Source organism: Microcebus murinus, chromosome 19, assembly GCF_040939455.1.
Source record: "Microcebus murinus isolate Inina chromosome 19, M.murinus_Inina_mat1.0, whole genome shotgun sequence".
Taxonomy (NCBI): domain Eukaryota; kingdom Metazoa; phylum Chordata; class Mammalia; order Primates; family Cheirogaleidae; genus Microcebus; species Microcebus murinus.
The window spans coordinates 28,296,244-28,418,139 of record NC_134122.1 but is presented as its reverse complement, the minus strand read 5'-3'; the positions used below and the strand labels follow the sequence as shown (position 1 = coordinate 28,418,139).

The 121,896-nt window shown below is 45.2% G+C and overlaps 9 protein-coding genes across 20 annotated transcripts; 3 read left to right on the top strand and 6 right to left on the bottom strand.

Annotated features, from left to right (window-relative positions):
- Window positions 1-8,749: 8,749 nt before the first annotated feature.
- On the bottom strand, window positions 8,750-11,134 carry MBLAC1 (metallo-beta-lactamase domain containing 1). The gene is made up of 3 exons (XM_012758996.3): window positions 11,047-11,134; window positions 10,098-10,344; window positions 8,750-9,864 (listed from the first exon to the last, which is right to left on the bottom strand). Exon 3 carries the CDS (start codon window positions 9,846-9,848, stop codon window positions 9,108-9,110), a length of 741 nt encoding a protein of 246 aa, XP_012614450.3. The 5' UTR covers window positions 9,849-9,864; window positions 10,098-10,344; window positions 11,047-11,134; the 3' UTR covers window positions 8,750-9,107.
- On the bottom strand, window positions 10,474-15,104 carry CNPY4 (canopy FGF signaling regulator 4). 2 transcript variants are annotated; one of them, XM_075995327.1, is made up of 6 exons: window positions 14,879-15,104; window positions 12,595-12,721; window positions 12,400-12,496; window positions 12,027-12,149; window positions 11,379-11,513; window positions 10,474-11,285 (listed from the first exon to the last, which is right to left on the bottom strand). In XM_075995327.1, the coding sequence occupies exons 1-6, from the start codon at window positions 14,988-14,990 to the stop codon at window positions 11,178-11,180; spliced, it is 702 nt and encodes a 233-aa protein (XP_075851442.1). In that variant the 5' UTR covers window positions 14,991-15,104; the 3' UTR covers window positions 10,474-11,177. The 2 variants fall into 2 exon arrangements, with proteins under 2 accessions (XP_075851442.1, XP_012614451.1); XM_012758997.2 differs by having other exon boundaries at window positions 11,379-11,496; window positions 14,879-15,102.
- A 4,550-nt stretch (window positions 15,105-19,654) lies between these two features.
- Window positions 19,655-24,388, top strand: TAF6 (TATA-box binding protein associated factor 6). Its single transcript, XM_012758983.3, has 14 exons — window positions 19,655-19,810; window positions 19,901-19,987; window positions 20,130-20,283; window positions 20,495-20,551; window positions 20,658-20,777; window positions 21,006-21,151; window positions 21,260-21,337; window positions 21,425-21,526; window positions 21,633-21,815; window positions 22,120-22,194; window positions 22,318-22,443; window positions 22,956-23,129; window positions 23,383-23,580; window positions 23,866-24,388. The coding sequence occupies exons 1-14, from the start codon at window positions 19,655-19,657 to the stop codon at window positions 24,244-24,246; spliced, it is 2,037 nt and encodes a 678-aa protein (XP_012614437.1). The 3' UTR covers window positions 24,247-24,388.
- AP4M1 (adaptor related protein complex 4 subunit mu 1) lies at window positions 24,364-28,405 on the bottom strand. Of its 3 annotated transcripts, XM_012758993.2 has the most exons (15): window positions 28,172-28,405; window positions 27,984-28,072; window positions 27,377-27,483; window positions 27,196-27,292; window positions 26,955-27,065; window positions 26,786-26,866; window positions 26,513-26,575; window positions 26,347-26,413; window positions 26,188-26,241; window positions 25,965-26,071; window positions 25,770-25,864; window positions 25,469-25,513; window positions 25,195-25,245; window positions 24,952-25,063; window positions 24,364-24,812 (listed from the first exon to the last, which is right to left on the bottom strand). In XM_012758993.2, the coding sequence occupies exons 1-15, from the start codon at window positions 28,227-28,229 to the stop codon at window positions 24,588-24,590; spliced, it is 1,362 nt and encodes a 453-aa protein (XP_012614447.2). In that variant the 5' UTR covers window positions 28,230-28,405; the 3' UTR covers window positions 24,364-24,587. The 3 variants fall into 3 exon arrangements, with proteins under 3 accessions (XP_012614447.2, XP_075851439.1, XP_075851441.1); XM_075995324.1 differs by lacking the exons at window positions 27,984-28,072; window positions 28,172-28,405 and adding an exon at window positions 27,803-27,977; XM_075995326.1 differs by lacking the exons at window positions 27,984-28,072; window positions 28,172-28,405 and adding an exon at window positions 27,803-27,890 and having other exon boundaries at window positions 27,377-27,451.
- A 118-nt stretch (window positions 28,406-28,523) lies between these two features.
- MCM7 (minichromosome maintenance complex component 7) lies at window positions 28,524-36,144 on the top strand. 4 transcript variants are annotated; one of them, XM_012758986.3, is made up of 15 exons: window positions 28,524-28,691; window positions 29,876-29,955; window positions 30,589-30,753; window positions 30,908-31,032; window positions 31,110-31,290; window positions 31,508-31,645; window positions 31,954-32,103; window positions 32,292-32,406; window positions 32,494-32,625; window positions 32,866-32,949; window positions 33,221-33,614; window positions 33,871-33,954; window positions 34,550-34,718; window positions 35,487-35,596; window positions 35,782-36,144. In XM_012758986.3, exons 1-15 carry the CDS (start codon window positions 28,661-28,663, stop codon window positions 35,981-35,983), a joined length of 2,160 nt encoding a protein of 719 aa, XP_012614440.1. In that variant the 5' UTR covers window positions 28,524-28,660; the 3' UTR covers window positions 35,984-36,144. The 4 variants fall into 4 exon arrangements, with proteins under 4 accessions (XP_012614440.1, XP_012614444.1, XP_075851438.1 ...); XM_012758990.3 differs by lacking the exon at window positions 28,524-28,691 and adding an exon at window positions 29,181-29,254; XM_075995323.1 differs by lacking the exon at window positions 28,524-28,691 and adding an exon at window positions 29,189-29,284.
- Window positions 36,145-37,061: 917 nt separating this feature from the next.
- COPS6 (COP9 signalosome subunit 6) lies at window positions 37,062-39,853 on the bottom strand. Its single transcript, XM_012758995.3, has 10 exons — window positions 39,725-39,853; window positions 39,371-39,496; window positions 39,032-39,163; window positions 38,601-38,689; window positions 38,435-38,497; window positions 38,042-38,089; window positions 37,835-37,949; window positions 37,658-37,750; window positions 37,461-37,561; window positions 37,062-37,327 (listed from the first exon to the last, which is right to left on the bottom strand). The coding sequence occupies exons 1-10, from the start codon at window positions 39,795-39,797 to the stop codon at window positions 37,187-37,189; spliced, it is 981 nt and encodes a 326-aa protein (XP_012614449.1). The 5' UTR covers window positions 39,798-39,853; the 3' UTR covers window positions 37,062-37,186.
- A 10,826-nt stretch (window positions 39,854-50,679) lies between these two features.
- Window positions 50,680-60,011, top strand: ZNF3 (zinc finger protein 3). Of its 3 annotated transcripts, XM_012759004.2 has the most exons (6): window positions 50,680-50,785; window positions 52,001-52,121; window positions 53,655-53,785; window positions 55,258-55,349; window positions 55,637-55,763; window positions 57,809-60,011. In XM_012759004.2, the coding sequence occupies exons 3-6, from the start codon at window positions 53,731-53,733 to the stop codon at window positions 58,873-58,875; spliced, it is 1,341 nt and encodes a 446-aa protein (XP_012614458.1). In that variant the 5' UTR covers window positions 50,680-50,785; window positions 52,001-52,121; window positions 53,655-53,730; the 3' UTR covers window positions 58,876-60,011. The 3 variants fall into 3 exon arrangements, with proteins under 3 accessions (XP_012614458.1, XP_012614459.1, XP_012614461.1); XM_012759005.2 differs by lacking the exon at window positions 52,001-52,121 and having other exon boundaries at window positions 50,686-50,785; XM_012759007.2 differs by lacking the exons at window positions 52,001-52,121; window positions 53,655-53,785 and having other exon boundaries at window positions 50,686-50,785.
- Window positions 60,012-70,653: 10,642 nt separating this feature from the next.
- ZSCAN21 (zinc finger and SCAN domain containing 21) lies at window positions 70,654-84,671 on the bottom strand. 2 transcript variants are annotated; one of them, XM_012759003.3, is made up of 4 exons: window positions 83,855-84,671; window positions 75,032-75,520; window positions 74,546-74,738; window positions 70,654-71,916 (listed from the first exon to the last, which is right to left on the bottom strand). In XM_012759003.3, exons 2-4 carry the CDS (start codon window positions 75,425-75,427, stop codon window positions 71,075-71,077), a joined length of 1,431 nt encoding a protein of 476 aa, XP_012614457.1. In that variant the 5' UTR covers window positions 75,428-75,520; window positions 83,855-84,671; the 3' UTR covers window positions 70,654-71,074. The 2 variants fall into 2 exon arrangements, with proteins under 2 accessions (XP_012614457.1, XP_012614456.1); XM_012759002.2 differs by having other exon boundaries at window positions 83,913-84,657.
- Window positions 84,672-90,539: 5,868 nt separating this feature from the next.
- On the bottom strand, window positions 90,540-112,556 carry ZKSCAN1 (zinc finger with KRAB and SCAN domains 1). Of its 3 annotated transcripts, XM_075995322.1 has the most exons (7): window positions 112,423-112,551; window positions 111,261-112,296; window positions 104,612-105,126; window positions 104,204-104,357; window positions 100,447-100,538; window positions 100,042-100,168; window positions 90,540-97,619 (listed from the first exon to the last, which is right to left on the bottom strand). In XM_075995322.1, exons 3-7 carry the CDS (start codon window positions 105,032-105,034, stop codon window positions 96,727-96,729), a joined length of 1,689 nt encoding a protein of 562 aa, XP_075851437.1. In that variant the 5' UTR covers window positions 105,035-105,126; window positions 111,261-112,296; window positions 112,423-112,551; the 3' UTR covers window positions 90,540-96,726. The 3 variants fall into 3 exon arrangements, with proteins under 3 accessions (XP_075851437.1, XP_012614452.1, XP_012614454.1); XM_012758998.3 differs by lacking the exon at window positions 111,261-112,296 and having other exon boundaries at window positions 112,423-112,552; XM_012759000.3 differs by lacking the exons at window positions 100,042-100,168; window positions 100,447-100,538; window positions 111,261-112,296 and having other exon boundaries at window positions 112,423-112,556.
- Window positions 112,557-121,896: the final 9,340 nt, after the last annotated feature.

Below are 121,896 nucleotides of genomic sequence, written 5' to 3'. Positions count from 1 at the left end.
AAGGAAACAGACACTTCGACCTGGAAGCCAAGCAAAATGAAGGCTGAGAAGTGCCCACGGTCAGCCAGCCTCCCGGGGTGGATGGAGAACAGGAGTAAGGGAATGGGGACGGTGAGAGCAGACTGGCTCATAGTGAGCCCAGCTGTCCTGGAGATTGGGACAGGGCGGGGCTGGAGGAGCCCCCCAACACCCAGGATGAGGGAGGCATGTTCTAAGATGGGAGGCAGGGCATCTGGTCTCTAGTAGAGAGGGCTAATGAAGGCAAAGGGAAAGGAGGCAGAAAACAGGTCTCCAGAAGATGTCTGGGTGGGGCCAGAGCAAAGAGGGACCCAGAGGGACCACCCCCCTCTGAGGGGGACAGGACAGAAGCAGCTGCCCCGGAGGCAGAGGTGCTCAGGGAGAGAAGGCTGGCGGTGGAGACGGCCCCTTGTCCCAGCGCAAGAGGACGCCAAAGAGCACAATAGCCGACCCTGGCGCTCCTGGGCTGGGGTCGGCCAGGCCAGAGCACGGCTGCTGGCTGAGCTGAGACCCCCATGTCTCACCCAGTACCCGTCTCTGGAGGTTCTAAGCAGCTTTTTGCATCCAGGAAATTTCTAGTAGTATTCACTCTCCAGCCTGAGAATTAAGCACTAGGAAACCCTGGTCTTTCCAGACCATCTTGTTTGCTCTCTTTGGTCAGAAAAGGAGAGCAACGTGTCCTTTTTGCATTGATCTATTGGAAATAATCTATGTTTCTGTGCAATCTAATCTGTGCAGAAGCTGCTTCAGTGCAGGAGCCGCCTCAGGCTGTCAAGTGGAGGTAAAGCCCAACACCTCTGGAGCGAGATTGCCTGGGTTGGAATCCCTGCTCCTCAGTTAGTATTTGCCAATTATTATTTGCCGTCTCTGATTACCGAAGGTTAAGTCACTTAACCTCTCAGCACTTTTTTCTCATTTGTAAAAGGGGATAATAATAGTACCTACCTCCTAGAGGAACACATACGTTAATGTATGTCATGTGCTTAGAACAGGGACGCCGGGCTGGTCCTGGGCTCTGTTAGCGCTTCTGATCTCACTGCGGTTGCGCCCCTCCCTTCGCTGTGCCAGACACTGTCCAAGGTGCTGGAAGTCCTGAGCGCAGGAGAGCAGGCCAGTAGTGGCCCCATCCCGTGGGAGATAGCAGTCTGCTGATAGAAGACAAATAGTAAGGACATAATCACACATGTGGTGAACATGTAGTGGACCTGGATTTGCAATCTCAAGGCCAGGTGTTTTGTTTTGTTTTGCTTTGTTTACACCAACTTTGACCCAATTCTGAGGACCTCTGCAACTGGGCAGATGGGGAGGGGTCCCCTCGCCAAGGACCCACGCAAAGGAATCCACCTGGACTATCAGGAATCCTTCCTTAGTCCCCTTTCCATACTGGTCACCCAAAAGTGTTCATTGTGCAAGCCTGTGTGGTCTTGGGCCCTGCTGGATGGGCAGGCATCTCTACCTGGGACCATCCTGCACCTGGTTCCTGAAGCTCTGTCACCTCTGTAGAGCACCGGGGCCCTTGGTAATCTCAGGGAAGGCTATGCTTGTGCATCTTTCCAAATTGTAGTAATACTCCCTCACACACACCCCACAAAAAGCGAATTCCCTCCTCCTCCTCCTCCTCCTCCTCCTAGGACATAATGTCTTCAATCAGTCTGTTCCTTCATTTGGCAAATGCTTGCTGAGTTCCAGTTATGTGCATGGCCCTGCTCCAAGCACTGGGAATAGATCAGTGAAGAAACAAAGGCCCAGATCTGGTAAGGCTTCTATGTGACAGAAGGAAGGGATGATAAACAATAAACATAACAATAAGTAAACTATATAATCCCTGGTGGTCTAATGGCTAGGATTCGGCACTTTCACCACCATGGCCCGGGCTTGGTTCCCAGTCAGGGAACCATAATTATAATTTAAAAATTAAAAAAAAGTAAACTATATACAATGTTAGAAGGAGATACATGACATGCACAATTTTAAAATATAGAGGAGGAAAAATTAGGTGTGAGTGTGGTGGGGGAAGGTTGTAATATTAAATAGGGGGTCAGGGTAGATCTTATTAAGGTGGTATTTGGCCAGGTGAGGTGGCTCACACCTGTAATCCTAGCACTTTGGGAGGCTAAGGTGAGAGGATTGCTTGAGGCCAGGAGTTCAAGACCAGCCTGAGCAAAAGTGAGACCCAATCTCTACAAAATATAGAAAAATTAGCCAGGCATAGTGGTGCGTGCTTGTAGTCACAGCTACTATAGAGGCTGAAGTGGGAAGATTGCTTGAGCCTAGGAGTTTGAGGTTGCAGTGAGCTATGATAATGCCACTGTGCTCTAGCCAGGGCAACAGAGCAAGATCCTATCTCAAAAGAAGGAAAAGGAGGAGGAGGAGGAGGTAGAGGAATAGGAAAAGGAGGAAGAGGAGACATTTGAGAAATGAGATGAGAGCAAGGAGATGAGAGAGTTGGCCAAGAAGATATCTGGGGCAAAAGCATTCCAGATGGCCAGGCGTGGTGGCTCACGCCTGTAATCCTAGCACTCTGGGAGGCTGAGGCGGGTGGATCGCTCGAGGTCAGGAGTTTGAAACCAGCCTGAGCAAAAGTGAGACCCCGTCTCTACTAAAAATAGAAATAAATTAATTGGCCAACTAATATATATAGAAAAAATTAGCCAGGCATGGTGGCACATCCTGTAGTCCCAGCTACTTGGGAGGCTGAGGCAGTAGGATTGCTTGAGCCCAGAAGTTTAAGGTTGCTGTGAGTTAGGCTGATGCCATGGCACTCACTCTAGCCTGGGCAACAAGTGAAACTCTGTCTCGAAACAAAAAACAACCAAAAAAAATCCCCCCAAAACTCAGAGCATTCCAGATAGAGAGGATACAGGAGTGTGCCTGGTGCATCGGAGGAACAGTAAAGAAACCAGATGGTTAGGATGAAGTGAAGGATGGGAGAACAGTAGACAAAAAGATCAAGGAGTGTAAGGAAGGGCATAGTATGACCAAGAAGGGCTCTGTAAGAACATTGGGTTTTGCTCTAAGCAAAAAGGGGGCCATTGCAGAATTTTGAGCAGAAGAGGGGCATGATATAGTTTACATTTTAAAAGGGTCTCACAGATCTCTGTGTTGAGAATGGACTACACTGTATGATTCCACTTTTGTGAGGTTCCCAGAGGAGTCAATCAGAGATGCCGAGCAGATGGTTAAAAACACAAGCCTGGTATTGCAGAGAGAGTTCTTGGCTGGAGATATAAATGTGGAAGTTAAAATCAGGAGGCTGAGCGAGACCACCAAGGGAGTGAGTGTAATTAGAAGAGAGGACCAAGGACTGAACCTGTGCTCTCCAATACAGAGAGGTTGAGGAGAAGGGGAATAATTGCAGAAGGAGGAGCCAGGAGACTGAGGTGTCCAGGAAACCAGGTGAAGGGTGTGTCTCAGGGAGGAGGGAGTGCCAAGCTCAGCCAAGGGCTGATGATCAGGGCTGAGAACTGACACTGAATTTAGCCTTTTCTAGGAGAAGAGGGAGTGAGAATCCGGACTGGAGCAGGCTTAGTGAGACCAAGAGGAGAGTTAAGACTCCTTACAAAAGACTCCCGGTATCTTCTCGTATTAATCATGTTTTTTATTTTCTGTATTTTATGATGATTTGACATCTTGGAGTCTTGTGGACCCAGGGAGGGACTGCCCCTCCCAGGGTTAGCTGTTAATAGCTCCTAGGGATATCCCCCATCACTCTCCCTTTTTACCTATGAACACGAAAGCAGTCTTATCCAGCTTCTTGGCACAAAACAGTCTGAAGGTGGGACACCATTTGTTTATAGGCAATGTCTGGAAATACTCACTGCCCACCTGGAGACTTTGAGGCCTGTGGGATGTTGTCTACGCTTCTGCTGCACGATTGACACCCCCAGCCTCCCAGGAGAATTAGCTGGGGTGCAGCCCCTACCTCTGGGAGAAAGAGAAGTCCCCAGGTCCACCTGATTCAATGTTTAGGTAACCTCAAATGACTTCCAGGGTCACTTTGGGACAATTCTGCTATTGGACTGGGGGAGTTCCCCAAACAGGAGATATTTCTAAAGATGGAAGGAAATTCATGACAGAAGGTTGTGAAAACCAGAGTCTCTACTGGCTGATGTGGTAACTTACTGTGAATCGGAAAAAGGTGTCCCTCTGGGCCCCCGAAGCCTTTGAGCACATGGTGGGGCAAGCATGCAGGGACTTTGTGCAAAGAAAGGACCTTTTCATGCAGGTGCATCTAGCTGTGTGTCAGGGCACAGAACTGAGCAAACAGACTGGGTCTTAAGTGCCACTGGCCTCCTAGGCCAGCCACTATGGTGCAGGGATGTATGTGGATGACCTCAAGTCTCCAGCTTGGGGTAAATTTTTACCCAGGGGAGACTAATGGAAGCCAATGGACAAATCCAAGGTGGAGAGCCACAGAGCACCAACACGCCACTAAGAAAAGAGAGGATTTCCAAAGGAAAATCAGCTAGACAAAATGCCAGGGAGGCTTAGGACTGAGAATAAGACTTCAGATTTGGTAACTAAGAGGTCATTGGCAATATTATATAATAGGTTAGGGAGAGCAAACCAGGTCATAGGATACTTGCTAGATCCTTGTAATTTTAAATGGGGAAATACAACCCTCTATTAACCCCTGACCCCTTCTCTCTCACTTTCCCAATAGCCCTGAAGCCAGTGGATCTACATGCCACATATCAGTCAGGGCCCCCGATGGCCGTGGAGACCACTCAGGGCATAATGCTGCACTGGCGGGCCGACAGCTGGGCCCTGCACTTATCCACGCACCAGTGGCCTCTCTGCATCCTGTGACCTGGGAGCTGGGGGCCCTGGAAGGGGGCCTCCACCCTGTGGTGGTACTGGGCCTGGGAGCCCACTTCACCATCTTCTTGCTGTCTGTCTTTGTGCAATGACTGGCAGGGGTTCTTGGCTCAGGAACCTGAAATTCTTGTGGTCATCAAACTGGCCAACATGGGCTACAAGTCCATGTATGTCAGTGACTGGTTCACCCTCCAGGTGAACAGACTCCTCCAAGCTGTTTTCGCTGGACTGCGTGGCCCTTTGTGGACACCTGGGAAATGACTTCCAGCCTGGCCCTGCCAGACAACATCCACTCAAGGCCATTCATCACCATAATGAGGTGGACTTGCTCCTCTCCTTCGTCTGCCCCACCTGAGCACTTCTGAGGGTCCTGGGGTTGCACTGATGGGGAAGCCAGTGGCCATTGAGCCTGTAGGTCCTTCGCCTCAGCTGTCAGTACTCTTCTCCTACCTCTGTTTAATGCACAGGCCATAAAGTCAACCAGCAAGAATGGGAGTGTGGGGGATGGCAGGGAAGGGAAGCCTGGCATAGGTTCAGTTCCCACGTGGAAAGGCAGTGTTTGAGGATGAAGGTAGGGGACAGAGCCAGCAACATCTGCAACATCAGTACATATAAGGATTGTCATTCCATGTGTAAGAGTCTCCATTGAGGGTGTCAACGAGCCTTGCAAAGATATAAGAGCTGAGTGTCATTTCAGTTCATCAGAACCACTCCTCTGGAAAGCCTGACTATATATATATAAAGACTCTATGTACTGATTTGTAAAATAAAATATTTCTCCTAATTGTCAAAAGAAATACATGCGGCCGGGCGCTGTGGCTCACGCCTGTAATCCTAGCTCTTGGGAGGCCGAGGCGGGCGGATTGCTCAAGGTCAGGAGTTCAAAACCAGCCTGAGCAAGAGCGAGACCCCGTCTCTACTATAAATAGAAAGAAATCAATTGGCCAACTGATATATATATAAAAAAAATTAGCCGGGCATGGTGGTACATGCCTGTAGTCCCAGCTACCAGGGAGGCTGAGGCAGAAGGATCGCTCGAGCCCAGGAGTTTGAGGTTGCTGTGAGCTAGGCTGACGCCACGGCACTCACTCTAGCCTGGGCAACAAAGCGAGACTCTGTCTCAAAAAAAAAAAAAAAAAAAAAAGAAATACATGCTTTTCGTAGAAAATTTAAAAGGACACCAAAAAAAAAAAAAAAAAAAAACAACAAAGAAAACAAATATCACCTAGAATCCTATGCCTAGGAGATAACTGTGGTTGAAGTACCTATATTCCCAATAATTTCTCAGTGGGTAATTTTTTTTTCTATCCAATCCCCCTTTTTCTCCACTTGAGATATGTAAGATGGGATTATCCTGAGGTCCTAATCGACATTAAAGAGGATTTTGCTGTGCCTCTCAGTTGGTCCAGGTCTACCAAGAAGGAGGTGCCAAGACAAGATGAGAAGTGCAAGGATTTTATTAGAGGAGACACCTGTGAGAGGTTATAGGTGAGAGCCAGGTGAGGCTGAGAGAGCCTCAGACTATGATGCAAGGCTGGCCTTGAGTAAAGGAGGAGGTAAGGAGGGTTTGTGGAAGCATCCTAGACCATGGTGCAGTCTCAGGAAAGTTTGGCAGGACCATTGGGAAGTCCTTGCATCAAAGATGATCATCAGGGCCAGGGCAGTGGCTCACACCTGTAATCCCAACGCTTTGGGAGACCAAGAAAAGAGGCCAGGAGTTCAAGACCAGCCTGAGCAAAAGCAAGACCCCGTCTCTACAACAAAACAGAAAAATTAGCCAGGCATGGTGGCATGTGCCTGTAGTCCCAGCTATTTGGGAGGCTGAGGCAGGAGGATAGCTTGAGCCCAGGAGTTCAAGGCTGCAGTGAGCTATGATGACGATGCTGCCCTCTATCCTAGGTGACCCTTTCTCTAAAAATTCCCCAAAACAAAAACAAAACACAAAGATAATCTTCAGGGAGTCTTGCATCTCCCAGGAATGGGCCGCCTTAGTATCCCTGCTGTGTCCAGTCATGGGCTGGGAGCAACCCATGGGAAGAGTGGTCTCAGAGTGTAACAGACAAATATTTCAAATATGCAATAACTCAGGAAATATAGTTGACTTTCTTTAAGAATGAGTCAAATTTCAATCAACCAAGAGTTTATTGGAAAATCTACAGTAAAATCTGGCAATGAAAATAAACTAAACTCATCTAATTGTAAGACTAAAGCTAAAATAAACGTGGGAATTATGATTACAGATGATAATGTATATATATTACAAATCCCAAAAAAGTAGGAAAAAAATAACTATCAAAAATTGGGGCCAGGCGCGGTGGCTCACGCCTGTAATCCTAGCTCTCTGGGAGGCTGAGGCGGGCGGATTGCTCGAGGTTAGGAGTTCAAAACTAGCCTGAGCAAGAGTGAGACCCCCGTCTCTACTATAAATAGAAAGAAATTAATTAGCCAACTAATATATATAGAAAAAATTAGCCAGGCATGGTGGCACATGCCTGTAGTCCCAGCTAGTTGGGAGGCTGAGGCAGCAGGATCGCTTGAGCCGAGTAGTTTGAGGTTGCTGTGAGCTAGGCTGACGCCACGGCACTCACTCTAGCCTGGGCAACAAAGCGAGACTCTGTCTCAAAATAAATAAATAAATAAACCTTTCAAAAAAAAAAAAAAAAAAAAATTGGGAGGATAAATGAAATCATAGCATAGCAAGTCGTAAAAAGTAATGCTGACAACTTAAAATAGTGGAAAAAATTTTAAAACAAAAAAAGAAAATTTAACATAATGAAAAGGTATATTAGAGGGATAGATTGTAGGTGATTGCATGGAGAAAGTCCATCAAAGCTGGCCTAATATGATGCAACTATCCTGTGACTGTGATTTTCCTGGATTTTAGAAGTTGGAGATTTTTAGACATTAGAGATTTTGATCTTTCTCGATTTCAATATTTGGGATTAGAGCATTCAGGTTAGTGTCTGTCCAGATTGTGATCCAAAACCCTGGGCCTGGGAGGCCACTTCACCGCCTTCTTTCTGTCCACCTTTGTGCAATGACTGTCAGGGATCTGGGCAGCCGTGGCTGCTCTGCTGGCCTGGGAACCTATCACTCTTGTGGTCATCAAACTGGCCAACACCGGCTACAAATCCATGTATGGCAGGGACTGGTTCATCCACAGGGTGAATGAGCTTCTCTGAGCTACCATTTTAGTCTGCTCAAAAGCCAGCAGCTGCTTCCACCTCACTTCCTATACACCCAAACCCCTTACCATTGATCCCCAATGCCCTGCATGGTGGCCTTGCCTAACTCTGCAGTCTTATTTATTCCCTACTGCTCTTCCCTGGCCTTTTGCAGTCCAACTGCATGGATTTTCTTGCTGCTGATATAGGTTAAGCTGTCCAGCTTCAGAGCCTTTACACCTGCCCATTCCACCCTTTTCCCAGATCCTCAAATGGCAGACTTTCTTCTCATTCAGTTCTCTGATCAAACACTGTCTCCTCACAGAGGCTTTTCCCAACTATCCTACATTCTATTCCCTCCTTACTCTGCTTTTTTCATATCACTAACCACAACCTGTAATTATTTGCCTTGTTACTATTATTGTTGCTGTTGTGTACTTGTCTGTCTCCTCAAAAGAATGTGACCTCTAGGAAGGATATGGAGTTTGTCTACCTTGCACACTGTTGAATCCCATAACCTAGGGCAGAGCCTGAGACACTGCAGGTGTTAAATATCCACTGAATGAATAAGTGAATGAATTAAAATCAGATGACCCAGGGGTCGCCTCTATGCCCTGCACCTTCTCTCAGCAACCTGCACCCTGTGAGAAATACACAATTGGCCAAAGTGTCCCCCAATGCAGTTGCTGATTACCATATTTGCAGAATTGTTACTATCAGTGCTTCACATTTACATTAGGGCAGTATGATTTTCAATGCAGTTTCTATTTTTATTTCAGATAAACCTCACGAGAACATCCTCCCATTTTGCTGAGGCCTGGGGAGAACACACACGGAGCTGAGCCAGTCTTTGGTCCTAATTTGGTTGCAGAGACTGACAGAGAGTGATATTGGCAACCACAGTGTCTAGAACACTGTGTCCTCACTGGAAAACTGGCCTCCTGGATGGGCTAGAAGTGACCACCCTTGACTGCTCTGACACTGGCGGGCCGGGTCCTCTCCGTCCTCGTTTAAGCGCTTCCTTGACAAGAGTCCAGCCCCTCTCAGGACTTATCAGTCCAGCGGGGACTCCTAGTCTATGCTCCCTGGCTCCTGCCGGCTGTTCTGTCAACTCTTTGTCTCTGGCTTCGAGGCTTCCCTGAACACAAGAAAAGGGGCTCCATGACCAGGCACAATTACGTCGGCAGTGTCTAGGACCCTCTTCCGGCTCCGCTCCTGAGCCACTGGGTCTTCGCTCAGAGCCTGCCATGAATTCTCATCTCCATCACGCTCAAATACATCGCCCGCCACCACCACAGTGCCCAGGGCCGTGCCCGCCACCACCACGCTCACGTCCCGCTGGCCCCCGTGGCCCGGCGTGGCCCACACCTCGAGCCCAGGCCCCAGCTGCAGGGGCCGCTCCTCACCGAGCCCATGGGGCAGGTAGCGGCCCCCGGGGAGGCAGAAGTCGTGCGAGACCAGCAAAGCTGCACCCGGAAACAGCCCCAGGTTCCCGATATGGTCCGAGTGCCCGTGGGTCCCCACCACAAGAGTCACGTCTTCCGGGGACACGCCCTGTCTCGCCAAGGCTCCTAGCAGCGCCTCCCGAGCCCAGGGGCCGCCGGTGTCCACGAGAATGGGGCCACGGGCCGCCTCCTCCAGGGCGGTCTTCGCGCCCCCGGGTGGGGACTCTTGCTGGCCGGAGCCCTGGGGCAGGACAAGGGTCACAGAGCCGTCGGAGCGCACGGCGTCGTCTACGCCCTCGGGCTCCGCGTAGCCCTGCAGCAGAACCACGACCGAGTAGGAGTCACCGGGCACCAGCAGAGGGGCCCCACCGCGCAGCGGCTCGGTCCGCACTAGGCTGCTCATGGCAGAGAGGGACGGGCTGGGGAAAAAGGAAGTGGTGCTGTAGGCGACGGTACAGGCGCTCCGCGTCCCCACACACGCCCCGCCCGCCACTACTCAAGTGGCAACTTCCAAGTGTCAGTTCTTTGCCACCCTCCCCCCCCAACTCCCTGCCAAAGATGCCACGGCCCAGCTTGCTTTCCCACGTGAGTCTGCCCCGCCGCGCTAGTCTCGGGCAGTCCTCCTCCGTCACCCTCCAAAGGACAGCCTTACTTCTCTCACTCTAAGTGCTCTCTCCCCTGGACCTGGCTGTATCGCCTCTCTTAGGTTTTACTTCACTCGAGGAAAGCGCAGAAGTCGTAAAAGCGCAAGGAATTTTGTCCTCTGTGAGCTCCCATACACCGTGGTATGGTGGCCGAAGCGGCACCACGCACGTAACTTTATTTCCGGCGCCTTCCTCAAACTGCTCCGAGTCCAGCTCCGACACGGTTTTCGGTCCCACGACCCCTGCCCCCTTGGGCTGCAAAATGATCAAGTAACGTTATTTTCTAACTGGACGGCGGCCAATGGCCCTCTCTATTATTTGGGCGCCGCCTCATTAATCAGCTACAGTGTGTGCACGGCTGTTGTTGGAAACTTTGGGCCCAGCTGGTATTTAAAGAAAAAAAAGTTTAATAGCGATATAGAAAATTTAGCACCTGTGAAATTATCTGGTGGGCCCTCGGTGAAGGCAATTTGAAGTAGACCAAGTGTCTACCCCACCTAACTTACCAGCGTCACCTTGCCCCCACCCAGTGTCCTATTCTCGTTCACGGTTTGCTGGCATGTAGCTCCCCAATGCAGACAGTGGATATAGGTCCCAGACAATGTTTGTTCAGGCCTCTTCCTTGTAAGGGTCTAAAAACAGACCCTGAGGGACAAAGTGACTTTCCCAAGAAAATACACAGCTCCAACTCACAGCCACCGCTGACCTCTGGGTGGGGGTGGGGTGCAGTAGAGACATTTAAAGGGAAAAGACTTCAGTAATGTCACCACACACACTTGCCAGTTAAGGAGATGTATGGCAGGCAGAGGGCCCATCTGTAGGGACCGTACTTCCACCTGCAACTCTCACCTTTCTACCCATAGGCATGTGATGCTTCATCACCAGGATCCTGCCTGACATCAGATGGGAGAGAACAGCTATAAGCTTTGGGGTGGGGTCACACATACAAACACACACCCTGAAAGCTGTGGGGCAGGGAGAGCTCAGACTTCAGAGCATTCTTCTCCATCATCCCTGCCCCTCCTGGGGGCTCAAAGACAGGGGTCAAAGATCCTCTGGGTCATGCTTGGGGTGGCCTGGTGTCTTGGTCAACTTTTCTCCTTCCTCCTCTTCCTCTTCTTCTTCCTCCTCCTCTTTGGTCTTCTCTTGCCCATCTGTGATCTTCTCCTTTCCAGTCCAAGTTTCCTGTAGACATGCTAGGTTGGGTGAAAGAAAACAATTTGGATATTTGTCCTGGAGATAGGGGAGGCTGTGGCCTGGCAGGAGAGGAGCCTAACCCCCACACTTACCAGTTTCAACAGCTGGGAGCACATGACCTTCACAGAGAAAATGCTGTAGGGGTTGCTCCTGATGGTGGAAGTACCAGTCTCCAACAACATCTTCAAACTCCTCCAGCATTGTCTCACACTGGTCAGATGGAAGGGCTAGAAGAATATCTGCTCTGCTGGGCTTTGGAAGCCCTCCTCTCTGCTCTCCACTCCCTGTCTCCCTGACTCCACTTGACTAACTTTGGAGAGGCAGGTAGCCAGGAAGTTAGGCTTGGCTTACTAGATGTGTGATCTCATTCATTCAACAAACACTTACTAGCACCTACTCTGCCAAGGAGGTTATTAAATTCTGAGTCTCAGCTACTCACCTGAAAAGTGGGAAACGTAAACAGGACCTATCACATCATGGTGTTGTGAGAGAAAATGAGGCAGCAGCTGGAAAGTATGTGGCCAAGAATTTGGCACATAGTAGGTGCTCAATAAGTGGTGGTAGCTATTATTAGCTTCTGTTGTTACCTCTTGATGTGCCACTTTAATCAATGGCACAATCCTCACTCGGCCCCCTTCTCCCTGCTTAGAGGTGGATATCCCCTCAGTCAAACTCTAGGACCTAACTCCCCTCTCAGGTTTCCTTGTCTCCTCCCTAAACAGCAGAGTGTCTTATCCTACCTGCTTCTTGAGGAACGTGACCTCCACGCTGGGCTCATCCCATAGCTCCAAAGGGATCCCCAGATCCACCTTTACCCCCTTCTGCACTAGGCCTTTCAGCGTTGCCATGGTTTGACTCTGCCCCTAAGAGATGAAGAATTTGGAATCAGTCCAGCCCACCACCCCACCTCTTCCTTCTCCTTTCCACCATATCAGCTTTGTGAAGTACTAGAAACTCAGGGGTGAGTTCCACAAGGGTAAGATGAGGGAGCCTGACAGTGAGAAGGGGATACTCCAGAGCTGGAGGGAAATGGACAGATATCTCTTGAGGACCTCAGGGGATATAGGTCTTGATTTCTGAGAAGTGGGGTCCTGCCCAGGGGAAGGGTCTGACCTTGGCATATCTCAATGAGCCCTTGCGCTCAGCATGAACACTGTAATCCAGAATCCGCTCACATAAATTCTCCAAGGCCTCTTCCAGCCTTGTCTCTCTGTGGGAAGAAGAGACACAAAGATTCCCTGGACATTGTAGGAACTCCCAAGGCTCCTCTGGGGGTTGGAAGGTGGAGGAGCACTAACAAGGACTCACGAAACACTGTAAGGCACGTGTCTCTTCCTCTTGCCTGTGTCCAGCACCTGACCCAGCTCCAGCACCTCTCGAGATCGGCCAGTACGACTCAGCTCCTCCTGTAGCTCTGTGCTCAGCAGCTTACACACTGGTAGGGAAGACAGAGGTCCAAGGAAGTGAAAAACAAGCAAACATAGTAGCAGTTCATTCTGCATATGAACAATGGCAGCAGAGCATGAAGTGCAGAATGGAGCCAGGCAGAGACTGGGTTAGAATCTTTGCTCAGCCACTTAACAGCTATATGACAATCTTGCTGTGCCTGTTTCTTCATCTCTAAAATGGGATAATAGTATGTCCCTTGAAGGGGTGTGAAGATTAAATAAATCAAAATATGTAAAGCCTTTAAAGTACTGCCTGGCACATAGTGGGTACTGAGTGAATGTTTGCTGTTATTCTGCTGTTATTTATTAAACTCATTTTTTATACACAATAACAATATAGAGGGCAATAAGACTCACTATCTCTATCCATGGGACACTGTAGATATAGTTGGGGACAGATAAACCAATGATGACAATATAATGTAATAGACTGTATACCGGGGGTTAAGACCAAGTGACTTAATCTCATTAAGAAATGCAAAACTCAGGCCGGGAGTGGTGGTTCATGCCTGTAATCCTAGCACTCTGGGAGGCTGAGGCAGGCGGACTGCTCGAGGTCAGGAGTTTGAAACCGGCCTGAGCAAGAGCGAGACCCCGTCTCTACTATAAATAGAAAGAAATTAATCGGCCAACTAATATATATAGAAAAAAACATTAGCCGGGCATGGTGGCACATGCCTGTAGTCCCAGCTACTCGGGAGGCTGAGGCAGGAGGATTGCTTGAGCCCAGGAGTTTGAGGTTGCTGTGAGCTAGGCTGATGCCACAGCACTCACTCTAGCCTGGGCAACAAAGGGAGACTCTGTCTCAAAAAAAAAAAAAAAAAAAAAGAAATGCAAAACTCATTCAGTGGTCACTTATTGACCTCCTACTAGCCTCCAATTTCCTTAAGGGTGAGCATCATGTCTGTTCCACTACTGTCTTTCCAGCACCTAGCACGTAACGTGGCATGTGGTGAGTCCCAAGAAAGAGAATGGCCCATACAGAAGTGACAAGCTACTTTTGCCTACTGACAAGCTACTGACACAGGCAAAAGTAACAAAAGTGCCTAAAATGTGCCCAGCACATTTTATGTGCTAGGACCTATGCTAGGACCTGGAATACACAAGCACTCCTCTTTGCTCCAGGGGTTTACAACATAGTGAGAGGTGACAGATAAGGAAGAAGGCTTCTAAAGGAGGTGACACATTTAAACTGGGTCTTGAAGAGTGGATAGGAGCTTATGAAATACAGAAGGGAGAAACAGCAAAGGCACAGAGGTGTAAAAGGACAAGGCGTGCTCAGTGACCAGTGAGAATATCAGTGTGGCTGAAGCATGGGCCCTTTGGAGATAGGAGGTGGGGGTATGGAATTGTAAGAAAGTTTGGGGCCATACAACAAAGAGACTTATATGCAAGTCCTGAGAAACACTGATACTGAAATGTAGTGGAAGATGAGGTAAAGGGAAAAAGAATTTCGGGAAGAAATTTAAAGTCAGGCAACAAACTGGGGAACCAGGGTACTCAATGATCCAGCTCTAAAGTGCTCCCTCTCCACTGGGCCCCACACTAATGCAGGCACGGAAGATGATGCTTGCTGTAAAATCCATACAGTACACATTCTCTGCAAAGCCTCACACGGACGGGGCACCTCTCCTAGTTCTTTGGTCTCCCCTTCTTTTGTTTATGAGCTTCGAGGGCTGAGTTACTCACCCTCACACCCCCACAGGAGGGAGTGGGGCCTGTAATTTGGGAGCGTCTCTGCCAGGGTGGGGTACAGGATGTCCACAAGATATGAGCCTCATACCTCGCTCCTATACGCTCTCCAGATTTAGGTCTGTGACATCGGGGAAACACTAAAGATGCTCCGTAGAGTTGGTTTTGGGCAGGCAGTCCTTGAACTACAGTTCCCACAATCCACTGGAGCGCAAGCCAGCAAGAAAAAGCGGGCATCCTCTAGAGGTGTCATGGGAATTGTAGTGCCGTAGTTTTGGGGCGGCACTATCCGTTCTCTCCCTTGACCCCATTCGAATCCTGCCAAACTCCAGCAGAACCTCCTCAGGGCTTCCAAGAGGTCGATTGACCCACCCTTCACAGTTCCTTAAGTCTGGCCTGGACCAAGGAGGTGTGGCAAGGCGATGCAAACAGGGGCTGCCCCCTTTAGATACCTTCGCATTTGCTGGGCAAGCGTTCAGTGTCATCGTCGTCCTTCGGCGTCTCAGCCCAAGCCCCGTACACGGCCAAAATGAAAAGCAATAGTCCCAGCCGCACAGGTCCCATGACAAAGCGCCGTCCACAAACAACCACTGCTTGCCTTCAAACCAACTTCAGGAAGGCAGTGGCCCCTTTAAATTCAGATGCGGTAGGCGGCAACCTTAAATTAAAAAAAAGAAAAAAAAAAAATCCAGCTTGGTACGGTCTGCACATGCGCAGAGCCAGATCGAAAGTGGGTGGGTCCTTATTGCTCTGGGCGGGGACGCGTATGTTTTGTGGCGCCTCCTGAAGGTCCTGGCCGGGAGATAGTGAAGAATAAATTGAAGTAATTAGAACAGGAGGGCATTTTACTCATATTAGATATATAAGCAAAGTTCATTTTACATATAATTTCAGGTCGGGAATGTATAGGACTTATTTTGGCGCGGGGAAGGGGTAGCGATGGTTCTTTGTCTCTGCCAGGACCTGCTCCCAGGAGGGGGCGGGGCCAAGATGGCGCCGAGCGCCGGGTGAGCGGCGTTTTGGCTGCTGTGAGAGACTTTTCCCGTCCCGGGCGGTCGGCTGGCGGGGGAGGGTCTGAGTGGTACCGGGAAGAGACCCTTTGAAGGGCCCGTGTGGGGACTGGAAAGAGGACGGTTGGTTGTGTATCCGTGCTCGTGGGGACTCAGTGTGTGTGTTTGCATTGGAGGGCATTGGAGCGATGGTTCGGGGAAATGGGGTGGGCTCTATGAGCCTCCTTTAGCGCTGCCTGGGGATCTTCCACCTGCTTCTCTGCTGGGGAAACTACTGCACAGGTCTTGTTCAAGTTAACCCTCCTCTGGAAAGCCTCCCTGCCGCCTCCACTGATCTGAGGAGCTCCTGAGACTGCAGCGTGTTTTATGAGACTTTACTGGCAGAGGGTACCGCAGGGTATTGAAGGATTAGTAGGAGTTCGACAGGGAATTGGGACACGACCGCATCTTGTAAGCCCGGCGCCAGGCACAGAGTATGTGTTGAATAATTGGGTCTTCTATAGATAAGACTTACAAAACTGGGGGAGGAGACCTGGGATGGTTTGAAAAGTACCAAATTCTCCTTCAGCCTCTATCTTCCCATCCCCTTGGCACGCCCCTACTCTACGCCCTACACTCAGTCCTGAACATTATCGATGTTAATCTTCCTAATGCCCAGCTCCAAGCCTGCCACTCTGCTTTTGACTACAATGTAGACTCCAAATTTGGGCCTATATCTTAGTAATCTTTATTTTTATTATTTTTTTTTTGAGATAGAGTCTCACTTTGTTGCCCAGGCTAGAGTGAGTGCCGTGGCATCAGCCTAGCTTGCAGCAACCTCAATCTCCTGGGCTCAAGCCATCCTACTGCCTCAGCCTCCCAAGTAGCTGGGACTACAGGCATACACCACCATGCCCAGCTAATTGTTTGTATATATATTTTTTGTTGGTCAATTAATTTCTTTCTATTTTTAGTAGAGACAGTCCTGCTCAGATTGGTTTCGAACTCCTGACCTCGAGCAGTCCTCTCGCCTCGGCCTCCCAGAGTGCTATTACAGGCGTGAGCCACCACGCCTGGCCTCTTAGTAGTCTTAATGATAGTGATACCAAGTATTTGTTGAGCACTTACATCTCTAAGCCTTAACAATTCATTCATTCAACAAATATTTACAGTGTCCCAGGCCCAATCTTGACTCCCAGAATACATCAGTGAACATAACAAATATTCCTGCCCAGATAGTGGGTGATGGGAGTTAATAATAAGAGATGATACAAAGTATAAGAAGATATTAAATGGTATACAAAAGAAAAGGTAGAGCAGATGAGGGCAGAGTGTGGAATTAAATAAGGTGGTCAGGGTAGGTGGCCGAGCAGACATCTGGGAAGAGCTTTCCAGGCAGAGGGAACAGAGCAAAGGCTATAAAGCAAGAGCATTCCTAGCAGGTTTAAAGAACAGCCAGTAGAATGATGTGGCTGGATCAAGGTAGAAGAAGGAAGGGAAGGAGGTCAGAGATATAATGGGGAGAAGGCAAACTTTGAAGGACCTTGTAGGTCATAGTAAGGATTTGGGATTTTACTCTATGGCCAATGGGGAGCCATTATAGGGTTTTGAACAGAGAACTGACAATCTGATTTACATTTTGATAGAATCACTTGGGCTGCTACGTTAGGAATAGTTGTAGAGAGGCAAGGGTAGAAGCAGGGAGACCTTGTCAGGATGCTGTTGGAGTTACCCAGGCAATAGATGATGGTGACCTGGGCCAAGCAGTGTGAGTGGAGGAGTCAGGGTCAATTACCTGGCAGTGTTTTTTTTTTTGAGACAGAGTCTCACTTTGTTGCCCAGGCTAGAGTGAGTGCCATGGTGTCAGCCTAGCTCACAGCAACCTCAATCTCCTGGGCTCAAGGGATCCTATTGCTTCAGCTTCCTGAGTAGCTGGGACTACAGGGATGTGCCACCATGCTCGGCTAATTTATATATATATATATGTATATATATATATTTTTTAGTTGGTCAATTGATTTCTTTCTATTTTTAGTAGAGACGGGGTCTCACTCTTGCTCAGGTTGGTTTCGAACTCCTGACCTCGAGCGATCCGCCCGCCTTGGCCTCCCAGAGTGCTAGTACCTGGCAGTTTTGATGAGAGGGCTCAGATAGAGTGAATGTCTGGGTGGATGGCATTGCTATGAAGATAATGAAAGCTGAGGCTGGAGCAGGTGGGTGGAGGAAATCAGAAGGTCAGTTTTAGTGAGGATTTTGAGTAGTTTTATATACAAATTTATATAGTTAGGAAGAATGCTCTGGGCTGGAGATATCTAACCGCCTATAAGCAATAGTTAAAGCTGTGAGAGTGGTTGAAGTCACCAAGGTTGTAAGTGCAGCTGGAGAAGATAACCAAGGACTGAGCCCAAGACACTGCAACGTTAAGCAGATGGGGAGAAGAAAAACCAGTTAAGGAAACTGAGAGGGAGTGTCCAGTGAGGTAGGAGGAAAACCAAGAGAAGGCAGTATGGCAGTTGAGTAGAGAAAGTGTTTTCAGAGAAGGAAGTGGTCAACTGCTATATATACTGCTGAGAGGTCAAGTAAGATCAGTGGACCTTGGATTTAGCAATGTGGAGTCAGTGGTGATCTTGACAAGTGGTTTCAGGGACCTACTGGGGACAAAAACCTGATTTGAATAGGTTTAAGAGAGAAGAGGAAGGGAATCAGAAACAGAGTTAAGACCATGCTTCAAGGAGTTTTGTTGCAAGGAAGAGCAAAAAATTGGATATACCTCATAGAGAAATTGGAATCAAGAAAAATTTTTAAAACAATTTTTAATTGTGATGAAATACATATAACATACAATTTACTATTCTAACCATTTTTAAGTACAGTTCAGTAATGTTAAGTACATTCACATTTCATCTGTCTCCAGATCTCTTTTCGTCTTGCAAAACTGAAAATCTATGTATTAAATAACTCTCATTCTCACCTCCCCCTAACCTCTGGCAGCCACCATTCTACTTCCTGTCTATGATTTTGACTAAGAACTTCTTGTAAATGGAATCATACAGTGTTTGCCCTTTTGCGACTGGCTTATTTCCCTTAGCATAATGTCCTCAAGATTCATCCAGGCTGTAGCATGTATCAAAATTCCCTTTATAAGTCTGAATAATTTATCGTTTATATATAACCCTGTTTTTTTAAAGATAGGAGAAATAACTGCATTTTGTAGGCTGATGAGAATGATCATGTAGAAAGTGATGATGCAGGGAGATGGGAGAAATGCTTGCATTGGGAGGAGCATGGTCAGTTCCTCCACAGTCACAGGTGGGAAGGCAGAGTATATGGAGTCTGTGGAGGTCCCTTTCTGATCGCTGAGAGTGAGGAAGGAGGAAAGTCAAACAGGACATTGGGAGACTGTCTGGCAGCAATAAAGGCCCCTTTGAAGTACCATGAATTTAAAATGAGAACTGGTCAGCATGGCTGTATGTTTTTCTCATCACATTCTGTTGTACAGGTCTATAGGCTCAGAGTGGGAGAGCTATAATTTTGACAAGCATGAATAATGTTAGATAACACAACTTGGGTGTCTCTAAAAAAAAAAAAATAATAATAATAATAATGTTAGGGGCAAGAGAGATGTAAGTACATATGTAACAACCTTAGGGGAAAAAGCATTATCTACATTTTACAGAGAAGAAAACCAAATGGATGGGGAACCTACAGTCTTCTATTTCAAGATTGTTCTTTTTTAAGCACCAAAGGAGGCAAGAAAAGCTTCATCTTTTTCTGCTGCGCCCCTATTAATAAAAGGATTTGTTCTGTAAAATTTGGATTCAGTCAAAGGCTACACTTAAGGACCTAGAAGGCCACAGGTAATTTGCCCAAGTAACATAGGTAGGTAGTTGTAGAGCTGGGATTTAAATTCAGGTCTGTGTTCCTTCTATACCTCACTTGTACAGTGTTTGGCCTAGAATAAGTGCTCAATAAATTGCAGTGAATTGGATCAGATTTCTGTCTTCTGTTATAACTCAGGACTGACTCACATGGGGATGGACAGAAGATGCCCCCACATTACTTCCCTCCTTCCATCTCCACTGTCCTACCTCTGTTGTGGCTTCTGTCAAGTAGACAGTCCCTCTTGTTTGGGTCTCATGTTTCTTTTTATTTCTTCTGCCTGCCCCATCCTCCTGCCAGGGTCTCCGTCTCTCCACCCTGGGGCATCATCCTTCTGGGGAGGAGAAGAGAGACTCCAGAATGGCTGAGGAGAAGAAGTTGAAGCTCAGCAATACCGTGCTGCCCTCGGAGTCCATGAAGGTGGTGGCTGAGTCCATGGGCATCGCCCAGATTCAGGAGGAGACTTGTCAGCTACTGACAGATGAAGTCAGCTACCGCATCAAGGAGATTGCACAGGTGACCCGGCCCTGCATTGTTCAGGATGTTGCCTGGGCCCTCTTCTTCCTCAGAGTCTTGGGCTAACGTCTGTTCTCCCACCCACTCCAGGATGCCTTGAAGTTCATGCACATGGGGAAGCGGCAGAAGCTCACCACCAGTGACATTGACTATGCACTGAAGCTAAAGAATGTCGAGGTGACTGGGAGAGGCAGGAAGGGGCTGGAGGACTGATCTGGAAGCGGGGTGGTGAGATGCCATCCTCCCAGATGCTGCACGTGCTTCCAGCCAGGCCTCTGTGGCTCCCTTCTCATCCAAGTGTCTCTCTCTCCTGATACAGCCACTCTATGGCTTCCACGCTCAGGAGTTCATTCCTTTCCGTTTTGCCTCTGGTGGGGGACGGGAGCTTTACTTCTATGAAGAGAAGGAGGTTGATCTGAGCGACATCATCAATACCCCTCTGCCCCGGGTGCCCCTGGACGTCTGCCTCAAAGGTTGGGGGAGGGGAGAGCAGGGTGGCAGGGAGGAGGGAAAGGAGTGATGCGTGTGGGTGTGAGGAAGATCACAAGTGAAGAAAACCTCAGTGTGAGATTCCTGGTGAGTTGCAAGAAGGGGAGCAGCAATGAAAACATACCTTCCTTAGTGTGGAGTGACTCCCTGGTGTCCATGTTCAGCAATTTAACTTGACACCTTCCTTCCTCACAGCTCACTGGCTGAGCATTGAAGGCTGCCAGCCAGCTATCCCCGAGAATCCACCCCCAGGTAATCTTCTCCATGACTACCCCCTTCTCTCTTTCTCTCCTTCCTCCTTCCTTTACATTTCCTGCCGCTCTTGTCACTCCTCCCACTGTGACTGCTTTCCCATCAGCTCCCAAAGAGCAGCAGAAGGCTGAGGCCACAGAACCCCTAAAGTCAGCCAAACCAGGCCAAGAGGAAGACGGACCCCTGAAAGGCAAAGGTCAAGGTGCCACCCCAGCTGATGGCAAAGGTCAGTACATCCAGGCCAGGCCTCTCCTGACTCACCCCAGAGCCAGATGGTCATTTGTAAAGTGGATGAAGTCAGGGCCAGAGTGTCCCAGAAAGGACTGAAAACCTAAGAGTAAGCCAGGTGTCCTGGGTGTGGACTGGGGGAGGAAGGGAGGTTAAGGTTTGACTCATACTGAGGCTTCTTCTGGAGCTTTTTTATTTTTTAAACCCACCTCCCCAATTTATGCAGGTAAAGAGAAGAAGGCTCCACCCTTGCTGGAGGGGGGCCCTTTGCGACTGAAGCCCCGAAGCATCCACGAGCTGTCTGTGGAGCAGCAGCTGTACTACAAGGAGATCACTGAGGCCTGTGTGGGGTCCTGTGAGGCCAAGAGAGCGGTGAGGCCCCCCGGCCTGCCCTTACCCTGAGATTCCTCCCCTCGGAGGCCCCACAAATTCTTCCCCAGGATATCTACCACCACTTCATGGGCTGCCCTCCTCCCACAGGAAGCTCTGCAGAGCATTGCTACCGACCCGGGTCTCTACCAGATGCTGCCACGATTCAGTACCTTCATCTCAGAGGGGGTGAGAAGATGAGGTTACAGGGGCACAGGGGCGGCAGGGACAGCTCATCTGAGGGATCTCTCTGCCCATCACTTCTCGTTTCCTTAGGTCCGCGTGAATGTGGTTCAAAACAACCTGGCCCTGCTCATCTACCTGATGCGCATGGTGAAGGCGCTAATGGACAACCCTACACTGTATCTAGAAAAATATGTGAGTGGTTCTTCCTACCCTCCTCTCTTGCTGGGGTCCAGGGACCTTGCTGCCACCAACAGGAAGCGATTTGTCAGCATCAGCTGACCTGTCCCTTTTCCCTTAGGTGCATGAGCTGATTCCAGCTGTGATGACCTGCATTGTGAGCAGACAGCTATGCCTGCGACCAGATGTGGACAATCACTGGGCACTCCGAGACTTTGCTGCCCGCCTGGTGGCCCAGATCTGCAAGCATTTCAGCACCACCACTAACAACATCCAGTCCCGGATCACCAAGACCTTCACCAAGGTGAGCCAGGAGAATCTACCAGGTATCATCTGTTTCCCCACCACCCCTGGATTGTCCCCAGGATAAAAGCTTCACCTACAGCAGTGGTGGGACACTTGTGGGACACTTCCCCTGGGGCTGGGGGAAAGGATGTGGGAATGGCGGGCAGAGGGAAGGGGGACAGGGAGTGGGGAGTCTAAAGGCCTTGAGTCTTATCTGTAATGTCCTGTAATTTACAAGGAAAGTGTCTTTATAAAAGACTTGGGTCCTTAACAATTAGCCTTTCAGACCTCTTCATCTGGGTTTATCTTCCTTCCCCTTCCAGAGCTGGGTGGACGAGAAGACTCCCTGGACGACTCGTTACGGCTCCATCGCAGGCCTGGCAGAGCTGGGACATGATGTTAGGCCCCATGGGGAAGAAACGGGAGGGGAGGTGGTTGTGAGGTTACAGCGGGTGACACTTCCCCACCTGAGAGACCCCTGGTGAGCCCTTGGCTTAGCTTCTTCCCTTCTTTTCCAACAGGTAATTAAGACTCTGATCCTGCCGAGGTTGCAGCAGGAGGGGGAGCGCATCCGCAGCGTCTTGGATGGCCCTGTGCTGAGCAACATTGACCGGATTGGAGCAGACCACGTGCAGAGCCTCCTCCTGGTGACCAAAGCCTCCCCTCCCCCACGCCCCTGCCCTCCTACTCCCACTCATCCCTCCCCCTGCACACGTAGGTGGTGTTTAGCAAGCATATGGGCTGTTTTATTCACTCACTCCATCTTTGTATTCAGAGCACTCCTGAGTCTAACCTATTTTGCAGATGCAAAGACTAAGGCACAAATGGGCTAAGTAAGAAATGAGGGGTCGTGACTCCTAGACTGCACTGCCCCACTGCCTCTGTGTCATTATATGGCCCACTTTGAGAGGCTAATGCCCTCTGGACCAACGACCCCATATATTACCAGTGTATCTAGCAAGTTGTCCACACCAGTTGGTGCCCACGTTTTGTCATGAAGGAAAACCACAGTATCTCTTACATACACCGATAACTTGGCGTAGTCTGGCCTCCATCAAGGACACTGCAATGATGGGTATCTCCTTTTCACCCCTTCCTCACAGCTCTTCTGAGTACCAGCTCTCCCTCAACCTGGCTTTTCTTTGCCTTCTCTCTGTAGAAGCACTGTGCCCCCGTTCTGGCAAAGCTACGCCCACCACCTGATAATCAGGATGCTTATCGGGCAGAATTTGGGTCCCTCGGGCCCCTCCTCTGCTCCCATGTGGTCAAGGCTCGGGCCCAGGCCGCTCTGCAGGCTCAGCAGGTCAACAGGACCACTTTGACCATCACGCAGGTCAGTGGCTGAGTGGGGAGGAAGGCTAAGATGAAGGGAAGGGGAGCACCTGGGGGTGCCCACTGGGACGCCCACCGGGACGGGCACTCAGACACACACATACACACACATACACGGAATCAGCAGTCTTGGCGTCTCAGCCCCTTAGTGATGATGCTGCAGTGAGGAAGAGCAAGGGGAGTCTGAGGCTCTCCCTTCAGGTTCTTCTTTTTCTCAGATGTTGACGTTTTCCTTTTGCCTCTTCTCCCTACAGCCCCGGCCCACACTGACACTCTCGCAGGCCCCTCAGCCTGGCCCTCGGACCCCTGGCTTGCTGAAGGTCCCTGGCTCCATCGCACTACCCGTCCAGACACTGGTGTCTGCTCGAGCTACTGCCCCACCTCAGCCCTCCCCTCCTCCAACCAAGTTTATTGTAATGTCATCATCTTCCAGTGCCTCATCCACCCAACAGGTGCGTGGGTGAGAGATGGTGAGGAGCACCCCAAGTGGCCTGGTCACATCAGAGCACCCTGGGGAGGCCCCCGAGTAGTACCAGTATGTTCCAGCTCAAAGTCAGGAGATGGGACAGGCATGTGCCAGGGTCCTGCAGGACTGTAGCTGCCCAGCCTCGGCAAGTAGCCTACAGAGACCTAAAGATGGGAACGGATTATCTGGGGGGAAGTAAGCGTGCCCCCGTGCAGGTTTCTGGGACATGGGAGGCACAAGGTGATGGGCACTGCCTTTCTTTTCTGCCCAGGTCCTGTCCCTCAGCACCTCAGCCCCAGGCTCAGGCTCCACCACCACCTCTCCTGTCACCACCACAGTCCCCAGTGTGCAGCCTATTGTCAAGCTGGTCTCCACAGCCACCACCGCACCCCCCAGCACTGCTCCCTCTGGTCCTGGCAGTGTCCAGAAATACATCGTGGTCTCACTTCCCCCAACAGGGGAGGGCAAAGGAGGCCCCGCCTCCCACCCTTCTCCAGCTCCTCCCCCGTCATCATCCCCCTCCCCCCTTGGGGGCAGTGCCCTCTGTGGGGGGAAACAGGAAGCTGGGGACAGTCCCCCTCCAGCTCCAGGGACTCCAAAGGCTAACGGCTCCCAGCCCCCCAGCTCTGGCTCCCCTCAGCCTGCTCCATGATGCTCCACCTCGGCCCCCAGATTCCCCCCACACACACACACACACACACACGGGGTGGAAGGAAGTAGTAGGCTGCTTCCTCCACATCACTTTTTTAGATATTGTACAGCCAGATGCTCAGAATAAAAGCTTCGTTTGTAAATTCTGATCCACCTCAGTTCTTTCTGCACTGGATACCACAAAGGGGTGGGTCTGTCAAACCCCCTGCTCTCTCAGGACTCGGACTCTGTACTCTTCTTGCCTAGACCCAGTGCCACAGGCCTGGAGACCAGAAAAGATTGTCCTTTTCCCATTTGACAAACCGCTGCCTTGGCGTACTTGGCATCCTCGTGTGAGGAGTCTCAGATCCGAATTACGTAGGCGTCACTGTGGCTTAGGTGTCGCACCCACTTGTGGGGGTTGGCGTTGCCACAGGGTCTGAAGGTGAGCCTGAGGAAGCGAACCTGGAGCCCAGAGCACGTGTGCCGAGGAAGTTCGAAGGAGAGGCTGGCAGGGCCCAGCCCTAGAGGAGGGGCCGAAGTGGAGGGCCCTTGGCTGGGAGGCCCTGGGGGGCCTGGGACATCCATCTGTGAGGAGCAGAGGTAGGAGAGAGGACAGAAGGCTGACCACGCTGGGGAACAAGGGAGCAACTGCTTGGGCAGGGCAGGCTGATGGGCTACAAGTACAGGTCAGAGGAAAAGGGGCTAGAGGGTCAACAGCGGATACCTGGAAGAGGCCTGAGAGTTGAGAGCCTCCTTGCACCCGGGGCAGGTCCCAGCGAAGGGCTCCCTCTCCCAGCTCTGCCTTCTGCTCTGGGCTGCTCAGCTCCTGGGACAGGCTGGAGTTTGGAGAGGAAAGTGCTGGGGCTTGGCCGTGCCTTCCTTGGGTCAGGCCAGTTGTACTCAGCTCACCCTCTATGCCCCCACGCCATGCTCCCTGAGGAAGCTCTCCTGGAGCACACACACTAACCTGACCACTCCTCGAGGCAGGGGAAGGTGCAGCCTGACATTAAGAGCTTGGCTGCAGAGAAGAAAGGAGCAAAGTCAGCCCCTGAAAGGCACAGTCCCTTTTCCCCATTCTTTTCAAATGTCACAACAGGAGCTCAGCACAAGTACAGCTTCCTAAACACTAAAGCCTCCAACCAAATGATTCTGAGGCTGGGGGCTGCATCTGAAGGAAGCAGCAGCAGGTCCGTCTCCTGCCCCATACAGCTGAACGAGGCCTGGCCAGTCCCTACTCTTACCTCTTTGGGGGCAGGTCACATCGCAACTTCAGATAAACCTGGAGGCTGGGTAAGAGGGTAAAATACTGTAAAATACCAGGCCATATCCTGCTGGGATCTCACTATTTCCCACCCAGGGCCTCCATGCAGGGCTGTGTAGGTTGTACCCCAAGAAGGGCTAAAATCCAGCCCAACTCCATTAGGCAAGCCTTTTTCCAATCTGCACCCTATTACCAGCACCCCCTCTGTAGTAAGTCTTGGGAATTATATATATCTTGGCTTGGGTACCAAGGTAGCTCTGGAACACAGGAAATGGTCTCACCGGCCTGAGCCTCGGTCCCACTGCACAGAGGGAAAGAGCCGGAAGGGGAGTGGCGAGGGGAGGTCATCAGAAAGTTGGTACCGCATCACAGTCAGCTGAGGCCAGAGAAGAGTGAGGTCAGTTTTGTCTCCCCACACCTGCACTGCCTCCCTTCCCCATGGTGGATAGAATACTCTAGGCTACCCTGAGCCTCACCTCACCCTGAGCCGGCTGCAAGCGGAGGATTCGATGAGACTCAAACTCATCCAGGTGCACAGAACTGTGGAATGAGACCTCATCAACCCGAATTCCTGGCCCATAACCTGGAAAGAGAGAAGGGCTCTTCTCCTGACCCACGTTTCAGGAAAGAAGAGCAGGGAGAAGAGGGATGATCTGTCTCTAACTTCTCTTTGTGAACTTTAAAGACCTACATTCTCACCTCTCAGTTCTGACTTCCCCACGCAAAATTCTTCTGTCAAGCCAATGCGAATCTCTGTCAGAGGAAAGAACGTCAGGAAAAGCCAGCAAATACCACCACACATGATACGGAGCAGCCTGTCCCAAACCCAGCCCTGGGCACAGCCCATAGACTCCTCACCAGAGCCGCTAGGAAGGAAGCTCTTGAGCCGGATCTCTCCCTGCACATCCACCTTCAACAGTGAGCCCTGAGGGGGCAGGGAGGTCAGTGCCTATGTCTTGACCCTCCCAACACATTTCCCGAATCCCATGTGTCCTCAGCTCCAGGGTTGGGAGTCCAAACTTACATTAGATGCTATCAGTACAGACAGTCTCTCGACCACATCCAAAAAAACTTCATTCTTTTGGCTCTGAGAGAGAGGGGATTTGGGTTGGTTGTAGGCAGAACGGCTTGTGTTCTAAGATGGACAGACAGAAGGGACAGGGCAGTCCACACCAGGGCCCTGGGGTGGGGGAAGGGATACCCACGTCTAAGGGAGATGGAAAAATATGCCGGGATCTTGGACTCTGGGGTACCAGAAAAAAGTCAGAGGGTCTGACCCTGTCCATCTATCCCTCACCTGGTCAGTGCGACTGGACAGGACAGGGCGGCTGGCTGCACTGCTGGGGGCCACTTTGCTCTGCTGTGTCTCCGCTCCGAACTGTAAAGCACCCAAAGCAATCAATCCTCAGGTTTGACACTCCCAGCTGACCCTCCTTCCCCCCATCCTCCACTTTCCTTCTACTGACCAAGCCAACACTGCTGAGGTCAAAGAGGCTGAAGGGCTTGCTGACCACAGGTTCCGTCTGGATGAAGTTCCTGAGCATCTCCGTGGACGTAGTCTGTACATAGCCGTAGTCCTAGTGTGAAGAAAGTCAGTCTTTGGGTGGCCAGTGGAGGGAGGGGGTGAAAAAGGAGTGGACTTAGCCTCCCAGCTACAGGATCCCACAGTGGAAAAGCAGACAAGAGAAGAAAATCTGTGGGTCTCACCAACACTTCATCCAGGAGTTCGTAGACCAGAGCCACGTTGCGGGAGATAGTCCCCTCACTCAGGGAGCCACAGTAATCGCCCAGGAGAGTGGCCAATCTGAGGAAACATGGCCAATCATGCATATTCCCCTTGTTCTCCTCTCAGACCCACAGTCCCAGACACCAGCCCAGCCCTCCTCACCGGGAGAGCAGCTCCAGGAGGCTGAAGGGAGAAACGTTTTCTGAAGTCGTGGCTACCAAATAGAGACCGCTGTGTCTGATGTGAATAAAATGACGGTCATCGTGGTGCTGAGACAGAGACCGGGATAAAGGCGTTAAGAAAAGAGAGGGTCTGTGAGTTCTAAGGCTGAACTCAAAAAAAAAAAAAAAGAAAGAAAAGAAAAGAAAAGAAAAGAAAAGAAGAAAGAAAGAAAGAAAAGAAAAGAAAAGAAAAGAAAAGAAAAGAAAAATAGAATAAAATAACAAAAAATAAAAATAAAGAGAGGGCTCATGAGCTTGGATCCCGATGCCCCTAATAGTAGTGATTGCAGTGCGACTTCGGATGACACCTGAACCCTCCCTGAGGCCCAGCATCCCCCCGACGTGTAATGGGGTTAACAGCACCCACCCCAGAGTTGTTGAGGGTTGAGACACGCATGGAGCGGTGCCTGGTATGCTGTTAGCGCTCAATGGACTTTCGCTAGTTTTATTTGGAGCTAGGTGTCTCTTGAGCGCAAGCTTTCAAAGAACCAGCCCTGGGAGCGAGGAGGCGCCCACCGGGCCCGCCAGCCCCCGCCCTCAGCAGTTACCATGACAACCGGGGACTCGTCTCCTGGTAGTCCCGTCAGCTTCCGGTAGAAGAGCTCGGCCACATCCCGGCCGCCACTGTCTCCCCGGACTGGCGGGAGGAAGGACAGTTAAGGAGCCTGCGACACGGGCTCGCTCCGGGCAGTACTCCCGCCCGGCCCCTCCACCCCGCCCCGCGGGTCAAGGATACAGTCTTTGTAGATAAGCGGGTCTCCCTTGGAAGACAGAATGAAGAACTGGGAAATCATGGCCGTTCTGGAGAGTAAACAAGAAGGCGGCGAAAGTGGGGCCTGCCCCGCCCTGCGGCCCCGGAACAAAAGGATGCGCGTGGGCTGGCCCTTTAAGAGCGATCCTCCTCCGCCCGCGCCAGCTCCGACCGCGGGAAACCCGGCGCCAGCCCCGCCTCGCCCGGCGATTCCCTCCCGACAACCCCACCGCCTTCCGTCACTCATCCCAGGCTCGCCTGGTGATTGGCCGAGGCTGTAGCCTATGGCGAGTGGGGAGGGCGGAGAGCCGTCCTCTCCGATTGGTCCAAACGCAGTGGCGCCGGTCACGTGGGGGGCGACGTTTCGCGCCAATTTCGGTTGGTCGGCCACAGTCCAGCGCGCGGACGTTCTCCGCTTCCCCGGGAGCTAGACTCCTGAGCCCGCCAACTGCTGCTGCACGGCCCTCGGCAGCGATGGCACTTAAGGATTACGCGCTCGAGAAAGGTGAGGGTCTGCAAGCCTGGGAAGGGGCGTCCTGCGCGGGAAGCCTCCAGGCTAACACTTGTGTATGTAAGCTGGGGTCTTAGGGGGCTGTGTGGGTGGGCCGTGGGGCGCGCACGGCCAGAGGCAGGGTCGGACGGCGGCGGGGCTCAGACAGACGGTGCATGGGAGGCGCACGGAGAGTGTCGGGGTTGAAGAGCTGATAAACCTGTCCGGGAAAGGTGTTGTAGTCCTGAGAATGGGAATAACCCTGCTGGGGGACTGCAGAAGGGAGGGTAACGCTCAGGAGAGACGCGCACCCTGTCTAAGGGCTTTCGGCCTCGGACAGGGACCCTGGGCCCTCTCCCCTCCGCGCTTTTGGGCACTCCCGAGTTCCCGCGTCCTCCCGAGACGCGCCGAAGCCCTGGGGGCGGGCAGGCCGGGGCCGCTGAGCGCCGCGATTGGCCATTTCAGGCCGCCCTCTAAGCGGAAGTGGAGGTGGGCGGAAGTGGCGCGTCGCGCTTGGAGGGAGTGTCGTGTGTAAACAGTGTCCTTCCGCGGGGTGGCCTCAGAGAGGGCTGCTGAGGGTGGGGGCGTGTCTGGAATTTGGGGGCTAAGTGCGAGGCCGAGAACGGCGGCAGTGGGGAGGGACACAGAGGCCCTCAGCGTGCTGGCCAATGGCGGGACGGGCTCCCGCCTTTGGCGGAGGAATCCCGGGCTGTGAGGCGGCTGGAATCTGGGCCCATGTGCTTCTTTGTTTACTAAGAGCGGAAGCACTGGTGGTAGCGGGGGTGGAGTGGAGGACCGGCCTAGTGGTGGAGATCCCGGCGAGAGCAAGGGTTTAGGGAGAACCGTAAGGGTGGAGGGAAAGCTGAGAGCCTGAGAGCAGAGTGTGTTGTAGAGTGTGGGAGGCCACCTGGGGTAGGGTGCTAGGATTTTAAACTAGAGCCTGGAATTCCTCAGGGGGGAAGGTGTTGGGTAGTACTCTAACTGCTAGGGGCCCCTTACTGTTCCCTAGGTAAAAACGGGCTTCTAAAAAGGAGTTTTGCCCACTTTGGGGACAATTATGTAGGTTTATTTGAATATTCATGTAATAAGTAACTCAATGTGTTTTAAGTGAAAGGGGATTTTTTATTTCTACCAGAGGGATTTGCAGTACGGTATCTGGAAGAAAGACTGCTTCTTATGATTTTGCATTTACATTGTAGAAAAGGTTAAGAAGTTCTTACAAGAGTTTTATCAGGATGAAGAATTTGGAAAGAAGCAGTTCAAGTATGGGAACCAGTTGGTAAGTGTAAGATTGGGTGAAAAGAATAGAGTGGTGTTTAAGGAGTTATAAGACGTGCTCTAGGGCTCACGCCTGTAATCCTAGCACTCTGGGAGGCCAAGGCGGGCAGACTGCTCTAGGTCAGGAGTTCGAAAGCAGCTGAGCAAGAGCGAGACCCGTCTCTAGTATAAATAGAAAGAAATTGGCCAACTAATATATACAGGAAAAATTAGCCGGGTATGGTGGCACGTGCCTGTAGTCCCAGCTACTCGGGAGGCTGAGGTGAGGTTGCTGTGAGCTAGGTTGATGCCATAGCACTCACTGTAGCCTGGGCAACAAAGTGAGACTCTGTCTCAAAAAAAAAAAAAAGACGTCGTCTAGCTTGTTTCAGAAAGTATATTTGTTTGTAAGTGACAGTTTTATACAGCACCTGATTCGTAGTAAGTAAATATGGTAGTGTAGTATGTTCATAAATGATTAGAGTGTTTTTAGGAGCTTGGGGGCTGAGAATATTGTGAATATTGCTCTGTCTGATGCTATTCTTTCTCCCTTGTGGGTGTCTAGAGCCTGTGCTCTGAGTTCCCAGTGATGTGTGAATTCTGGTAAACAAGGTTAACTTGGCTCTCAGGTGTTGCTGTCTTTTCCCCATCCCAGGTTCGGCTGGCTCATCGGGAACAGGTGGCACTGTACGTGGACCTGGATGATGTAGCTGAAGATGACCCTGAGTTGGTGGACTCGATTTGTGAGAATGCCAAACGCTATGCAAGGCTCTTTGCTGATGCTGTACAAGAGCTGCTGCCTCAGTACAAGGAGAGGGAGGTAAATGGCTGGAGAATAGGGCAAGGGATTTAGGTTTCTGTCACGAAGCTGCTCAGATAGTGATGTTTTCTGAGCTGGCAGAAAGGAGGGACAGTGACTTCTACCTGGCACTGTGCTCTCTTTTTTCCATTCTGCTATTGATTTTTTTTTTCAGGTGGTAAATAAAGATGTCCTGGACGTTTACATTGAGCACCGGTTGATGATGGAGCAGCGGAGCAGGGACCCTGGGGCAGTGCGAAGCCCCCAGAACCAGTACCCTGCTGAGCTCATGCGCAGATTGTGAGTGGTCTCTCTGGAGAAGGGTGTAAACATTTATTTTCTCCTGGACCTTGCTAATGACTATTTTATCCTCTTAGTGAGCTGTATTTTCAAGGTCCAAGCAGCAACAAGCCTCGTGTCATCCGAGAAGTACGGGCTGACTCTGTAGGGAAATTGGTAACCGTGCGTGGAATCGTTACTCGAGTCTCTGAAGTCAAACCCAGGATGGTGGTGGCTACTTACACCTGTGACCAGTGTGGGGCAGAGACCTACCAGCCGGTAGGTGTGGAGTGAGGGACAGGAAAGCACTTACTGATATTTGTTTTCCCTGCTTCGCAAAAAAGATGCCTGTGTGTTAGCTTTTCGTCCTTTCCCTGGTATGTAGTGGTCTTTGTTCCTGTGTTGTTTTCTTGGTATTTGTCATGAAGAAGAAATGTGATTCAAGGGATTCTTTTCTTTCTGATTGCCTTTGTTGCTTGCTTTCTCATATTCCTAGATCCAGTCTCCTACTTTCATGCCTCTGATCATGTGCCCAAGCCAGGAGTGCCAAACCAACCGCTCGGGAGGGCGGCTGTATCTGCAGACACGTGGTTCCAAATTCATCAAATTCCAGGAGATGAAGATGCAAGAACATGTGAGTTTGGGGTACGTGGTCGTGGGCAGGTAAAGAAGGGAGTCCACTAGAATCCTATGGTCACTTGTAGAGTGGCAGGAAGAAAGAACAAGAGAGCTGAGGCAGGAAAGTCACCTAATGCAGGGGGGAAGTTATCTGAAATTTTCTGTTTGAGTTGGGAAGAGGTAAAGGAGGTCTCATCTCCCCTGCTTCCATAGGTTGGTCTGAGGCTGGGCAGACTGAGAAGTCTTAGAGTGGGATGTTTAGGGAGGAAAGGTCAGATCTTTATGGGCTTTATGTTCTTTTCTCCTTGCCCTTCCCTCTCCTAGAGTGACCAAGTGCCTGTGGGAAACATCCCTCGCAGCATCACTGTGCTGGTAGAAGGAGAGAACACAAGGATCGCCCAGCCTGGAGATCATGTCAGTGTCACTGGTATCTTCTTGCCAATCCTGCGCACTGGGTTCCGACAGGTGGTACAGGTGAGAAAGAGAGTTTGAAACGAGGAGAGAGTCCCCTTTCCCCTCACCCATTCAATCTCCCTACCTCCCATGGAGAAAACTAACACAGCAAAATATCAAATAGAACAAAAGGTTTTGTCATATCATTAGGGATTCAGGTGATGGGCAAGCTAAAGGGATTTCACCCATATCTCATTTTCTTGCCCAAGGGTTTACTCTCAGAAACGTACCTGGAAGCCCATAGGATTGTGAAGATGAATAAGAGTGATGATGATGAGTTTGGGGCTGGAGAGTTGAGCAAGGAGGAGCTGAGGCAGATTGCAGGTGAGGGGCCAGGGGAAGGCTGGGAATTTGATTTTCATCCCAGCCCTTTTCGCCCCAGAAAATACTCTAATCTTAACTTCTCTGCAGAGGAGGATTTCTATGAAAAGCTGGCAGCTTCTATTGCCCCAGAGATATATGGGCATGAAGATGTGAAGAAGGCACTGTTACTCCTGCTAGTGGGAGGTGTGGACCAGTCTCCTCGAGGCATGAAAATCAGGGGTAAGAAGAAAGGAGGGAGAAACATGGGGTGGGTGAAGTCGTTTAGAAGGAAAAAGGATGCTGTGGGCGAGTATCCCTATAGGTCAGAATGAGAGTGGCTCTTGCCTTCATGGGCACAGGGAGAACTTAGGAGTAGTAGTGTGGGGTGTGGGAGGGGAGGCAGACTTCCAAGTTTTTTTTTTTTTTTGGACAACTTGCTTTAGAGAATAGTTATTCAGGGGCTTCCTTCCCTTCCTCCAGGCAACATCAACATCTGCCTGATGGGGGACCCTGGTGTGGCCAAGTCTCAGCTCCTGTCTTACATCGATCGCCTGGCCCCTCGCAGTGAGTAATCATACCTTGGGTGGGATAGGACCACAGTGTTGTTTGTTCAAAGGGGCGGGGGAAGTAGCTATTAGAAAGGGTTGATGGTATGGGAAGGGAGGTGTTGCCAACACCAGCACCCCACAGATCTTTAGCCATCTCGGGAAAGGCTGAGAAGGCAGAACAGTTTAGTATAGGCCTTACCTCACTGGCCTTGTCTTTGAATTCTTGCCCTATACTCCTTTCCTTCCTTGTTCCTCTCTCAGCACATCTGCTTATTCTTCTCTTCTAGGCCAATACACAACAGGACGTGGCTCCTCAGGAGTGGGGCTTACAGCAGCTGTGCTGAGAGACTCCGTGAGTGGAGAACTGACCTTAGAGGGCGGGGCCCTCGTGCTGGCTGACCAAGGTGTATGCTGCATCGATGAGTTTGACAAGATGGCTGAGGCTGACCGCACAGCCATCCACGAGGTCATGGAGCAGCAGACCATCTCCATCGCCAAGGCGGGCATTCTCACCACACTCAATGCTCGCTGTTCCATCCTGGCTGCTGCCAACCCTGCCTACGGGCGCTATAACCCCCGCCGCAGCCTGGAGCAGAACATACAGCTTCCTGCTGCGCTGCTTTCCCGATTTGACCTCCTGTGGCTGATCCAGGACCGGCCTGACCGAGACAATGACCTACGGTGAATGCAGCTCAGCACCCAAAGAGACATGCCTTTCTAATGATCTGTAGGGAGGGAGGTGAAATTAGAAAATCAGTCATATTCTCTGCTGGCAGGGGCTGGTCCATGGTTAGGAAAATGGTAGATCGAGGCTGAAATGCTGATGAGGATTTCCCGAGAAAGTTTGTCCCTGCCACGCTGTAAAAGGGAGGGATATTTAGAGTTGGGGCATGGGGTGTGTAGCCCTAAAGAGTGTTCCTTGCCTCCCCTTTTTCAGGTTGGCCCAGCACATCACCTATGTGCACCAGCACAGTCGGCAACCACCCGCCCAGTTTGAACCTTTGGACATGAAGCTCATGAGGTAGAGCTGGGTGAGGATGGGTACACTTTAGGCCAGTTGCCTGCATGTGGCAGTATCTTGGGCCACGAGTATATCCTTAACAGCTTTCAGTCCTAGGGTGTGTTTTTTCACCACTCCCCCCTCACCCACTACCACATGTCCTGGGCCTGAGAGCAGTAAAACAAGGTGTCTCCTATGCCTGGCCAGATGAGAACAGAATCCTCAGAACCTGCCTTCCTCACCACCATCCTGCCCTAGGGGGGAGGCAGGTAGAGACTTTTAGGCCAAGCTAGGTCTTGTTCTATGGATACTTAATACAGGTTGAACATCCCTAATCCAAAATCCACAACTATTTGAGTGCCACCGTGGTACTTTTAAGTGAAAAATTCTACACCTGATCTTGTTATAAGGTCACAATCACATGAAACTTGGTTTTCTGCACAAAATCACTAAAAATCTTGTATAAGATTGCCTTTAGGCTATGTATATAAGGTATATATGAATCCCTAAAGAGTTTTGTTAAATGGGAAGCATTTATGCAGAAAAAAGCACGCCCATGCGTTCACTCAATTCCCCATCTCTCTTTCTGCTTTCCCATGAACCTTCTCTCCCACAGACGTTACATAGCTATGTGCCGCGAGAAGCAGCCCACAGTGCCAGAGTCTCTGGCTGACTATATCACAGCAGCATATGTGGAAATGAGGCGAGAGGCTTGGGCTAGTAAGGATGCCACCTATACTTCTGCCCGGACCCTGCTGGCCATTCTGCGACTTTCAACTGCTCTGGTGAGTGCCAGGCCCCTGTATTGCTGGGGGCTAATTTGGCCCTTACTGACCATGCCTTAATGTGCTTTCATTGCTTCCTCCCTCCCACTCCAGCCCTGCTGGGGCTAAAGTGCTGACAGTGCAGATAGTGGTCCTCTCCGTGCTACCGCACTGTGGGTACTTGCTGCTCCAGTAGGGCACATGCAGCGTCCATGGAGGGAAAGGCCTTCTCCCTGCTTCTTAAACCTCACTGAAGGGGTGGGTGGGATTAATTTCACTCCCTGTGTCCTAGATCCTGTGCTATAAACCTTCATTTCTATCCTCCCATCTTGGACCTTAGTCCCAGGGGCTCCAAAGTGCTGTTCGTGCAGGTAGTGTGATTACCTGACCTACTGCTGAGCTAGCACTTCCCGAGCCCCCGGGACACAACCTCTCTGCCAATCGCCTTCTTGGCTGAGCTCCCCAAGCTCCATCTGTCATGGTGGGGAGCCCAGTGGAGTTCAAAAGGGTCTGGTCTCCCTCACAGGACAGCTGAACACCGGGACTGGCCAGTGTTGAGAGGCGGAGACTTGGGCAATTGCTGGACGCTGCCCTGGGCATTGCACTTGTCTCGGTCTGACAGTGCCGGCCCAACACTACGGATGTTGGTGGGAAGGCGGGAGCTCCACTCTTGTGAGCAGGCAACATGAGTTGCCCGGCCTTAAAGCTGGAATAAGGGAACAAGGGGGTTTCCTGACTTGGTTCCATTGCCCTCCTCCTGTTCCCATCTCTCCCTTACCTTCCCCTTAGGCACGTCTGCGAATGGTGGACACTGTAGAGAAGGAAGATGTGAATGAAGCAATAAGGCTAATGGAGATGTCAAAAGACTCACTTTTAGCCGACAAGGGGCAAACAGCTAGGTGAGTGGTTTAATGAAGGATGAAGTTTAAGTCACCTTGATTTTCTTGAGCCGATCACTTGGCTTCTACATCCACATGTATACGAGGCCGGCCTCAGAATTCTAACACTGACTGCCATTGTTCTTTGTTGATACCTGTGTTCTTGTTTGTACCCGTGACCTTACATGCCCACACTTCTCCTTCAGGACCCAGAGACCAGCAGATGTGATATTTGCCACTGTCCGTGAATTGGTCTCAGGGGGCCGAAGCGTCCGATTTTCTGAGGCAGAGCAACGCTGCATATCTCGTGGATTCACACCTGCCCAGTTTCAGGCAGCTCTTGATGAATACGAGGAGTTAAACGTCTGGCAGGTCAATACTTCCAAGACATGGATCACTTTTGTCTGATCCAACCTTCTTGAGACAATGGGTCCACCACTGTGTTCTGTGCTGACCTGCCCCTTCTGAGGGTTTAATGATGCTCCTTAAGAGAAGGAGGATCTTCTCTTTTTCCCATGCTGCATTTGTTGTTATTCTTGCTAATAAAGTGTTTGTAGATTGCTATAGTATTTCGGGGTTTTTAGATTTCTGTCTTTTTTATGTTTGTCCTATTTTATCCACTCAGTAAATTTACTGAGTGAAGTGTCTACCCACAAGGCACCGATACAGACACTGCGGTAGGACAAGGAATGTCTCTACTTATTGAGCTTCCCATCCCCTGCTTTGTCTCAAGTGCTTATTGAGCTACTGACCCTGTCCCAGTTAGGCTCTAGGGCTGCAGGGCCTCTCAGCCAAGTCAGTTTTTCTCCTGTTCTAATAATTAATGCTTCTATTGGGCATCTTTTTACCACCTTAGTCCTCAAAACCCACTCTAAAGCTCTGGTTAGGGGGTGATGAAAATCAGGGAACCGAAGGGTGGCATGTGGAAATGTGTTACCTGGCACAGGTAATCACATGCAGCTATCCCGATCTTTAGACTCTTCCTGGTCTCTCCAAAGCATGGATGATACTGGTACCTCCATCTCATAGGACTGAGGTGCCACACAGAGCCCATCAGTGGAGTACACTCAGCAGTAATTGAGAAACCTTGCTCTCTTGGTAATTCATAGTGCCCACAGGATTGAGGCTTTGAGCTGTCCTTAATAAAAGTGTGTTTAATATCCCTCCTCCCCTTTTGTGTGTGTGAAAAACTTTTGATGAAATTGGTCATTTTGTCATGTTTATAGGGTTGGGCTATTTAAGATCATGTCAGGGTGACAAAGGGCAGAACAGAAATCTTGTAGGTGGGTGCCAGCCTTTGATTTGTAAAGACGGTCCACATGACTGGACAAGGGGTCACTTCAAGTTGCAGCGACTCCCACTTGATGGGGTGTCAAGAGCTAATAATAAAAAGGGATTCTGCTTGCCAGCAAGGCTGGAACACAGAGCCTCAATAAGATCCAAGCTGAGAAACCAGTGTGGTGCCTAACAGAGAGGACAAAGCCACTGGAAGGGGTGCTGAGGGGCTGCTCCCCTTTTATTAATGACAGCGGTTTCTCTAAAGGGAGTGTAGTGCCCCTCCCCTTTGGGACAGTCACCTGACCCCTGTGCATCATCCCTTCAAGTATCCTCTCAGAAGAAAAGCCCACGCATTCGCCTGCCGATGCCTTGTCGATCGTAGAGGACATTGAACTTGTTCACAAACTGGTTCATCGTGTTGCATGTTTTGGTGATGGTGCCGAGGTAGGCCATGAGCCCCACATCATTGCATTGCTGGGAAGGAACAGAAATAACCAGTTCCCCAGGGCATCCTTCACAGTATGCACAGGGAACAACTAAGTCCCAGGTCCTACATGCAAAAATGACCACAGAAGCCCCCGCTCCCCAAACCGGGTTTTACACTCACATCATAAAAATCAGTCTTGAACTTGTCTGTGCTGAGCACTGGGAGGCAGTGACACAGAGCATAGGCCTCCCGCAGGATCTCATGGTTAAAAGGGACTTCTCCTAAAGGCACAAAAAGCCTGCATTAATGTGGATGCTGTCACTTCCCAAGGAGGAAGAGAAAAAATGGCATGAGTGCCAGGGAGGCACCTGTCCTACCTGCTTCGGAGGCCTTGACGTACTCCAAGATGAGCTTGACACGGCTGTGCAGCATCTTGATGGCACTGTGCTGTGCTATGAGGTGTTCAGCCACTGCAGGGGGACAGAAACAGCAAAGGTTGAGAAGGCATGTGACCACACCTTCCACCCCCACTTCCACAAAATCTTCTTCATTACCAGTGGAGTTCTCTCCACTGCCTGTCGCTGTCATTCGGGCCACATGGTCTACACCAATGCGTTCGGCTTCTTCTGTGGCTAGAGTGTAGGTCAGCTCAGCAAACAGCATGGTGGCCTACAGAGCAAAGTATCCATCCCACAGAGGGAGAATCAAAAGCAGGAAATAGGCCAAGAGCAGGATTTGAGGGGTGAAGGGTAGGATATTACCTCTCCATTGATTATATCAATGACGGACTCAAAAACGCTGACCGGAAGCTGTAAAGAAGAGATGAACAGCTCTTACTAACAGCAAACACACCAGAACCGATACTATGTGCCCAAAATTGGGCTAGGCCCTTTCATACATTTTTTTTCATCTGATCTTCCCAACAATCCAGTGAAGTAGAGATTATTCCCATTTTACACAGGAAAATATAGTTTAGAGGTTACATGACTAAACCAACGTCACATAGCTGGTAAATGGCAGAATAGAGATTCAACTTCAGCATTCTCCAACAAAGAAGGGATATCATACAGGGAAAAAAAGCAGGGGTTTAGGGGAAAAGATAGATATAGCGAAAGACAAGCATGACAAAGTGGGTGTGGGTCAGTATTACTCACATCTGTGTGCTTGGTCATAGGGTTCAACTTAAGAAAGAGGGGGCTCTCGATTATCTCACACACCTGGAAGAGAGGGACAATGCACAAGAAAGTCAATGCTCCATCTTTCTTTTTCCACTCATCTTCTGTTCTCTGCCCCAGCATGCACAGGTGTGAGGATATATACCTGCTTGTGGACGTGGATGTCGGAGGGGTCAGGCGGCCCCCCTGTGGTATACCAACCCAGAAATTCCAGCTCCTTGAATACCTGTTTAACTGGAGAGGAAGGAGCCAGAGCACACAGTATTTCTTTAAACCATCCTTCCTTGAATTGGATCTCCTGGTGTATTTTAACCAGTTTCTACCTCCCTGCTCAAATCCTGGGTCATAATTACTCCCTTCTAATACTGTCTTCTCTCATCTTTTACTTACTTTTGGGGGACTATCTGAACGTGTTCTTTTTCTGAGATCTATTCCGCTACTCTCTCTTCACGTTTCCTTTTCCCTTCTCAGCCTCTTCTGTTAACTTCTCCCCAACCCTCTCCATCTTCCCCGCCTGTGCTTTTTTTTTTTTTTTTTAACTCCCACTTCTCTCCCCCACTTCTATTCCCCTCTCACACTGCTCCTCCTTGGTGTAATAATATTCCTTGTCAATGATAATCTTCTCTTCCACGGTGTGGGACAGCAGCTCAAAGGAGTTCATCACCTCGATATTTCGGCCCTCCTGCTTTCCGATCAGAGCCCCAATCACTGAGAGGAAGAACAACATGTAAAAGGTGAGGAAATCCCAAACTTTTCCCTATCACCTGAGGGTCTGAGGTCAGTGGGAACCAAGTACTGGGGAAACAGTGATTTGGGGGGGAGGGTGAATTGGCACCAGTAAAGGAAGAGAAAAAGACCACTGTTTGGGGGAGGTGACCAAGAAGAGGAGACTGGAGAATTATGCCTAACACTCACCTTGCATAGGCCGCCCCTCCTGGGAGCGCATGCGGATCCAGTGGTCCGAGATGTTGAGAATGACAAGGGGATGAAGAGCGACTGAAACACTTCCAGTCACTCCGGAGGCCATCACGCTGGGGACTACTAAGGGTGGAGGGAAAGGAGATAGGGTGAGATTCAAGGCCCCACGTTCTTCCCTGGAAATGGGAGTGAGGGACAACACACGGGAGCCCGGGCCATACATCCCTCCCCCAAGTTATCCGAGAGAGAGATGTTGCTGTTCCGCCCTCTTCATTTCTCCCAGGAGTCCACGACGGCCTTTGCGCACCCCTAAGGGGTGTCTTCAGAAGTCGCCTCTGCACTGCCCGTTACCTGCTGCATCCACCTCCATCCCGCTGCTCCCTCCGGTCCCGTTCGCCGCCGCAGCTGCCGCTGCTGCCGCCATTTTCCCCGCGCCTGCCAGCCTCGGCCCCGCCCCCTTCCTTCCGGGCTTCCGTACGGCGAGAGAGACGCATGCTCAGTGTCCTCGTGGCGCCCCCCGGGCCTGGCGCGGGAGCTTGGGTCAGTTCTCTGACTTGGACTGGCTGACCCCCGCCTGGGGAAGCCCCGACGTCCTCCAGCTCTGGAGCCCGGCCGCTTTTCCTAAACTCTGCTCCCACCTCTCACCTGCGGGTGTCCTTGAACAAATACTTAACACCCCGCCCCAACTTAATCGTCTTCGTCAGTAAAATTGGGATAAGAATGCCAAGTTCCTATGGTTGCTACAGAGTGAAGGAAATGTCCTGTTACTGTCCTCAGAATAAAATCCAGGCCGGGGCCGGGCGCGGTGGCTCAAGCCTGTAATCCTAGCTCTCTGGGAGGCCGAGGCGGGCGGATTGCTCAAGGTCAGGAGTTCGAAACCAGCCTGAGCAAGAGCGAGACCCCGTCTCTACTATAAAATAGAAAGAAATTAATTGGCCAACTAATATATACAAAAAATTAGCCGGGCATGGTGGCGAATGCCTGTAGTCCCAGCTACTTGGGAGGCTGAGGCAGGAGGATTGCTTGAGCCCAGGAGTTTGAGGTTGCTGTGAGCTAGGCTGACGCCACGGCACTCACTGTAGCCTGGGCAACAAAGCGAGACTCTGTCTCAAAAAAAAAAAAAAAAAAATCCAGGCCTGGCGGGGTGGCGCATGCCTGTAATCCTAGCACTCTGGGAGGCCAAGGGGAGAGGATCGCTTGAGCTCAGGAGTTGGATACCAGCCTGAGCAAGAGCGAGATCTGGTCTCTATTAAAAATAGCCGGGCATGTTGGCACAAGCCTGTAGTCCTAGCTACAGTCCCAGCTACTCGGGAGGCTGAGGCAGGAGGGAGGATTGCTTGTGCCCAGGAGTTTGAGATTGTGAGCTAGGCTGACGCCACAGCACTCTAGCCCATGGTCTGAAATCAAGGTGTCTGAAGGCCACACTCCCACTAGGGGAAGTTCTTGCCTTTTCCAGCTTCTAGAGCCTCATTCCTTGTATTGGGTGGCTGGAGACCTCGCCCTCCATCTTCAAAGCCAGTACTTTAGCATCTTCAAAGCTTTCTCTCCATCCCTCTGCTCCTCACTGTTTTCCCCTATAGTAAAATCTCTCTCTGACTCCTTGTTATAGGGACACTTGAGATTACATAGTGCCCACTGGGATAACCCAGGATCTAGGTATCTTTGAGAGCCATTGTTCAGCTGGTGAGCAGTGTCCTGAATCAAGCGGTCATTGTCTTTGTGATCTAGGACTGTGTCAATCCAACAAGAGAATTGTGCTGGTGGGACCGGAATTAACTTTGAATCCCTAGGTCAGGCTTTTGGCTGGGCTGCACCTACAGGATCTGCCCACCAGGGTGGCCTGAAATAGCCATTAGGGGGAAATAAAAAAGGAAGCATCATACCAAGGCATGGTCAAGCAAAATCCTAAATTTTCAAAATAAGTCTATAGAGCTCCACCCTTTCATCCTGATCATTATCCAAGAGATGGCCAAGGGTAGATGAATCCTTTCGGGCGATGGTCACATTCAGTGACCGGACTGCTTTACTGAGGTGTGGAGCAGGAGGTGAGAGAGTTAGAGCTGATTATGGAGGAAGCTATTCCAGTGCTTGACAACTAGGTGCTACAGATAGCAGAGGTGTGGAATGTCCACTGAATGCTCTGACTACTGACCCATTGCTGGGTGGCCTTTGCAACAAACAACACACTAATGTCAGGCTGTAGAGGGTCTGGGAAGTCTGAAACACAGCACAGTTTAGTTTCAAGGGCCATAATGATGCAGCCTGAATCAGTAGATCTGACTGGAACAGGGACACGGTAACCTCTGTGTGGACAGAAGTGAGGCACCAAGAGTAACCCCTGGTGGGGCTCAAAGCTCCATGAAGGCAATTACCAGGAGTGGGAGGGAGCTTCTGGGTGGTGCAGGGTTGGTCTGCAGCTTGGTGACAATTTCATCAGAGACTGGATCCCCATCATGGCTATTGACATAAGTGACCCTACTGTAAGATAGCAGCCAAGATTTGTTTCCATAGTTCACAGCCCCAGAGGATATGTCTTTAATGTTACATTTCTTTAGTCTTTCAAGTGGTAAAACAAGCAGCTAGGCCACTGGCAACAGCCCAAGTCAGTAAAATGTAGCAAGCTCCATCAAGGAGAGTGCTGGCCAGACTTAGGATGGGAATGACCTTGAGTTCTGCCCGCTAATCCAAGCGGTGACGTTCACTTTCAGTTTATGTAGCTGGCCCCGAGGCAGGATGGCAGCAGGAGCCCAATGGACCCCATAAGCCTTCAACTTAGTTAAGCCATCAGTGAACCAGGCCCACACATTTAGGGGAAACTCTGAGACCTGAGGGCCCCACTGATACACATCTTTGTTTCAGTTGATTTCTCCCAAGTAGTAGTTGCCAATTTTTCACGTAAAACCAAAGTGTTGCTAGGGTCAGATTGACCACTCTCTGAAGCATTTCATTTCTATTTGGCTTGCGAGGCCTTTCAGGTTCTTCCCATCTTTTTAAATCATCAAGCTCCATTTGACTCGAGGGAGCCGTGGATGCATCCAGCAGGTGGCGCTGTGGGCTGAGAAATGGCCCGTGTCGGGTACACTGGCCCCCCCCCCCCCAATCAAGTTTTTGGGAATACTTGAGAAAATCAAGCTGTGATTTCCTTTCCTCCTCCCCAGATTCTTTATTGTTTCTGCTGGACCATCCGGGAGGGAAAGGAGAGCCAGGTTGGGGAGCAATGTACGTGTTCCACTTTCACCCCCTCCATGTGACGGTCCCTGAATGGGAGAGCCCACTCTCACAGTTTACGGGACTGGAAAAGTGCAAGCAGATACCCCATCAATTCTTACTACCCGTTCAGGTGTAGAAGCAACAAAAACAACGGTCCCCACATGCAGAGTTACTGTAGTTTCACTTTAGCTTCACTTCTCCATTGCAAACCTTGTCCAAATCCCATCAGTTGAATTTGGGCACATTTTCCCCTACAGGAACAAAGACCAAGAAATCTAACAGAGGCATATCAAGGACTGTAGCAAATGACAGGTGTCAGGAGACCATGGTAATCCACATCCTCAATCTCTGGCTGCAAGTGCAGAGTAGAGGGGGAAGCCACCTTGTAAGGCATGCTGGGGGTGGCACAGGAGCTACAGGACTTATGCTTTTTGACCTATTAGGGTATAGTCTGCTCAGAGGTAACCTTTCCAAGCAGTCCACCTTAATTGAGGGCATCTTTTGCCCCACTATCATATCATCCCTGAAGCTTTGCCCAGTTTTAGCATAAGGATGGGGGATTTTCAGGGCAGCAGGGCTGACCACAGAATTTATTTAGATTTTTTTCTCTCTAATGAAGGGCCCAGGTGCTCTCCCATTCCCCTATCACATAAGAGAGCAAACCTATGACACCATTTGGGCAACTTGTTTCAATATCACGTGTCTCTGCTCAGCCTCTAAACATTGACTCAACTCCTGTTCATTAACAAGTACGACAAAGGGGGGATCCTTCATTCCTTCCCACCCACCACTTGGCTGAAGGCATTTGCTACTGGATCCCAGGGCATCTTCTCTTATCTCCAAGCATGGGCCACATTGTACTTCCTGTTTTACAGAGCCACGTCTGTATCAGTATCCAATCCTTGTTGTCAAAACTGTTGGGTCTGGGATTTGATTTTACTTTACTTACAAGCAAATAAGTTAGCTTGTTATTGATTTGTGGTTACTGGCAGAAGACACAAGATTCCTGAGTCAGACACAAAGAACTTTATTACTCACAGCACAGCAAGCAGCATGAGTATTGGGTTATTTGCACTGGTGCTCCAAGTCCCACATGGGTGATGTGTGGGCCAGATGGATGCTACACATGCAGTAGGTTGCCTTGCAGCTGAGCTGGGGTGGAGATGGGGGAGTGTACTGCTTTTATAGCAAGCAGTAAGCAAGCCTGCTCTTCATCCAGGGAACGACATTACCTCTTGAGTTTACTGATTGCATAAATAACCCTGAAAAAATAGTCCATATTAAAGGCAGCTGGCCCAACAATGAGGGAAATTATGCACTTAGTGTAGAAATATAGTATGGGACCTTTATATGATGATACAACAGAGATTTTCAGACTGAAAGCCCAGAGAGTTTGAATCAATAGGCCTAGGGTGAGTTATGGAGTCTGTATTTTATTAAGCCCCCAGGTGATCCTGATGTTAGACTAAAATCTGAGAATCTCTGCTGGAAGCCATACAACTAGGCTGAAGGTGCTACAGCTAGGTTGTAACCCGAGCCCAGAGGACACTCAGGCCACTGGCTTATGCAGCACTGGCCACCGGTGCCTGTCCAGACACCCTTGCCTTACACAGGGATGATGTCTCACAAAGCCACCTGTGACTGCGCCTTGCAAATCCATATTATTTTTTAAGAGATGGGGTCTCACTCTGTCACTGAGTGAGTATAGCTCTCTGCAGCCTTGAACTCCTTTGCTGGGCTCAAGCGATCCTCCCGCCTCAGCCTCCCATGTATCTGGGACTACAGGCACGGCCACTGTACCTGGCTTCCAAACCCACATTAACTAAATCAAGTGGCCTTGTTATTGGGCTTGGGTTGGACAAGCCTCCTGAGTCCGTCACTTTTGACACTGCTCCATGTTGGCAGGAAGAGAGGATGCGCTGGCCAGTGGGCAGTTAACGGAATCCCTGTCCCAGGTGCTGCCCTTGAGCAAGTTCCTCTAGCCCACAAGGGGCTCATCATCTGTGGGCAGTCTGCATCTTGTGGGCACTTTGTCTTTCTGTTTCTCTCTCTCTCTTTCTTATACACACACACACACGCACGCACAAGCTATAATGATCCCATCACACTGAAGTTCAAAAAATTACAGTCAACCAGTAGTAGTGGCTCATGCCTGTAATTCCAACACTTTGGGAGGCTGAGGCAGGAGGATTGATTAAATTCAGGAGTTTGAGAGCAGCCTGGACAACATAGCAAGACCCCTGTCTCTACAAAAAATTGTTTAAAAATTATAAAGATGGGAAAGATGAAGAGAGAAGCAGGTTTGGGGGAACATAACCAGGAATTCTGTTTGGGAGGCTGAAGGTTGAGGTGCTCCTCTGATACTCCAGTGGTTACCAGCTCAAACTAGCAATCAGACCCATGAGACACAATGGGATTTAATGGAGTGCTCTTCTTAGTATGCTTTCTAGAATATAGGACAGGATGTGCACATACAACATGTGAAAGTATTTATGTTGTTGGCAGGTCCAGCAGCTATTCAAGTACACACCTTATTTTGCCACATAGGGATCAATTTCACACAGACAAACTGCAGCTTGGGTTACCCATTGATCTTTTATGCTGTTCTGGTTACAGCATAAGGCCTGTGTGCTAAGTCACAGCTGCCCTGGTTCAAGTGCAATCTTGTGGATCAGGAATCTCACAGCAAATCAGGCAGACAGCAGCATTCCACAGTTACCTTAACCCTAGATTCCAGGGAGATGGTCAGAAGGTGGAGTCCAAGGTCATTTTCCAGACAAGCGTAGGTCAGCCCAGGCCTGATGTGACAGATTAGTAGATAGGAAAAGTTATTCTTAAAGATAAATAGATCCAAATGGAAGAAGTGCATTGTTGGCTCCAATATATTATGATGCTCATCTTCAAAACTTCCACCAACTCTCCAAAGGTTTTCATTGAAATTCAGCTAGCATATTTCCATTTTTTCTAACATCAACCAATTGTTTGTGGCAAACCAATAGGTGCAAATATCCACTGAAATTCTTTCTTTGGAATATTTTTTGACAGGTTAGAAAATTATATTTTCAAGTATTTTATGTGTGCAGATAGAGGTTTTACAGGTGACAATCATTTTTTATTATTGTTTATTGAGGTATAACATATAAAGTGTACAAATTCTAAGTATACAACTCTTTTATATCTACTGAGATAAAGTATTTTGTTTTTGTTTTTGTTTTATTTTTAGACAGAGTCTTGCTTTGTTGTCCAGGCTAGAGTGAGTGCTGTGGCGTCAGCCTAGCTCACAGCAACCTCAAACTCCTGGGCTCAAGTTCAAGCAATCCTGCTGTCTCAGCCTCCCGAGTAGCTGGAACTACAGGCATGCGCCACCATGCCCGGCTAATTTTTTCTATATATATTAGTTGGCCAATTAATTTCTTTCTATTTTATAGTAGAGACAGGGATCTCGCTCTTGCTCAGGCTGGTTTCAAACTCCTGATCTCGAGCAATCCGTCCACCTCGGCCTCCCAGAGTGCTAGGATTACAGGCGTGAGCCACCATGCCCTGCTGAGATAAAGTATTTTGTGTGTATGTGTGTGTGTGTGTGTGTGTGTATATATATATATATATATATATATATATATATATGCAGATCCCACTGATCACAGATGGCAAATATTGACTGAAGCAAAAAATTGAAATTAAAAACATATTGAATGTATTGCTCAAAATTCACAAAACTGAATATAAAAGAAATGTAATTAATTACAGTTTTCTAGCCTCTGGTCTTGATACAACCACCACTGTACAAGAACTAAGAGGATCCCTCTGGATTGTTTAGCAGAAAAAAATTAAAAATAATAAAAAAGGAACTGGAAGTAACTAAGGGATGTATTAAAGAACAGCACAGGGAGACAGCAGACTCCAGCTAATGGGAAACTGCATGATAAATTATCCTTTTCCTTAAACAAATAAATTACAATGAAGAAAAATAAGATGAAAAGAGAATTCACAGATTAAAGAAAGTTAAGATGCATATCAATCAATCTCAGTACTGACCTTGCTTAGATCCCAATTCAAATAAACAGTAGTACAGAAAATAAATTGTATAAGGCAATCAGGGGAATGTGATCACTGGCTCAATATATAATATTAAATAGTTATTGTTCAGTATTTTTAGGTGATAATGTTATAGGAATTTGCTTCAAAATAATCAGAAGGGATTCTGAAACTCTAGATGAAACAAGATTGGTAGTTTATTGACAATTATTGAAGCTTGGTGATGGGTGCATGATTTTTCACAAGAAAAAGTTTAAAAATATACATGAACAGTTTCTTTATGGGAATTTTTTTTTTTTTTTTTTGAGACAGAGTCTCGCTTTGTTGTCCAGGCTAGAGTGAGTGCCCTGGCGTCAGCCTAGCTCACAGCAACCTCAAACTCCTGGGCTTGAGTGATCCTTCTGCCTCAGCCTCCCGAGTAGCTGGGACTACAGGCATGCGCCACCATGCCCGGCTAATTTTTTTTATATATATATCAGTTGGCCAATTAATTTCTTTCTATTTATAGTAGAGACGGGGTCTCGCTCTTGCTCAGGCTGGTTTTGAACTCCTGACCTTGAGCAATCCGCCCGCCTCGGCCTCCCAAGAGCTAGGATTACAGGCGTGAGCCACAGCGCCCGGCCATCTTTATGGGAATTTGACATCTTTTTTCCCCCTTTCACTTCAAATCTATTCCACTTTTCTCATGGAGTTTTACCTAATGTAATATTTTTTATGTGTAAAATCTTTTTATTAATCAAGCATAATTCTCTGCAAAAAATTGTATATAAACTGAAATTTAATCAAATTTTAATTTTCTATGAATGTAATGCTTTAAATGTTAAAACAATTCTCCTGGGTTTTCATTATTAGTAGTTCACAACTGAGCAAAAGATAAATGTATAACAAATATGATCTATGATTAACAGAGAAAATTATTTTTATTAGATATTTATCTCTTGAGATAGAGTGTCTTGTTTTTCTCAGTAGATAAACATTACTTACTACATTGAGGTATTAAATATATTCCTACTTTTTTTTTTTTTGAGACAGAGTCTCACTCTGTTGCCCCGGCTAGAGTGCTGTGGCATCAGCCTAGCTCACAGCAACCTCAAACTCCTGGGCTCAAGCAATTCTTCTGCCTCAGCCTCCCGAGTAGCTGAGACTACAGGCCATGCATCACCATGCCCAGCTAATTTTTTCTATATATTTTTAGTTGGCCAATTAATTTCTTTCTATTTTTTAGTAGAGATGGGGTCTGCTCAGGCTGAGGCTGGTTTAGAACTCCTGACCTTGAGCAATCCCCCCACCCCCCACCTCAGCTTCCAGGAGTGCTAGGATTACAGGCATGAGCCATCGTGCTTGGCCAATCCTACTTTTGTTTTTATAGATGTAACTGTTAAGAAATCTTGCTCTCATAAATTAGTAGATGAGTGGTGAAAGGAATATAGTTGCAGCAATGTCATATTTATATGCCAAGAATCACATGGTGATTTATGAACAGAAATGGTTTTCTTGGCAGCTGACAACTTGATTAGGTCCTCCTCTCATTTTATTGGAGGGAAATAATAAAACACCACTTGAATCACAAAAGGGTTGTTCACCTGCTCAATCTTGACAGCAATATTTCAAATTATCCCTTTTATGTAGTACCCCAGAGGTTTTAATACCTCAGGGCAATGCACTGCTGTAAGATTTAGGGCTAAGAAGTTGACTATCTTCTGTCAAGTGAGGAAGGCCATTTTGAAAGGATACTTTGACCATAGGGATCTTTTCAGGGGATTAGTTTTAAAGTTGTATCAGTAGAAAATGAGAGGACAGGTACAGTGGCTCACACCTGTAATCCTAGCAGTTTGGGAGGCTGAGGCAGGAGGATTTCTTGAACTCAGGAGTTCGAGGCCAACCTGAGCAAGAGCAAGACCCTATCTAAATTAAAATTGAAAAATTAGCTGGGTATCCTGGAGTGTGCCTGTAGCCCCAGCTACTCAGGAGGCTGAGGCTGGAGGATCGCTTGAGCGCAGGAGTTTGAGGTTTCGGTGAGCTCTGATGACGACACTGCTCTCTAGCCTGGGCAACAGAGCGAGACTCTGTCTCAAAAAAAAAAAAAAAAAAAAAAGAGAACCTGGAAATTGCTTCTCTCACAACTATCTCCACACAGTCCATGGAAAGATTTGTATGTTCCCAACCCCCTTCTACATCCCTCAGGGTCCTCATACCCTTGTCTGGAAACTGTTGAGGTCATCAGTACCCATCCTTCTATTGAATTTTGCTAAGGCTTACTTTTTTACTTTATTTTTTTCTTTCTTTTAGTTAAAAACTACGTGGAAATTTAAATAGTTGTCTTCCACACCTTGGTGGACTGCCTTAAGCATCTCTCTGGTGTCTCATGGCACTGTGGAGACCTCAGACTCAGAACAATCATGAATAGTATGGCTTTGGAGAACTTGCTGGGAGTTAAAGGGACAGGTTCCGGGGCAAACACCAGTGGTAACTGCAAATTGACTCATTAGCCCCAGAGTAACAGAGTTGATTGAATTGATGGTGCTGGGAGCCCAAGAGCTGTTCCCTGAGGATTGTCAGTAGATCTTTTACTGAAGAAACCCTCCCACTTTGAGAAGCCTCACTCTACTTCCTTCTTCCCTCCTCTCCCTGCCCTGCCTTCTCTATCCCTGTTCTTCTTGTGCTGAAGGAACTAGTGGAAGAGTAAAGAATTGAGATGAGAAAATAACAAATGCTCAGGTTTTTTTTAGGGGGGGGGGACTGCGTGTATTGAATGGCCTAGCTATTCCAGGTATTTGCTCAAGTTCTTCCAGGGGTCTAGGACCGGAGGAGATGGGTCACACGCCCACCCCTCTCAGGCCACCCTTGGTTTTACTGGTCATTTGTGCAGTTTTCTCTTGCCTCAGGGCCTTTGCACTGGCTGTTTCCTTTGCCTAGAACAGCCCCCCCTCCCCTCATGGGCCATTATGGGAACTGGGTATTTAAATTGCTGTCCTTAAACCAAAGTCATGGAGAGGAAGGTCTGTTGTATTCTCAGAACTCAGGGGGTAAGTAATAAATACTGGGTGTAGTAAAAATTGGGATAAGAAGGCAGGCAGGGCTGTAAGAGGAATAAGAGGGCCTTTGCTACTCAGGATATTGCAAGATTTCATTTTGCACATAACCTGTAACTTAGAGGATTCCCCCAGTGAGGGAGTAAGAGTGAGCGCCCCACGACCTCACCCATGCTCATTCCCCTCCAGCATCTCACACATCTGACACATCCTCAGTTTTTTTTTTCATCTGCAGCTTCCTCTTTTCTGTTCTTTCCACCTGTAGAGTTTTTATTCTTAGGTGAATTCTCCTCTGGGCCGGAATGTTTTCTTCAGATTTTAGTAATTTAAAGGGGGCCCTTGGCAGGGCGCCCGTGGCTCACACCTGTAATCCTAGCACCCTGGGAGGCCAAGGCGGGTGGATTGCTCGAGGTCAGGAGTTTGAAACCAGCCTGAGCAAGAGCGACACCCATCTCTACTATAAATAGAAATTAATTGGCCAACTAATATATATAGAAAAAATTAGCAGGGCATGGTGGCACATGCTTGTAGTCCCAGCTACTCGTGAGGCTGAGGCAGGATTGCTTGAGCCCAGGAGTTTGAGGTTGCTGTGAGCTAGGCTGACGCCACAGCACTCACTCTAGCCCAGGCAACACAGTGAGACTCTCTCTCAAAAAAGGGGGGGAGGGGCTCTTTTACGTGAAGTAAATACCTTGGTTCGTTTGGAAACAAACTTCAAATAAGGGCACAAATTTTATATTGACGAATTATTCAAAACTCTTAAGTTTGCCACAGCGCTTCGGCACACGGTCTGAGAAGCGCGGGCACGTCGCCCCCGCCGGTGGTGCCCAAGCATGCGCCCTGAGGCTGGGGACCCATAGCCCGCTGCTCCCGCACCTGCGCGGGGTCCAGCCCCGGCTCGCCAGCGGCCCTGAGTCAGCCAACCACCGAGAGGTGAGGACCTCCCACTTTCCTAGACAGAACGAGTGGGCATTAGGGGCATGGGGGTGAGCTGGGTGGTGTAAACGACCGACCCGGAAGCGAAACGGGGGAAACTTCCGTTCTTTGTTCTGTCCCCGGTGTGTGGGTCTGTGACAGGGTTCAACAGGGCCTGGTCTGTGTCCGGCCCCCTATATCTCCCGTCCTTGCCCCCAGGGTGAGTCCGGCCGTCCTTGGGGCTCGCGGTTAGACGGGGGCTGCGGTCGCCGGGAAAGGGGGTGGTGTCCGTGCCGCTGTGGCTCGCGGGGTCCCCCAGGCTGGCCTGGAGCAGGGTGCGGGGAGGCGCCCCTCCCTGCCCCGAAGCCAGTCCTCTACTCCACTTCCCCGGAGGACCCCCCCCCCCCGAGTCCCCAACACAGAGAGACCCTGTGTGGGGCGGGCAGGGGAGGAAAGGCGCCCAGGTTCTGGTTTTGTGACTTACACAGCGTGCAGATCGAGCGTGTAAAAGTTTCAGTATGGTATAGAGAAGTCCCTCTCTTAAAAACAGCTGGTGACAACGACCCTCGCTCGGTACTTCTAGACGCATTTACTTGATGTTAACACTTATACGCGCCTGTGGTAGGAGAGGAAGTTTATTTTTACTTACGTGGGTCCGAGGATCAGAGAATGTGTAGTTCTGCGAGGGATATGTAGTTAGAACCACCGCTGGGAGGGCAGGCAAACTCATTCCGAGAATAATCCCACTGGAGCCCAGTAAATCGAGTCATTTTCCAGGAGCGATACAGCCGACTCTGGCTCCCATTTTCAGTTGTATTAGATTTACTAATTTGATAGTGCTTTATCAGTGATGTTGAACCCACGCTGGTGTTTACGTTCTGAAGGGTGTATGTAAACTCCACAAGAGGATGACAGGATGATGAACCTGTAATCTCTGGAATAATTAGGGGAATTAAAGGTATTTTTTTCTCCAGAAGAGACATCTGTGGAGAGTTAGCAGTATTTGGTTTCAACTGTTTATGAACAGTCGTATAGAAGAAGAATCTATCATTGAAGCTGTATAGGGCACTAGGTTTCTGTGAGGTGAAGGTCCAAGGAGATAGATTTTCAGTTTAACACCTGAAGACCCCTAATGGCTAACCTGTGCAACAGTGGAACAGACTTCCTGCTGAAGTGCTTGAGAGTACAGTATCTAGCAAGTTAACTGAGAGAACTTTCTTACCCTGAGTGGAGGCTTTCTTACCCTGAGTGGAGGTTAACCCAGAGAACCTTCAGTTCCCTTTTGGGTCTTTCCAGGGGTACAACCCAAATACCAGTTGTGGTGGTTGTAATTTGTATTTATCAACATATGTTTTCTTTTTTTCTTATCTCTGTCTGTATTAGAAATGAAGTTTATGTGAATGTTTTAAATTCCCTCCCCCCCCCAATCATACAGCATTGGCATCGACTAATGTCACAATTTCCAGGATCTTGAACAGAGGCTGCCAAATTCCCAATAATTGCTACTTTGGCCTTCTAGGGACTAACTCCAAAGAAGGGAGGACAGAGTTCAGCAGGTAAAACTTTCTGTGAAGTGTTCTCACTGCTAGGTTATCTTTCTCAGTCTCCAAGATTAGCTTCAGGGAGTTGGGTTGACAGCAGAGCAGGGGAAGGGCCCTGCCTGGACCTGAAGCTGTGGGGCACAATGGAGAGTTTTCTTTCTATGAGAAACATTGTTTACTGATCCAGACACTGGGGACTTGTTCTCAACAATATGCCTTTGAGTTCTGGCTTTGCTTAACCCAGCTGTGGGGAGGAACTATTGTCTTTTTCTCTGCAGTCAGAGTCTTTGACTTGCCTTTCTAGGGAGAATTAGTACTGACCTGATTTGTTGGGAGTATTTGCTCATAAACAGTCCCGGAAATTGTAAAGGTGGTTGATAATTAAAAATGGTGGCTGATTCTGAGAAATTGTTGAAGGGATCCTGCTGGGAGAGTGATAGTGGCAAAAGTGTGTGTCACCTTGATTTCCAGTGGGTCTGGCTTATGCCTGATGCACTGCTTTCCACTGTGTGATGGCATTGGTATTGGGCATTCTGTACCCCCTTGCTACCCAAAGACCATAGTTCTCCAAACTTTCAAGGGACTCTGAGATAGGGCCCCTCCTCCTTTTGTGGCTCCTGTGAGAGTAGCAGTCTGTAATGATGAAGCAAATACTTTTTGAATTACTGATTTTTTTCACTCCTTGCAATATTGTCTTGCAATATAGTTGGCACTCAACAAATGTTTGTTATATGAGCAAATGAGTGAACAGATAAAGATAGAGAGGTAGATGAAATCCAGGGTTTTTTTCCTTATGTTCTTGCATAAATGTAAGGATGCTCTGGTGGCTGCTGGACTTATTCTACATGTATTGATCTTGCCACAGTTTTCAGGTGTGAAGTAGAAACTTCTGCTTGTGATCCAAACCTTGGTCTAAGTACTAATATTACATTTTATCCTCCAAGCCACAGAGAACAGACCTCTTGATTATGGTAACAACTGGGGAGTAGAGACATTACTAGGGATAAAAGAGTAATAGTGAATCTTATGTTTTAAAAAATACTAGTCTCCACTTATATTCTGATCCAAGAAAATGTCTTATGAGAAAAGGGAGATAAAAAGAAGGCAGCTGCCTTCTCACTGAGAGGAAACACAGCAAGTGAGACTAGTCCAGGGGTGGAGAATTTATAGCCTTAATGCCACATGTGGCCTTCTAGGTCCTTAAGTGTGGCCTTTTGACTGAATCCAAATTTTATATAACAAATTTGTTCCTACCCCTGGATTAGTCTTTTTATCCTGGTCAATATATATGCCCACTTTTTGGTGTTTTAAATATCATCACTTAGTGTGTAGGGGGAGCTATTGTTGAGAAACTTGGGCCCTTTTTGTGGTCCTTGTGGTAGTCTTATTACAGGGAGTGGGCGTACATATTCAATAGAATCTAAAAGATTAGTCCTATTGCTGTGTTTTCTCTCACTGTTCTTGGGTACTAACTGAAATAGTTCTGCTCTTTCTGTACTCAGGAGGTTTTTTTGAATTATTTTGAACCTTGAACTTTTGCTTCTGCAGTGCTTCCTCATTCTCATTCAAACCTGCTTCCTGCTGAGTCTGCAGAGACCAGAGACTGGATCATCTAGCCCTACCCATGGAAACTCAGGCTGATCATGTATCTCAGGAACCTCAGGCCCTGCTTGAGAGTGGTGAGGAATAGGGATTCACTCATTCTTTTACTCAGTCATTCAGCAATCATCGGTTGAAATTTCTCATTCACCAACTACTAGGCTAACTACTAAAATCCAGACATGAGTAAGACACACTCCTTGCCATTTAGAAATTCACAACCTAGTGGGGAAGGCTAACTGAAACCAGCAATTAGTGGACAGCTTGATAAGTTTTATTATGGGGGCATTTCTGAACGGTTGTGAACGTCCTGAGTGTGATTAAGAAAATTGTGACAGTTCATTTTTCCATCAGCCAGGAAGGACGTGTTGAGGTTGGCATACCCATCAAGGACAGTAACTACCATGGCTTCCAGTGCTTTGAAGAAACCTCAGACATGTGGCCTCCTGGCAAGGTGTCTGCAGTTTCATGTTGTTGGAGCATTTGTTGTATCCCTGGGGATTGCAGCTTTCTATAAGTTCACTGTAGCTGAAACAGGAAAGAAGGCATATGCAGATTCCTATAGAAATTATGATTCTATGAAAGATTTTGAGGAGATGAGGAAGGCTGGTATCTTTCAGAGTACAGAGTGATTTTGGAATATAAAGGTGCAATTGCTTGGACCTAGACCATGGATTGAAGAGGTCTCCATGAGCCTGTATCTTATCCTTTTTAACTTGTGCAAACTTCTTGAGTGCCAGTGATGTGAGCTGTATTTATACCTAGGTATCACTCAAAAACTGCACTATAAAACACCCCTGGTAACAATAGACATCTTTGTGTGGTCAGCAAAAGAAAGAAAGAAAGAAAATTGTGACAATCACTGAATTCCATTTTTCAGGCATTGTGTACCATTGACTTCATAGGCAGAATTTGTGTCTTAGAGGAAGCTGTCAGGAATCATTTTTCAGGACACAAGCAAAAGGTTAAAATGGGTAGGAAGCCACTAAAATATATTTTGCTTTCATAGGCTGTGCCACTGACCTCTTGTCTGATGATTCAACAGATCTAGTATCTCCAGGGATTCAGAGCTCTAAGAGACAAATATGTAAACTTAAGAATTACAGATAAAGATAAGTGATCAAGCACAGAAACAGGAAGTGCCTGTGGTATATAGATTGGATCTGGGGAGGGAGAGTAAGAAGAGCTGTGGGCATGGTGTATGGAAGGAACATGAGCAGGATCACCTGTTTCTGGCCAAGCTTGGGCAAATGAACAAGAATCCAGCAATCACTAAACATGGGACTGGGTAGTTTCACTGAGATCAGAGTGACCTGGGGCAGATTGGAAACCAAGAATTACCAGGCTCTGGGCCGACTCTGCTCAGGCAGGATGGATCTACCCTGAATATGCCTCTGTTGTACGCACCTTTAGTAGCTGCAGAGGAAGCAAACTTAGAAATGTAAGAGGGAGCAACCAGGACCCTGTGAACTTTCTGGGGATTGAGCAGTCAGCAAGTCAGGAGGCCAGAGAGTAGATGGACTCATTCCTGGCCTCTTTTATTGCCCTTCAGCTCTTCCTTCTTCAAAAGTTCCTGCCTTTTCCAACAAGGACAGCCTGGGAGATGAGATGTTGGCAGCTGCACTCCTAAAGGCCAAGTCCCAGGTGAGCTCTGGTTTCTTTCATCCTTTTCCTTCCCACTTTTGAGGACATTTTTTGTGTAGCAATATCACGTTTAGAGCCCTATTCCCTAATTGCCTTCATTAGGATTGTGATTCTTTCCTGCTAAATAATGGACCTTTACCTTCCATCTTGGCCTCTTGTCTCCTACTCTGACTGCCTTTCTCCACTTCCCAGATATGTATTATTCAGCCCCATCTTGAGTTATTTTTGGGGGGACTACCAGTCCCATCTCTTGCCCTGAAATTGCATGCCAGAACATGTTGTTTCAGGAGTTAGTGACATTTGAGGATGTTGCTGTGTACTTCATCCGGAAGGAGTGGAAGCGTTTGGAACCTGCTCAGAGAGACCTCTACAGGGATGTGATGCTGGAGAATTATGGGAACGTGTTCTCACTGGGTAAGGAGTTGAGCCTTCTCAACAAAACTCCCTGGTCTGTCTTTTCTTCTTTGTTTGCTAGTAACAATCTAGCCATTGAAAACAGTTAGCTAAGGATTGACTTAGTTTCAGAAAATTGTAATAACAATAATAATCGTAACTCACATTTATACAGCAATTTGTAGCTTATAAAGAGTTCTCATATATATTCACTCATTTAATCTTCATGGTAACACAGTAATTGAGGTGTAGATAGATAGTATTATCCTCATAGGTGAGGAAAATGAGTTCAAAGATCGCAAGTGCCTTGTCATAGAGCTGGTGAGTGGCAAAACTCAAGCCCCAGTCTTTTTAACTCCAAATGTGGTACTTTTCCATGTCATTCTCACTACTTAATATAGAATCCAGAGATTTTTCTAAAGTATTAGTGTGTTGGGATCCCTGAACGTTTGAGGTGCTGCTCTGTGCCCAAGTAAACTGGGACTCCGTCTACTCCTCCCCTTCTCTGCTGGATTACTTCTAAGGACCTGTGCTTTGTTCAGGACCTAGTGTACTTGCTGCTGTATAGAAATTTAAACTTATTTTAAGGAGAAATTAGCTTCTTAAGCTTTAAGATATAAACCATTAACTCCTTGTCTCTTGTTCCACTTTTAGTGAGAACGTTTTCCCAGGCAGTGCCAGAGGGTCTTCTTAACTCCCATTTGGACCCTCCTGTACATTTCCTTTCTGTTCCCTGTAGACCCTGGGTTTGGGATTGAGCTCTGGTACCACTCAGTGTGAGCAGGATAAACCTCCTTGTCTCATGTTTCTCCCATGAGCAGGATTCCCATTTCTGAATCCTGACACGATTTCTCAGCTGGAGTGAGAGGAAGAGCCGAGGGTCCTGGGTTTGAAGGGAACTGAGAACAGAGAGGTCCTGAGAGGTACCTGTTCAGGTGAGGGAGAAACAGCTGTTCCTGTCCCTAACACTCATTGCCCTGTCTTTTTAAAATACCCATAAGCTAAAAATGCTAACTATCTGGACCTTTTATACTTATCCTCTATGTCTGAAGCCCCTTTAGAAATTCCAGTGTAGGCCAGGTGTAATGGCTCATGCCTGTAATCCTAGCACTCTGGGAGACCAAAGGGGGAGGATCACTTGAGCTCAGGAATTCAAGACTAGCCTGAGCAAGAGCCGAGACCCTGTCTCTACAAAAAATAGAAAAAATTAGCCAGGTTTGGTGGCATGCATAGTGCCAGTCTATAGTCCCAGGTACTCAGTCCCAGCTTCTCGGGAGGCTAAAGTAGGAGGATCATTTGAGCCCAGGAGTTTGAGCTTGCAGTGAGCTATGATGATGCCACTGCACTCTAGCCTGGGGTGACAGAGTAAGACTCTGTCAAAAAAAAAAAAAAAATCATTAAAAAAAATTAGCAACTCCAATGTAGTGAAAATAGAGAAGTAAAACACTGAGATTGTTTGCGTAGCCTCACGTGCAAGCATAGCCTTCCAGGTGTAGGGCCTAGAAGTGGACTAAATTCTGTCTTGCTGTTTCCTTGGGTTTGGCATATGTGACCATATGTGGCATGATGACAAACATGATCTTTTCAGGACTCATTGGGGTCATTAGTACCTTTGCACTGACTCCTTCCTGTTCTGCTGCTGTTTCTCCTTGCCCTTCTACACCTTTCTCACCAGCCTTCTGTTTATTTTCCTGTATTTGTGGTCACCATCTCCCCAGTTATAGCTGTTGTGTCTGACCTCTCTGAAGACTGTCACTTCATTAAGCAGAATGATCTTTCTCTTCTAATTTTGGTTCTCTGCCTTTCTGCTTGCTTGATCCATCCTCCCCTCCTTAGAAACTCAGCTTTCTCTGTACTTTCAGCTCTTTTCTCCTAGATTTTGCTTTCTGCCTTACTCCTTCTCCGTCTCCTTAGCCCAGTTACCTTGTTTTGCCTTAGCTTCACACATATGGGTAGGCCTCTTTGCTGGCATGCATTCTTAGCACTATAATCATGTGATTATCCTGTCCTCTGATTTTCATTCTTCCACAAGGAACAAGTGACATTTGTGTTTTTTATTGTGCCAGATGGTGAGACCAGAACCGAGAATGACCAAGAAATTTCTGAAGACACAGGATCACATGGGGTGCTACTGGGAAGATTCCAAAAGGATATTTCTCAGGGTCTTAAGTTTGAAGAAGCCTATGAACGAGAAGTCAGTCTAAAGAGGAAGCTGGGGAACTCTTCTGGAGAAAGATTAAATAGGAAAATGCAAGATTTTGGTCAAGTGACAGTTGGGGAAAAGCTAACCCCTGTGGGAGAGAGAAGTGAGAAATATGCTTTCGGGAACAGCTTCACTGTGAGTTCCAACCTCCTTTCCCATCAGAGACTTCCTGTGGGAGACAGACCCCATAAATGTGATGAATGTAGCAAGAGCTTTAATCGAACTTCAGACCTTATTCAGCATCAGAGAATCCACACTGGGGAAAAACCCTATGAATGTAGTGAATGTGGGAAGGCCTTCAGCCAGAGCTCACATCTTATTCAGCATCAGAGAATCCACACTGGGGAGAAACCTTATGAATGTAATGATTGTGGGAAGACCTTCAGCTGTAGCTCTGCTCTCATTCTGCATCGGAGGATCCACACTGGGGAGAAACCTTACGAATGTAATGAGTGTGGGAAAACCTTTAGCTGGAGCTCCACCCTTACTCACCATCAGAGGATCCATACTGGCGAGAAACCATATGCCTGTAATGAATGTGGGAAGGCCTTCAGCAGGAGCTCCACCCTTATTCATCATCAGAGAATCCACACTGGAGAGAAACCCTATGAATGTAATGAGTGTGGGAAGGCCTTCAGCCAGAGCTCACACCTCTATCAGCACCAGAGAATCCACACTGGAGAGAAGCCCTACGAATGTATGGAATGTGGAGGAAAGTTTACCTATAGTTCAGGCCTTATTCAGCATCAAAGAATCCACACGGGGGAGAATCCCTATGAATGTAGTGAGTGTGGGAAAGCCTTCAGGTATAGCTCAGCTCTTGTTCGCCATCAGAGAATTCACACTGGAGAGAAGCCTTTGAATGTAATGGGTATGAGCAAAAGTTCTCTCAGAGTTACTGCTGAGTTAAATATCAGAGAATCTACATGAAAGAGCCACACATCTGTTTTCCTCACTTCCTCTGAATCTCAAGAGCTCTTGCCTTACTATATAGTATGAACAATTTATGATCTGTCCCTTTTAATTCAAACCTTTCACTTTAAAGAATGGGGCAAATTGGGCAAATTGTCCTGGCACAGTGATCAGCAGCCTAGTGAAGTTTGCCTGGAATCCTGCTGGCCTTGGAAAATGATGAGGCCAGCTGCATATCACATGGTGGGAATAGAAGGAAGCTCTGGGACCAGTCACCCCATTTTGGAAGGGAGTTTGCACTAATCCATTTTCCTCACAGTAGAGAAGCCTTTCCAAAGTGGGGATGGAAGCACAGTAGGGACAAAATTCCAAGGATTCCTCTACTTGGAGTCAGTGCAGAAAGCAGTGTAAAGAATGTTCTGGGTCCTGTTACTTGCTAGGAAGGGGAAATAGAAGCTGTATTTCAAAGCCACTGTTCCTAATCCAGCTTTAAGTTTTACTGAGGAACATACTATTTTGTTTCATGATTTCATTAATTATAGAGATTTGGCGTTGAGGGATTTATTAAGGTGGGGGGGAAAGACCCCCCAAAATTTTCTGTGATAACTGTATTATTGAAGCTCTTGGAGCTGCAAGACCATTTTTCCAAGAGTAGTCTGGCAATATTGTAGGCAGACCGCTGCCCTTCCCTGTTGTAACAGGGCTGGCTGGGAAATCCATCCAGGCAGTGAATAACCTGAGGGCGAGGATCAGAAGCATTCAGCATTGGCCTCTGAGTTCTGTCTTTTCTCCTCCATTCCCCTTCTGTGATGAAAAGTGATTTTATCTAAACCTCTAATTACTAAGGATGCTTTCAAGGAGCCCACTCAGCCTGCTTGCCCTGCCCTCTGCCACCTCTGACATCTGGCACCAGCAGCCAGACCAGTCTTGACTCCACCTCTGACTATTTACCAGCTGAGGATTAATGCAAATAAAGAGCAAAGCCCAGAGAAGAAAGGCTGTGGCCTGAGCCTGGTGACAGGGCTCCTTACTGGGTTGGATGGAGCTCCCTGAGTTTTCCCAACCAAAAGGATGGCCTTCCATTGTGTTTTCCCAAACCTGCTCATCCTGTAGCATAACTGAAGTGCACTATTAAACAGAATAGTTTTTCAGAAGGAGAGATTGAGTGTGGTTTTGTGTAGGGATCAAATTTATTTCAGTTAAAACAGGATACTTAAGTGACTATAAATGGAATCTGAAAGTTAGCCTCTAAAATTTCTTTATGACAACATTTCTCTTAGTCACAAAAATGAGACTTCTCTTTCACCCAGACCTCCATCATATTCCTCCAAATACTGCTGCAGACTGTCTCAAAATCATTTACACAGTCACACCCACCTGCAGACCCACATTTAAGATTTTATGAGCTGTAGATCATTTGGTGTGGTATAGTAGTTAAAACCAGCAACCCAAACAAGAAAGGTCTTATGGGTATAGGGTCCTTGACAGAAGAGCTTGGTTGTTGGGGAGCAATAAGCAAATTTAGATTTATTGGTTTGGCCATTGCTGGGAGGCTGTTGCAGCTCTGGGGAAAGCCAGGATGGAAATAATGGAGGAGTTGAGAAAATGGAATGCTGATGTCTTTGGAAAATTCTAGATCATATATTGTGATTGACCACCTAGTAGTTTTTAATTTCACAAAACTAAATGAAACTGATCATTTTGGCTCTTTAACATTTGCCACATACTTGCAGATTGTCTTTGTTTTTCAAAGGGTGGACCATGAACTATCCATATTAGGTTCACCAGGCTGCTTGTTAGTGCAGGTTTCTTGAGCCTCAAAGCAGACCTATATAAGAATTTCTGGAGATAGAATCTAAAAATATGCACTGAGAAGGAAAAAATAGCAATGGAATAGAGAAAATTTCTAGGAGGTGATAAACTTGGTAGGCCTGAGAAGTCAGGCCCTATGTGGTAAAGAAGAGGAGGCTCTCAGCACGGCAGTTTGGGGTGAGCCTGAGCATGGCAACTCATGGGGTGCTTCACGTGGAGCTCTGGAAGACACCTGAACTGGTAAAACTGCTAGGTGATGTATAGGTACTAAATGTGAAGGATCAGCCCTCTACTCAGATACTGAAGCACGGAGACAGACTGAGTGGCTGAATGGGGCCTGACAGTGATCAGGGCCATTGCATAAAAAATAAGTTTTGTGTTCTAAAATAACTTTGAAACTGCTTCTGTAACATTTTACTCACATGATTCCTTTACAGATCCTTCCTATTTCCCATGGTGATTCTTTTCTCAGTCCCTAAGGGCCACTCCTCAACATTGTCATGGCATCAGCTTGTCTCTGTTTCTACGTCATTATCCATGGAACTCCCTTGCTCCCAAGGCTTCAGCCATTACCACTGTGCATGTGTGGTACTGATCTCTGTCCTGGGCTCCAGTCTTGGGTCTCTAGCAGACTGCAGAACATTTACACCTGGACTTTTTACAATTTTCTGTTATGTTTCAAGCCAGATAACAACTTTCCCATTTATTGCCCCCTCTCAAAATTTCTGTAAACCTCTCAGGGTCAAAATTCAGGAGTTTTGATTGTGCTCCTCATTCTCCTACATCTAACTAGTGTCAAGTCCTGGGCAGGTTCAGTAAACATGGAGTGAAAAGATGAGATCGTTGTCAGAGAAGTTTTTAGAGTTGAGGTTGTGGAGGGGTGGGGTTTCCAAGTGATGATAGCAGTAGCTGACACATGGCATATAGTCTGTGCTGGCCTTGCCTGGGCCTTTTCCAAGTTGTTTCATATATTAAGTCATTTAATCCTCACGACCTATCCATATGGCAGTCATCAGCAGTATCCCCGTTTCACAGATGAGGAAGCAGGATTGAACACACCCAGGGTGACGTGACAATGAGATGAGAAAATGGAAGACCTTCCCCAGGTTGCTCTACCTGGCAGGAGCCGGGACCATGTGCCCTCCAAGGCTTGGGTATGAGGTGGGGAGAAGAGGAAAACATCCAGGCAGTTGTTCTGTCCATGGTGATTCTTCAATCTCCCTCACTGTTCTTCCTCTGCATTTCCCCATTGCTGCTAACCCTAGAGTTCAGGTTCTTGTCACTCTTTCCCTGGATTATTTACAGTCTCCTAATGGATTAATATCTTTGTTTTCTCTCCGTCTCCCCAGAGTACTACACCAATCTTGTCACTCCTTTATCAAAAACTTCGGTAGCTTCTCTCTTATAGAATAAAATTCTAACTCCTTAGCCTTATAGTCCAGGCCCTCCTCGAGCTGGTCTCTACATATCTATATAGCTACCTCTCCCGCTTCTCCTTTTACATACAAGTAGTAAAATGATAACAAGGCCCCATAGCTACCTAACTTGCACGTCCATGAATGTTCACACAGCCTTCCTGCATTCTCCAGCTCCTCACATCCCATCAATAAAAAAGAGTCAAAAAGAGCCTTAGAAACCACCTTAACCCCCTGCTCAGTACAGAAACTTTCAACACGTTGACAGATGGCTGTCCATACTCTGTTACAATATCTTTAGGGATGAGCAGCTCATTGTTGTGTGGCACAAAAGCAGGTAATCCCATTCCTGAGCAATCAGAATGCTCAGGAATGCAAATTAAGTTGAGCTGAATTCTACCTCCTTGTAAGTTCCTTTAGCTTCTGGTTTTGCCTTCTTAAGCACCACAGTGTAATCATTTGTAAAATGAGAGGGATGGACAAGATTTCCAAGGACATTTTCGGACATAGCAAAAGGAATTTCATTCCTAACATCTCCCACCATCCCAAATCATTCCTGTTCTTTTGAGATCCAACTAAATGATTCTGAGAAGGGATATTAACTGATAAGTCTCCAACTAGAGGAAAAGCCCAGTTTTAGCATAAACCATGGAGCGGTGGTGAAGAGCATTTTAATGAATTTATATTTTCTTAGTGAAAAGATTTTTTTAAAAGCTTCCCAAAGATATTTTCTTTCTTCAAATTATGTGCAGAGTTTAAATTTTTTCCAGTTCAAAAAAAAAGGAAAGCCCAATTAGATGCATTATTTTAAATATGTCAATAATGAAGAACTGAAGATCTTGGAATGAATAAAAAATTACATAGACTGTGTTTTACACACAAAGATAATTATAAGCCAGAGCAAGAAAAACCCTGTCTCTACATAATAATAGAAAAATTAGCTGGGTTCAGTGGCATGTGCCTGTAGTCCCAGCTTTCAGGAGGCTGAGGCAGGAGCATCGCTTGATTTTGACCCCAGCTGTTTGAGGTTGTGGTGAGCTATGATGATACCACTGCACCCTAGCTAGGGTGACAGAGCAAGACCGTGTTTAAAATAATAATAATAATAATTATGGTCATATAGTCACCAGAGTGGTTTTTCCACAGATAACAGGATTCTTTTATCTTTCACAAGCATGTTCTTGTGTATTTATTCCCTGCTTTGGCTGCTGACGTCAACTTTCTAGTAAGCCAAGTTAGTATTGTGGGAATTAATTGGTCTGGATACACACTTCTCTCCATCTCTTCACCCCTACAGCTTGTCAGTCAGTATCTCACCCACCCTTTCTTCCCCATTCCTGTGACTCTTGCATTGGCCTAAGCCATCCTCAACTCATTCCAGGACTTTGGCACCAGTCTTGCACTAGGTCTCTGCTTTCTTCTTTCTCCTCCATTCATAGCTAAGCACGAGTTACCTCTCTAAAATGCACAGTGGGTGATGACACCTCAGAACCTCTCAGTGGCCCCTCTCATACCCTAGGTCAAAGGCTAAATTCTTATCATGATACACAAGGCTTTTCATTTCCACCTTCCGCTTCTTCAGGAAGAAATATGGGGTTGGAGGACAGTTCACCAGGCACACAGTAAATGGTACAGTGAGATTCAGACACACTTGGTGCTCAAAGCAAGCCCTGACCACCAGAGGGAATCCCAACCCTCCTCGAACACCCTTTTCTTCTCACTGATCCTGAGGCTCTTCACCAGCAGATCAATGAGTAAGTTCTCGTACTGTAGGGGATACAGAGATGAGTGAGCCATGGTTGCTGCACTGAAGGAGCAGTGCACTGAAGGAGCCATGGTTGCTGCACTCAGTCTAGTGGGAGACTGATAACAGAAGATACAATGAGATGCCTGGAGAGGCACAGTAATCAGAATGACAGCTGATCTTCATTGACTGCTTACCCACGTGCCAGGCAATGTTCTTACTTGCCTTCACAACCCGCGTTGTCTTTGATGCTGTCAATATTGTCTTCACAACTGCTCCTTCCCTGAGCAGTCTAGAGCAGTAGTGGCATGGGAGGAACCAAAGGCTTTCCTTTTCTTTTTCTTTTTGAGACAGAGTCTCACTCTGTTACTCGAGCTAGAGTGTCGTGGCGTCAGCTTAGCTCACAGCAATCTCAATCTCCTGGGGTCAAGTGATCCTCCTGCCTCAGCCTCCTGAGTAGCTGGGACTGCAGGCATGTGCCACCATGCCTGGCTAATTTTTTCTATATATATTTTAGTTGTTCAGCTAATTTCTATTTTTAGTAGAGACGGGGTCTAGCTCTTGCTCAGGCTGGTCTTGAACTCCTGACCTCGAGTGATCCACCCACCTCAGCCTCCCAGAGTGCTTGGATTACAGGCGTGAGCCACTGCGCCCAGCTGGAACTAAAAGTTTTCAAACCCCCTCTCAAGCATGCAATACAGGATTGAATCTGATATCTGTTTTATTACCATGGGATAAAGTCATATTCAGAGTGAACTATATTTGGCATACTCCAGTGAGTACTACCAAATTAGGTTATTGAGTTCTGATCATGAGAAGAAATTTCAAACAAATGGAAACAGAAAGCTTGTGATTATGCAGCCAGAAATGGCCACCAGGTTTTTGTAGCATGTGCTCCTTAAAGCCCCAAATAGCTAACTCTCTGGCCCTTTGAGACAAGGAGAGCCCCCAGTGCAGCATGGTCACTTCCACCTTCTGACGCTAGACTGTGCTGCCTGGGGCCAGGGCAGTGGCACTTAGCATTTGTGTCCTGTATTGGTTGGGCTTTCTGAGGGAGTTTCTTGTCCCTCTGTTGCCCAAAGACAGGACTGTCAGTACAACACCAGCATCTACCCTTTTTTTTCCTTTTTCAATAGACTTTATTTTTTAGGGCAGTTTTAAGTTCACAGCAATGTTGAGCAGAAGGTACAGAAGGTTCTCATAGACATTCCCTGTATCCACACGTGCACAGCCTTCCCCATTATCAACATCCCCCAACAGAGTGATCTGTTTCAACTGATGAGCCGACATTGACTCCTCATTTTTCTTTTTTTTTTTTTTTTTTTTTTTTTTTTTACGAACAGCACTGTTCTATAACTCCTCATTATCACCCAAAGTCCACAGTTTACATTAGGGTTCACTCTTGGTGTTGCATATTCTACAGGTTTGGACAAATTTATAATGACATGGATCTACCATTATGGTACTATATAGAATAGTTTCACTGCCCTAAAAATCCTCTGTGCTCTGCCTATTTACTCCTCCCTTCCAGCTAGCTCCTGGCAACCACTGATCTTTTTACTGTCTCCACAGTTTTGCCTTTTCCAGAATGCCATGTAGTTGAGGCCATACAGTATGTAGTATTTTCAGATTGGCTTCTTTCACTTAGTAAAAGGCATTAAGTTTCTTCTATGTCTCCCCTGGCTTGATAGCTCATTTCTTTTTAGTGATCAATAATAATCTATCTGGATGTACTACAGTTTATCCATCCACTTACTGAAGGACATCGTGGTTGCTTCCAAGCTTTGGCAATTATGAATAAAGCTGCTATAAATGTCCATGTGCAAGTTTTTGTGTGGACATAAGTTTTCAATTCCTTCGAGTAAACACCAAGGAGTGTGACTGCTGGTACGTATGGTAAAATGATGTTTAGTTTTGTAAGGAACCGCTAAACTGTCTTCTAAAGTGGCTGTACCATTTTGCATCTCCCCCAACAATGAATGAGACTTCCTGTTGCTCCATATCCTCAGCAGCATTTGGTGTTGTCAGTGTTCTGGATTTTGTCCATTCTAATAGGTGCGTTGTGGTATGTTATTGTTGTTTTAATTTGCATTTTCCTGACATATGATGTGGAGCTTCTTTTCAAATGTGCTTATTTGCCATCTGTATATCTTTTTTTGGTGAGTTATCTGTTAAGGTCTCTGGCTCTTTTATAAATCAGGCTGTTTTCTTATTGTTTTCTTTGCATATTTTGGATAAAAGTCCTTAATCAGGTATGTCTTTTGCAAATATTTTCTCCCAGTCTGTGGCTTTTTATTCTCTTGACAGTGTCTTTCACGGAGCAGAACAATTTTAATTTTAATGAAGTCCAGCTTGTCAATTCTTTCCTTCATGGATCATGCCTTTGGTCTTTTATTTAAAAAGTCATCCCAAACCCACGGTCATCTAGAGTTTCTCCTGGGTAATCTCCTAGGAGTTTTGCTGAAAAGACTAAGCATTTGCTTATTTTCACATTATTTCCAGTGACCTCTGATATTTTCAAACACAAGAAACACCCTGGGCCACATGTGGTTCTAGCCTATTTTTTTTTTTAAGGCAGATTCTTGCTCTGTCTCCCTAGGTAGAGTGCAGTGGCGTTATCATAGCTCACTGAAACCTTAAACTCCTGGGCTCAAGTGATCCTCCTACCTCAGCCTCCTGAGTAGGTGGGACTACAGGTGCATGCCACCATGCCTGGCTAATTTTTATATTTTTTGTAGAGATGGGGGTCTCACTCTTGCTCAGACTGGTCTTGAACTCCTGAGCTCAAGTAGTCTTCCCACCTCGGCCTCCCAAAGTGCTAGGATTACAGGCATGAGCCACTTTGCCAGGCCAGTATTTAATGTCTTCATTATTAATATCATCCTCTTGTATTTCTTCACTTCTACTTAGGCCATCTTGTTCTGCCCTGACCTTCTTCACTTAGTGTTGCCAAAGTTAGCAAATAAAAATACACGGCATCCAGTTAAATTTGAGTTTTGGATAAACAACAAATAATTTAATGCTCCAGTTCCCCTGAACTCTGGCTTTGCAAAAGCATTCCTTCCTCGTTAGAAGAGAGTAGCCTCTTTGACAGCAGAGATCTCACCTGGGCAGATGCCTTTCAAGATAACCCTTGTCCTCCTCAAAAAAAAATCTGTCCCCACCTCCCTGAATTGGTAAAAAATAACTGGATTGGTCTTAGCACAGCCCCAGTGGGAGGTCAGTGCTATAAGAAAAAATGGCTTACTCACTGAAAGTGTTGCAGAATATAGCTAAAATTATTGGCAGGAACCAAAGGAACATATCTTGGAATGGATCTAGAGGTCCTGGACTGGGAGGGAGGGCACTCATGCCAGTGTGCTGAATATAAAGCTAGGATATGGGGGGGCATGTTGATAGAGGGTCATTCTTCCATGCTTCAGGCTTCAATGTCCTGGCAAATACATCTGGACACAATCTTTGGTAGGCAGAATAATGGCTCCCAGAGATGGCTACATCCTAAACCCCAAACCTGTGAATAAGGTTGCAGAATGGGATTAAAGTTGCTCATCAACTGACCTCAAGATCAGAAGATTATCCAAATGACCCCAATATAATCAAAAGGGTCCTTCAAAGTGGAAGAGGGTCAGAGGTTAAATGTGACCACTGAAGAGATGCACATTGCTGTCTTTGAATATAGAGAAAGGGACTATGAACCAAGCGGTGTGGGTGGCCTCTAGAAGCTAGAAAAGTCAAGGACACAGATTGTTCCTAAAAGCCTCCACAAAGGAACACATCCCTCTGTGGGAGGTTGGGTTTCCTTGGAGAACCTTCCAATTCTACCACAAGTATATGCAGTAAATATTCTCCCCAAAGGCCTGTGGCTGTTCCCTATAGTATACTAGGGAAAGGGAATACCCAGACCTTTTCAGGCTATTGGATACAGAGTCTAAGATGACACAGATCTAAAACTGCATGACTGCCCTCCAGATACAGGCTAGTTGATAAATGGAGCCCTAGCCCCAATTCATCCCAGCGGGCCCAGTGGGCCCAGAGATCCACCCCCCGGCCATGTTCCTGAGAGGACTGGGATGGATGTGCGTAGCATGGAGATCAATGCCTAGCACACTGGTTACCTAACCTGGGAGGCTGTGGGAGGATGGGCCAAGTAGAAACACCTGGGCATCCTTGTCCCTCCCCAGCCATTTAAGATGATATATTAGAAACAATACCATATCCTGCATGGAACTGGATTACTGCTGCCCTCAAAGATGGAAAAGACTCAGTTCTTTTGTATGGCTCCTGTAAAAAAAATACAGGAATTGTGGCTGATGATGGTTGTTTGCTATAAATCTAATCACAAGTGCTGTGCAGGGTGCGCTCTTCACACCAACATGGCCTCTGGCTCTTGGTATGCATCTACTGATCTGTGAAAACACTCTTTTTACTCTTCATCAGTACTGAGGATCAAAAGCAGTTCACAAACAGGAAGGACTTCAGAATACATTCTCTCGATCCAGGGCTGTGTCAGCCCTCCTGCTATTCCACATAGGGAACCTGGCTTTCTGGACATTCCAAAGAACATCTTTCTGGTAATGACATCATAATGGTCAGACCTGGTGAATGGGAAGTGGCAAGGGTTTTTGGATCCCTCAGGAAAACACATGCAGGGGTTGGGAGATAAATCCTACAGATTCAAGGGCCTTCTAGATCAGTGAAGTTCTTCAGGGTCTAAATACCTCAGGCATGCTGGGAAATTCTAAGGTAAGAAACAAATTATTCCATCTTGTACTCACTACCAAGAAAGAGTGTTTGGTGGCCTCCTTGGATTTTGGAGGCAACATATACCACATTTAGGAATGCCTTTCCAATCCATTTACTGTGTGAACTGGAGGGCTGCCATTTTCGTGTGTGGCCCACAGCCATACAGCCCAAGTGCCACATGACCTGGCAGACACAATGGTGTTAGAGGTCCCTATGGTAGATAAAACTGTTGTGTAAAGGTCTGATAAGCCCCACTAGGAGCCTGGCAATAGAATACAAGAGCAAAGCCATGCTTCTGCAGCAAAGAACAGTTCACAGCTTGAAAAGCGGCTCCTGGGATGCTGCTGACTGAGGCATCAAGTGACTATGCACTGGAGCTGTTGATTGTAAGCTGAGTATTACTAGGTCCAAGTCATGAGATTGGGTGGACTCAGCAACAATCTGTTACACAAAGGAAATGTCACACTGGGATCAGGCACAAACAAGCAGGCACATAAGCAGGAAGCTGACTGCCCAGCACCTACCTTTGCTGCACTGACCTTTGTCTTCTGCTCACTCCTCTGGATTCATGGAGGCTCCCTTTGCCCAGTTAGTGGAAGAAGAAACAGCCAGGGTCTGTTTCACAGAGGGAACCAAAAGGGCATTGTTTCACTATGGCTTTACTCAGAGTGGCCCTAAAGGCCAGTGTGAAGGGAAATCCAGTAGGCAGAGTTTCAAACAGTATATATACATATATTTTAATAGAAACAAGTTTTTATTAAGTAACTTTTAATATCAGAAAAATAAAACTCTTATAATTCTCTTTACAGCAATCAAGCAGTGTATTTGGCACCAACTTTGTATGGAGGGAGGAGTGGCTTGAGGCAAAGTTCTCATGGATTTCTGTGTTGCAGCAAACAGCAGCCTGGACAAGGGGCCTGCGAGGAGTAAGGCTGGGTCTGGAGACTTGAGGAAGACCTCAGCTTACGAATGGACCTAGAGGAGCTGACACAGCGTGTAGATCTTTGTGTCTTACATCAACTCCATCAGAAAGTACCTTCTGCTGAGAAGGTGTCCTCAATAACAAGGTGTCTGGGAAGACAACGGCAGTAGGGATCTGCGACCCATTCACCTCTCACCAAAGTCAGAGGATGAGAGGCAGCTTCAGGCTTAGTGGGGCTCTTCGTTTCCCTCTGCTGGCCACCAGGGGCACTGCAGATGATAATTAGCTGCTGCCTAATTACTAATTCTTGTGGGTCTTCATCATGGTTAATATAAAAACAGGACAAGTCATCATTAAATGTACTGAGTTTCAGGTGCTGGCAGGACACTCGATGTCCAGCAAGTTACTGCAACAGTAAGAAAATTTGTTTTCAAGAACCACTGACTCTTTTTCAGCAATGCCCTCCTCTCTCCATGGTATACTTGGCTAGTACATGAAGACTTATCACCTGGAGCCTAATCTAATCCCAGGATGGCATACATGAGTGTCCAGAGATCAGAACTGGCACTAGACATGAAACTTTCTTGTCCCTAATCCTGGCATGACAGGCTGCAGAAGGATATTTCAGTGACTACTAATCAGAGGTGGAAAAAACTGTCATAATATGAAGCTAAGCAAGTGATGGAAGGAAGGAGTGAAGCAGTTGAGTTTCTAGGTAACTAGAGTTTCTGGCCAAAAGACATTATAAGGTACAGAGAAAAGTATCTTAGGAGGTCAAAGAGACTACAGTAAGAGAAAAAAGATAGTCTGGATTTAAGGTAATTATATTGTATATGATTTCTGCAGTTTCAGAAGGAGGCTTTTGATTTTAATACTGGCACAGACAGAATATATACCACCAAAATGCACATGAGGCTCACAAAATGTTACCAATAATATAAATGTATTCAGTATGCAGGAAAAAAAACCCGCAACATAGGCCAACATGCATATACTCTTATCTCAATTTTCCAACATACACATTCACAAGTACCAAAAGCTGTTTGCCCCAAATCCAAATTTTCTAAAAGCTAAACCAGTAGGAATAGTTTTTTTTAAAAATCTGTAAGTGTTCACTAACCAATGCATCATTTATGATAATAACAGCCCTGAGGCATTACAAGATGTTACAAGTTTATTCTGAATCTGATTAAATTGTGTCCAATGTGGCTCAATTCTTTACAAATTATAATTCTTGGATATATGTTAAAGTAGTTCAATAGTTTTAATGTTTCTTCCTTAGTTAATTATACTGGATACATATCAGTTTATTCAAAAAGCAATGCTGGCAGGGTCTCCTGGGATCGATCCTAACCGTGGGTGGGGACTCTGCCCCAGCCAGCTGGCAAGTGTGGAACCTGCTGACACTGTCTGAGAACGTCCTGTCTACCATGCTACTGTGGAGCTCTTACTCCTCAAATATTCCTTGATGTTGAGTGAAGCAAATCTATCATTGAAATTCGTATCATAACAGGGCTTCTCCCTGGCATTCATGTTCTGAAATTTAAAAAAACCGAAATAACAGAAGGGCATACTTCACAGTTACGGTGCTTCTCCCTCTCCAGTGTGGACTCTCTGATGTTTGGAAAGATTTGACTTGCTGCAGAAGGTTTTCCCACAATGATTACACCAATAAGGCTTTTCCCCAGTATGGATTCTATGATGTTTATTAAAATTTGAGCTGTGGTTGAAGGCCTTCCCACACTCCTTACATTTATATGGCTTCTCTCCGGTGTGGAGTCTCTGATGTGAACTAAGACCTGCATGCTGACTGAAGCTCTTCCCACATTCATTACACTGATACGGCTTCTCCCCAGTGTGGATTCGGTAGTGTCGAATGAGGCTGCCCTTACCACTGAAAGCCTTTCCACAATCTTTGCACTGATATGGTGCCTCTTCAGTGTGCATCCTCTGGTGTTTAAGGAGGTCTGAGCTCTGCCCGAAGGCTTTCCCACACTTACAGTCATAGGGCCGGTCCACCAAGTGTGTTCTGTAATGAAGCGTGAGGTTTGAGCTGTGGCTGAAAGCTTTCCCACACTTGGTGCATACGTAAGGTTTCTCCCCAGTGTGTGTTCTCCGGTGTTTGGTAAGATTTGAGCTATTGCTAAAGGCTTTTCCACACTCAGCACATATATAACGTCTCTCTCTTGGAGTAAGTTTAGTAGGAACTGATTCTGTACCTTTCTTGGAGCCTGTGTCTTGAAGGGGGGTTTTTGTTCCTCTTTCCTTTTCAAGGTTTACACGCTGCCTTTCTAACCTGGCCTCACATTTACTGGCAATAATCACAGGAATGATATCTTTTTTGAGTCCATCTGCACAAGATTCTTCTTCAGAACCTTTCTGCTCATCGGTTGATTCTTCATTCTGGGTATGTGACTTACAATCTGAAACAGTAAGTAGAGTAAGGATATGTTAGTTGTTTCCTGTTCTGAGGAGGAAACTGTTCCCAGGGAAAAAGTACCATCAGATAACACTGATGGACTCTGAAGGGCGACTAAATATACCTTTACTACAGGTTGCAATATCACATCAATACAAGGAAATCATCATCAAATCTAGTTTACAACATCACTTTCAAATGAACTCCCTGCCGGAAGCTGTTATGGTATGGTGAGTACATAGCTTTTTCTGCCAGGAAATGAACTTCAAATGCAGAGGGCAAAAAGAAACAAGTAAGAATGATTGCTGATGGGCCAGAGTTGATTAAAGAAAATGGCAAGACAATTAAGGGAGAAGTGGCTGAGTGACAAACTCACAAAACCCATATTCTCACAGCAGCTGGGCAGAAATGCAATCAAAGAGGACATTCAGCCATTTATATCATCCCAGTCCCAGATCCTTATTAGCTGGAATGAAAGCACTTTGCCCCTGTGAGGGTTTAACTCTCAGCATTCAACTGGCTATGTCTTGTAATTTAGTTAAAAAGTGACACTGAAGGAATTAGCTGGAGCTAGTCTCCTTAGAACATCTCGCTAGGCAGTTTCACCTCCTCAAAGTCCATCTAGCCACCCACACGCACAGAAAGGGAACTTGAGAGAAATTCATTCTGAAAAATGGGCTCCCTTCGAGAACCATCATCCCTCTGAGGGTACCAAAGCCTCAGTCAGCAAGGTACACCTTCCTTTCCTGAGGAAGTACCTTGACAGTCTCTCTCACTCTCCACCCAACATTCTATTTCTCTCCTCTGCCAGCAGTGAGCATCAGCTGCTAAAGGCCTTTCACGCTCCATAAAGAGCCATCACCTGGCTACATGCACAGACTTCCCTACAAGGTACTGCAGAGCCATGGGCTACCTGTGTGGTAAAGATGTAACTTAATATAACCTCATGAGGCAAGGTTGAAAAAGAATTTACCAGGACCATTTATTTCATTATCTTCCAGCTTGTACTGTTACTGTTGCGAAGCTTGCTATTAGTCTAATCAGAATTCCTCTGGGGGGTAGGCAATCTGTCTTTTATATCTTGGTTACTTTTAAGACACTGTATAAAATTTGACATTCTGCAGGTTTACTGATATATCTATATTTTGTCTCATTTATTTCATGTGGGATTCATTGTTTCCTGAATCTCAGGAATGTCTGCCTTTCATCACTTCTGGACAATTCTTAGCCATTTTCTTCTTTTGAATATGGTCTCTCCTTGACTCACTGTATTCTCCTCTGGAACTGTTATTAAACATATATTGCATAGAACTTGTCTCCTGTTACCCCAATCTGGATACTAAAACCCAAGCCCATTAATGGCTCTGATAATCCTTTTCCACTAGCCCCTTTGGGTAGTACTACCAAGTGGGTATGCCAAGAGAAATGGAAAATGAAACTGACCAGATATATCATTGACTATTTTTATCTTTAATTACTCTGGCAACTCCAGGGAGGCCCCAACTGTCTGGAGAGAAGGATTCGTATTAACCATAAAATGTGAAGAATTTAGCAAACAGTTTGATTTTTTTACTGTTAAAAAATGCTTTTTAATAAAGTTCAAAACTTTGTTTCCAAGATGGAATTTCACATGTTTGGGACACAGTAAGTGTGTGAGGAGGAGAGATTTTTGAGGGCCATGGACTCTTCTCATTAAATCATATCATACACATAAAGAGTGGCCTATACAGACTACACTTATATCGTGGTTTGAAACTATTAAGATTTAGAATAATGTACCTTATTTTTTACAAACATAAAATTAAACATTAACTCTGTTTTAAGAATTTAGTTATAATCCACCAGGTAAATGCAAGTATATAAGAGTAGAAACTGTTAGTGCAAAATAACACAGCTGATAATCATTTATGGCATCTGAGACTGTTCTGTAAACTGTGATTTGTGGAGATTACAGCTGGGGAATACAGTCCCCTGATATACCTTTGACTTCTGAAAAAATGCTCCCCTCTTTCCATAGCTTCAATAAGGAGGCTGCCGATTATTTTCCATTTGCCCTCCCCAGATCCATTCTCAGCCCCACTCTGTGCCCCAGGAAGCTTACTCAAAGGGTGGCACTGCCTCATTTTCCTGCCCTCTGGTTGTCAGTTAGGTTTGATCTAAGGGCAAGAAGAGGATGAAGTTGGGGTATTTATTCCCTTTGTTCTTTCCTCGCCCAGTGGCAGGGCCTAAAGCCACAGCAGCTATCAAGTGATCCCTCCCCCATGGCTGTAGCTCTCATCAGGTTCTGGTAACAGGTTCCCTCCTCTTGTCACTTTAGGTTCACGGGTAGTAACAGCTTTTCATGGTTGTCTGGTGAAGCATTATCCCTACTGGTTCAGTCAACCTATCTACACTTCCATAAACAGTTCCTTTACTAAACTCACTTCAACTGACCCTTTCAGAGTGATCCGTTTCCGTGTGAGGACCCTGGCTAAGATAGCTGTACCTGGGGAAAGGGAACTACTTCCATCTAGTCAGCCCCACAAGTTGAGTTAATCCAGGAATTTCCTCACAGCCAGGAATTATGAATTACTCTGCTTCTTCAACCACAAAGGCCTGGTACACTGGACAGGAGCCTGACAGATGGTCTTTACCTTGAATCTTTGTTGGATCTTGAGTGAAATCCTGCTCCTCACCAGTCTCTTGGATGTACAGGGGCCCCCAAGATTCATATTTGTGACTGGTCTCCACAGGCTGTGGCTGCACACTGCTCGGGGACTTCTTCATTGTTCCTGAAGATGACATCTTCTCCCACACCTGTTTCTGTTCACTTGAAGGAGTTGAGACCTAGAAACAATTAGGAATGGCTGGGTTTGTACACAGCTCACTTAAAGAACTAGAATGAAAACCTCAGGACAGCTATGTGAAATCTCTAGGAAAGAGAAAAGAAAAACACCATCCCATTTAATTCCCAAGGCTAAAGGCTAATTTAGGATAATAGAAGAAAAATAGGAGGAAACATGGTCTAACTCAGTAGAAACTTCCATTCAGTTCATCTTACTGTATGGAAAAACTCTTGGTCCTGCCTAGAATGTCATGCTCCCAATCTCCTAGAATAAAAAAGATCTCCCCCTGCCTACCTGGTGTCCTGGTTCATCCAGTTCTCGCTCCAGATCTTCGAGGAGAGTGACGGCCTCTTCAGCACTCTCTGGGCAGTGCTCCTGCACCCAGGCCTGGAGCTCCTGGGGCAGGATGGTCAGGAACTGCTCCAGCACCAGCAGCTCCAGGATCTGCTCCTTGGTGTGGATCTCAGGCCTCAGCCACTCACAGCACAGCACGCGGAGTTGGCTCAGGGCCTCCCGGGGCCCTGGAGTGTCATGGTACCCAAATTGCCTAAAGCGCTGACGGAACATCTCCAGGCTAGGAAGGCACTTCCCTTTCTCCTCCTCCTCAACTTTCACAATCATGGGCCCCACCTGCTCCTGTGGAGGCCTCGGGCCCAAGACAGTGCCCATGCCCAGTACCTTGGTCATCATAAACTCCAGAAACAGTCTCACTAAAGATGGGACTCTGTGGAGCAGGAATATTAGTTCTTTGGGTTTCTGGTTCTTTAGGGCCACACGTTTCACCTAAGAAAATAAGGTTACCAAAAAATTATCAAAAAGAAGTGTGTGTTTTTTGGTCTTTATAGCCTTACCTTAAGCACATGAAATTGTGAAAATTATGGCCACCAAAAAACTACCACATAAAAGTGACTGTTCAAATTTTCCTGGAATCACCTCAGGATATCCTACTTTGATTTTACTGTTTCCACTCTCCTAAAAAGTGCAGTGTGGCACAATTTTAAAATTAAATTAACATTGCTCAATGACTTGTTTCAGAATCTCACAACTATAGATACCCTAGTTTCTGAGATTTCAAAAAACTATCTACTGGCCAAACATCATCTGTTTATTTATTTATTTTTTTAATCATTTAAACCAAAGACATTTAGCTTGAACATTAAAAATTTACTATTCAGGCCGGGCGCGGTGGCTCACGCCTGTAATCCTAGCTCTCTGGGAGGCCGAGGCGGGCGGATTGCTCGAGGTCGGGAGTTCAAAACCAGCCTGAGCAAGAGCGAGACCCCGTCTCTACTATAAATAGAAAGAAACTAATTGGCCAACTAATATATATAGAAAAAATTAGCCGGGCATGGTGGCGCATGCCTGTAGTCCCAGCTACTTGGGAGGCTGAGACAGAAGGATCGCTTGAGCCCAGGAGTCTGAGGTTGCTGTGAGCTAGGCTGACGCCACGGCACTCACTCTAGCCTAGGCAACAAAGTGAGACTCTGTCTCAAAAAAAAAAAAAAAAAAAAAAATTTACTATTCAAATTACTGGGCTTGTCAGTAGGACCAGGTATCATGTTGGAATGGTGGAATTTACTAGTCTATTTAAAAATAATTGAGTATAATTAGTAATGTGATTTTGAACTTCACTTGGCCCATTTTAAGTAGGGTATTCTCAAGTTTTTAAAGTTCCTTTGGCTTTTTACAGAAAGGCAGGTAGAATATAGACAGATTAGACTAAAGTAGCGTACATTCTTATACAGATATTTCAATAAGATATGTTTTGCTGAGAAGAAATTGAGGGAAAAAAATTAAATCATAATAAATGATACAAACATGGCTGGGAGCAGTGGCTCAAGCTTGTAATCCTAGCACTTTGAGAGCCGAGATGGGACCATTGCTTGAGGCCAGGAGTTCAACACCAGCCTGAACAACATCCCGAGACCCTGTCTCTACAAAAAAGTTTTTAAAAAGTTAGCTGGGTGTGGTGGTACACATCTGTAGTCCTAATTACTCAAGAGGCTGAAGTAGGAGGATCGCTTGAGCCCAGGGATTTGAGGTTTCAGTGAGATAGGACAATGCCACTGCACTCTAGCCTGGACAACAGTGAAATCCTACCTCAAAAAAAAAAAAAAAAAAAGAAACAAAAAAAGATTCAAACAAAAAATGTTTAAAATCATTTCTTTTAAATATTCTAAATCTTTTTGGTCAGATGATACCTTAGAATACTGAAACATCTGTAGTAAATATAACTACTTCTATTTTCTCCATTTGCCAAAAAAGTGAAGTTAGTTCATTCAACCTACACTGAACACTTGGCCTGTGCTTGCTGCCAGGGCTGCAGTAAAGAATGAGACAGACCCACGCCCACCTTCAGACAGCTCTCAAGCTGGTGGGGCAGATGGAAAACCAATTAGTAAGCAGATGGCAAAGTCAGTTTATCTTTACTGGAGAGACTCATTAAATATATTTTGAAAGAGAAGTACATAAATTAATGAATCTTAAACACCTGTGACTGGCCTTCCTGAGCATGTTTTCCAACTTTAAGCCCTATCTTTCATGTCACATAGGTATCTCATGCTGAATTTGGATCCTTTAGAGCAGGAAAACTCCAGTAGTCCCAATAAAGAGAAACAGATAGGAAGGCCACAGGATCATTTTGAGGCCAGGAGTTCAAGACCAACTTTGGGCAATATAGTGAGACCCTTTCTCTTCAGAAAATTAGAAAATTAGCTGGGTGTGGTGGCATATACCTGTAGTCCCAGATACATGGGAGGCTGAGGTGGGAGAACTGCTTGAGCTCAGGAGTTCGAGAAAAGCCTGGGCAACATAACAAGACCTTGCCTCAAAGGGACAAAAAAAAAAAATCTAGGGCATTAAAAGACCCAATTATGCTGATTTTGCATACACAACAATCTTCATGGATCTGGCTCGACAGCACTTCAAATATCAAAAATCATACATTTAGCCGGGCGCGGTGGCTCACGCCTGTAATCCTAGCACTCTGGGAGGCTGAGGCGGGCGGATTGCTCGAGGTCAGGAGTTCGAAACCAGCCTGAGCAAGAGCAAGACCCCGTCTCTACTATAAATAGAAAGAAATTAATTGGCCAACTAATGTATATATATATATAAAAAAAATTAGCTGGGCATGGTGGCGCATGCCTGTAGTCCCAGCTACTTGGGAGGCTGAGGCAGAAGGATTGCTTGAGCCCAGGAGTTTGAGGTTGCTGTGAGCTAGGCTGACGCCACGGCACTCACTCTAGCCTGGGCAACAAGTGAGACTCTGTCTCAAAAAAAAAAAAAAGTCATACATTTATACATAGTACACACATAACAAAGGAAAAAAGACCAAAACTTAATAAACAGCAATAATGCTGGGTTATGGAATTACAGATGATTTCCATATTCTTCATTCTTTCATAGATTTCCAAATTTTGTTTTTTAAAGAATGGATATTACTACTTTAGTAATTAAAAAATCATAAAATCTTAAAAGGGATCATAAGTAGTCTTTTGACAAACGAGAGTTTTACTGTTAACACTGTATAGAGAAGGTTTATATTTATGGAATTAATGCTGGTGGAATGGCCAGGAGATTTATTAATATAAACATCAGGAAGCAACCCATAGCATGAAGAGGAAAGCTGTAAGGCATAGAAAAAAAACCATACAGAAGCATTTCCCAAAATGTGTTTAAAGGAATTCAAACCAATTATTTGAATAAAGGATTCTTTGGTTAAATAAATCTGTACCCAGTACACTCCTGGGGCACCCAAGTTCATAACTACTTGAAAACTGAACCAGGGAGGAGCAGTGCCATCTAATCTTCTAAAATAAAGGCACAAGCACCAAAGGCTAAAACAAGAAATATAACAGAGGTAGTGGTGCTGGAGAGCATTCTTCAGAAACATTTAAAAGCAGACCTCCTGAGTGGTAGATTGACTTTACATAACTGTTACAAAATTTTACTCTCTATCCAGAGTAGGAAACCCCAAGAACAGTAAAGAAACCTGTTTGGTTCCTTTGAATCTGAGTAAAAGAGAAAAAAGAAAGAAACCTGTCTGGGCCACTCAGCTTCTGTGATCCAGCCTGGGAAACTTGGCAAGACACTAGGAGTTACATAGCATCCAGTGGCATCAAACGGGAAGCATCATATAGCAGTATAACATTCACATAGGATATATTCCGAGAACTTGGTGAATTCAAATTCACAGATGCCACTAACTAGCACATGACTGCTCTGCAAAATGTGTATGTCGTCACAATTACAGAAGAAAAAGTTTCCCTAGATGTTGCCTCTGGGCAGTTGGCCGGGCTAGTTCACTAGCTAAACGATTATACTAGAGCAGCAGTTGTGCAATTTAAACAAATTCAGTGCAGCAAGACTACAAATGAGTAGAGGGCTGGGTGCTTGGGCCCCTTCCTCCTCATTGTACTTGCTCTCCTTGGTGATTTCAGCCAGTTGTGTGGCTTTACTGACCATCTATATACTCAAAACTGCCCAATCTGTATCTCCAATCTGGACCTCCCTTCCTTCAGAACTCCAGACACACACAACCAACACCCACTTGATGTTGTACCTGGATGTCCAATAGGTGTCTCCAACTTATTATGTCCAAAAAGGAATTTCCCATCTTTCCCCCAGTGCTGCTTATTTCAGTTAATGGCAACTCCACTGTTCTGTTTACTTGGACCAAAAAACCTGGAGTCATCTTTGACTCTTGCTTCACATTCTACATACAAACCACAAGCAAATCTTGTTAGCTCTACGTTCAGAAAATACTCCGAGTTCAACTATTTCTCACTACGTCTCACATTACCATCCTAGTCCATCATCTCTGGCCTGAAGCACTATAATAGCCCAACTGCTTCCCTTACTCTATTCACAACACAGCAGCCAGAGTGAGCCTGTCCAAAATACAAGTCACGGTGGGCACAGTGGCTCACACATGTAATCCCAGCACTTAGGGAGGCCAAGGCAGGAGGATCACTTGAGCTTAGGAATTGGAGACCAGCCTGGGCAACGCAGTGAGACCCCATCTCTACAAAAAATTAAAAATTACTGAGCTATGATGACACCACTGCACTCCAGCCTGGGTGACAGAACAAGACCCTGTCTCAGAAAAAAAGAAAAAGAAAAAGAAAAAAACACAAACAAACAAACCAACCAAAGTCAGGCCACATCATCTCTCTGCTCACACCCTTCAAGCCTTCTTGTCTCACAGAGGAAAAGCCAAAGTCAACACAGTGGCCAACAGGGCTTTCTTTACACAATCTCAGCCCCGTCATGTCTGACCTCATCCTTTACTTCTCCCCCTCCTGTTCAATCCACTCCAGCCACACCGTGCCTTGAACATGGGGGGCACACTCCCATCTCACGGCCTTTGCACTTGCTGCTCCCTCTGCCTAACTCTCCCCCAGACTCCACATGCCTCACTCCTTCACCTCCCTCAGGTCCGTACTCAGAAGTTACCTTCCGCTGAGGCATACCAGGTGACCTGTTTTAAACTGTACACTGCCCTCCCTCGCCCCAGAACTCCTGAGCCCCCTTCTCTACTCTTTTTCTCCACATCACTTATCATCATACAATATACTACATACACACACTGTATTTTCACTTTTTAAAAAACTGTTTCCTCCCTTGAATATCAACTCTAGAGGGTAGGGACTGTTTTGTTCACTGCTATATTCCAGATGTCTAGACTACACCTGGCACTTTGCAGGTGCTCAAATATGAGTGGAAAGAATGTACATACATCTCTGGGGGCTACTCTTAAGTAGTAAAAACTATGAAAAGAGGTTTTAAAAAATAATATTATCAACACAAATTTAATATTGATACCAACATTACAAATTTAAGTTAAATACTTAATAAAAATATGGTAGTATAAACTCATGTTTAGCTTTATATTGGTACAGATGGATACCAAATTAGGTAAGTGTGTATATATGGGTTAGTACACATACATTTATTTCCTAGCTTTGTCTGCTGTGAAGGCCTAGAAGCAATGACATTCCAGCAGCAATGAGCACATCCAGCTCCCAGATCTTGGTTTCTAAATATCGTTCTGTAATAAAAGGAACCAGGAAATAGAGAAATGGCTGATTCTTGGTTGGGGAATATACAAGATGGGCCTGGAACATATTATAGTGCCAAAAAGTTTTCAGAAAACAAAATGATGGGGGTACATCAAAGAGACACGGAAGCCACACTTAAAAAGAAAAAAAAAAAAGCTCTCAATGGTCACAGCTGAAATAATTTGAACAAAATAACTAACATAGTCCTGGATTACAACCCAAAGTATAAAATAAATATCCATGAGTCTATACCAGGCATCCTTAAACTATGGCCCATGGGCCACAATCTGCCTGCCTAGGACATTTATCCTGCCCATCAGGTGTTTTTGCCGTAGCTGCCTGTCCTGCTTAGCAGCCAACTCGTCCTGGGCCCACAGTGCGCATTCTCCAACGGTCTGAGGGATAGTGAACTGGCCCCCTGGTCTGTACTGATATATTAAAAAAGTGAGTGAACAAATGAAGAGGGGAGAAGAGACAAATTTCTTGCACAGAAGAATTGTAAGTAATTCATATTTCATATTTAACTCCCCACCTCTTAAGTTTGAACAGCACTTAGGGATTTACTTTCAAAAAGTAGCACATGGAAAGACGTGGCAGGAAAGTACCCAGAGTGAAGGATCTTGGCAAACATTACCTCAGCCACGTTATCAAGGTTAACATCATCAGTGATAAGTCATGTTGATAGCACATTCCCTGACAAATGATGGGCACTTCACCTGTTTTCCTTCCCCAAACCCAGAAAGCCCAGTCTAACCGAGAAAAAAATATTAGACAAACCCAAATTGAAGGACCTTCTACAAACTGACCAGTACCCCTCAAAACTGTCAAGGTCATCAAAAACAAGGAAAGGCTGCAAAATTGTCACTGACTACAAGACACTAAATAGACATGAAGACTAATGCAATGTGGTATCTATATGGGATCCCGGAACAGAAAAAGGACATTAGAGAAAAACCAGTGAAATCTGAATATACTGTGGAGGTTGGTTGATTGCAATGTACCAACTGAGGAACCATATTGGTCCCTCAGCTGTGACAAATGAACATAGTAAATGTAAGATGATAACAATAAGGGAAACTAGGTGAGAGGTGTATGGGAACTCATTGTATTATCTTTGTGGTTTGCTATAAATCTAAAACTATTCTAAAATAAAACACTTATTTAAATAAAAAAATTATGGGGCATTGGGGGGAAAAAGCAGCTTTGGTTAGTGCTGTTCCATTATAGAAGGGTAGTAAAGAGAAATACAGCTGTTAACTTCAACAACATTTATGATTTTCAAGCAGATTCTTACAGTTAATTGGATATTTAAAAACTTTTGAAGCCCTTTTCTGATTATTTAAAAAAATAAGTGCCTGCCTTTTCTCTAGGAGCAACAATAGTTAATTTCTGATTCTTTTCCAACAATTGTCAGAACATTGGCCTAATACGTTTCTAGCAGATCTATTTTATTTATTTATTTAGTTTTATGGTCTAGCAGATCTATTTTAAATGTAACACAATGCCTATTTTTTAATTTGACCAAATACCTTTGACTTTTAACTAGCTGGCAACATTCTGAAAATATCTTTCTTTGAATTCACACAAGCCATTTTCCAGTTTGGCAATTTTATTGCCACAGGCTCAAAGGCTATCTGCAGGGTTTAAAATACAAATCTGCTCATATCATTCAGCTGCTTAAAACTCTTCAATATCTTTGTAAGAAAAGTCACAATCTGGTCTCTGCCTCTCCATTCATTCTCATCATTTCCTTTCTCATTCTCTATGCTCTATCAATGCCCAATACTTGTGGTATGCTTCTGTCTTTCAAGTCTCAGTTTAGCAATTAATCCATGAAAAGATGCTTAACTTTAGTTACAAGAACAGAAATGCAAATTAAAGCTACAATGAAATGATTCCATGTATCAAATTCACAAGATTAAAAAAATCTGATTATGCACTATCTTATTATTTCTTTTCCTCCTTGAAGAAAGCTGGTAATTTCACATTTTTGTCTAAAGGTTCATATAGGGATGCTCTCCAGGTCTTGGCTTTTGAATTTTTCAATAGAAAAACAGAGTCTTCATAAAGAACTCACATTGTCTTCAATGACAGTGGATTACTTTTTAAAAACTGTCTAAAATGTTTAGCTCAAGAGGCCCATCAAACAAAAGTTCATGATCAATAGCAGGCCTTTGTTCTGTTCCCAGTTTTTCCCCTTCCTTTATGCCAATTTCCCAAAGCTTACATGCCGTTATAAAACTGTCCAAAACCCTTCTGGAAGATGAGGCATAAATAAAATCAAATTATCACAGATTCTATCAACTGAACAGCACGTACTACTGCTAGAATACCTTTAATACATCTCACTCTGTCAATGAAAACTCCTAGGCAAGCAAATTAGATAATTCTTGAGGCACAGAATCCTACTATTGGACGGTTTTAATTGTTACAAAGTCTTCTTTAAGCTGAACCAAATTGTGCGTCACTTGAAAGATCCTAGTTCGGTCCTAGACCAATACTCACTTTCCCCATAGCAGCCTTCAGTAATTGAAAACAAGTGTCTTGCACAGTTCAACTGGTGGGTTTCCAAGTACCTCACACACCAAATCACCTTTCCTTGACACTCTATTTATAAATAGTTCTCTAAAAATGTTAGTTTCCAAACGAGCAGATGTTATATGTATGCTTCGTAACACTAACAAAGCCACAAGGGAGTAAGTCCCTCCCTTAGATTGGACACCACCCAAGGTTTCTAAGACCTCTAATGAGGTTCCCAACCCCTGCGGCGCGTTCCCATCAATTAGCCTCCAGATCAACGAGGAAAAGAAGCAGCCACAGTCAGACTGACAAACGACTCGTCTTAGGGAACGCACAGAAAAACTCTTCTAGAACGCGAAAGAGACTAGGTACCATTTGTCAAAAGCCCTGCGTAGAGGGAAAGGCTTTCCGGTGAGCCGGCGCCTCCACCAGCTGGGGCTGGGTGGGGACGGGGGCTCCTCCCCACAGCCCTCCTAGGACCGGTCTGGGGGCGTCCCCGGAGGCCACAGCTGCTAAACCCACTCCTTCCTCTCCAAACCTTCGGGCCAAGGCTCCCTTGTTCGTCCGCCACGCTAACCAGGTATCAGCAAGCTCACCGTAAGTCAGAGCCGCTCTAGACGCCGGAGAAAGCACCACGCACCGCGGGCCGGCGGGACCGGAAGCGCGTCATAGCTCCGCCCCGCGGAGGGTTTGTGGGGCCGTGACGGCCCCTCTAGGAAATGGGCAGGTCTTCTTGGCATCTCGGTGTCTTGGGCCTTCGCTGGCCACTGAGGCGTGTGTGGGAGGAGCTGGGTTGTCCCCCAAGGCGAACAGTTTGAGACCTTGCCTACTGTTTTTACCCAGGGTCTGGTCCTGCAAAACTCACATTTGTTGAGGGACAATATGCCTGCACACGGAATTCCCTGTCTAAATGCACCGTAAATTTATACATACTTGACATCATTTTCCTATGATGTATTCTAGGATCATTTTTAAAAAGTTTATTTTCAAAGACATTCAAGAGTAGAGAACATGACATAATGAATCTCCTTGTACCCACTGACCAGCTTCAACAATTACCACGTCAAAGTTTTCATTCATTCCCCCATGCGCTTCCCACTGGATTATTTTGAAGCAAGCCTCAGACAAAATTATCATTTTCCTAATATATATGGTTTCAGTTCTTTATTGCATAAAAAACTACTGCAAAACTTAGTCCCTTGGCTAAGCATGGTGACTCGTGCCTGTAACCCCAGCACTTTGGCAGGCCAGGGTGGGAGGATCACTGAAGCCCAGGAGCCTGAGGTTTCAGTGAGCCATGACAATGCTATTGTACTCTAGCCCTAGCAACAGAGCGAAACCCTGTCTCCAAAAAAAAAGCCAAGACAAAAAACCAAAACTCCCATAATGCCTTAACATAATAATTACTTAATATTTTTCACATAATCTCATAAATCTGTGGGGTGGCTGGGTTGTTCTGCTTCCTATAGAGTCAACTGAGGAGGTAGGATGGCTGGCAGTTGGTACTGGCGCCCTAGACTGGAGCTCAGATGGGGATGTTTGTCTGGGGCCTTGGTTCTCCTTCATGTGAGTCTCTTTGCATGGCTGCTTGGGCTTCTTTGTGGCATTCCTCGAAAGGAGCATTTTAAGAGGTGAAGGTGGAACTTGTAGATGTCTTAAGCTCAGCCTTGGAAGTTACATAGAATAATTTCTACCACATTTGGTTTATAAAACAGGTTATTGGGCCAGAATCAAGGGGAGGAAAAACACCCTCTATCTCTTGGTCACATTTCAGGAGTATGTGGGAGATAATGGACCATTATCTGGGGTTGTGACCATTTTTGGAAACAATCTGTTACTCACATATTTACATTCATTGGCTTGATTCTATGAAGTATTATAATCCTTAGTATATTTACCCTGTGAAATTTTATAGATCAGGAAACTCGGGCTTAGAAAACTAACTTTTCCAAAGTCACACAACTGATATGTGGGACAGTCAAGATTCAAACTTGGCTCTCTTTTCCCCAAAGCATGCGCTCTTAGGTACTATACTTGCTCTGAGTTTAGAACTGGGAAAACAGATGGGGAATGGGAACAGGATCACTGGGGCACAGGGAAGAACTAGGAAACCTGTGCACATTCCATGAGTGCCCCCACCCTTCCATCAATGCTTTGTCGATGCTCCATCTGGCCTCAGTCAAAGGGTCTTTGCCTAGTCATGAAACCACTAAGTGATATGCAGGCTTGAAGAAAATCCTTCTAATTCCAAGCCCATTGTTGGAATGGGCTGTGGTGCGCCCATAAAGCAAAGGGGCTTAGAGTTGTAAAATATTAATGTCCAAAGAGACTTTAATTGCCATACAAGTTAAAGGCCCCTTGGCCAAGACAAGCAAAAGGGCTGTAATTGGTCCCAGGGGGATGGTCAGGTACTGTCAGCCAAGTTAAAGGGCTAGAGTAGGCTACTTGGCCACCCCAAGCAAATGGGCTGAAATTGACCCATAGGGGATGACTGGGTATTGCCGGCCAAGTCAAAGGCCTGAAATAGGACCCTCTCCACCCCATGTTAAAGGGCTGAAGCTGGCCCCTATGGGATGATGGGATATTGCTGGCCAAGTTATAGGGCCAAAACATGCCACTTGGCCACCCCCACAAAAAGGCTAACATTGGCCTATTTTGTATGGTTGGGTATGGCTGCCCAAGTTGAAGTGCCGGAACAGGACACTTTGCCACCCCGAGCAAAAGGGCTGAAATTGTTTTCAGATGAAGAAACTAGTGCCTGAAGAAGTCAAATCCAAGGCACACTAGTTAATTAGCTCATTGGTAGCGGAGCTGAGAGTACCAGCCAGATTCTCTGATCAATCTTGTGTGCTTGCTATACCTCAAGGGATTTTCAAAATTATCATTAGAAAGATCAATATGCTGTCCATCCAAATCACATTGTATTAAAACTAATTTAGGATATCCATTATTTTCTTCCGTTAATATAACCATGACCATATGACAAAAACCCAAGAGATTAGACAAAAGAAATGTTAGTATGACTGGTGACTTACTATGATGTGTTATATGTATTTCCTCTTCAGAATGGTTTTGATTTCCAAAGTTCATTCAATAATTATCAAGAACTTACAATATGTCAGGCATTATGTTAAGACACAAACATTTAAAAATGAAAAATACACAGCTCTTGGCAGATATGTAAACAAATAATTACAGATATGGTCAATGATAATAGAAATGAGTCCAACAAATGTTGACTGAAGGAATTTGTCACCTTGGTTATCCACAGTGTAACCACTCATAACATGCACATGTTGTTCCTATTATGGCCCTCTGCTGCTAACCCTTTCCATGGCAAAGCACTTACCACTTTAGAAGATACTTCCCTCCTTTTGGAGAGTTCTAATTGCTAATAAGTTGCTGAAATTAAAGCAAAAATCTACTCTCCCATAATTTCAATTGACTCTATTCAGTAATTTACTGACTATAGTTATTTTCCTCCACAAAATACATATAGTTGTTGTCCTTGCCAGCCCTTCAGAAGGCTTGAGAACTGTCATGTATGATTGTCTTAAAGGTCACCTACAGCAGTTCCACAATCATGTCTGAAAGTTGCTTCTGAATCTTGGAATGCAAAATGTGTGGGCCTGGAGACACGAACTCACTATGATCTCTGGACTCTCCCACTTTATTTTCTCTATATTACTTTGTTCTTACCTTTTTTTTTTTTTTTTTTTTTTTTTAAGAGAGACAGGGTCTTTCTTTTTTAAGAGAGACAGGGTCTTGACCAGACTGGGCTCAAGGGATCCTCTCACATCAGCCTCCTGAGTAGCTGGGATTACAGGCGCATACCACCACATCCTGCTATACTCCGTGTTCTTTTGTCTTGGAAGATTATTTGGCTTGACAAAAGAGAAAGGATTGCTGTGCGCTTTGTAGCAGAAATCCAGAAGGGGACAAGCTAGCAGTGTGTACTGTCATCCTGGCTCTTTCCCTTCATTTCCAGCAGGGTGGTCATAGTTCTCTCTTAAAAAGGTGGTTTTCTGGCCGGGCGCGGTGGCTCACGCCTGTAATCCTAGCTCTCTGGGAGGCCGAGGTGGGCGGATTGCTCAAGGTCAGGAGTTCAAAACCAGCCTGAGCAAGAGCGAGACCCCGTCTCTACTATAAATAGAAAGAAATTAATTGGCCAACTGATATGTATATAAAAAAAATTGGCCGGGCATGGTGGCGCATGCCTGTAGTCCCAGCTACTCGGGAGGCTGAGGCAGAAGGATCGCTGGAGCCCAGGAGTGTGAGGTTGCTGTGAGCTAGGCTGACGCCACGGCACTCACTCTAGCCTGGACAACAAAGCGAGACTCTGTCTCAAAAAAAAAAAAAAAAAAAAAAGGTGGTTTTCTGGATCCTCCTTGCTCAGTCTCACCATCGCTTATTTTTGCTGCCATCAGCATGCTCGGCCAGTAGAGGGTGATCAAACCTTGATTTCTGTAAGAGCATGGCTGTGTTGTCACAACTCAACATTTCCTTTTTCTTCCTGGAAGGAGTCCACATATATAGCATGTTGGAAAGCTGCAAAGACATTTGTTAAAGAAAATGAATGGAAAAGACAACAAAAGTGGAGTGGTTTCTTTAACAACTGTTAAAGAGAAAACATTATTCAACAATACTTGTTAAAGCACAGTAAGGAAGACTTTATTCAGGATCATCATGATAGACAGAGGAACCACTGCAATGGAATCCTATAGTAGAGGAGAGAGATTGGGTTCAAACCTGAATATAACATGGGCAACTGGGAATTTATGGACAAGGAGCAGAGTAGGGGGTCAATGGGTGGAAAATTACTAAGAGAAGACATTCTGGTTCTTGCTGAAGGCAAGCTAGGGTGATCGGACATCACATAGGGGATGGTGGAGGATGAGGAACCTGATCAAATCTCAAGGGTGTAAAGGAAAAGAAAAATCTGAGGACCTCCCCGCCCCCAACTCCTTATGCAAAAAGAAAGGTCAAACCTGGAGGCTGAGTCATGCAACACCCTCTTCCTTTCACATGAACAGCTGTTACTAGCATCAGTGAGAAAGGTAAAAGGCCTCAGGCAACTATAAGGACTGTCCCCACAGATCATAAGAAAATTCCTTGCTGGCTTCCCATAAGCAAGGACATGAAAATTGCAACTTTGGGTCTGCAGGCTAGGTCTAGCTCCTAAAATTAAATGTTTAATTCCACACAAATAATGTTGAGTCCAAGTTTATCTTCCCATGTGCAGAACAGAGACAAGACAGGATCAAACGTTCTTCCGCCTACCTGGGAACATCTACGTAACTGATGCTTTCTTCACTCTTTTTTTCTTCTAACATTCCTTTTATCTTATGTAAAATATAGATTTCCTAGACCTGACAAGAATGTAACCATTTGTATCACTGCCCACACTCCACTTCTCCTTTCTTCTGCTTGTATATCCTATCCCCTTTAAAAACTAAGTTCCCAAATCCTGTTGTGGAAAAAGTCACAGATCCATCTGTGGCCTGTGTTTTTCCCAGGTGTGTCTTCAAACTTTGGCTTAATAAACCTTCATCGATTGAGATCTTTGCCTCAGTAACTTATTTGGGGTTGTCAAAGGTGATCAGATACTGAGGATGGTGAGTTCTTGCTACACTAACTTAGCAGGGTTCTTTGCTTAAACTGGATTTTACAAGGAAGTGCACAGATGGATGTAGCAGAAGATTTAGAAACCTGACTAAAGTTTGGCCAAGCAAAGAATCTTTGTCACACTATGTCTTAGAGCCAGAGCTCTGTTGCTAGTGGGCTTTTGGAGATTTTTGACATCTGGAAAATGAGAATACCTGCTCTGACAACTTTAAAGCATTGGGAAAAGATTAAATTATAACATGTGAGAGAAAACTAGCTTTGTGAAGTAGCTTGGTAAAGAAAAAACTTGCAAATAGTAAGGGATTTTGAATCCTCCAAATTCTTGGCTACATTATTTCTTCTGATCTCTCTGGTGTAAAGTCAGACTCCCAGGGTTAGGTGTGGCTCCACCCATCACAGACCCTTTTTCTGTTCTGCCCTTTCTGGAGAGGGTCACCTGCCATCGCCACATCTGTCCTTTATTATTCTTAACACTCAAGGCATGGCCTGATACTGTTTGTTGAAAGGATTTAGTTCTACTTACCAGAAACATGCAGAACAAATCGAATCCCTCTTCTAACAGGACAGGCTCAGATGTTTGAGGGCAGAGACCATGTTCCTTGTTTTTTCTTTACCAAGCTAAACACTTTATTGCTCACATGAGGTGGTTTTCAACTCCATCAAATGGACTCAATTGCCAACTCAATCCCTGTCCTTTTACCATGCTGGTCTGTTCTTTCATAATGTGGAACCTAGAACCAAATGCAGAGCACACAGCGACAGCTAATCCCGGTAGGGCAGAGTTAGCCTATTGCCTCCCAGGTTCAAGAATCTGGAACAGAGCCTGGGCTGAAGACAGGAGACATGGTGGCAATTACTGCAAAGGGGCAAAGGTAGTTTGGGACAAGCAATTTCCATTACTTCAGGGGAACTTTGCTTCCTCAGAGGATTTGGGATTGCAAATCAGCTGTAGGACTGGGGCAGGGGAAAGAACTGAGCAGGGACTTGGGCAACTGGAATCACAGAAGCATGTGAAATGCTGTCCCTAATACCTGGGATTGAAATGGGACCTGTGCTTGGATCCCCAATTTTCACAAAGACCTGGTTTCAAGGTTATGTATTTTAGGGACTCATGGGATGGAGGATACTACCAGCATGTTTCAGGTAAAAAAGGGGGGACTTTCATAAGGGCCAAATGAATTTCAAGAGAAGAGTGACAGGCCCACAGAGGAAACAATAGCTAAAATTTTGGAACACTTGTATCAGGCACTGTTGTGTGTGCTTTACATGTATTAGCTCATTTATTAACTCTAAGCCCATTTTACAGATGAGAAACTAAGACATTCTAAGAAACTTACCCAAGGTCACACAGCAAGCACGTGGTAGATTAAGGATGTAACCCTAGGCAAACTGGCTCCAGTGCCTGTGTGCTTAGCCATCATGCTAGGCTGCTCCATGAACTTAACCACAGGGTCATATTAGTGTTGGATGAAGACGGGTGGTGGGGATTTTGTGGGTTGCAGTTGCAGTTTTTAACTTAAACTGTGAAATCATACTTTGTTGTTTACTCCAAACATGCACTTACACAACCAAGGATGACAAAAAACAAACACTATGAGTAATGCCACCTAGAGATGATAATTTATTGTTTTACCATGACCCAGAAGAGAAACAACATAAAGAGAATATTCATTACAAATCCCCACAATTTCCTCCCCAGCCTCACTACTCTAACATTTGTCAGAAACACTGGCCTCCTAAAATGGACCATTGACTATAAATGCGCATAAATTTTATTTTGCTGCCATTTCTCTTATCATTGAAATTTTATACCTCAAAGTTTCAAATTATTATTTTCAATGGAGGAGAGTTCCCTAGCTTAAAAACAAAAAAAACCTTTTCTTCTAAGATTCCATTATTTATTGAAAGAAGCCTTTCTAGAAATGTTAACGAGGATTTTTAACAAATTCAATTTAAAAATCACTTACTGAACATCTACTAAGCACCTGGACTCTTCAGAGCCTAGCAAAATGAAAAAAATTTAGTTTTTAACAGCAATAACTTAATTCTGTGGGTATACAAAGACAAGTAAGTTTCTTCTTTTGGTCTAATTTATTCTAAAGAAAGAAGCTGGGAATTGACAAAACACGACAGGTTGTTTTATCCAGTCTACAAATAAACAAGACAATGCCTGAGTTAGCTCTCTATATAGATTTAGGTTCATGTTGACCTGGTTGCAATAATCTATATTTAACTAAAAGTTAATAAAAATACATATGCTCATTTTAAAATAATTACCGATTTTGCTTGAATACCCCACCCCTTACCCCTAAACTCATATATTTTTAGGACATTATATTCCTGCATAATCACAATCTGCTTCCTCCCACCCCACCCCCCTCATATATGTTTTCAAATAACCCCTGCTACCAGCAGAAGCATCTCTACATCTAACATGCTTTGTCCTTGCTAGGGCAGACTAAAAACTTTAAAAAGCAGCTGGATGCTGTTCCCTGGTTGAGGTGAGGGGAAGGCAAGTGAGCACTAACCCCAACACACCCCCAACAGTCTCCCCTATATCCCTCCTCAGCCCAGAGGGGCTGCTTTAGCCCCTCTTTCCAATTCTCCATCCTAACTCACCTAACCTTGTCAGGGGACTGAATGATAGTGACTCTGGGTGGTTGCAGCTGCCTGGTCACTTTGGTTTTAGGACCAAAGGAATTTAAAACTCAAACCTGAAACTGGAATGAAATCCAAGTTTTAATACCACCTTTTAATCAATCACAGATCTCATTCGTTATATCTTAAAATACTCAGCATCACTGCTTAATGAATGCTTGCTGAAGGGAGAAAATTTAACTTTAAAGATCAATTAACTTTGCTGATTACTGAGTAATTTCAAGTGAGTCATGATTGTTTAGTAAGTGGAGATGAGAGTCTCAAAGATTAAAATCATAGCAGACCGTGGTTTAGAAGTCTATGTAACGCCCACTGTTTCCCTTTCATTGTTTTAGGATAACAGAAAACATGAGATTGGTGGTGCCCACTATTAAACAGAACCAGACAATACAAAATTATGTTCTCATGTTAAGACATTCTGTATTATGGGATGTCAAAAGTATTTCCAAAACTTTTGTTTGACCTGCAGAATTGGAGATGGCTTACCTCCCTATAACTTCAAGTTTGTTTCACAAAGCTTTGAAAAGTAAAACAGATAATTTCATCTTCAGATATAATAAAAAATTAATCTGAATAGCAAAATAAGTAACTGCTTTTAAATGTACAGTAGTGTGTCTATTCTAAAAATGAAACCTAAATCTACATTATGAAAACTTTTCAAACAATAATGCATTTTATTAAATTCTCCAGTAGTAGTTGAAATAAAAATCTACCCTAATTTCTATGAAATGATCTATTGTATAATTAAGTGGTATACACTTAATTTTTTCTCTGATTCTATATTTCACTTAAAAATCTGCAGACCTTCATTTGATTTCCCAGATGGGGAAACCCCAGCCCCCTCATGTTTCTGAGAAGTTGCTCAGAGTGGGACACAGAAATATAGCTCCTCTGGCAAGTATTGCTGTCATTGTTTGACTGCATTTCAATACTGTTAACTCCAATTCATACACAGAGTCTTCCATGAGGATGGCAGGATGAACCTGGTTAGCTGGCTTTGGGTAAGTAGATCAGCATGACTACCTGGAATAAAGGTGACCAACTCTAGGATTAAAAAAAAAAAATCTTTCACAGCTATGACCCTTCACAACCCCTGTCCTAATAAGCACAAACCAGGGGAAGAGAGTGGGAACAGGGAAGGTACATAGGAAGCACGGCCAAAGGGAATATTGCAAAATGCTTCCCAAGTCTTAACAGACAAACTTACTGCAACACCACAGCTGGATGTATCTGTGCCTCTTTCCTGGGAAAGCCCACCTTGGTGTTTCCCTGTCTCAAATTTCCTAAGCAGAAAGATTTAAGAGTTAGTTGGGAAGCCAGGACTATAATTTAGTGCCCGATCAGCTTACATGGTCCCCCTGGTCATTCTGGGAACTCCCTACTCTCAACTCTCGGAGAATACCCTCCTTCCCCACTGCTAAGAGGATCATTCCCTTTGCTTGCAATGGTCAGAAGTCAACTTCCCAGTTTTGAAGAGAAAACTCTCAAGTGGCAGATGTTTATAGTTGTTCCATTTTAGTGCCCCATTAATCTGTTTCTCCTTGCAAATTTACCAATCTTTGCTCTTGACTTGGTAAACACCAAACTATGAAGCCCTCATTTTCCCCCTTCTCAGTTCTGTGCACTTTGTCTATAACCACATCAATTTCACTATTCACTCCAAAACTTTGCTCTTTTGGAGTAATGTGTTCTGTCAAATAGATTAAAATACATCATCTGCTTACAGGTAATATACAGAACAACAGGAGTTGGAGGTACAAAACACACACTGACATTATGGTCATACAAAATATGTAAATACCCAACATTAACAATTTTTGTAAGAAGTTGTCCATTTTGCTATTTCTTTAGTACTTCCCCACATTTTTTTTTTTCAGTAGATCCTCTGGACTGAGCTCCCTCTGCATGGTTTCTCAGATTCATCACATGATTGGAACATCCTGACAGAATTTTCTGTCCGAAGCAATGAAAGCTATACATGAAAGTTCTTCTCACATATAATATTAATAAAGTTTATTTACAGTGTAAGCTTTCTGATGCTAAGGGGTGAGATGTGATTAAAGGCTTTGCCATATTCATCACATTCAAGAGGTTCCTTTCCGGAATAAATTCTCTGACGTATATAAGATGTGAATTGTTGCATATATCAAACATCTCAATCTTTCTACACGTATTTAGCACAGTTTTACTTTTATGTCTTTACTATTAAGTACCTTACATATCGAGATGTCTCATATATCTATATTCTCAGGTTTTAGCCTTGCCAGCCAGGCTGGAGTAGAAACAAACACAACTTGAAGAATTTTACTTTTCTTCCTGGCAAGGGTAAGGTATATATTTTTAAAAAACTCTTTCAAAACTTCCACTAGGTCAACTAGCACGTTAATGGTTAACTATAGAGTTCTTAAACTGTTAACAGACTTCAGCCAGTCAAGGACTTTCCAGTAACTATCCTGAGCACTAATTAGATGTTGCAAGCATTTTTGACCATGATCCAATTACACTTTGCACTGAGCATCTGATAAATGAATGCAGTGCAAATGGTTTTAATAAACAGGCATAGCCTCTTTTCCTCAGAAAACACATCTTCAAATAGTTGCTTCAAGGAATGCATCTACTGAAGATCCAAAGCAACCCCAATGGCTATCCAACATAGTCAGTAAGATGTCCCAATAAAATGGGAACTGAATGTGGGGGCTCAGGTCATATTTAACTTTCATTTAAAAACAAAACCCAAAAATGATGGCTGAATCATATTAGTATGTAGTTGTAGCTAAAAGAGGCCAGTGTGGAACTGGCCAAAGTTGCTTCCCTCTTAAGAACAGTCAGAGCTGGGATGGAGCCTTGAGTTACACAACCCACTTTTAGTTGCTTTCTAGTGGGCAAATGTCCTTGCTCAATTTTCTATGCAACCACTGCTGCAGCTCCTTCTTTGAAGAACATCCTTAAAGCACTTCTACCTCCATTTGACTATGAAAGTTACTTAGCTATACTCTTCTGGAGTATCTCTTCCATTTTTCTTCAGTTGGATAGGTAGAAATATTCTGGTGACTGGTTGACTTACTACTTTAAGTTTTCCCAGGCAATACTGATGGAACTGCTTAGAAGCTATAGGGAAGTTGTGCTTGGTCCAAGTAATAAAGCCAGAGAGGCCAAAGAATGACTGCTGTGCAGAATTTAGTTTGGTCTGGAGCTGAGGCCACATTTTTTCCTCCCTCACTGGTTCTGCATTAAAACCACGCTGTTTCATGGACTGTAGCTGTTGATCAGTGAACAATTGATGATGGTTTTAGTACTGTTTAAGGGAAAACCTCAAACTATTTTTGGGGTTCTTCCATTTTGGGGTGGCCACACTGATAATCTCCAGGTTTGTTCCTAGTCTATGTCTCTAAGTTTTTACAGGGCTGTCCACAATCATTTGATGCTCTCATGAGCAGAGCCATCTCTACCCAACTTCTTGATGACCTAATACATAGCCCATGATACTTGGGTCTTCTGTATGTGTGAAATAGTCTCCATTAATAGCTTCTAGGTAGCCAACTGCATCCTCCTGCACAGATGATGGGAAAGATTAGTTTCATAACCTCACTTCAGTCTTTAGAAATGAGAAACAGAAAAGACACTGTGCACTATGACAATGATATAACCAACCATATCTTAGTACGCTGGATAATGACTCAGAGCAACAAAATATGTTTAGTAATCGCCAGCTAATGACTAATGCTTTTGCAAAGTTTCTGAAAAAGTGTGGAAAAAATGCTCCCCACAACTTTCCCTTTTCTGAAAAGCAACAAAAATCACATCTTCTGAATTCTATTAAGTTACAAATGATTCAGAAAGTGCCCAAGTCATCATATTGTTCACCAGTTGACTGAAGAGAATTCTGGCTAAGATTTCTGCCATTGAAAGATATCAAAAAATGACCTTAGTCAGTGTTCATATTTTTCTTCTTTAAGATGATAACAAGAGTCATTTTGACATTTCATTGTATTTACTTACTGATCTAGGTTTAAAAAGTCTATGCAGGTGGCTAACAAGTGCCTGTCATTTATATTTGGGACAAAAATAGCTTCAGACCCTAGAGGTTTAGCATGCGGTTCTGAATGTCCTCTTTAAAAGTTGGGCCAGGCTACCATATTTCAGGTACTCATAATTCACAGGGCTTTATCATAAATATAAAAGTCCTGCTAGAAGTCAGTCATAGTGAGTGCCTCTTGCGTGTTCAGCACTATGTCCAGTGCTGTGCTGTCAGAGAAAGAAATATATCCCTTGACAATTGAAGCATCTCTTTTGGGGGAAGGGGTGACAAAAACTTCATACATGAAACAATGAAGGATTAAAAGACAGTATACAATCAAGTGCTAACTTGTGGAGAAATGCATTTAGGAGTGCTATAGTGCTTTAGGGATTTCAAGAAGGGAGAGAAATGTTTTCAATCATTGTTGCCATTTCAGTAGAATTGATCTCAGTGATGAGGATAGAACCATCTACATTTGTTGAAGACCTTTGGAACTGTAGACTGGTGCACTTGCCCTCTCTTTTGGGAAGAGACAGAAATCTTTGGTTTGATACTGATTAGCACAGTCCTAGATTTCTATACCTTTGGTAGGCTACCAGTGATCATATATAAAATTTACTGTATATATAACTAGCTTGAGCAGCATGTCCCAATGTAGTTTTTGTTTTAACTGTCCCTCTTCTTTGAGAAATAAGATGTTGGCCAAGTAGGGCTTATTTGCAGCAAGTAGCTTCTTAACCTCAGTATCATGTTCATGGAGCCAATCTCAACCTTTCAATTTTGTTGTGATTGCTGAGAGTCTAATAGCGCCTTAAAGGTATCCTCATTACTGAAAAGCTTGACATTTTCCTATGTATGTGCTTTTATTTTGTGTGGAAATATGTGGACTACCCATATGACTAGCTTTCCCCTGCACGGGCCATGTGGAAGAATTACCTGCCCGCAGACTACACAAAGGCAGAACACTGCTGATGTAACTCTAAGGATCCTTACATGTGATTAAAAAAAAAAAATCTGTTGAGGCTGTTTTATTTTCCCTCTGTGGGCATACATCTCTGAAACAATTTTATAAACAAAAGGGGGAGATGGCTTGATGATAAATTCTTGCTTTACACACAACTTTTCAGGAACGCTCCAAATGCATCCAGGGAGGCTGGGCTGTACTCAGAGGCTCTCTCTCTGGCGTGGATTCTGTGGTGCAGAGTGAGGGTTGAGCTCCGGGTGAAGGCCTTGCCACACTTAGTGCACTTATAGGGCTTTTCTCGAGTGTGAATTCTCCGATGCAAAATAAGGTATGAGTTTCGGTTGAAAGCTTTTCCACATTCGCTACATTCATAGGGTTTCTCCCCCGTGTGGATTCTCTGATGTTTAGTGAGGTCTGAGCTCTGGCTGAAGGCCTTCCCACACTCATTACATTCATAAGGTTTTTCTCCAGAGTGGATGCGCTGATGTAGGATAAGATTTGAACTATGACTGAAGGCCTTGCCACACTCGTTACATTCATGAGGTTTTTCTCCTGTATGGATTCTCTGATGTAGGACAAGGTTTGAGTTAAGACTGAAGGCTTTCCCACACTCACTACATTCATAGGGCTTTTCTCCAGTGTGGATTATTTTATGGCGAATAAGGCTTGAACTTCTTGTGAAGCATTTACCACATTCATCACATCTGTGAGACTTTGTTCCTGTTGGAACTTCTTCAGGAGTAGTAAAGTTTGAACTCAGACTGAAGCTTCTTCCCAATCCTTTACCCTTTTCCCTTGGACCTCTCTCTCCTGTGATGGTTTTTTTTTCCTTGACTGTGGCTGGCACCGAATCCCTCCTCTCTTTTTTAGTTTTCTCCTCAGAGTTTTTCTGATGCTTTTCCACTACTTTGCCCTGCTGTTCACGTTTCTCTCCAAGCTCTTTTTGGAATCTCCCTGCTGTCTCCGCACGTGATGCTACATCTTCTGAGATCTCAGCCTTTGAGGTTGACTCCTCATTCTCATTCCTGTTTTCACAACCTGATACAATAAACAGAAAGTTCAAATAGCACCTTTTTCTTTTGAATATATAAGTTAATCAAGTGACATTATTTTCCAAGAAACTTCCACATGCCTGCAAAATGACTTCACAGTATTAATCCAAGATAAATTAGGAGAAAAATGAGGGAAAAAACTGGGACAACAGGAAGTAGAGTTGGAAAATAAGAGGGAAGTGGAAAGACAGGGGACATAGTGGGAGCATGGGGAGATGGTAGAAATACACAGGCACACTGGGAGTGAGCCGAGGGAAGAGAACCGGCCAAGGAAGAAGGGAAGGGATAAGGAATTACGGGACTTCAGTGGTCACAATTCTGTTACTTGATAACTTAATAATTAATGTGAAGAGACAAATACACATGTAAAAAATCATGTTTCATTTCTAACAAATATTCGTAAACTTACAAAAAGAAGACAGGTCTTTCCTAAAAATAGTTAGTGGTATTAGCAGAAAGAAAGAAATATAGTTTAAAAAGCAAATGCAGATACTCCTCCAATTCTGTACTTTATCAACAAGCCAATGATTAATGGGGCAAAACAAGAAACTTGTTTTGAACTTGGCAGGCTACAGAGACTTTCAGATACACGAAATAGTTTCTTTCCACCAGTGAGAGCAGCACAGAGCTGATAGTGCTAAAGTAAGAGATGGGAAGTGAAGAAGTCAGTTGGGGCATCAGTCAACATAATTAAAACCTTCACCAACTGACAACCGAGAATAACTGAGAACAGAAAAGAAAATGAAAACAAAATCCTGGAGATAGCTTATGAAGAAGATAGTATGAGAAAATGGAACCTTATAAATATAGAGCTAATCCCCTCATTTTAGCAATCAGTATATTAAAACATTGGAATTTTTATTGTACACTGCTATCATCTGTATATCACCTTTGTTTTTAAGTGAAGACTAATAAAATTTGTTCAATGGTTGTACACTATTTTATATGTTTTTCTATTTGTCTAGGAAAACACTCAGTGTACACTAACTCTATTTTTTATTTATCTCATTTTAGGACACCTTTCAAGGTCTACACTATGCCAAACAGGCCCTGGAATGCACTGACTGAGGGAGCTCAATAATGAAATCCAATTCCTGATTTTTGTGATGAAATCACTATAAATACTGAACCAATTGTAAGAAACAGGAAACTGGTTCACTTCTTCTGAATTCTAAGCCAAGGTCCTCGACCATCTAGACTGTTCCCAGACTGTTCCTAATGTTTTTTTAAGTTACTGAAATGGGTAACATTTAGCTCATAAACACGGGTTAGTCCTTTGGCTTAATTTTCATTTTGTACAAGAGCTCTTTGTACAAGAGCAAGTACCAAAAGAAACTATAAACCCCATTCATAGCTATGATTCAAAACAAAACTTGCTGTGGACTTCTCTATTGCTGTATTTACTTGAGGACTTCTTTGCAGCCTGTCTCTTAGTGGTTAAGATCTAGGGGAGACGAATGTGAATTTTGCCAACTGTGTCAGCTTGTCTCATCTGGCTGATGCCTCTTTAACTTCTTACTACACTCCTAGGACCCGGAACTCTTCCTAGAAGATCACCATTAGGTTTGGAAATTGGGATCCTATTCACAAGGAATGTCCAGGAACAAGCTTATGGAATTACATGGAACTGTCTCTGAGTAGCACTCAGAATGGAAGAAGACAGAAAGCCCATGGAAGGATGCTTGGTAGTTTTAAGAACATGGTGCTGGGATAACAGGTTGGGATTAGACAAATGACCAGTTCACCTGGCCTTCTCTACTAGATAGATATTTCCCTGACAGAGGTACCTAACTGTAACCCATGGGGAGTAGAGCAGAATCCTCCTAGGTAGCTGAGTAGTTGAAGAGGTGAGGACTCAGGGCATAAGAGTTTATTTCTGATCTCAAAGAGCAAAAACTACCTAAAGGCAAAAAATTTACCTGGAATCAGGGTCCATATTTAACTCCATACATTTGGAATTAAACACAAATGTTCTATCTGGTCTGAAGAAAGGGGAACAGGTCAGGCGCAGTGGCTCTTGCCTGTAATCCTAGCACTCAAGGAGGCCAAGGAGGATCACTTGAGGCCAGGAGTTCGAGACCAGCCTGAGCAACACAGCAAGATCCTGTCTCTACTAAAAATAGAAAAATTAGCTGGGCGTGGTGGTGCATGCTTGTCCTAGCTACTCAGGAGGCTGAGGCAGGAGGATTGCTTGAGCCCAGGAGTTTGAGGTTGCAATGAGCTGCAATGATGCCACTGCACTCTAGCCAGGGCGACAGAGACTTTGTCTCAAGAAAAAAAAAAGACAGAAAAAGGGGATCAGCAGTCTCTAAATCCTTATCAACATTTAATTGAATACACCAGAGATCCCATAGCTAACAAATAAGGAGGCAAAATCATGACAGACAATAAGCCTATATCGGTCTTACCCTGGGAAAACATGTTCCCATAATTCTCCTGCCTGTTGTCCCTACTGGGGTTCCTCCGAGCCAGGTTCTGACATCCCCATTCCTCCAGGATGAGGGACACAGCCATGTCCTCGATCTTCACCATTGCCTGAAATAACAGGAGATCCCCACACTCAGTTCCTCCCAAACTGAGGGATAATCCCATTGCCCAGACCTGAGTCAGGCACAGAGCTGACTGCACAGTTATAGGATGCTGGGAAAGAAAAGGCGAAGGTGACCACAGCCTGGGGGGTGGACAGGGTGGCTTGTGGTAGAAAGTCACTACATGGGGGATAAGGCAACCAGAGTAAGTGGCCTGTGTGAAGACCGTAAGAGAGCTCCAGGAAGATACAAGGGACTCAGAAGGGCAGGGGACCCACAGCTCACCTGAGAATCTGCTGTTAACAGTGCAGATGCCATCGCCTGGTCTCTGGGACTCCCCTCATGAGGAGGGGCAGGAACGTGAGTGGCAGGGACAGCTGAGGAAGGAGAAAGGAGCTGTGGGTAAATTAGCTTGGTTCTGAGCTTCCCTCAAAGGGGTCAGGGCACTGTCCTTCCTGGGGCAGCAATGTTCACTATTCAATGTCTAACTACCAAATGGAGAACTCCAGAGAAAAACAAGAGAGAGCAAAGCCTCAGTTTTCTCGAGACCTCTACTCTTAAAAGCAGCAGTCACAAGGAATCATTTAATAAAACAGCCCTTAGAATCACCTGGTTCTACCCTTTTATTTTTAAAGGAGAGGAAATGACTTTCCTGATGTCACTCAGTTAAAGAATGGCAGAGCCAGGACTAAAACGAAGTTCCTACACTCAGCTACAGAAGTGGGTAACATTCAGTCCATGATTCAAGTCGGGGTCCTAATTTACTCCAGTCCAAGGAAGAGGATATGAGAATCCCATTTATATCTACACTTGTGAAAACGCAACACAGCTTTACAATCTTCAGCAGTAATACCTAGAAAGGCAGGGAAGAACCTGTCTTCTTACTTCTGGGTAAGTAGCAACAAATTCAAACTGTTCAAGATAGGCTAAAGCAAATGCACAAAAAAATCAAGTATCTATTTATTTATTTTCTTTAGAGACAGGGTCCTGCTGTGTTGCCCAGGTGGAGTCCAGGGTCTTGCTGTGTTGCTCAGGTAGAGTGCAATGGTGTGATCATAGCTCACTGTCATCTCCAATTCCTGGGCTCAAGTGATCCTCCTGCCTCTGAGCCCTTCCAAATAGTTGGAAATACAAGTGCACACCACTATGCCCAGCTATTTTTTAAATTTTTTGTAGAGTCGGGGGTCTAGCTATGTTGTCCAGGCTGGTCTTGAACACCTGGCCTCTAGGAATCCTTCTGCTTTGGCCTCCCCCAAAGTGCCAGGAATACAGTCATAAGCCACTGCACTTGACTCAAGTACCTAACTTTTTAAGCTTCCTAAACTTCCTTTAAGTTTTCTAACTCCTGAGAGTTAGGAAACACTCTGAAAGATGAATAGGCTCAAAGGGAAATTGAGAGTTAACATATATGCCTCAATTCATTAAAAAACTATTTGCTAAATAACAACTCATGTACTAGGATCTCTGAAACTATTATTCTGGCACCCTGAAGCTCTAATCTGGAGCCTAAGACCATGAATATCCTCTCCAATTTCCTGATGTTATCCTGTCATTCCTGCTCATGGAGTGGGCAGAAACCCCACAAGCCCTAGAACAACATCAACAGTAGTAGAGTTAAACAACATAGCACCATTTGACATGAATTTCTCCAGCATGTGTCTGCTGGCTGTCCTCCAGGAGGCACGGAAGAGAGAATGCTTCCTTAAGCTTCACAATCTAATATTCTTACTGTAAATGTGATCAGAAATAAACACACTGGCTCAGTGGCTCATGCCTGTAATCTCAGCACTTTGGGGGGCTGACATGGGAAAACTGCTAAATAAAGGCCAGGAGTTTGAGACCTGGGAGACATTGTCTCTACAAAAAAATCAATCAAACAACCAACCACACAAAAAGACGCAAATCAAAACAAAAAAATCCAAACACACTGGTTAGGGAATGTGCCTTAATCAACTCTTCTTGAACAACTATACAGTCATGTGCTGCACAATGCTGTTTCAGTCAATTATGGTGGTCCTCTAAGATGATAATGGAGCTGAAAAATTTCTAGTAACATCACCTAGTAACATTGTGGTAGTTCAATGCATTATTCACGTATTTGTGGTGATGTTGGTATAAACAAACTTACTGTACTGCCAGTCATATAAAAGTCTAGCACATACAATTATGTACAGTACATAGGCCGGGCGCAGTGGCTCACACCTGTAATCCTAGCACTCTGGGATGCCGAGGCAGGTGGATTGCTCAAGGTCAGGAGTTCAAGACCAGCCTGAGCAAAAGTGAGACCCCGTCTCTACTATAAATAGAAAGAAATTAATTGGCCAACTAAAAAAATAAATATATAAAAATTAGCCAGGCATGGTGGTACATGCCTGTAGTTCCAGCTACTTGGGAGGCTGAGGCAGGAGGATCACTTGAGCACAGGAGTTTGAGGTTGCTGTGAGCTAAGCTGATGCCATGGCACTCTAGCCCGGGCAACAGAAGTAAGACTCTGTCTCAAAAACCAAAAATGTACAGTACATACAACTTGACAAAGATAATGAAGGATGGTGTTACTGTTTTATGTATTTATTATACTATACTTTTATTGTTATTTTAGAGTATACTCCTTGTACTTATAAAAAAAAGTTAACTGTAAAACAGCTTCAGGAAGGTCCTTCAGGAGTTATTCCAGAAGGCACTGTTGTCATAGGAGATGACAGCTGTAAGCATGTTATTGCCCTAATGACCTCCTAGTGGGACAAGATGTGGAGGTGGAAGACACTGATATTGTTGATCCTGATCCCATGTAGGCCTAGGCTAATGTGTGTGTTTGTGTCTTAGTTTTTAACAAAAAAGTTTAAAAAGTATAAATAATTTTTTTAAATAGAAAAAAGTTTATAGAGTAAAAATATAAAAAAAGAAAATATTTTTGTCCCGCTGTACAATGTATTTGTGCTTTGAGTATTATTACATAAGAGTTCAAAAGTTAAAAAAAAAATTAGTGTAGTCTAGTATACAGTGTTTATAAAATCTATAGTGATATACAGTAATATCCTAGGCCTCACATTCACTCACCGTTCACTTACTGACTCACTCAGAGCAACGTCCAGTCCTGCAAGCTCTATTCATGGCAAATGCCTTATACAGGTATACCATTTTTTACTTTTTACATGTTTATCTTGTTCTTTTTCTGTTTTGATATGTTTGGATACACAAACACCACTGTGTTACAACTGCCTACAGTATTCAGTACTGTAACATGCTGTGCAGGTTTGTAGCCTAGGAGCAAGAGGCTATATTGTATAGCACAGGTGTAGAGTAGGCTTTACCATGTATGTTCGCTCTGATGGTCGCACGGTGATGAAATCACCCAGGGATACATCTCTCAGAACGTATCCCTGTCATTAAATGACGCATGACTATGCTTTTACCATTTCATTGTTTTTACTGACATACTATGCATCTACTTTGATTTTAAAATTTGATAAAGATATGTATTTCTCTCAAAGGGAAAAAAACCAACACTAATTTTTATTTATATGACCGTGAACTGATTTTTTTTTCTCATGTTCCTAAAACTCCACAAAACATTTTTCCATTCTTTCCCACTGTTTGAAATTTTTGAAAATAACCTAGAAAAGAGTGATGCTGTATAATATTTTTATATATTTTAAAGAAAATGGATCTTTAAAAAGATTTATGATCCCTTTAAAAATAATTTATAACATACTAGAGTGTTTCAAAACCTAGGGTGGAAATAACATTATCTGTTCTCAATACTTTCCTATTAAAAATGTGCCAGACATCTGGAATGCTAACAATTCAATAAATAATGTTTATCAAGTTCATTATGCACAGTTCACTTACCTCCATAGTAACAGCATTTAACTTCTGAGATTGGTCTGTAAATTATATTTTCCCTGATATTTAGTAATAATGACAATAATGAATAATAACAAAAACAAGCATGCTCCTTTATCATAAGCACTTAGCTTCACAGACAGGGCACTGTCATCCTGAATAATTTATTTTTCCCCCCAGACGAAACCTTGCTTCTTACCCCGTGATTGTAAGAGGCGGGGTTTCCGAGATGAATGTTTGAAATGAGACTGGGTGGCCTCGTGATGAAGGTCAAAGCTCGAGGACTCCTGAACTGGATCCAGAGGCACTATCCCCCTTGCAAGCATCTCAGGTCCATGAACTTGACCCGGGACCTGAAGACAAACAGGTTGGGCTTGTGGGTAAATCACTTTTAAAATAAGAATTAAAATATTAAAGAAAGACCATAAGTATTCCAGGGAGGAGGAGGCCAGAACACTTTTTAATATCCAGAAAGAGCAGGCAGAAAAACCACCACAAGGACTACTACTATTACTATTAACCCTGGCTTTAAATCAGTAACTTTCTCCTAGCACCAGTCTCAAAGTCCACACCCTGCTCACACATAATAGGTTTCATCTCTTTTTACCTGCTGTCCTGACAAATCAAGCTCCAAGTCTTCTAGAAGGGTCACAGCCTCCTCTCCACTATCAGGGCGGTATTCCTGCAGCCAGACTTGGAGCTCCTTGGGCAGAATGGAAAGGAACTGCTCCAGCACCAGCAGCTCTAGGATCTGCTCTTTGGTGTTTATTTCCGGTCGCAGCCACTGATGACAAAGTTCCTTCAGTCGACTCAGAGCCTCTCGAGGCCCAAATGTGTTCTGGTAACAGAAGCGCCTGAAACGTTGGCGGAATATCTCTGGGTCCAGAGGAGGTGTCTCCTGTTGGCTGGAATCCTGCCCCCACATGTGGTCTTCCTCATCTTCCTCTTCTACCTTCACTATCACGATACCATCCTTTTCCTGTGCGGCCTGGGGGGACAGCCCCGTAGCTTCCCTTGATTCAGCAGTCATCCTTCAGGCTCAGGGAACTGACTTGATCCAAACAGGGTTTGTGCTCGACTTTCAGGCCTAGATGTTTTATGATGGCTCTTCCTGTACTATTCCTGAAGTATTAAAAATAAGTTATTAGTATGTACACAGTGACCTGTGCTGCTGACGCTACACACCAGGCTGCACATCAAGGCACTGAGAATACTTCTGAATGACAGTGGAAAAAACGACTGCAGAGCTGTACTGTCTTCACTGTCACTTCATAAATTAAGGTTTGCAAACAGAAACCTCAAACTGGCGAACTCCACCCTCATGGTGTTTTCCTGGAGTCAGAGCAACCGACCTCCAAGTGGACAGCAGGTTATGAACCCAGCACTGATAGTACTTAGCCCAGTGAGAGCTGAATGCCTGCAGCATGCCAAGCTTAAAGCAGTACGTGCTCAATCTTCTTTTACCTCACCACAACCCTAGCAGGTAGACAGACCTGTTAGTGCAATTTCACAGATGACATAAATTGAGGCTTAGGTTTGCTCAGGGGCAAGTGGCTACCTGGTGGAGTCAATATTCAAGTCAAATTTGAGCCTTGGAACTTGCTAATCCATCATCTAGCCATTTTTACTATTTTTATGGGTGCCTTGGTCAGTCTAAAGCTGGGGATTCCAAAGTACAAGATGATCCACTAGAGATATGGAAAGAAAATATCAGAACGTCTATATTTTAAAAGCGAGAGAAATTAAGCCACATTTAACATACAAATTGACACTAACATGCTCACTCTGTCTAAATGTTGAACTGTCACATGTCACATAGGGTATCTGTTACATCCTGAGGGAAGAGTGAGCCTCCTTTTCACCCACACCCCCTGGGGCTGCCAAGGTGCTCTCACTTGCTTGCTCACTTTATTTATTTTTTAAAGACGGGTCTTGCTCTGTCACCCGGGCTGGAGTGTGATCAGGCTGTGGTAGTGTGATCATAGCTCACTGCAGCCTCGAACTCCTCGGCTCCAGCTTGCTCACTTTTAGATACTATTATCTGAGACCAGTTATATGAAATGATATATTTTAAAAATCTACCTTTAATTTATCTCACCTTCATAAAAGAAATAAACAGTTTTAAAAATTTTTGTAGAGAAATTTCAATTAGAGGAAATACCAATGATGTCAACACAAGTGAACAAGAAAATGGCAGAGCTAAAGCTTCTCTCTAGAGCAAGGTCTTAGCTAGATTAGGAAGTCAATCTAAGTCAAAGTTACCAATGAGTGAGAAAATAGCTGCTTAAAAAAAATGTGATAAAAGAATAGTTTTGAACATATATATGAAATGTTTCCATTGTTATGTAACTTTAACTGCCAAAAATGATAATAAGTATCCTGGAAAAACCCTTCTATGTTCACATTTTAAAAACTTGAATATTTTCTAACCTATTTTAAAATCTTTCAAATGAAGAATCTTAGTAGGTCTTAAGCCCTTTTGTTAAAAATATAAAACACTACCTTCTGACTAGTTTGTAAGAACAAGTGATTTAAAGTCATGGAAGATAAAAATATACTCTGAATTTTAACAACAAAAATTTAGCATGGTTGGTGGACAGGACCAGTCATGAGTTATTAATACTAAGCAAAACTGACAATGTAGCTCTTCCATCTGAATCTACAAATCTTTGCCAAGTATCTTTTTCACCTTTATGGCCATCAAAACTAAGCATCAAATTAAAGTTTTAGAAACAGACCATTTAATTACTTTACCACAATGAGTTAAACCAAAAGTTTTAAACTAGCAAAACATTTTTAATTACATGGCTCTCACTAAAAAAAACCCCTCATTAATAATTTTGGTGGAAAAGGGATCATGTACACTTAAGAGCACAAAAATCATCTTAAAATAGCACAATTTATTTTTTGTCTTACTACACAAAATATTGATGGAATAGTATAATAATACACATATGTAGTTTTAATAAACATAGTTATTTTTACTGACAGGAATGTAACCAAAAAAGTTTGGAGATGACTGTTTTACTCACAAAGATTATGATTTTAATCTGAGATTTACCACAGGACTAGTTTTTCTATCTCATTTTTTTGTCCTTAATGAAAACTAGAAATTCTTTTAAAAATAAATCTATAATAATAATAATGAACACTACAGTTGAGCTGCCCCTCCACATCTGTGGGTTTTGTATCTTCAGATTCAACCAACCATGAACTGAAAATATTCAAGAAAATAAAAAATAACACAAAAAATAATACAAATGAAAAATACAGTGTAACAATTACTTACATAGCATTTATACTATATTAGGTATTATAAGTAGTCTGGATGATTTAAAGTACATGGGAAGATATACGTAGGTCATATGCAACTATTACCCCATTTTATATCAGATACTTCTGCATCTGTGGATTTTGGTACAGGGTCGTAGCAGTGTATGTGTCCTAGAACCAATCCCTTTGTGGATACTGAGGGACAATTATATATTCACAAGAGGCTTTCTACATAAAATGTTAAGAAAACCTGGGAATTAAATCATTTCTCCAATGACTTTAAACTAGTGAAAGTCCTATTGCAAACTATTTTCTAACCCTTCCCATGGATTCCTTCAGACCTGTTATATACCCCCACCCTCCTTGCTGGGGTAAATATATTTGGTTTTTTAACTTCAGATCAGCTTTACTCTTACATCCTTACAGCTACAATTATTCCATTTCCTACACATTTTCTGCATATCTACAATATGCAAGGTGTCCTGTTAAGAAAAGCATGATTTTGACCTTCATACAAATACTTATAGTACAAAGCAGAATGTTCTAAAGGGGCTTGCTAGAGGAGCCCTGAGAGGTAACTGATGGACCAAAAAGGGAGCTCCAGGAAGAGGCCTCCCTGGAGCTGGGGCATTGAAAACAAGAGGCAGGGACTAATTGGGCCTCTGGTGAGCTTTTTCCCAACTAGAGGCTAAACAGTTATGCTCAGCCTTTTTCATTCTGAAAAGCAGAAAGACTGTATCTTTTCCTGTTATGCTTCTCACCCTTACTTCCCACCACCCTAATTCAGGTTCTCTATCTCCTGCCTAGACTAGCGCCATAAGCCCCATATAGCTTCTGTAGTTCCAATTTCTCCCTGTTCCAATACACACAACAGACCAATGTCAGTGCAGTATTGCAAAAGCGTGCTTCCAGTCATGCCCTCCTACCCCACTTACTGTCAGTGAACCCCTGATGACATTCCTAAGCCTTCAATCACACACTCCCATCTACTTTTCCAGTCTGACTTCCCACCAATTTTTTTAGTAGTGCTCTCTCCTATTTCAGCCTATCTGGCCCATGAGTGTTCCCCAAGCATGGGCCATGAGTTTTCATCTTCACCTCTTTGCTTTCCCACCATATCAACTCTTTTGGTCAAATTGTTATTCACCCTTTGAGATGCACAAATCCCTCCTGACATCCCAAATTAAATAACATATCTTCCTTCTTTGAACCTCCTTAGTACTATCTTTGTTCCTATCTTATGGCACTTATGGTCTCCTTCTAGTATCATTATTTGGGTTGCAGTTCCCGTCCTACTTGCCAACTAAATTTTAAGCTCCCCAAGGACAGAGGTTCTTGTCTTCTTTGTGTTATCTTTGTACTTTTAAAGAACCTGGCAATTGAACTCTGTTAAACTGAACAGATATTAGGGACTATCCAAACTATTCTAGCTCCCCCTGCCATCCTTTTGTGGCCTTCAAATTTGGATATTTTCCTAATAACTCTATTACACAGGCTCAAAACCCCCTCTTCTTTGATTCCTTCCTCCTTATATGCATTCAGTCTCCAAGTACCAGGGAGAAGTAATTCTTTGCTCATACTTATTTTTTGATCTAATCCCATGAAGTCCAGATTCCTCTCCTTGGTTTCTCCCTACCCTCCCACAATCCATCCTATAGCTCACTTTAAGATTATTCTGTCTAAAACTCTACAGCTATGCAGTCAATACCCTCCAGTGCTTGGTCCCAATTTCTCCTCAAGCTACATTTCCCATCAATCCCCACTATGAACCTTCTCCATTCAGCAAAAGGAGTCTAATCAGTATTTCCTACATATGCCTCATATCTTGACTGCCATCCTTTCCTCAAATTATATTCAATGTCTCAGATTTCCTCTCTATTCCTGCCTCTTCAAATCCTATTATCCTTCAAAGCTAAGCTAAGATCGCACTTGCCTCTTATTGGTGTCCAAGAACTCTCTAATGGATATAATAGTAAGAACCAACATTTATTGAGTGCTTTCCAGGTACCAGGTATTATATTAAGCATTTCACTTGACCGCACAACTATCTTAGCACGTAGCTATTATCCTCTCTCTTTATAATGAAAGAACTGAGGTTTATTGCCATTAAATAACTTACCCAAGGTCACACAGCAAGTAAATGGTACAGCCAGGATTTGAAATTAAGTCTGTGACTCTTCAGCTCAAGTTCTTTAGTCATTATACCAAATTTATCCTGTACCCAACATGTGCGGTAAGAAGGGGCTTCTATGTACACACCGATTCTTCCTAAAATGAAGCTCTTCATGAAAGTGACTATGAAGAATGACCACTCCGGAATGGGCCTCTTCTACATCCACTCTTTTTACCAGAGGGTCACTATGTGACTGAAGCCCTCCAGGAAAAGGGAGGAGACACAGCAGGAGATGCAATGGGGACTGTCTACATTATCAGGTAGGTGCTTCAACAGGATAATTGAGTAGGACTAGTATGGTAGCTAGCCCAGCCATCCTGTCTCAGCTAGGGAGCAGGATACTGTTTGGGTCAGTGAGAATCAACAGAAAGGGACTCTTAGGAGGAAGTGAGCCCAAAGGACCAAGATAAGGGCATAATAGGCACATTCCCTCTGCCCCCTATTGGGACAGGTCCCGTTCCCCTGCACTCAATATTTTTCTGTTCCTCCTCTAAGCTAGAGAAGAACCACAACAGCAGTGAAAGGGCTGGGTTTTATTCTAGTTTTCCCAGATGATCTGAGCACACAAATCTCTCCAGCCTCTTAAGGCCCCAATGATCTTCATAAAGCTTTTACTATGTAATTTCTTATGATGTTTCTTACTCTGTAACTTAATTTTTCTTGTTTTCTTCCTCAACTATTGTTAAAGGTATGCTTCTTTGAATGTCTTAGATCACTTAGCACGATTGCTTGCAAGCATTAGTCTTTAAAAAATAATTGGCTGAATTTACAATGTTACTGTTTTCTGTCCATTCATTCTGCATTCAATCTTGTCCTCGAATTTGTTCCACCAGCTATTTGGAAGAGTTTCATGTTAGCATTAAAGCTGCTCCACCACTTACTAGTTGATGACCTTATGCAAGTTAACCTCTCTATGCATCAGTTTCCTCATTTGTATAATGGAAATAAGAAATAGTATTTGCCTCACAGAGTTGTGAGGATTAAATGGCTTAACATATATCAAGCACTTAAAACAGTCTCTGGCATTTAGTTATTGCCAGAGAAATGTTTGATTTTTTTCAATAATATTCAGAGATGTACCTGTACATTCTAATTTTCAGCCTGCTTATAGAAGATTGCAAGCAATGGGGGAAATCCTGTAATAGTGAAAGTAGCATAGGCTAGAACGACTGAATTCTAGCTTCCCACAAATAAGTTAACATATCCTGAGTGAGTTATTTACCTTCTCCTGGACTCAGTATTCTTATCAGTCAAGAGGTTGAGAGTTCCAAATAGTAATAAACTACCTCTGAGGTTGCTCTGAGCTGAAAAACATTCTGACATACCATCCACTTTAGATGAGAATACCCCCAGCAACCATGGGATAACTTCAGTTCTCACCAAGGATAATTATAAAACGATTTTCTTAGAGAAAAGGCTTGAAGTTACAAGCTCAGTATATTTCAAAGGTTGTTTTCTCAACAGCCCAGTATTTTTTCCAGGGCAGTCTTGCAAGTTTAAATAAATTGCCCCTCTACCATCATTTTTTAACAGAGCTATAAAATGTTGTAATATGAAAAAACTACCTTAAAAGACAGGTAGCTACTCAAATATTTGTACTACAGAATGAAAAGACTTAACATACCACTAATCTGTATTTAGATGTAACATAAAACATTAGAAAAATGTCATTAATAAATGCTCAGATCAGATATAATCAGCAAGACTACAGTATTAAGTAGCTAGCTTCCCTGTTGGTATTCTAAGATGGTGAAAACTGCCTGACATAATGAACAAGAATCTTGCATAATAATTCAGAGAGGATACAAACCTGGAGAAACATTCTGGGGCAAATCTTCATTATAGTTCTCTATGTAATAAAGCTATTTCTCCACATCTGGCCAGCATATACACTAACAGTGCTTCGTTGATGTGGTTACAATGAATCCGCCACAATTCAATTCAACAAGTATTTATTGACCGCCTCCAATCCGCCTAGCACTGGCCCGTACAATAAATGCTTTCTTTGGTCCCAGGCCATGGAACAGCCACTCTCTATAATGAAAGTATCTTATTGTGTACCGGAGGCACAGCAGGAGAGGGAGGGGGAAGGGGGAGTGTCAGGCTAAACTGTAGTTGAGTTTTTCAATTACACTGACTTTAATCAAATCATTTCAAAATTGGAAGGGCCTTTGGAGAAAATCTAGTTAATTGTATTGATACAAAATTGAGAGTTGGCATCTTGTCTTATCCAAGGTCACTCTCCTAATGGCCCACTGCTATTTCTACAAATTCCCTGCACTCCTCACCCATTCCAAGTCAAGCAGAGTAACTACTCAGAACTGAAAAATCCACCTAATCTCCCAGACAGCTCATTTTAAAATGGCCTTTATAGCATTCCACAAAGCAAAAAGAGAGAGGTGTATATAATAATTTCTACTCGATCCAATTCACTTCTTTATCCACTATGACTAGGCTTCAAGTACTCTTCAATCACTGTTCATAAGTGGGGGTGAGGTGAAGAAAAGCAGGTGATCTGGAAACGTATGCGGCACCTCAAAATGTGTCCATCTCTCGGCCTTCCGCATTTTTCACCTCCAGGTCCTGAAGGACCCAGAAAAAAAAACCTCTCTCACTGGAATCAATGCAAATGGCGATGGCAGGAGAGCAGAAAAATCAGAGAGGGATCGGTTTGCTCGTGACCCCTTTCTCAGAAACGTCAAACCACGATGACGACACTGCAGGCGACGACTTCTCCCCAGGTCTCCAAGCACCCCGGGCCACTGAAACCCTCGCCCCCTCCTCGCCTGGACCCGGGGGTGGGGCGGGGACGTCTCCCCGGGAGACAGCGCTGCCAACGGCTGGGCCTGGGAAGGAAGCAGGGGCACCGACACTCTTCGCACTCCGCCAGGGCCACAGCTGCAGCGCCCACCCTCACGCACACACCCCAGCGGCGCCGCCCGCCCACCCCAGAGGCCGGCCCCAAGTCTCACCGTGAGCCCGGGGAGCGGCCTGGGGGCGCTGGGCGAGAAAGGGGAGCTGACTCTGGGGCTCAGGCCGGCCGAAGGGCACCGCACACCAACCTAGGCCCTCCGACGCCTCGAAAGACACAATGAGTCACAAAGGCCGGAAGTGTGTCAGCCTCTCGCCTTCCGGGACTGCGCTGCACTTCTGGGTCCTCTCTAGGAGCGCGGGAGGACTTTGCATCTCGGTTCCCGAGTCGCCGGGCTGGAGCCCCAGTCCTTGCGTGGTCAATCCTCCAGCTTTGAGGTTCCGGCCCTTGGCCGTTGCCAGTTAATGTGGGGACCAAGGACGGGGTGGGGTAGTGCAGACTTTCCCTGTCACAGACTCTCCAGCTGAGACACTAGTCCATGTGAGAATTTGATTTCTCTTGTCTTTTCCATCTCTGGCAGTCCTTGTGGTAATTATAGTTATTATCGAGCAATAATAATACTTAGTAATTGTATGTCTATGGCAGAGGAACTGAAACAAGGGTGTAGACAGAGGAAGATCAAAGTGAAGCCAGGGGTGGCTGATTTCACAAAGCTGCCGTGGTAGCTTCTCCCAGTGCCCTGGAGATGTGCGCCAATTGAGTGGGTGGTATTTTCATATACTTGGCCTGTGGACAAGGGATGTCTTTTCACAAGCAAGCTAGTTATAAGATTGTGTGTTTCCCTCATGTGGCATATGCTATTATAGCAATTTAAAAGGAGTTTTCAGAGTAATAACAGACACTTTTGCCTTCGAGGTGCTTTCACAAACTACCACAATTACAACCTTCACTGTTGCTTTGCAGGGTAAGGCAGGAATAAGGATCCACTTTGTGTAAGGGTGACCACAGACTTCAATGGTTGTGACTTTCCTCTACTGTTCCAAGACAAGTTCATGGGAAAGACTGAACTGGTAGCTTGGTTGCATGACTCCTACTGCTTGGGGGGATTTACTTTTTAAATAAAATGCTTGAAAACTACAAAGCAATTACAATATCATTAAAGGAAATTTGCAAAATGGAGAAAAGTAATTATATTTCTTTCACCCTAACTCAACTATGACAGGTTTAATTTATCCTTTTCCTATCTGTTTTCATATATAAGTAACTATATGTTTATGTTATTTTAAATATTGTTCAAAACCATAGTTGTATTGGAGAGGTGGCTGGTATGCTGGAAGTAGCTGCCACATTGATACCATGTGATCACTTTTGGGACCTGAGCTGATTGGATCAGGTGTGGGAGTGATGGCAGCACAGCTAGTACCTATGCTGACCAGTAGAACTAGGAAGTGGCCTGGCCTGAGAGCTCCCATTACTGGACCAGTAGTGACTAATTGAAGCCATGAGGTTCTCTTTCTTGGGGATTTTAAATGTGAGACACACAGAGAAAATGGGGGGGGGGGAGCAAGCAGAAATTAGTAAGCAGAAGCCATCAGGTGACAGAAGGCAGGAGGCGGTGGAAGGAAGTCATGAGTAAGCAGAGGCTCACTTGTGGTGGAGAATAAAACCAAACAGCTACAGCGACAAAGACAGTGAGGGGCTGGCACAGGACCATGGCAGAGCACACAGATGGGAACCCAGGCACTTAGTACTAAGGACGCACAGCTTAAAGAGGGGATAGCCTGCATAACCTTCAGGCCTCAAACAATGTTTTATTCTCTGCATAGCTTGACTTAGCTGCAGATACCATTGTGCTCTGTCTTCCTACTTGCCTGCATGTCCTTACAATAAATCCCTTGCCAACAAAGGAGTCTAACTTTGTTCCTTGGCCCCTGGAGAAGCCCAGCATAATAACTGATGTGAAATCATGTGTACTACTTAAAAACAAATAATATCATATTAACATTTTAAATTTTGCTACACAGAGTGGATGCTTATCATTTTATTATCTATAGTAGTCCAGCAAGTGGCTATATTATTATTTAATATTTCCCCTATTTCTAGACCTGTAAAAATTTCAGAGAGTTTTCCCTAAATTTTTCACACAATGAGTGTGTGTGTGTGTTACTTATTATTCTTTTCTGTACCTGTGGTTACTGAGCAAAGCAGTGTAGTAGAGGGAATGAGAGATGGACTTAGAAGGCTGAGCCCTGGCCTGGGCCTTTCTAGCTGAGTGGTCACAGGCAGGTTCCTTATCTTCAGTAAGACACATTCATTTTATCTATAAAGTGGGTATAATAATAATGCCTATCTTTTAGAGTGGTTGTGAGAGTTAAATGCAATGATCTTTGTAAAAGTACTTCTTCAACTATAAAAGGCCACAGAAATGTTATTATTATTTATTGGAAAAGCCAGGAAAATAAAAGTGCATTTAATCAAGAATAATGAAAAAAAGACAGATACATTCACTTGCTGCTTACTTACGTTTGTACCCATGATTTTTTTTTAACTTAAAAAAAATTTTTTTTTTTTTAGAGATCGAGTGTTGCTCTGTTTCCCAGACTAGAGTATGGGGGTTCAATCATAGCTCACTGCAACCTCAAACTCCTGGACTCAAGTGATCCTCCTGCCTCGGCCTCCCAAAATGCTGGTACTACAGGCATGAGCCACAGCACTCACCCCATCTTTTCTATATGCTGCCTCCTTTTCCATATGCAGCCCCTTCCTTCATCTTCAAAACCTAACAGCATAGCATCCTCAGATCTCTAACTCTGCTTCTGTCCTTATATATTCTCTCACTCTGAGACTCCTGCCTCCTTCTTATAAGGACACCTGTGATTACATGGAGCCCCTCTGGATACTCCAGGATAATCTTCTCATCTCTAAATTCTAGATTGAATTTGTAGTCTTTTTTCCTGGGAAAGGTAACATGTTCACAGCTTTCAGGATTAGGACATGGATATTGTGTGTGTGTGTGTGTGTGTGTGTGTGTTGGGGGAGGGTGGGCATTATTCTGCTACCAGAGCTTCAAACCCTGCCTGCTGGCTGTGTGTCCAGCTACCAGGTCCTGGGCACCTATGAACTCACACCCCCAGGCTGCACCTATAGCCGCTGCAGCCATAATCACTGCTTTGCCACCAGCTGCCACCCTTGTTGGCCTGCCGTCACCACCGCTGAAGCTGTTGCTACTGCCACTACCCCCGCAGGAAATGACACCAGCTTCTCCTGTTGGCAAAGGAGGCCAGAAAGTGTAATTTGCAAGGTCCTGGAATTCTTCCATGTGGAATGGAACATGAAAAGGAGGGAGTCTAGCTGTGAGCTGAGAGTGGGCGGGCAGACAGCCAGCAAAGTCCATTGCTTGGGTGTCTCAGCATTCATTCTTACCCTTTCATCCAGATTTAACTTCCACACAGCAGCAATAACAATGTTATGTTCTTCCTTAATATACAGCAACTATCCTTCATACAAATGAAATGCTTTGGTACTTTTTTGCAAAGTCCCATTAGTTACTGTATACAACAGTGGGTAGTATTAAATTGTTTTCTAGTTCAGTTCCAATCTCACTTGTATAGTCTGTAACCTAAAATCTAAATTGTAAATTAACTGCTCCAGATGGAAAATTAACAATATTATTTCTATAAAACAATAGAGGAAACAAAGAGAGGAACAAGGAATGATTAGTGAATTCATAGAAATATATAAATACATATAGAAATATAAAATATAGTACCAATAAGGAAGAAAATATGCCTGGTCTTCTTTCTATAATATAACTCATCAACAATTGGTTGCCAATTGTTGGGGTAATTGGCAACCAACCTGGAAAACATAAAACATTAGATGTGCACTTTATACTTGTATCAAAATAAATTCCAGATGGACTAAAAATTTAAGTGAGAACTATAAAACCATATGAGTAATAGGAGAAAAAAGGCATGATCTTTCATACACATTAGGGATGGGGGAATTATTAAGCTTGACACCTGGGGGAGTATTTGTGGACTTGTCTGCCCAAAGACAAGGCAGATTTTGAAGTTAAAATCCTCCTCTCTGGAGGAACCTCTCCCCATCCCCACCATGGACATGTGGTTTGAGTAGGAGATGTCATGTCCTCATGTGACCTCCCCCCATACTGGCCACAATGGCTGGTCTAGGTGAGCTCCTTGTCCAAGCCAGGCTAGTCATTCCTCTGGCCATTAATCAAAGTCACCTTTAGATTCTTTGAGCCTCTCTCTGTTCATGAAACCAAGGACATATGTGTTCCGGCCCTGCCTTTGGAAGTGATTCTAGCTTTCTGGATATAGTCAGAGTGAGAAAATAAAGCTGACAAGGAGATAAAAGTAAGTTGTGAAGCAAAGAGAGACCTGGAGATGCTTGTCCCTGTTTCTTGTCGTGCTATATCACACCTCTCTTCTTTCTAGTCTGGGAGTTAATCAATTCTCATTTTTGCCTAAGCTTATTTTAGCTCAATTTCTATTACTTCCAACACAAAGACTCAACTCAAACAATACCAGAAACAGAAACCATAAAAAACAATAGGTTTTAAAATTAAAATGCATTTAAAACCAGTTTTTAAAAAGAAAAAATACCACATAGCAGAATTAAATTACAAAGTTAATCACAAAATTAAAAGACAAGTGAGAAAAATTTGCTGCACACATGACAGATGCTTTCGGCTGTTTTCCCTCATGTTCTCGAGATGGCTGCTACAGTTTCGGTCATCTCTTCTTCATACAACCATATGAAGAGAGAATGTAAACAAACCTAGGCTGTCTTCTGTCTTGTGTCCCCTTTTAAGAGCAAGGAAAATATTATCACTCCCTGTTGGTTTCCTCCTCCAAACCCCCATTCCTAGTAGACCACATCTCTTTAGCAAGAATAGTATCACATGTTCATACCAAGGATCATCAATGCATAGAGGACAGAATTACCATGATTGGCTGAGACTGATGAAGATTCACTATCAGGGATACAGTACCTGTGAGCTGTATGGAAAGTGAGAACCTAAACAAAATCATGGCTGTGCCAGCTGGGGAAAAGCATACTGTCTGAGATGAGTAGGCTAGATGCATAGATTTAAGTGGACTAACCAACATGTTCTGCTGCACTAGACAAGTATCTCGTGTGCTCTTCTCTGAGATACAGCCTATTCCATGGAATGGCTTAAGAGACTGGGTTAGCCTCTCTTAAACTTCACTGCATACCAGGCATTGTGTCCTTATTTAGAGCATACAAATTAGAGTGGAGTGGAATTGAGTTCAAGTCTCAGCTCCACTGTTAATAACCTCTCTAAGCCTTCAGTTTCTTTGTCTGTAAAATGGTGATAATTATGCTAATCTCATAAAGTCTTTGTGACTTGTGGCGGTTAAATGGCATAATGTGTATAAAGTGCGTAGCAAAGTACATGACACCAAAACACTCATGTGACCTACCGTTATCATCATTATTGTTATTCTTATCGTAATCTTAATCAGCAGAGGAAATGATGGAGCATATATCCATATGGGGGGAAAAACAATAAACTTTAAATAATCAAATAAGGTTTCACAATTTCATAGTAGCGTTATGAGAAAAGCAACACATCTTTGCGCATAGTCATTAAAGACATCTCTGATTATTTCCTAAGGTTAGATTCCAAGAAATGAGATTGCTTGTTCCACAGATAGTCAGAGGGACTACAGGAAATAGCGTTGGTAACCCCAGGGTTCTAGACCTGTTGGCAAACAAGCTTGGCTGATGACATCGGGTGGCATTCACCCAAGAGTTTTGAAAGAACTCAAAGGTAAAAGTGTTGAAAGATCACGAAATGTAATGATTTACCATTACAAAGAGACACAGTGCTTAAACACTGGCAGGCTGCCCTGAGCAAATGAAAGCTTCTGAAGAGCACCCTAGAAGCTGCGGGCTCTCAAGTTTTACTTCCGTATTGTGAAATGTGGTGGAGTTAACACCAAAGGGAAGCGTCCCTGACTTTGTCTCGGACGCTGTGCACAAGGGACATTGAGGTGTGCTTCTTTGTTTGGGAAAGTGAGCCATGCCCACCCAGGCTTATCTAAAGACATGTCCCTAAGGGGCTCTCCCCATCCTGGCTTCCGTGGACCATCATGTTTCATTGGAGAAGTACTTCCCTACTAAATTGTGAAGGTAGCCACTGCTTCACCCAACATTGGCTGACTATCTTCCTTGGAACTGGCACATCATGGAATCTTCCTCTTACACAAACATCTCTCTTGGGCTCTGGTTGCCTTTAATATGCAAAATCGGTGGTTTTCCCCCAGCTTCCCGTTGAGAGGTCACAGAAGGCTTGGAAAAGGATGGAGCAGGCAGATCCTTCCTTGTCACAGTGCTGATAACCAAGGGGAATGTCCAGAATGGGTATTGGGAAAAGCTTCACAGGAAAAGGCAGGAGCCCTTTGTAGGAAACTAAAGCATGTGTTCCACTATCCTCAAAAGACAACGAGTCACAGTTTTCTCTCCCACAGGTCAATCATCTGCAGGACATTAGGAGGAAAGGTTTGGTCTGTGGGGTGGGAGGCAGAATTGGCTAATGACCACTATAAGACGTCACTAGGAGAGAGGATTCAGGGAATAAGGAAAATTGACAGTCTCTGAATATACATAGCTTTACCTCCAGGTGAACAGAGAACAAAGTCTAACCTTATATCTACCTTCTGAAGTAAATATTCCCACCGCGCCCCGCCCCCCCCCCCCAGGGCGCTGCCTGCACTTGGTTCTTGGAGAGGAATAAATGTGGTTACTTGACAGATGTAACCACTTTATTGGGCAGTCTTCAATTCCAAGGTGTTCATACATGAAATAGTTTTATTTTTCACCCATCATTCCCCCACCCACCACTGTATTGTTGAATCTCCCATTTCCCTGGGTAACGGATTTTTGAATGACACCTGGAGAAGATTCCATATTTCCTAGTTACTTTCAGCTAAGATTCTTCTAGCGTAAAACCCTAGTCACATCTGATTCAAAAGTGTCCCCCTTTACTGGGTTTTCTTCTTTGCTGTTGGCCAGGGCTGTGGCTGGGGCGCCTGCCATGGGAAGAGGAGTGTGGTCTGCCTTCTGCTTCCACCCTGCTCTCCCTGGAATGGCAGGAGTGAGGGATTTACTGTCTATTTTCCTATTAGAAGCCCTGCAGCTTCTCTGGTGTGTTGGGCGGAGTGAAGGGGGAGGGAGATGGTTGAGAGTCTCTTGTTTAACTGGCTTGAGAGACTGTCTTCTTTCTGCTGGTTGTTACTGCTTCCCTAGGTAGCACAGTGTTCCAATTACTTAGGCTTCACAACGAATTACCCCATAATTTAGTGGGTTAAAGCAATGACAGCATTGTTTATTTTATTCCTAAGTATTCAATTAGGGCAGGGGTCAGCATGGATGGCTCATCTTGTCTCCACCTGGTTCTGCTGGGGAGGCTCCAGGGCTGCGGGAGTTGGATGATTTGAAAGGTCCGTCACTCACTCCTAAGTCTGGTGATTGGTCTGGCTGTCAGCTGAGATCTTAGATGGGGCTGTTGGTCAGAGCACCTGCTGCCTCTTCATGTAGCCTGAGCTTCCTCACAAGATGGTGGCTGGAATCCAAGGACAAGCATCCAGAGAGAGAGGGGAGGAAGGGAAGGGATGAAGAGTGGGGGAGAGAGAGATGGAGGGAGTGAGAAAGGGAGAAAGACAGAGGACCAGGTGGAGGCCACATTGTTTATGATCCAGCCTTAGGAGCACACAGTATCACTTTCACTGCATTCAATTCCTCAAGACAGTCGTAAAGTCACACCCAGCTTCAAAGGGAGGGGAAATAGATGCTGCTTCTTGATGGGAGGTGGCAAGGTTCTGGAATTGCACATAGCACCAGAAATATTGCTGTGACCACTTTTGGAAAATACAATCTACCACTACTGACTGTCTGTGTGTCAGGCATCCAAACGCTGGCTTGTGGAGTACAGGGCTGAAATCCTCAGGGGGCTTAGGGACCTGCATGCTTCCCAGTCCTCTGTCCCAGTAGATCTGCCTCCTGCCCCTGGCAGGGCACTACACAACTTCAGTTTGCTGGGGACTCTTGGGTCAGGTACCAGTATAACAGTTCAAGCCAGCTACCCTGGCCTGTGTCCACTTGATCTGTGGGAAACTCAGGCATCTTTGGCCACTCAGATGGCTGGAACATGGGCAGCCACACTGTCCCCCTCTGGCCACCCTTCCATTTTAGACAGTGGACTTGATGAATCACCCTCCACCTGTGTGAGCAGGAAACAGTCTCCTGTCTAAAATAGTGGCCAACTAGAGAATGAGGTGCCAGTGTCCCGTATGACTGGCACTCATCCCCGCCCTACCCCCAGGTTGTGGGGACATCCTCACTTGGCTCACAGTGAGTGGGTGAGGGGGTCACTCATGGAGGAGCCGAGGGAAGCATCCTCCAATAGGCAGGAGGCATTTGGCTTCTATAAAGTCCTTTCTTTCTTGCCAGTTTCATCTAGACTTGGGGAGCAGAAAAACTGGCCCAGTAAGCAAAGCACCTGAGCTTTCCTGCCTGTCATGCAGGTGGCTTCGGGGACCTTTGATGTTCTGTGCTGTGGGCTGGGAGCATCCTCCAGGAGTTTGGGCTGCTTTGTCCTCAGCTTTGGATTCTAGCCATGGACAATAGAGTCCTGGCCCACGTACAGTCACACAACTGCAGCAGCACCTGGGTCTGAATGAGGATGCTTGTGAGGATACCGGTGCCAAATCAAATCAAAACAAACAACCCACCCCCCAACCCTTATGGCCTCATTCCAAAGTAAGCCCAAATCATGTCCTTTATACCTATGGTGTGTAGCGTATGGGTGCTGGGTTCAGATGGCCTTGATTCTAATTTTGTCTGTATCACATACTCTTGGTTTAGTTACTTAACCTTTCTTTTCGTAGCCTCAGTTTCTCTGTCTGTAAATCAGGGATTAAAACAGCACATATTTTATCAGGTTGTCGTGAGGCTCTAACTGAGTTGATGCATGCAAAGCCACTGGCATGGTGCGGAAACATTGTTGGCTAGTAATGCTGTTGTTATCATTATTATATTTTTTGCCTTGCTAGATGAGTTTAGGTATCTAGGCTATTGATCAACCCTTGGGCTTGAGCACATATCTGGGTCCATCCTGCAGCTCTTTCCTGGCTGTGCCAATGACACGGCATCCTTTCTTGGCAATACACAAAGGTGGAGGAGATCAGTATACCTGAGCGGCTTTCACAGGCATCCAACGGGGACAGGGTAAGGCTTCCTCACTCTTTTAGAATGAAGCCTGGCGACACATCTCAGAGCTGGGCTGGAAATGGGAGAGCAGAGGAGGGTCGTCACAGCTCCGAGGAGCTTATGGCATAAGGTAGCACAGGGTGGATGTACAAACACATCCAGGCAACGTGTGGTGGCTAGCCATGGGATGAGCTGTCATTCACCTGCCACACGAGCCTTCAAGAGTCTGGTTCCAGGAGTCGCAGTCTGATTTGAACAATCTAGGACAGGTGCTGAATGTAGCGAGAGAAAAAAGAAAGATAAAGGTGAGGGCTCGTTATAATTTTGGGGAAAGGGAAGTAGACCTTTGCAGTGGGAAGAGCACTTGAAATCT

What these genes read in the sequence shown, in the direction of transcription:
- AP4M1 (XM_012758993.2), bottom strand. Translation starts at nt 28,229, where the DNA reads ATGATTTCCCAGTTCTTCATTCTGTCTTCCAAGGGAGACCCGCTTATC. An exon ending in TGTCCAGTCGCACTGACCAG is followed by an intron (nt 26,576 to 26,785) that starts GTGAGGGATAGA and finishes CCTCTCTCTCAG; the next exon opens with AGCCAAAAGAATGAAGTTTT. An exon ending in TGTGACCTGCCCCCAAAGAG is followed by an intron (nt 25,246 to 25,468) that starts GTAAGAGTAGGG and finishes TCTTCTCTGCAG; the next exon opens with CCAAGCTCTTAATGTCAGGC.
- ZNF3 (XM_012759004.2), top strand. Translation starts at nt 53,731, where the DNA reads ATGGAAACTCAGGCTGATCATGTATCTCAGGAACCTCAGGCCCTGCTT. An exon ending in TCAGGCCCTGCTTGAGAGTG is followed by an intron (nt 53,786 to 55,257) that starts GTGAGGAATAGG and finishes ATTGCCCTTCAG; the next exon opens with CTCTTCCTTCTTCAAAAGTT. An exon ending in TCCTAAAGGCCAAGTCCCAG is followed by an intron (nt 55,350 to 55,636) that starts GTGAGCTCTGGT and finishes ATGTTGTTTCAG; the next exon opens with GAGTTAGTGACATTTGAGGA.
- ZSCAN21 (XM_012759003.3), bottom strand. Translation starts at nt 75,427, where the DNA reads ATGATGACCAAGGTACTGGGCATGGGCACTGTCTTGGGCCCGAGGCCT. An exon ending in TGGATGAACCAGGACACCAG is followed by an intron (nt 74,739 to 75,031) that starts GTAGGCAGGGGG and finishes AATTGTTTCTAG; the next exon opens with GTCTCAACTCCTTCAAGTGA. An exon ending in AGATCCAACAAAGATTCAAG is followed by an intron (nt 71,917 to 74,545) that starts GTAAAGACCATC and finishes TTACTGTTTCAG; the next exon opens with ATTGTAAGTCACATACCCAG.
- TAF6 (XM_012758983.3), top strand. Translation starts at nt 19,655, where the DNA reads ATGGCTGAGGAGAAGAAGTTGAAGCTCAGCAATACCGTGCTGCCCTCG. An exon ending in CACTGTATCTAGAAAAATAT is followed by an intron (nt 21,527 to 21,632) that starts GTGAGTGGTTCT and finishes CTTTTCCCTTAG; the next exon opens with GTGCATGAGCTGATTCCAGC. An exon ending in TCACCAAGACCTTCACCAAG is followed by an intron (nt 21,816 to 22,119) that starts GTGAGCCAGGAG and finishes TTCCCCTTCCAG; the next exon opens with AGCTGGGTGGACGAGAAGAC.
- CNPY4 (XM_012758997.2), bottom strand. Translation starts at nt 14,990, where the DNA reads ATGGGACCTGTGCGGCTGGGACTATTGCTTTTCATTTTGGCCGTGTAC. An exon ending in CACGTGCCTTACAGTGTTTC is followed by an intron (nt 12,497 to 12,594) that starts GTGAGTCCTTGT and finishes TTCTTCCCACAG; the next exon opens with AGAGACAAGGCTGGAAGAGG. An exon ending in GCTCCCAGCTGTTGAAACTG is followed by an intron (nt 11,286 to 11,378) that starts GTAAGTGTGGGG and finishes CACCCAACCTAG; the next exon opens with CATGTCTACAGGAAACTTGG.
- MCM7 (XM_012758986.3), top strand. Translation starts at nt 28,661, where the DNA reads ATGGCACTTAAGGATTACGCGCTCGAGAAAG. An exon ending in TCAAGTATGGGAACCAGTTG is followed by an intron (nt 29,956 to 30,588) that starts GTAAGTGTAAGA and finishes TCCCCATCCCAG; the next exon opens with GTTCGGCTGGCTCATCGGGA. An exon ending in TGCGACTTTCAACTGCTCTG is followed by an intron (nt 34,719 to 35,486) that starts GTGAGTGCCAGG and finishes CCTTCCCCTTAG; the next exon opens with GCACGTCTGCGAATGGTGGA.
- ZKSCAN1 (XM_012758998.3), bottom strand. Translation starts at nt 105,034, where the DNA reads ATGACTGCTGAATCAAGGGAAGCTACGGGGCTGTCCCCCCAGGCCGCA. An exon ending in CCGCCTCTTACAATCACGGG is followed by an intron (nt 100,539 to 104,203) that starts GTAAGAAGCAAG and finishes CTCCTTCCTCAG; the next exon opens with CTGTCCCTGCCACTCACGTT. An exon ending in TGGGAACATGTTTTCCCAGG is followed by an intron (nt 97,620 to 100,041) that starts GTAAGACCGATA and finishes TTATTGTATCAG; the next exon opens with GTTGTGAAAACAGGAATGAG.
- MBLAC1 (XM_012758996.3), bottom strand. Translation starts at nt 9,848, where the DNA reads ATGAGCAGCCTAGTGCGGACCGAGCCGCTGCGCGGTGGGGCCCCTCTG.
- COPS6 (XM_012758995.3), bottom strand. Translation starts at nt 39,797, where the DNA reads ATGGCGGCAGCAGCGGCAGCTGCGGCGGCGAACGGGACCGGAGGGAGC. An exon ending in GGAGGGGCGGCCTATGCAAG is followed by an intron (nt 39,164 to 39,370) that starts GTGAGTGTTAGG and finishes TCTTCCTCTCAG; the next exon opens with TGATTGGGGCTCTGATCGGA. An exon ending in ACATCCACGTCCACAAGCAG is followed by an intron (nt 38,498 to 38,600) that starts GTATATATCCTC and finishes CCTCTCTTCCAG; the next exon opens with GTGTGTGAGATAATCGAGAG.